Source organism: Actinia tenebrosa, unplaced genomic scaffold (genome assembly GCF_029948245.1).
Source record: "Actinia tenebrosa isolate PJP-AT-01 unplaced genomic scaffold, QUT_ActTen_1.0 PGA_scaffold9__36_contigs__length_13948895, whole genome shotgun sequence".
Taxonomy (NCBI): domain Eukaryota; kingdom Metazoa; phylum Cnidaria; class Anthozoa; order Actiniaria; family Actiniidae; genus Actinia; species Actinia tenebrosa.
In genome coordinates this window covers 6146041-6290219 of record NW_028292586.1, presented here as the reverse complement: position 1 = coordinate 6290219, position 144179 = coordinate 6146041, and the positions used below count along the sequence as shown (strand labels likewise).

Sequence of the window (144179 nt, the reverse complement as noted above, 5' to 3'; positions counted from 1 at the left end):
TCGCTTGGTCCGTGTATCAAAACTATTAATCCAAATAGCCTTCTAATACTTTCTGCCAAAAGTACAACTCTTATTTGCTCAATTAAAAGTAGTTTCATAAAAATCGAACAACTCAGAATTATTTTACACAATAAAAAGCAATGGGCACTGAGTTACAATGCTGGTCAGTGCATCTCGAAAACTGCGAGTTTCCCTATGTGAGCAGCAGTAAGGGGAACTCGCGGTCACCCCTCGGAATTACACGGATATTCCCCGTGCTCACGTAACAGCGTCCGAGTCGGGTATTACCCGCGCGCTGATTCCCTTACTGCTGCTGGGTACCGTAAATGGAGGTTAAGATATTTGTCTCATATACGATGCATGAATGTAAAAAGTTCACCAATCACTTCTGTATAATTTGCCTAAGATCCAAAGTTAACATACCCAAGCCCAAGGGTTTCTGGTGTTGTGGTAAGAAAATGCAAATAGAAGACGACACGTCAGCACAGTGTTACGAGTGTGGTAAGAATATTCGTAATGCCGTACCAAATGCTACCAGAGAGCAGTATTACGCCAATGGAGGTCGTAAGAAAACACCTTATAAGAGAATAAAATACTTTAGAGACTGGATGAGTCATATCCAAGGTTATCGACCGGTATATTTAGACAACAAAGTAAAGAAGAAAATCATAGACCATTTAGAAGAGCCAACCCCGCAAAGTCTACGGAAAACGCTGAAAAAATTAAAACTAGGGAAATATTACAAAGCTATTCCCTATCTTTTGTCTGAAATTACCGGTAAGTCTATTCCTGAGGTTTCTGATATGAGCAGAGCCGAGTGGATGTTTTGTCGGCTGGATAAGGATATTCCTTATTACCCTGACGTAATCTATGAAATATTTTACAAAATAGACCCCAACCACCCCCTGTTAGGATGGATTCCGAGAAAATAAAAATGCAAAACTGGCGTTTATTTTGCCAGAAACCCCACTGGGGAATGCATCGCGCAGAACACCAAGCTATCCCCAGTGGGGTTTTTTGCATTTTGGGCTTACGGGGCTTATTTCATCCCGCGCCAGAGGCCCTCTAGTACATACACATATATCTTTCTTACGACCCACCAGAGGGTGAACTCCGGACAGCGTCCCGAGACACCCCCTGACTTTTCCAATCGCGAAACCCCCCATCGCGGGGTTGAATCGCACTTTCCACCCCTCCCCCCACGGTTGCTGTGAGTGTGGGGAGGCTTTTTTTTCACTCACAGCAACCGGTCCAAATGCGTCTACAGCGAGGCTTGAACTCGGGACTTTAAGCCTCCCCAGCTCCAAAGTCCCACGATCACAAGCAAACGCCAGACACATCTGGACGCTTATGTATGTGAAAAATATTATATTTAATCTGCATAATTTCTAGACTGACGTTCGATATGTAAATAGAATCCCGTCACGCTCTTTTCGAAGCAGATGTTTACTGAGCAAGCTTTCTTTGAAGCTCTTCTTTCGCTTCTTGGTAGATCTTTTTGCGAGATTCCTCGGAAAGATCTTTTACGACTGTTTTTTTATTCCTTATGTCCGAGCAGCAGTAAGGGGGACTCGCGATCGATGCCGTATATTTGCGGGTTTAACCCGCGGAATTAAGCACGCGGGTACAGCAGATTTACGGGATTTCCCGCGGTGTGTCCTTACTGCTGCTAGTTGTCGAACCGCAAACGGAGGTTAAAAATATCTTATAAATATACGATGCACGAATGTAAGAAGTTCGTTAACGACTTTTGCATAATTTGTCTAAGACCTAAAGTTATCGTACACAAGCCAGAACCCTTTTGGTGTTGTGGTAAAAAAATGCAGATAGAAGATGACACGTCAGCACAGTGTTACGAGTGTGGTAAGAATATTCGTAATGCCGTACCAAATGCTACCAGAGAGCAGTATTACGCCAATGGAGGTCGTAAGAAAACGCCATATAAGAGATTAAAATACTTCAGGGACTGGATGAGTCATATCCAAGGTTTACATCCGATATATTTAAGCGACGAAGTAAGGCAGAAAATCATAGACCACTTAGAAGAGCCAACCCCACAAAGTCTACGAAAGACATTGAAAAAATTAAAGCTAGGGAAATATTACAAAGCTATTCCCTATCTTTTGTCTGAAATTACCGGTAGGCGTATTCCTCATATCCCAGATATGCAAAGGGCCGAGTGGTTATTCTGTCGGCTGGATAAGGATATTCCTTATTACCCTGACGTAATTTACGAAATATTTTACAAAATAGACCCCAACCACCCCCTATTAGAATGGATTCCGAGAAGATGAAATGTGCAGTCGAAATCCCCCTACGTTCTTTTCAAAGCAGATGTCTACTGAGCGAGTTTTCTTTGGAGCTCCTCTTTTGCCTCCTGGTAGATCTTTTTGCGAGATTCCTCGGAAAGATCTTTCACGATGGTTTTTTTATTACCCGACTTTAGCTCCCCGTATTTCTTTTCCTCCGCGAGGATCAAAGAGAACTCCGTGTCGTCTATTCGGCGGTCCTGCAGAGCCTGAGACACCAAGTCGTCAATGGTGTTAGCCTTTGCTCTTGCCAGGGCTATATGAGTGTCGTGCTTGGATATCTTACCGGACAATTGCTTTATAATGCCTGTCGTAACAGCGGAAACAATGCCGCAGACAGCTCCAACGCTTGCCAAAGGAACGACAACGACTATTCCAGGTCCAGTAAGCGAAGTAGCAACGCCAGTGCCTGTTAACGCCACGGACATGGAGCCGGAAGTTATCGCAATCTTATGTAGTATGCTTCGGGCTCTGGCGTACTTTTTCCTGACCTCTTCGTAGTGTTTCGCTTGCCCTTCCAAGTAAGCCAGTATTAAGTTCGCTTTATTCAGACGAACGTTCTCGGCGTTTAATTCGTTGGGAACATCTGGGTACAACTGAGGTGCTGAAGGTATAACATCCATTATATACTAATGTACGACGCTTTTGGGAATAACATAGAGGAGCAGCCACATCACGACAACCGGGATTACTGGAACTGGAGGGCCTTTAGGAAGATGTTTCCGCATGCAGACCCTAGTAAGTTTGAAAGAAGACCCGATGGGATTTACTATGAAGGCTCCAGGATGTACAGCAATGCGGACTTGGAGCCAAAGGCGACCGTTAAGCATAAAGAAAGGCAGCCTAATTTCCCGGAGAATTTATTACCGACAACAGAGGGTTACCCATTTTACGACAACAAAGGTGGAGCGGATGACTTTGCTAAGATGGTTACCTCCTTAGAAATCCCCGTGGGTTCTACGACTTTCGAAATAAAAGTCAGAGACATCTTTAGAGAAACTGCCATGAAACATACCTCAGGGAAAGAATCCAGAGAATGGTTATCAGGTCCCAACATGCGGTATTGGCCGCAGCAGTTAAACTTTGCCGTCTGGGCTGCTACTAAAGGATGCGGTATAGCCGCGGACATGTTCCATATTCCTTTCCTGCGATTTCATGTTGCTTTTACTATTCGTAGGATATTGTTTGAGTTAGGAGCACCGCTTCCTAGTGACACTATCTTTAAGCCGAAGGATAACAAATATGACAAAGTCGCATGGGAGCGATTAAGGAATGAGTTTAAGCTTACCAACCCTGATTTTCGCAACAAAGAGGGTGCCGCCCATGGTTTAGGAGAGACTTACACCTATGCTTCGTATGTTGGCGCCAGCATAGAAACTCCGGGTATGGGGTATCCTAGCAGATGGGAATTCTCCGACTTAGGGGGTAAAGCGTCAAAAGGTGACTTGATTTACTTCATAGAAAGCAAAGAAAAGTATCCTTGGGCGCCTTTCTTTGCCGCAAAGGGCATTGGACTGAAAAACCTAGCAAGGATTAATCGAAGCATTGAAGCCTTTGTTTACTGCATTCTAGGAGCACAGGTTAGCACTCGCAGCCCCATCGTAGATGCCAGTGGTGCGTCACAGGAAACGCAACAAGTATTCCTTGTCCTCTTCGAAAGCGCTGTTATCGAGAATGAGATTTCTAAGTCAGTTCAAAGATATCAACTTGCGGTGCAGCAATCAAAGGTTAGACTGGATTATGCCTTGAGTCCTGGTTGTTGGTTAATGCCAAGTAATTTGGTCATCAACGCCGATTCCGTCGTGGGTTACAACAACAAACTTCAACGAGCTACTAAGGATATGAAGTTTGGGGTGAATGACGTGAACTCTGACACTCTTAGGAACATTCCCCATTTCGTGGAGAAGCCAAAGAAGGAGCACGTAGAAAAACCATCAAAGAAGGCGCATGTAGAAAAGCCACCAAAGAAACCAGTAAAGAAGGTTACCGAGGAATATGACCATAACCTGCTAAATGCCGGCCTAGCAGCTGCAAGCATTGGTCTGAGGTATTATATATGGCGATGAACAACCCCTACGTAGCTGGAGTGGATTGTGTCTATACGACTTACACAGGCGAGAAAAAATACACCCAGGCGGCTTGGGTTGATGTCACGGGCATGTCCGTGAATTTGAACTACTCAGGGAAGAAATTAATCCTTTGTAGTATTTGCATTGGCACGAGCAGCCATGCCAACGTGGGCTTCAGGTTTCTAGATGACAACGGCATACTGCAACCCATACGCGTGAAGACGAACAACAGAGAGGCTACACATTTTTCAGTAGAGCCGCCAACGACGAGCGTCGAGAATCTTTCCGTTTGGACTTTTCACATGGTTGCCGATTGCCACGGGAAGGTAAAGCTGCAGATAAGAGTAGACGATACGGGAAAGGTTACGGTAAATAGCATAGAGGATCAAAGAGATTACGTTTATAATCACAAGAGCATTAGCACTCTTACGGTGGTTAGCCTTTAAATATATGAATAACCCACATGTAAAGGAAGATTGGTTCCTTCATTACTTGGAGGAGAAGGACTACGTAAATGATGAATGGTTTGACACCGAATTGTGGGTAAAGGTTGGAGGTCTGGGATTAATCATGTGTACTATTAGTATTTCAACGGGGTGGCATTGTAATGTTGGGTTTAGGATCGTTGATGAGAGTAACCGACCATTACTACCCTATAGAAAAAAAGATAACAATAGGGCTCCAGTTCATTTCTCATTCGAAGCCGAAAGAACAAGCGTAGAAGATTTAACGCCCGTAACTTTTCACATGATAGCTAATTGTCAATATGCGAAGTTACAGATTCGCCCCAGTGATGGGGTTACGTCGGGCGTCAATGCCGGTAAGCTGGGTCGCGTTCAAATAAATGCCGCCCCGTCGAAGAATCCCCCGACTGATGCTATTTGGAATCATAAGCCCATTAGCACTATGACAGCCATACCCTTGATACCAAATTATCAAGGCGGCGCGAATACTATCTTTACTTATCCCCAGTCGAGAACACCTCGGGCGGCTGACGACGATAAGCCCCCAGTAACGTACCCAGATAAGATTAACCCTGAATCTTCTTCAGGAGTACCACTCCAATAGCTACTACCAAGATCCAAATGTTATTCCCCACAAACTTTAGCAGTTCACCGCCGGCCCTAAGTGCCAAGGAAACAACCGAACCCAGCAGCCCAGGAAGGCCGGCTGCCATCTTTTTTCCCAAGTCCGTCAGCCCATTACCTAATTTCTTTACGCCCGCGCCCGTAGCCTTAAGCGTGGATAGGATAACTCCTACTACGCTCGAAATAGCGACCGCGAATGCCAGCGGAACGCCATACTTCAAAAGGGCTCTTTTTATTTTTTCCTTGGTGGTAAGCCCCAGCTCCTTTTCCTTACCTTCTATTTGCGTTTGTAATTCCGCCAGTCTTTCCTGAAGGGTTTCTACTTCCTTTTGGGCTGCCTCCCTTTCTTCTTCAGGGCGAGTTTGATCTTCGATTATTACTCGCTGTCGATCTATTTCGTACTCCAAGTCTTCGACGGCCTGTCGAAGTTGCCGTATTTGTTCCTCCGCCACTGCCTTGTCCACCATCAATTGCCTTTCTCTGTCAACAGACTCCATTAATTCTTGTCCTAAGCGCTGTAGTTCCGTGTCTTTTCCTGCCGCTTCATTCAAAGCAGCCCTTAGCTGATTCCTTGCGTCGCTTTTTTCGTCCAACGCCTTAGAAAGTCTATTCCTAAAGTCTACGATTTCGTCGGCATGGCTTTTAGTAGTTAGTTTATTTTGTTTAATGAATTCGTCTTCCAATTCTTCTATGCGCTCATGTAATGCTTGGTTTTCCTCTTGGACGGCTTCGAAGCGACTGACGATACCGCCTTCTTTCTTGGTTACGTAGTCGAGTTGTCGCGTAAGGTCATCGATGGTCACGTTATTTTCCTGTATTTCCTTCTTAAGTGCTTCCTTTTCAGCAGTCTCGTCGCTCCCCAATTGGCTAAGTCTTTCTTGACGCTCCTCTTGCAGTCTGATTGCGGATCTGAGGGCATCTTCGCTACCCGGCAGTGAAAGGCGACTAACAAAGGCCTCCCTGGCAACTTCTGTATCCCTTTGAGTCGAAGTGCTTAGCATCGTCAAGTTGGGCGCTCCCAGCGCATTTGTGACTCCTTTTGGAAGCTGGTTATTAAGCAGGCTGGAATTCTTCCTTTGATACAGGTTGTGCCATTTTTCCCTACCCGATTCTCTAACTTGAGCTTGCCCTTTGTCTCCTATTTGGAAGTCTAAGAGAGCCAGGTTTAGGCTTGGGAATCGCTCTCTTAGGTCCTCGATGAGGTCCGCCATTAAGTCCGACCGCACGCCAAGGGATTCCATTTGTAAGTATTCTGGAATGGGCGTGTGGGGGTTCTTAGACTTGAATTTATCTCTTAAGGAACGCATAGCATCGCGGGCCCTGCTGCCATACTTACTCCTTAATTTCTCAAAGAGACTTCGTCCGTCTACGTTGTCATTAGGAAGTAAAGACTCATATTGTTCATCGTTAATGTCGACTTGGCCTTCTTCGGTAAGGGGGTCAAAATCCGTTCCTTCTACTTCCATTATATATGATAAGCTCAAAGTTAAATCCCAACGTATTACCTAAGCAGGTTGGCGGGCTGAAAGCGGAACGCACCTTTCACCGGGTCACCTTTACCCCCAGTAGCGCAAAGCCAGGGGAAACGCTGTATGTGGGCGTGCCCCGCCTAACGGATAACCTAGTATTGGTTCCTGGCACCCTGGCGTTAAGGTTTGACCTAGCAATACAACCAAGCACCAAGGACAAGCGCTATACCGTCAATAATGTGGGTAGGAACCTCGTCTCTAAGATGAGAATCAAGTTCGCCGGGGAATCCCTCTTGGACTTAAATAGGTACGATCTGTACACCACGTATAAGGATCTGTGGCTAACAGCCTTTGACCGTGCACAAAAGATAGAGCAGGGAATTGGAAGCGCTATTCTTCGTAAGCTTCGCAGCGACACTAACCCCGCGCCTACGGACTCCAGTGGAGCAACCGCAGTAGCAGACGCAACAAGGGTAGTAACTGCGTACGGTACCAAATACGTTATCCCTTTGGACTTTGAAGTAATTACGAACCATGGCGTGTATTACCCCAGACAGTTATCCGAGTTACAGTTTGAAGTAACCTTGGCGGACACTACGAACGTCATTGGAGGCATGGACAGCGCAATTAGCGGGACTGTTGATCCTTATTCTATCACTAATCTAGAATTACAGTACGAAACCGTGTACAGCGAAGAGCTGGCCCGTAGCGCTGGCATGGAATACAGCTCCGGAAAGGCATTCTTGTACGACCACGTAGTGATGTATAAGACGTTCAGCTTCCTGGATAAGACGGATGAGGTTATCAACCAAAGCATTAACCTCCCCCGAAGAAGTCTCACGGGGTTGATGTTGGTGTTTGCTAAGCCCTACGAGGCCGGTAAGCGCGACTCCGAAGCCTTTCACAACCCCAACATTACCAACGTCGGCGTGAATATCAACGGCGTTCCAAACAAAGTATATTCGCAGGGGATAAAGCCCGCAGATATCTACCGGGAGGCAATGCGCAAGTTTGGCGACCAAATTAACCCTGAGGAATTCTTTAAGGATAAGTATGCGCTGTGGATTGATATGCGCACCATTAACGACGAAGACCTACATGGCCAGGGTTTACGTCTAGTAAATACGCAGGATGGCATAACATTGGAGATCAAACGCACCAAGAACTCCTCCGCGGGCGACGGCGATAAGATAAACTGCTACGTCTTCGTCGTCTCAGACGCGCAACTGAGCGTAGAAATGAACCAACTTAAAAGTGTTGCATATTAAGGTTAAATATTCCTTAGATATACAATGCTGCAAATATTTGAAAACAACGGTACGAAACTGCAATGCATAGTGCAAGGCGACAAACTGTACTTTAAAGCGAAGTCCGTGGCGTTGGCGTTGGGTTACGTAAATTCCAGAAAAGCGGCGTCTGATCACGTATCAGAGGAAAATAAGGTACTTCTCAGGTCTTTAAAGGGTGTAACTCAGCGTGACACCCTTAACGCACAGCCCAATGCCGTGTATTTGACGGAGGAAGGTCTTTACGAATTGATATTCGGATCTGAAAAGGCTGAGGCTAAAAAGTTCAGGAAATGGGTGTTAGGTGACGTCCTTCCCACGCTAAGGAAAACCGGTAAGTATGAGATAGAAAGGCGCTTTGACGGCCCCAACAAGTTGGTATTCAAAATAGAAAATGAGTTCGACTTACATAAGAAAGTCGTTGATTACATCCGCAAGTTTTACCCTAAGATACTTTTAGCACCCGGTCTAGGTGAACTGCAGGATTCGGACGGTAAACGCATAAAGTGCTGGTCACTTTATGCGTTTTTTATGCGCACTTTATGCGAAAGGATATCAACGCGGTCAACCCGACTTAATGATCTTGAATGCGCACACACATTACTGTGGATTCTGCATAGAGCTAAAGACCCCGAAAGGCAATGGCAGGTTATCTGAGGATCAGCAACTACTCTTACAGAGGTATGAAGAAAACGGCTATAAGGTGCTCGTAAGCAGCGACTACGATGTCATTTGCAGGGAGATCACTGCGTATGCTGAGCACCTACGAATTCCCTGCAGGTGGTGTTGTAAGGTCTTTAAAACCTCGGAGACTTTGGCAACACACTTAAAGATATTTCATAGAATATATGGACAAGGATAAATTTAACGAGTTAAAGTTCATACAAACGCACTGGCGCGATTTGGTGGTGGGGGAGATTTACGAGATAAAGAATTACGTGGTCTTTGAAGACTTGGACCGCCTGCGCTTGGTCTTAAAGAATAAAAAAAGAACATACACCCTTTGGGCGCCCGATAGGATAAGGTACGCCATCGAAGGGCAGGACGTTACCCATGTTATGAGTCATGGTAAAAAAGATGGCAGGTGGGTATTTGACGTAGTCAAGTATGAGCCTGAGAGTCCTCTGCATTCTTAATGTCTGCTAAAGTCCGCTGCTCCGCGGAGCACCAATGGGATCCTTCGGAGAATACCCTGTCGCAATGAAGGCAGGTGTATTTTTTACGCGGCGGCTTACGAGGGGTAATGCAGTCGGCAGGTAGTTCGCAAGTAATACAGTCCATATATTGAAAGGGTAATTAGAATGCCTCCCAGAAAGGCGGCTGCGTAGGCTAGCATATACCTTTAAAAGGGGTCCTTATTTTTATTTATTATTATTCATTATCCTTAATAATAATGAATAAAAATAAGGATGGGATTTGAGACTCTTTGCGCAAACCCTACCTTACTATTAAAGGCCCCAAGAAATGCTATTTCAAAGAGTGTCTCAGAATGTTGACAATAAGGTTAAATCTTTGTTAAGTATGCGTGGAAACTATTTCAAAGAGTGTCTCAGAATGTTGACAATAAGGTTAAATCTTTGTTAAGGATGTTAAATGGAGGCTAAGATATTGTTAAGTATATATGGACTGCTTGTTGTGTAAGAAGGTGTTCAGCACCAAACAAAGACTTCAATACCACGTTCGTCGCGGCGTTTGTACGAAGAAACCCCTTAGCCGCGCTTGTAAGGATTGCGGTAAGGAATTCAGCACCGTTCAAAAGATGCAACAACATCAGGATAAACGCATTTGTGGGCTTTGTAAGGACTGTAATAAGGAATTCCACAACCCCTTCGAAATGCAGCAGCATCTGAAAAGGGGCGTCTGTAATCGAACCAGACAGTGTAGTTTCTGTAATAAGATACTTAGTAGTCGTCAACGTTTACAGACGCACCGGAGAACGCATGATTATAGGTTTCTCTCCCGCGCTTACGACTTGGAAGGCGTGGATTGCTACCAATGTGCGGATTTGATGTGTCGCTGCCCGCATAAAGAGGATTACTTAAGGAATCGCATAGATTACCATAAGAAGATAGTCCGTACTTTCCCCTCTTTTGAACGCGCCGAAGGCGTTCCGTGGACTAAAAGGGAGTATTGGAGGCAGGAGTGCGATCGTTGTGGTTGTGTCAGAGAAGAGGAACATATCTTCAACTGTCTTAACAAAGATTTAACCTAAACGTCAACATTCTGAGACACTCTTTGAAATAGTTTCCGGGGTGTCTTAACAAAGATTTAACCTTATTGTCAACATTCTGAGACACTCTTTGAAATAGCTTATGGGCGACTTAACAAAGATTTAACCTTATTGTCAACATTCTAAGACACTTTTTAAATAGCTTATGGGCGACTTAACAAAGATTTAACCTAAACGTCGACATTCTAAGACACTTTTTAAATAGCTTATGGGCGACTTAACAAAGATTTAACCTAAACGTCGACATTCTACAGCGGATATCGCATAAAGTCCTTAACGCTTTCTTTAGCCCACGTCGCCTTTAGCGGCAGACACGACAATATCAGCGTTTGGTTGCTTTCCCAGCAGCTTACCAGCGTCTCTAAGCCTTTTAGGGAAAACATAGGTTCACTTGTCGTATTTTATACTCCGAGCCGGAGTGACCTGGAAACCATCTTAAGCGACTACGGCGGTGAGATAAGCAAGGAACAGTTACACGAATACATGCGGCATTTAAAAACGCACCAACATTCCAAGATGATCTTCTCTTTGAGGTTTCCCTACACGGTTGGAATCTATGATTCCTAGTGTATATGGACATTGAGCAGCTCTTAGATGAAGTCCCCACGCAGTTAGATGAAAGCAACCTCAAGGAACAACTTAACATCCTTGTGTCATCTGGGAAGTGCAAAGAAATGATAGGCAAGGAACTTACCCATGAGCAGGTTAATAAGTTATCAGAAGAGGAGGTTAAAAAGTTCCATAAGAGGTACGAGGCTGCCCTTGCAAGTAAGACCACGGATGCCGTAGCAGACTCCGCTATTCGACTTGCGACTAAATTGCTTGGACTTGCGCTGCCCATAGACGACGTGGAGCAACTGCGGAAGGACATAAGCGAGGACTATGTCATCGCCCAAGAACTTAAGATAACCTGTGGGTGGTTGTCTTTGAAGTGCGGTAAGTTAATGGCAGTCGCCTCTGCGGCTTTGCACGTAGCTCAGCACGTTGACTTGAAGGAACTTGCGGGCACCTTTGGGGCCTCTTGGAAGGACTTCAAAAAGGACAGAGAAGTCGAAAAGGTCTTCCAGGCAGCACTTGCTGAGGTACCTGATCAAGTCGCCTCAAGTACTTAGTCAAGTCGTCCTTAAGTACTTGGTCAGGTCGCGCCCAGGTTATTTCCAAGTCGTCCTTAAGTACTTGGTCAGGTCGCGCCCAGGTTATTTCCAAGTCGTCCTTAAGTACTTGGTCAAGTACTTATCAAGTCCTTCAAGTCCTTAGATATAAATGAGTGAACCAGAGTCGAAGGTAGAGCAGCCCCAAGAGGAGCAAAAGATTACCAAGACTAAATCTCCAGGCAGAGTCGCTGCCGGAAAGAAGCTCGCGGAGATGAACAGGAAGAACAAAGCCAAAAAAGAAGAAAAGGTGGAGGAAAAAGAAGAGGAATCCTTTTGGAATCCCGGCTACGTCATTGGCGCGTTAGGAGTCGCTATAGCAGCAGGCAGCCTTTACTTACAATGGCGCGCAACGAAAAAGGTAGAACCGCCAACATATCACGCACCTGTGGAGGTTAGAAAAAGTAAGATCCCTGAAATGGAGTAGATTTATCACCCGTGGCGACCTAGATTTTCCTTCTCGCTTTGTAATATAATGTCGACCGCGTTGTTGAAAACTGTTGAAGAAGCAGCTATCATTACTTCCATCGTTGCGGGTATTGGTTGGGTGGGTAAGAAAGTGCTCAAAGAAGACTTTACTGAAGACCCAAGCAAGAGCTTCGCTAATTTTGCTAAGATGACCGCTGCCGTGGGCGGGGCTATCATGCTAAAGGATTACCTACGGAAGGAAAAGTACCTACCTAACATATAATGGTTAGCTTAGTCGCAGGTGGAGTTATTGCAGCTTTAGCATTTACAGGGGCTAATTATGGTGGTAGATATCTGGATAAATTAGTTAGCGGTGATAGAAACGCAGAATCTAACGCCGAAAGGAAGAGGCACGACTTAGCGCTGGAGAAATATCAGCGAGACGTGGCAGCTTGGAATGAAAAAAGACAAGCTTACAGGGATTGGTTGGATAAGAACTACCAAGACAAAATGCAGGCGGATAAGAACTTCGAAAACACAGACTACGCCTTTAAGCTCTATGCGCAGGCGCACCCCGACTTTAGAATGAGAAAGCCTCAGTTTAAGGATTACTATCAGCCTTCTAAGAAACAAAAAGACAATGAGTTGGTCTTTGTTGGAATCGCAGGGCTGGCGGGAGGCGTGGCTTTGGCGTATCTGCTCTGAGCTGCGCTCAGATCACTAGAGGGGAACTGTGTTTCCTGAAATATATGATCGTCTTTTTGGAAAGCGACAAGAATAACTTTACCACTTACTTGAATCCTCCCATCCGCGCGGAAAGGGTTCGGCTGGTTAGTTGCTCTTTGTACAATTCTTGGTATAATTTGATTGGCGGCTTTGTCGTTGTGAATTCCCAAAAGCCAAAAATACCAGATTCCCATTACACCCCTATAACACTGGCTAAGGAGCTAGCAAAGCATGGATATACTCTTACCACAGGATTACCCCATGAAATGAAGTTCAAGAAAAATAATGGGAGTGCCATTATAAAGGACAGTTCATTGGTAGAACTCCTGGGCCTTACTAGTACCACGATTAATGGTCAACTTGACGTGAAATGGAAAGTTCCCGCTAACTACGAAGTTTACTGCAGCCTAGTAAGCTCGTACTTTAATGAAGGACCCAGTAATCTAATGTCCAAGTTTCCACCTAAGGGTAATCCATTTGACCTGGTAGAATACACTCCCATTTCTTTAAGCTATGACTTGTCTAATTTGGTAGAAAGCATAAACATCACCATTAAAGTGGACGGAAAGACGGTGGATTTTAACGGACGCAAGATCAATCTCGTCCTGGAATTCATATAATGGGCCGCGTAGAGGACAAACTCAAGAGGATTTACTATGGGCCTGAAGGCTATTGGAAAGGAGCGTCGGCCATCAAGAAACTCGCGACCGCGGCCAGGGTATCAGAAGAAACGGCTAAGAATTGGTTAAAAAAGCAAACCCTCTGGCAGGTTTATCTTCCCGTGCCCAAGTACATTCCCAGGCCCAGCTTCACCGTAAATGCCCCTAATGAAGTTCATCAGGCGGATTTGCTTTTCTTACCGCACGACAAGGTGAGAAGAAAGACCTATAGGTACGCTTTGACCGTAGTCGATATCGCAAGCAGATATAAGGACGCCGAACCCATAACCAGCAAGGATTCTGGGGAAGTCGCAGAAGCCCTAGGTAGGATTTATAAGCGCGTCTTGAAATGGCCTAAGCTGCTGCAAGTGGATGCGGGGACAGAGTTCATGGGCGTGGTTACTAAGACCCTGAAAGACCACAGCACCAAGATTAGGAGAGCCGAAGCTGAGTACCACAGGGGTCAGAGCATTGTCGAAAGATTCAATAAGACCCTGGCCGAGCGTCTCTTTGGGTACCAGTATTGGAAAGAGCTGGAAGATCCCTCCAAACGCAACAGGGAATGGACTCAGAGGCTCCCCCAGGTCGTCGCGGCTTTGAACAACGAGGCGGCCAGGGCTACGGGAATGAAACCCAGGGATGCCATAAAAAAGAAACACGTGGAACACAAGTCCTACGTCAGAAGTTCGAGGGCGGTCGGACTGAAGGAAAAAAAGCTACCCCGCGACATAGTGGTCAGATACCTCTATCAGCCGGGGGAACTCGAAGGTGGCAGTAAGAGAGCCACGGATCCTAACTGGTCTTTGGAAACGTATGAGATTTCAAAGTCCGTCACCAAGGAAGGGCAACCCGTGTTGTATTACCTAGATGGCCCAAGTCGCGGATTTGTCAAGGAAGAGCTGCTCATAGTTCCCAAAGACTCAGAGTAATGCTAGCTGCCCTTCAAAGTAGCGCAGCACCGCGCGCCCGATTACACTCTAGGCATGTTAGCCTTACGTTGCCTCTACAATGCCCGCGTTTATTATTTATGCAATCCACGGAGAACTGCTGATCGTCATTTGGGTCAAACCTCCATAGTAGTGGTATGTTACACTTGGCACACCTTGCCCCTTTCTTATAGACGTCGTCCACGCATAGGTCGAACTTTATCCCCGCATAGCGGGGATCTTTGCTCTTTTCTTCGTCGTGCCGCTTGTAGCGAAGGAGTTTCTTAGCAATGTTCTCTTTGTCTACGTCCTCTGGCGTCTTATCGTAACGCATTTGTGGACCCCAGGCTCTCTTTAACTGTTTGGCATACTCCACACGGCTTACGGCGGTGTAAATAAGGTTACTCCAACACAGCCGCTGGTCTATGATCCATAAGGTTTCTTTTATGGTAAGCCCTTGCGCGCTGTGGACTGTCATGCAATAGCCCAAGCGCCAATCGGGGTGTGAGGTAATTCTTTCCACCTTTTCTATGGGCACCCAGGCTTTATCGTGAGTTACGGCATTCTGCAGTTGGATGTCGGTGCCTGGCACCCATACGTCTCTTTTTTGCATGCGGGTGTCGTGGGGTTTGTAGCAAACAGGTACGGGATGCGTAGGGAAGCGCTCTCGGTGTATATTTAGCAAATCCTTCTGTATGCGTGATTGTGCTGCGCGTTTGCTGCTTAGCACCAAATCCTTTGGATGCCATGCGTAAAGGAAGTCCTCGTATCTCTTCGCTCGTACACGTTTGCGAAGTATCTTGTTTTGTTCCGCGTCACTGAGGCCCCGAAGTTCCGCCTTTAGGTTTCTTACTTGATCCTTACTGCGGTAGTCGGTGTTAATTTCTTCTGCATAGTCGACCATTTCTTTCAACCATTCGTGGGGCATCTCTCCGCAAATAGGCGGTGGCTGGCAGGGGTCGCCGGCGAATATCACTTGACATTTCCCGCGTAGGAACTCTACGAACTCCTGCAGGATTTCTAATGGCACGGTGCATATCTCATCCCATAGTATTACCGGCGGTATGTCGTGGATTGCTTCCGGCACCCACTTTTGACCATTCCAGCGGAAGAAGCTGTGGTACGTCTGCGCATCGTAACCCATCTCCGTTAATTCTCGCTCCAGACGATGCGTTGGTGTTAACACCTTTATCTTTGGAAATAGTTTCAAGACACGCGTAGTTTTACCACTGCCACCGGTTCCGTAGAGGTAAGAGAAGCGTTTGTAAGATATTGGATTGGCAACCGACGGTAAAGGCTCCACAGTGGGCGTTATTGAACCATGTGTGTGTTCCCCGTGGTATTCTACGCGTTCTCTCCAGGCCTTTATTTCTTCGTCTTTGACGCGCCATTGACCGCTCTCTGCAAGTTCGTCCTCTGTATAGAATTCCTGCATCTTTTCTAACACTTCTGGCTTTACATACAAAGAATCCGTGGCTACGCGTGGGATATCCTCTTTGTCAAACCGCAACAGCATTGACAATAGATTAATGTGCGCATATGCTAACATGCTGGCCCGAAGATGGTAATATTGCGGGCGATGATCTTGGTAATAACACAGCGCATTCCATTGCCGTTCCCCTTGGCCTTCTATGAAATAATTCCACTTCTCTACGGACACCATGGTTCCTTGCTCATGCGCGCGTTTTATTAAGAAGCTCAACTCACCGTCGTCTGTTATCAAACGCCGTTGCATGTGTTTTTCTCCTTCCTTAGCGCCCTGTGTGAACTTTCCTATGACAACCCGTGCTGTGGGGTTGTGCTCTGGGAGCCATTGTGTGAAGGCGCTATGGCAAAGTATGGCTTCATGCGCTGTGTATGTGAGGAGTTTACGCTCTTCGAGAAACTTCAGCAGGGGCACAGGGATCCATTCTTTCTCCTGTAGATGTTTCCCGTACCACGCGTAAATTATTGGATGTAAGTCTTCTGCTAACTCCCATGTGGTTAGTCTGACGAATCCTGTTGCTGGTGCGTCGTATTTACAGTCTAACGCGACACGAAAGAATTGTGAGTCGGGATGCCCGTATCTATCGTAATACTCCTTACAATCCCCAAGGCCTTTAAAACTGGCAGGGTAGCAATGTTTCATATCCAGGGATACGTATTGATCTTCGTCGTACTCCATGTTCCACAGACCTCCATGGCCGTGTTCTACACAGGCTTTGGCTATGTCTCCGAATTCTTTTGGGGTGGGTTTCCAGCCGTTTCTTTTCTTTGCGGCCAGGAAGTCCAAACTGCGGGAGCTAAGGACCTCATCTGAAAAGTCCTCACCAAGGGTTTCGCAGGCGCTTTGGATGCGCTGGTGTTCGCTCTCGGGCCGGTAAAGAGTGCCGTCTTGCGTCATGAATTGATTTCCTTCCGAATCCATTAGCCATATGGAATTCTCGTGGATCAAATCTATGAGTGGTGACCCCTTGTAGACCTTTGTCTCCTTCTTTCTTGGAAACCTAAGTTCTCTCCATGCGTGCGCGTTGTGTTGATAGATAACAATAGGCGCTCCCCGGCCTCCATACTTTTTCGTCCCTTCGTAAATGAAACCGTCGGTGATGTCCTTCACGTGTATGCGGCGTTCTAAGGCAGTTTCTAACTTTTTGATGTTTTCGATGGAGCCTCCAGTTTTACGTGTAGAATGCTCCCATTCCCTGATGGCTTCTCTTCTTTTTGGCGTAAGCTTACCACCCCGAGAGGAATCCTCGAAAAACTCCCTAACCAGCTTCCCAACGCAGTTACCAGGATGTCGCATTGGTTTAAGCTTCTTAACGTCCGGCTTCTTAATTTCGTATGCACCGTAAATGACCACGGTAACCGGGTAAGCGACCTCGTAGAAGAGCATGTCTATTCCCTCAAGTGCTCCCGGTCGTGTGTGCTTATTCAAAACGAACAGGTTCTGCTTACCAGACGCTCTGATAGGATTACGACCCTTTTCTATTATCCACTCACCGTCTAAGTACTTTACGAATGTCAACTCCAAACGGTAGTCACCGGCCGGCATTCTGTTGATTATCTTTTCAGCCATTTTGTGATTCATAGTTTTGTCTGTCTTTCCCTCCATAAATGTAGCGAAGACAAAGTCAGCGTCTGAGTTATCCATCACCTGATTTCCGAGCCTGCGCACAGTTTTGTTTTGAATGTCGTTGATGGTGGCCATGTATATCTAAGGAATATTTTAACCTCCGTTTGCGGTTCGACAACTAGCAGCAGTAAGGACACACCGCGGGAAATCCCGTAAATCTGCTGTACCCGCGTGCTTAATTCCGCGGGTTAAACCCGCAAATATACGGCATCGATCGCGAGTCCCCCTTACTGCTGCTGTCCGTCTTTAGTTTCTCGTATTTGTCTTCTTCGGCTAAGATAAGCGAGAATTCTACGTCGTCTATCTTTCTGTCACGCAAAGCCTTTGAGACAAGGTCGGTAATAGTATTTACTTTAGCCCTAGACAGAGCTATTGTCGTGTCATGCTTGGATATTTTCGTGGATAGCTTTTTCATAATACCCGTAGCAACAGCAGAAATAATACCACAGGTTGCCCCAACGCCGGCCAAAGGAACTCCAACAATTATTCCCTGCCCAGTAAGCGAAGTAGCAACGCCGGAGCCCGTTAACACAACAGATATGGATCCTGAAGTTATCGCAATCTTATGTAGCGTACTCCGGGCTCTGACGTATTTCTTCCTAACTTTTTCGTAGTGTTTTGTCTGCCCTTCCAAGTAAGCCAGGATTAAGTTCGCTTTATTGAGCCTGAAGTTTTCGGCGTTTAGTTCGTTAGGTGTAGTATAGGGAACATCTGGGTACAACTTAGGTGCTGAAGGTATAACATCCATTATATATACTAATGTACGACGCTTTTGGGAATGATATTGAGGAGCAGCCACATCACGATAATCGAGATTACTGGAATTGGAGAGCATTTAGGAAGATGTTTCCGCATGCAGACCCTAGTAAGTTCGAAAGAAGGCCCGATGGTATTTACTATAACGGCTCCAGAATGTACAGTAATGAGGATTTGAAACCTACGCTGGTTAATCAGATAGACGATCAACTGAAGAATTCTAGTTATATCGAACATAAGCCCGTGCAAGGTTGGTCAAAGGAATTATTGCTTGGTACCGGTACTTATCCGATACCCGTGGTTTCATTTGATGAACACCCAAGTTTGGATTTGACATTGAACATGCGGATCTCTAACAACCATTCCTTTCCGTTAAAGGTGCGAGATATCTTCAAAAACGTGCCCATTAATCATACCACCGCAAAAGAAGCCCACGAATGGTTAAGCGCTCCTAACATGCGTTATTGGCCGCAGCAGCTGAACTTTGCGGTTTGGTGTGCCACTAGCGGCTGTGGGGTAAGCGCAAACTTGATGAAGAATTCGATATTTATGTTTCACTTTCACTTCACGGTTAGAAGAATACTGCATGAGATGGGTGTTATTGCGCTGCCGGGAGATGCCACGTTTTATCCAAGAGATAACAAATACAGCGTGCCGGCTTATGATAGACTTTGTAAGGAGTTTGGCGTTGTAGGGAAGGATTTCCGATGCACTACGGGCGCTAACAATGGTTTGGGACATATTTGGGCTTGTTGGGGGATTGGTGGGCACGAGCTAAGCAACAGGGAAGTTCATGCGCTGCAGTTGCGATGGGACACGGGATATCACAAAGAAACTCACGACAGTAGCACCTTCTTTGAACCAAATGCCAAAACCACTAAGGAAGTCAGAGACGGACCTCTGTTCAAAGACGAGGGTGGTAAGTATGGTGGAGCTAATCCACTGATTATCAAAATTACCAACGACGAGCAAACAAAGCAATATCTTAATTTCATACCCCCAGAAGGTAAAGGACTAACCAAAGCCGGCCTTGCCCGTTTGAACCGCAGCATAGAAGCTTACGTGTATTCCATCCTTGGAGCTCAGGTAAACACCCGATCGAGTATAGTGGGGAATACCGGCGCCGCAGAAGAGACGCGAGCCGAAGCCTTGATCTTATTCGAAAGTTCGATTTTGGAGGGTGATATTAGCAAGGGCGTACAGCGTTACCAACTAGCTATACAAAATTCTAAGGCAAGGTTGGACTATGCAGTAGCCCCGGGTTGTTGGTTAATGCCCAGTAATTTATCTATAAATACTGGTTCCGTAGTAGGATACAACAACAAACTTCAACGAGCTACTAAGGATATGAAGTTTGGGGCGAATGACGTGAACTCTGACACTCTTAGGAACATCCCCCATTTCGTGGAGAAGCCAAAGAAGGAGCACGTATAGAATCCCGCAGGGAAACCAAAAAACGTAATCAAGAAGAAGGTCCTGCCTACGATACCTGAGGAATATGACCATAACTTACTAAAGGCCGGCTAGCCGCCGCAGGCGTTGGTCTGAGCTATTATATATGGCGATGAACAACCCCTACGTAGCTGGAGTAGATTGTGTTTATGCGACTTACACAGGCGAGAAAAAATACAACCAGGCATCTTGGGTTGATGTCACGGGCATGTCCGTGAATTTGAACTACTCAGGAAAGAAGTTAATCCTTTGTAGTATTTGCATTGGCACGAGTAGTCACGCCAACGTGGGCTTTAGGTTTCTAGATGACAACGGCATACTACAGCCTATGCGCGCGAAGACAAACAACAGGGAGCCCGTACATTTCTCTGTAGAGCCCCCCGCCAACAGTGATGAAAATTTATCAGTTTGGACTTTTCACATGTTTGCCGATTGCCATGGAAAGGTGAAGCTACAGATAAGAGTAGACGATACGGGAAAGGTTACGGTAAATAGCATAGAAAATCAAAGAGATACGGCTTATAATCACGCAACCATCAGCACTCTTACGGTGGTTAGTCTCTAGAAGGTAACTTTGTTGCCTGCCCTCCTAACAAAGGGGGCTTGTCCCCTGTAATATATGAATCCGCATTTAAATGAAACGCGCTACGTTCACTATTTAGACGTGAAGGAGTACAAAGGGCATAAGTGGTTTGATACAGGAATATGGGTTGAAGTTGGAGGCCCTGCGTTAGTCATTTGCACCATTAGCATTAACACGGGAACGAGCGCGAACGTGGGGTTTAGGCTCGTCGATGAGAATGACGAGCCTTTGCCTCCCTATCGAACTTCCTCGAACAGCAGAAGAGCGGCCCACTTTTCGATGGAGCCAAACAAGATTAGCGTTGAAGATCTGACGCCGGTCACGTTTCATATGGTAATTAACTGTAAGTATGCTAAGTTACAAATATTTCCCGATGATGGTACCAGCGATGGGTTGACGCCGAGCAACGTAAGGATAAATAGCATTGGCATGGGTAGCAATATTACCGACGCGGTTTGGAGCCATAAGCCCATTTCTACTATAAGCGTGTTGCCGCTAGTTCCGCATTATCAAGGCGGTGCGAATACTATCTTTACTTATCCCCAGTCGAGAACACCTCGGGCGCCCGACGACGATAAGCCTGACATAATATACAAGGATAAAATCAACCCCGCATCTTCTTCAGGAGTACCACTCCAATAGCGACAACCAAGATCCAAATGTTATTCCCCACGAACTTCAACAGTTCGCCGCCGGCTCTAAGTGCCAAGGAAACAACCGAACCCAGCAGCCCAGGAAGACCGGCTGCCATCTTTTTTCCCAAGTCCGTTAGTCCCTTACCTAACTTGCTTACGCCCGCGCCCGTAGCCTTAAGCGCATTAAGGATAACTCCTACTACGCTTGAAATAGCGACCGCAAATGCCAGTGGAACGCCATACTTCAAAAGGGCTCTTTTTACCTTTTCCTTGGTGGTAAGCCCCAGCTCCTTTTCCAGGTTTTCCTTTTGCGCCCGTAATTCCGCAAGGCGCACCTCTAGATCTTCTGTTTCCCTTTGGGCAGCCTCCCTTTCCTCTTCGGTACGAGTTTGGTCCGCAACTACTTCTCGCTGCCGCTCTATTTGCCCCTCCAGGTCTTCGATGGCCTGATCTCTTTGCCGGATTTGTTCCTCCTTAGTATTGATTTCAGCCATTAACCGCCGCCTTTCCACTAAAGAGCCAGCTATGGTAGTTTGTAGGTCCTTAGCGTCGTCTCTTGTTAAGTCCAACTCCTGCAGGGCAAGGTTAAGAGCCCTTTGGGTTTGGTTTCTTTCGCGACGAATTTTGGTTCTTTGTTCTACCAGCTCCCTTATTTCTTGATCTTTGAATTTGACCTCCCTCCTATGTGCGTCGGCGAGTCGTTGGTTTTGCTTCATGTATTCCTCCTCCCTTTCTTCCAACGTTTCTCGTAGCGCGTCCGTTGAGGTGCCAGAGCTTTGAGCTTCTTCTAAGTCCCTTTGTGCTTTATCTCTTTCGCGCAGGGTTTTATCCAACTGGTTTCTCATTTCTTTCATTCTTTCATCTTGATGGGCGGACTTCTTCTCAGCATCAGCGAGTAGTTGACCTTGCTTTGCGTACTCTGCGTCTCTTTTTTCTAACTCCCTTTGCAGCTCCTCGGCACGCTTTTCAATTTCAACCCTTTCGGTTAGGGCTCTCAACCTTTCCAGCATGCTTCTAGTAGCCTGCTGAAAGCCTTTTAATCTTAAGACGTCGCCCCTAACGTCACCATTCTCATCAAAGAGGGGTTGCGGTTTCGTCCAGCGGTCTTTGTCGGGAAATCTCAGGTCTTGGACGCTTATTAGGACTTTGTTTCCGCGTTCTGTGAGCCTTACCTCGTCAGCATCAAGGTGGGTGTAGCGCAGCTCTAGCTCCTGCTTTGCCCACTCTACGGTTTCCCGCGCGGCTGCTTCCGGCTCGTCTATGTTTTGAAGCTCTAAGTATTCGGGGATGGGTTTGCTGGGGTTTTTCGACTGCCACATGCGCCTTAGAGCGTTCTTAGCACTTTCCCATCTACCACCATACTTGTTTTCTAGGGCTGCGTCGTAAACTAGGCGGTCGGTATCCGCGCCTTTAGTCCATGCGTCGAATTCGTCGTCGTTAATGTCAACTTGACCTTCTTCGGTAAGGGGATCGAAATCCGTTCCTTCTACTTCCATTATATATGATAAGCTCAAAGTTAAATCCCAACGTATTACCTAAGCAGGTTGGCGGACTGAAAGCAGAACGCACCTTTCACCGGGTCACATTCACGCCCAGCAGCGCAAAACCAGGAGAAACCTTGTACGTGGGCGTACCCCGCCTAACGGATAACCTAGTCCTAGTACCCGGTACCTTGGCGCTGAGGTTCGACCTAGCGGTGCAGTCAAGCCCCACAGATGAAAGGATTATCGTTAACAACGTGGGTCGCAACATTGTTTCTAAGATGCGCGTAAAGTTCGCCGGGGAATCCTTGCTGGACTTAAATAGGTACGATCTGTATACCACGTACAAAGACTTATGGTTAACAGCATTTGACCGCGCGCAAAGGATAGAACAAGGAATTGGTAGTGTCATTCTACGTAAGGTCCGCACACCTACGAAAACGCAACCTACTGACGGCAGCGGAGAAACCGCAGTGGCAGACGCAAAGCGAATAAAGACAGCCTATGGTAGCAAGTATGTCATACCACTGGACTTTGAAGTAATCACGAATCACGGCGCGTATTACCCAAGACAGTTATCCGAGCTACAGTTTGAAGTAACTTTAGCAGATGCTAATAACATTATTGGTGGGCTAAGCACTGCACTTACCACAACAACCCCATACTCTATTACCAACTTAGAGCTACAGTACGAAACGGTATACAGCGAAGAGCTGGCCCGTAGCGCCGGTATGGAATATAGTGCCGGAAAGGCATTCCTTTACGACCACGTAGTGATGTATAAGACATTTAGCTTCTTGGATAAGACGGATGAGGTTATCAACCAAAGTATTAACCTCCCCCGAAGAAGTCTCACGGGGCTGATGTTGGTGTTTGCCAAACCCTACGAAGCCGGTAAGCGCGACTCCGAGGCCTTTCACAACCCCAACATTACTAACGTAGGAGTAAGCGTTAACGGCGTTCCAAACAAGGTCTACTCGCAGGGAATAAAGCCTGCAGACGTGTACAGAGAAGTAAAGCGTAAGTTTGGCGACCAAATTAGCCCCGAGGAATTCTTTAAGGATAAGTATGCGTTATGGATTGACATGCGCACCATTAACGACGAAGACCTACATGGTCAGGGTTTACGTCTAGTAAATACGCAGGATGGCATAACATTGGAGATCAAGCGCACCAAAAACGCCAGTGCCGGCGACGGCGACAAGATAAACTGCTACGTCTTCGTCGTCTCAGACGCGCAACTGAGCGTGGAAATGAATCAGCTAAAGAGCGTTGCCTATTGATCCACTCGCTCATGCTTTTGATAAAAAAATATCGTTGGTATATAATGCTTCGCGTATTCGAAAACAACGAAACCAAACTGCAATGCATAGTGCAAGGCGACAAGCCTTACTTTAAAGCAAAGGAGGTGGCGTCCGCGTTAGGATACGAAAACACCAAAAAAGCTATTAGTGACTACGTCTCTGAAAAACATAAGAAAAGGCTGAGTGAGTTAAGGGTAACGAATCGCATCCCTTCTACTATTCACCCACATTCCGTGTTCATATCCGAACCTGGGTTTTATCAATTAATATGTAGTTCAAAGATGCCAAAGGCAGAAGCATTTCAGGATTGGGTATTCGAAGAGGTCCTACCCGCGCTGCGTAAGGACGGTCGATACGCAATAGAAAAGCGGTTTGACGGTCCAAACAAGTTGGTATTCAAAATAGAAAATGAGTTTGACCTGCATAAAAAGGTAGTGGACTACATCCGCAGGTTTTACCCCCAAATGCTTGTGACCCCTGGTCTAGGCGAACTGCAGGATTCGGACGGCAAACGTATAAAGTGTTGGCAGAAAGGATATCAACGCGGTCAGCCCGACCTGCTCATCTTGAATGCGCACACCCATTACCGTGGATTCTGCATCGAGCTGAAGACTCCAAAAGGCAACGGGGTATTATCCGAGGATCAGCGACTACTCTTACAGAGGTATGAAGAAAACGGTTATAAGGTAATGATTAGCAGCGACTACGACGTCATTTGCAGGGAGATCACGGAGTATGCAGAGCGCCTACGAATTCCTTGCAGGTGGTGCTGTAAGGCCTTCAAGACCTCGGAGACCTTGGCAACGCACTTAAAGATATTCCATAGGTATAATGAGCCTGCGGCAAATACATTGGCGAGATCTAATAGAAGGTATTGCGTATGAAATAAAAAATTATGTCGTCTTCGAGGATATCAACCGCTTGCGGCTGGTCCTCAAAGACAGTGACGGCATAGAGTATTCCCTGTGGGCGCCTGATAGGTTCAGGTACGTCATACAGGGCGAGGAATTCACCCATCTGCGCTCGCATGGGAAGAAGAATGGGAGGTGGGAGTTCGACATTGAAAGGAGGGTCACTCCATCTCCTCTTTGTAGTTAAGCGCGTCTGCTAAAGTCCGCTGCGCTTTAGGATCCGCGGAGCACCAATGCCCCACAAAGGATTCTTCGGGGAATACCTTGCCACAATGAAGGCAGGTGTATTTTTTCTCCTCACGAATTGCGGGGGTTTCAGGGATTATGCAGTCGCTTGGTAGTTCGCATGTAATACAGTCCATATATTGAAAGGGCGATTAGGAATCCTCCAAAGAATGCGGCTGCGTAGGCTAGCATATACCTTTAAAAGGGGTCCTTATTTTTATTGTTGTTTTGTTAAATGTTGATCCCTAACAAACAACAAGAAAAATAAGATGAGGATTTGAGACTCTTTGCGCAAACCCTGCTTTACTATTAAAGGCCCCAAGAAATGCTATTGCGTATCATATATTTCAAAGAGTGTCTCAGAATGTTGACATTAAGGTTAAGTCTTTGTTAAGACACCCCGGAAACTATTTCAAAAGTCTCAGAATGTTGACAATAAGGTTGAATCTTTGTTAAGACACCCCGGAAACTATTTCAAAGAGTGTCTCAGAATGTTGACGTTTAGGTTAAATCTTTGTTAAGACAGTTGAAGATATGTTCCTCTTCTCTGACACAACCACAACGATCGCACTCCTGCCTCCAATACTCCCTTTTAGTCCACGGAACGCCTTCGGCGCGTTCAAAAGAGGGGAAAGTACGGACTATCTTCTTATGGTAATCTATGCGATTCCTTAAGTAATCCTCTTTATGCGGGCAGCGACACATCAAATCCGCACATTGGTAGCAATCCACGCCTTCCAAGTCGTAAGCGCGGGAGAGAAACCTATAATCATGCGTTCTCCGGTGCGTCTGTAAACGTTGACGACTACTAAGTATCTTATTACAGAAACTACACTGTCTGGTTCGATTACAGACGCCCCTTTTCAGATGCTGCTGCATTTCGAAGGGGTTGTGGAATTCCTTATTACAGTCCTTACAAAGCCCACAAATGCGTTTATCCTGATGTTGTTGCATCTTTTGAACGGTGCTGAATTCCTTACCACAATCCTTACAAGCGCGGCTAAGGGGTTTCTTTGTACAAACGCCGCGACGAACGTGGTATTGAAGTCTTTGTTTGGTGCTGAACACCTTCTTACACAACAAGCAGTCCATACATGCTTAACAATATCTTAGCCTCCATTAACATCCTTAACGAAGATTTAACCTTATTGTCAACATTCTGAGACACTCTTTAAAATAGTTTCCAGGCATCCTTAACAAAGATTTAACCTTATTGTCAACATTCTGAGACACTCTTTGAAATAGTTTCCAGGCATCCTTAACAAAGATTTAACCTTATTGTCAACATTCTACAGGGGATATCGCATGAAGTCCTTAACGGACTCCTTAGCCCACGTTGCCATCGTTATCAGCGCGCCAAACCGTTCTGCACGCTTCAGGCCGCACATTTCATCGTACAACTCCTGCACGCGCTCTTTTAACCGGTCTATCTCCTCCCTTTGCATTTCTATGGTGTCTCTTTTATCTTTTGCGTCGGCGACAATTCTTTGCACTGCTTCCACTGGCTCCATCTATATATGAACCCAGATCACATGCCTTGTAACGCTCTGATAGTAGGACCCACCGGCTGCGGAAAGACCCAATTTGTCGTGGAGCAGCTGTTAGGACCCTTTAGATACCGTTTCGACTACATCCTGCTGCTTTGCCCCACCTACGTGAATAACCGCACCTGGACGGGCATAGGAGTGAAAGACGACGACTTCTTCGTAGATATCTTAGACCCTAACGAGTTATCCAGTTATTAAGTTCTGGCACAAGCAATTCCCTAAAGATACGCAGACGCTCCTCATATTGGATGACATTGCCTGTGGGGACGACATAAAAAGACGCACTTCCGAGCTCGTTAAACTCGCCTTCAGCGGTAGGCATGACAATATCAGCGTTTGGTTGCTTTCCCAGCAGCTTACCAGTGTCTCTAAACCCTTCAGGGAAAACATAGGCTCTCTCGTAGTATTTCATACGCCGAGCAAGTCTGACCTGGAAACCATTTTGAGCGACTACGGCGGTGAGATATCCAAGGAACAGTTACACGAATACATGCGGCACCTAAAAACGCACCAACATTCCAAGATGATCTTCTCTTTGAGGTTTCCGTATTCCATTAACATATATGGACATTGAGCAGCTCTTAGATGAAGTCCCCACACAGTTAGATGAAAGTAACCTCAAGGAACAACTTAACATCCTTGTGTCTTCTGGGAAGTGTAAAGAAATGATAGGCAAGGAACTTACCCATGAGCAGGTTAATAAGTTGTCAGAAGAGGAGGTTAAGAAGTTCCATAAGAGGTATGAGGCTGCCCTTGCAAGTAAGACCACGGACGCCGTAGCAGACTCCGCTATCCGACTTGCGACTAAATTGCTTGGACTTGCGCTGCCCATAGACGACGTGGAGCAACTGCGGAAAGACATTAGCGAGGACTATGTCATCGCCCAAGAACTTAAGATAACCTGTGGGTGGTTGTCCTTGAAGTGCGGTAAGTTAATGGCAGTCGCCTCTGCGGCACTTCACGTAGCTCAGCATGTCGACCTGAAGGAGGTACTGGTGTCTTGGAAGGACTTCAAGAAGGACAGAGAAGTCGAAAAGGTCTTCCAGGCGGCACTTGCTGAGGTACCTGATCACTTAGTCAAGTCGTCCTCAGGAATTACCCAGGTCGCCTCAAGTACTTAGTCAAGTCGTCCTTAAGTACTTAGTCAAGTCCTATTAAGTTACTTATCAAGTCCTTCAAGTCCTTAGATATAAATGAGTGAACCAGAGTCGAAGGTGGAGAAGCAGCCCCAAGAGGAGCAAAAGATTACCAAGTCTAAATCTCCGGGCAGAGTTGCAGCGGGAAAGAAGCTAGCGGAGATGAATAAAAAGAACAAAGCAAAGAAAGAGGAAAAGGTGGAAGAGAAAGAAGAGGAATCCTTTATTAATCCTGGGTACGTCATTGGCGCGTTAGGAGTCATCATAGCAGCAGGTAGCCTTTACTTACAATGGAAGGCAGCAAAGCCAAAGGTAGAATTAGAACCCGTGCATGTGACGCAGGAGCCCCCTAAGAGAAGCAAAATACCCGTGATGGAGTAATAACCTTCTCGCTTTGTAATATAATGTCAACCGCGTTATTGAAAACTGTTGAAGAAGCAGCTATCATTACTTCCATCGTTGCGGGTATTGGTTGGGTAGGTAAGAAAGTGCTCAAAGAAGACTGTACTGAAGACCCAAGCAAGAGCTTCGCTAATTTTGCTAAGATGACCGCTGCCGTAGGCGGGGCTATCATGGTAAAGGATTACCTACGGAAGGAAAAGTACCTCCCTACGGTGTAATATATATGGCTAGCGTGGTCGCAGGTGGAGTTATTGCAGCTTTAGCATTCACTGGAGCTAATTATGGTGGTCAGTATTTGGATAGATTAGTCAGAGGCGACAAAAGCGGAGATTTAGCCGCTGAGAGGAAGAGACACGACTTAGCGCTGGAGAAATATCAGCGAGACGTGGCAGCTTGGAATGAAAAAAGACAAGCTTACAGGGATTGGTTGGATAAGAACTACCAAGACAAGATGCAGGCGGATAAGAACTTTGAAAATACAGACTACGCCTTTAAGCTTTATGCGCAGGCGCACCCCGCGGCATTAACGGGGTTGAGAAAGCCTCAGTTCAAGAATTACTACCAGCCTTCTAAGAAACAAAAAGACAATGAATTGGTCTTTGTAGGAGTCGCAGGACTGGCAGGGGGCGTAGCTTTGGCGTATCTGCTCTAACGAAGGAAACTGTGTTTCCTGAAATATATGATTGTCTTTTTGGAAAGCGACAAGAATGACTTTACCACTTATCTGAATCCCCCCATTAAAGCCCATAAAGTTCGGTTGGTTAGTTGCTCTTTGTACAATTCTTGGTATAATTTAGTCGATGCCTTGGTCACTGAGCATAAAGGCGGCGGCAATTATCAAGGCGTAATGCTGCCCGATGGACATTACACGCCAATCACCCTTGCTAAGGAGCTCGCCAAGCGCGGTTATACTCTCACCACGGGATTACCGCACGAAATGACCCTCAAACATAATATGCCAAACTATTCAGTAACTTGTGGAAAGTCTGACCCATTGGGATCTTTATTATGTGCCTCGGGCAAAACAATTACCGACACAGCCATACCCGTGAAATGGAAAGTCGCATCCTCTTACGAAGTCTATTGTGACTTGGTCAATAGTTACAACAATGGAGAAAAGTCTTCTCTTATGTCCAAGTTTCTGCCCAAAGGTAATCCATTTGACCTGGTAGAATACACTCCCATTTCTTTGAGCTATGACTTGTCTAATTTGGTAGAAAGCATAAACATCACCATTAAAGTGGACGGAAAGACGGTGGATTTCAACGGACGCAAGATCAATCTTGTTTTGGAATTCATATAATGGGCCGCGTAGAGGACAAACTCAAAAGGATTTACTACGGGCCTGAAGGCTATTGGAAAGGAGCGTCGGCCATCAAGAAACTCGCGACCGCGGCCAGGGTATCAGAAGAAACGGCTAAGAATTGGTTAAAAAAGCAAACCCTCTGGCAGGTTTATCTTCCCGTGCCCAAGTACATTCCCAGGCCCAGCTTCACCGTAAATGCCCCTAATGAAGTTCATCAGGCGGATTTGCTTTTCTTACCGCACGACAAGGTGAGAAGAAAGACCTATAGGTACGCTTTGACCGTAGTCGATATCGCAAGCAGATACAAGGACGCCGAACCCATAACCAGCAAGGATTCTGGGGAAGTCGCAGAAGCCCTAGGTAGGATTTATAAGCGCGTCTTGAAATGGCCCAAGCTGCTGCAAGTGGATGCGGGGACGGAGTTCATGGGCGTGGTTACTAAGACCCTGAAAGACCACAGCACCAAGATTAGGAGAGCCGAAGCTGAGTACCACAGGGGTCAGAGCATTGTCGAAAGATTCAATAAGACCCTGGCCGAGCGTCTCTTTGGGTACCAGTATTGGAAAGAGCTGGAAGATCCCTCCAAACGCAACAGGGAATGGACTCAGAGGCTCCCCCAGGTCGTCGCGGCTTTGAACAACGAGGCGGCCAGGGCTACGGGAATGAAACCCAGGGATGCCATAAAAAAGAAACACGTGGAGCACAAGTCCTACGTCAGAAGTTCGAGGGCGGTCGGACTGAAGGAAAAAAAGCTACCCCGCGACATAGTGGTCAGATACCTCTATCAGCCGGGGGAACTGGAAGGTGGCAGTAAGAGAGCCACGGATCCTAACTGGTCCCTGGAAACGTATGAGATTTCGAAGTCCGTCACCAAGGAAGGGCAACCCGTGTTGTATTACCTAGATGGCCCAAGTCGTGGATTTGTCAAGGAAGAACTGCTCATAGTTCCCAAAGACTCAAAGTAATGCTGCTCCACGCGCCCGATTGCACTCTAGGCATGTCAGTCTTACGTTGCCTCTGCAATGCCCGCGTTTGTTGTTGATACGATCCACGGAGAACTGCTGATCGTCATTTGGGTCAAACCTCCATAGTAGAGGTATGTTACATTTGGCACACCTTGCCCCTTTCTTATAGACGTCGTCCACGCATAGGTCGAATTTGACCCCCGCATAGCGGGGACCCGTACTCTTTTCTTCGTCGTGTCTTTTGTAGCGAAGGAGTTTCTTGGCAATGTTCTCTTTGGCTACGTCTTCTGGGGTCTTATCGTAGCGCAGTTGCGGCCCCCAGGCTCTTTTTAACTGTTTGGCATATTGTACGCGGCTTACGGCGGTGTAGATGAGGTTGCTCCAACACAGCCGCTGGTCTATGATCCACAGCGTTTCTTTTATGGTAAGCCCCTGCGCACTATGGACTGTCATGCAATAGCCCAAGCGCCAGTCTGGATGGGAGGTTATTTTTTCCACCTTTGCTATGGGCACCCAGGCTTTATCGTGCGTTACTGCGTTCTGCAGTTGGATGTCGGTACCAGGTACCCAGACGTCTCTTTTTTGCATGCGGGTGTCGTGGGGTTTATAACAAACAGGTACGGGATGCGTAGGGAAGCGCTCTCGGTGTATATTTAGCAAATCCTTTTGTATGCGAGACTGTGCTGCGCGTTTGCTGCTCAGCACCAGATCCTTTGGATGCCATGTGTAAAGGAAATCCTCGTATTTCTTCGCTCGTACGCGTTTGCGCAGTGTCTTGCATTGCTCGGCATCATTAAGGCCCCTTAATTCCGCTTTCAGGTTTATTACTTGATCCTTGCTGCGGTAGTCGGTGTTAATTTCCTCCGCATGGTCTACGAAATCTTTTAGCCATTCGTGGGGCATCTCTCCGGCTATTGGAGGAGGCTGGCAGGGATCTCCGGCAAATACGACTTGGCACTTTCCACGGAGGAAGTATACAAACTCCTGCAGGATTTCTAAGGGCACGGTGCAAATCTCATCCCAAAGTATTACTGGTGGTATGTCGTGGATGGCTTCAGGTACCCACTTTTGGCCATTCCAACGGAAGAAGCTGTGGTACGTTTGAGCGTCGTGGCCCATTTCGCAGAGTTCTCTTTCCAAACGGTGCGTTGGCGTTAGCACCTTTATCTTAGGAAAGAGTTCTAACACACGCGTCGTCTTACCGCTGCCTCCCGTACCGTAAAGGTAAGAGAAGCGTTGGTAAGAGATTGGGTCCGCAACTGAAGGTAGAGGCTCTTTGGTAGGCGTTACGGAACCACGGGTGTGCAAGGCACCGGAGGTGCCCCCGTGATATTCTACGCGGCCTCTCCAAGCTTTGATCTCTTCATCTTTGACGCGCCATTGGCCACTTTCTGCAAGTTCATCGGCAGTGTAGAATTCCTTCATCTTTTCCAATACGCGCGGCTTAACGTACAAAGAATCCGTAGCTACGCGCGGAACATCTTCTTTATCAAACCGCAGGAGCATCGCTAATAGGTTAATGTGCGCATATGCGAGCATGCTGGCACGCAGATGGTAATACTGCGGTCGATGGTCCTGGTAGTAACACAAAGCATTCCACTTACGTTCTCTCTGCTCGGCTTCTATGAAATAATCCCATTTCTCCACGGAAACCATCGTTCCTTGATCGTGGGCACGCTTTATAAGAAAGCTTAGTTCGCCTTCGTCTGTTATTAGGCGCCTTTGCATGTGCTTCTCGCCTTCTTTGGCGCCCTGGGTAAATTTGCCTATGACAATCCTCGCGGTGGGGTTGTGTTCTGGCAACCACTTCGTGAAGGCGCTATGGCAGAGTATGGCTTCATGCGCTGTGTATTTCAGGAGTTTACGCTCTTCAAGGAACTTTAACAATGGCACTGGTATCCATTCTTTCTCTTGTAGATGCTTCCCGTACCATGCGTAAATTATGGGATGTAAGTCTTTAGCCAACTTCCAAGACGTTAATCTGACGAACCCCGTAGCTGGCGCGTCGTAGCTGCCATCTAAAGACACACGAAAGAATTGCGAGTCTGGATGCCCGTATCTATCATAATATTCCTTACAATCGCCAAGACCTTTAAATGACGCAGGATAGCAATGCTTCATGTCTAAGGAGACGTATTCGTCTTCGTCGTACTCCATATTCCAAAGACCTCCATGACCGTGTTCTACGCACGCTTTGGAGATATCTTTGAACTCTTTTGGGGTAGGTTTCCATCCATTCCTCTTTTTGGCCGCTAAGAAGTCTAAGCTGCGGGAGCTAAGGACTTCATCTGAGAAGTCTTCCCCAAGGGTTTCGCAGGCGCTCTGGATGCGCATATGTTCGATTTCGGGGCGGTAAAGAGTACCATCTTGCGTCATAAACTGGCTTCCTTCGGGATCCATCAGCCAAACGGAGTTCTCATGAATCAACTCCGCCAATGGAGAATTCTCGTAGACCTTGGTTTCTTTCTTTTTTGGGAACCGAAGTTTTCGCCAAGCGTGTCCGTTATGCTGGTAGATGACTATAGGAGCACCTCTGCCGCCGTATTTATGCGTCCCAGGATAAATGTACCCGTCTGTGATATCTTTCACGTGTATGCGCCTTTCTAACGCAGTTTCTAACTTCTTGATGTTGTCAATAGTTGCTCCAGCCCTACGAGTAGCATCTTCCCATCTCTGGATGGCTTCTCTTCTTTTTAGGGTAAGTTTACCGCCCCGATAGAAATCTTCGAAGAACTCTCTTACTAACTTCCCTACGCAGTTGCCGGGATGTCGCATTGGTTTAAGCTTCTTAACGTCTGGTTTCTTAATCTCGTACGCGCCGTAAATTACTACAGTAACCGGGTATGCGACCTCGTAGAACAGTATGTCTATTCCTTCAAGTGCTCCGGGCCTGGTGTCTTTATTCAGCACAAACAGGTTTTGCTTACCTGACGCCCGTATTGGATTGCGCCCCTTTTCTATCATCCACTCACCGTCTAAATACTTTATAAATGTTAACTCCAAACGGTATTCACCTTCAGGCATCAAATTGATTATCCTTTCTGCTCTTTCATATGTCATTGTTTCGTCCGTATCGCCCTTCATAAACGTTGTAAAGGCAAAGTCAGCATCCAAGCGATCCAACACCTGAGTTCTCAGTTTGCGCACAGTTTTATTTCTAATGCTCGTGATGGCGTCCATCTATATGTAAAGGATATCTTAACCTCCATTTACGGTACCCAGCAGCAGTAAGGGAATCAGCGCGCGGGTAATACCCGACTCGGACGCTGTTACGTGAGCACGGGGAATATCCGTGTAATTCCGAGGGGTGACCGCGAGTCCCCCTTACTGCTGCTTATGTGCCATCCTTCCAAATCTTATGAAATTATAGTCAACAACTATTGGGAAACTACTCTTTTGAAAAATGTATTTTTTATTTTGGGGAAATAATTGTGCGCTTTTTGCGAGAGCTTTTATTTTGACTCATTAAATATGCAGAAATCATGGTTTGGCGATTGCGTGACTAAAGACTTCTCGAAATAAATTCCCTTGAAACATCATTGTTTTTCAAATCTAGTCTATACAAATAAAAGAAAACATTAACATACTAACCTTCAACACGAAAAGGTCTTTTCCGTTGCTCCATTCATCGGAGTTATCAAGAAATTAGAATTGGCAACCGTGGCGTTGGCTTGTTTTATGCAACCGATTTCCGAAAATACCATCTATCAGTACCAGTCGACATGCACAGTTCGTGTTTCTTTACAAACAACTAGTCAGATTTCAATAAGAAATATACAGAATAGTATACTAAATTCGATTCCTACAGAGTCCAGTAGGTTATTCTAGCTTCACTGGCAAGTTGTTTAGTTGTTACAGTTGGCGCGAGAAAAGAGCGTACCGTAGTTTCTTCCGGTTCTGTCCATACCCTAGTGGTCTTGGAATTTTATGTATTATCCTTGGCAAGAAAAAGAGTCGAGATATACATTATTATGCCATTTTAACATTAAAAGCCCTTTGTGAGCAATTTTAAAAGTGGTTCTCTCAATAGATTATGGTGGAGTCGGCTAGGGGCACCTGTGCGAACTACTATGCCATACTGCTCCGTTTTGATATATTTCATTAAATAATTTTGTTTCCTGTGATTAGTTCCTGCACTAGATTTCTCTTTAAGAAGCCAGCTTGTTGCAAGAGAAATTCCTGTTTTCTTTCTTTCTCCTTCGTTAAAGAACAGTGGTCGGTGCACTATGGTCCCACAACACGATCTGCACGCTGGAATGCTGTCTCGGTATAAGTTTATGACAGTTACTCGCAAACAATTGCCGATCGATCTGTTAAATATTACAGACCAATTTATCAACGCGCTACTGACTAGTAGTTCTTGGAAGAAATAGCCAAAGGTGGATCCCTGGCCTTATACTGTTCTGTATATTTCTTATTGAAATCTGACAAGTTACTGATAGATGGTATTTTCGGAAATCGGTTGCATAAAACAAGCCAACGCCACGGTTGCCAATTCTAATTTCTTGATAACTCCGATGAATGGAGCAACGGAAAAGACCTTTTCGTGTTGAAGGTTAGTATGTTAATGTTTTCTTTTATTTGTATAGACTAGATTTGAAAAACAATGATGTTTCAAGGGAATTTATTTCGAGAAGTCTTTAGTCACGCAATCGCCAAACAATGATTTCTGCATATTTAATGAGTCAAAATAAAAGCTCTCGCAAAAAGCGCACAATTATTTCCCCAAAATAAAAAATACATTTTTCAAAAGAGTAGTTTCCCAATAGTTGTTGACTATAATTTCATAAGATTTGGAAGGATGGCACATAGGGAAACTCGCAGTTTTCGAGATGCACTGACCAGCATTGTAACTCAGTGCCCATTGCTTTTTATTGTGTAAAATAATTCTGAGTTGTTCGATTTTTATGAAACTACTTTTAATTGAGCAAATAAGAGTTGTACTTTTGGCAGAAAGTATTAGAAGGCTATTTGGATTAATAGTTTTGATACGCGGACCAAGCGAAAGTAAGCAATTTTCAGCCATCTTTTGGCAGCGAAAATCGTCCCTGGAGCTCAAACCGATTTTTCCCTATTTCTCGAAAACAAAAAAGTATTTTTCAAAACTAACCACACAGCGTTTCTTCCTTCATCATGCACTACTAAAATCCAAAAGTAGAGCGAATTCGAAAATTTGAGCCTTTCCACATATTTCTGATTTTGTTTGATTTTTACAGACAGTCGCTCGTAAATCATTTCCAGTGGAGTTGACAGACAAGACTTTAAAATCTTTAACAAATACACAGGAAAACTATAGGGTTCTGCAGCTTTTGAAGATTTTAGATTAGAGATTTCAATTTCGATTTCAGAAGCAGTCACAGGAGACAAATAAAAGCTATGTGGCAAAGGATTACCTAAATACTCTTCAGGTGTAAAGTTGGTTAGAGGAATTTTATTTGCTAATGTTCTCCCAATATTAGAAAAAATGCATTAAATGATAAAGCAATGGTCTTAGGGTCAGTAATAGCTTGATCATTAAGAATAAACTTTGAAGGCAGTGGGTTAGAGCCCTTTGCTTTTAAGGAGATGATTTCTTTAATACCAGACCAAGTTTTCTTGATATTTTTTGAATTTCTAGAAAAATAATCATTATAGTAATTTCTTTTACTAGTCCTTATGAGTTGAGTTATCTTATTACGATAAAATTTATACTTAGAATGGTAATATGCACTGCCTAAGTTAAGATGCTTTTGTAAAAGTTTATTCCTAATTCTCATTGAAGTTGAAATTCTAGGGGTAATCCAAGGTTTGGAAGAGATCTTAATTTCACGTCTAGTGACTTTGCGAAAAGGGACATGTTTATCAATAATCTCAGAGGAAGTGTGAAAAAAGGATTGAAACAAGGTATTAATATGGGCATTAGCATTTCCTCCTTGGGGAAAGTAAAGCTTTTCATGCCAGTCAATATTGCTCATATCATTGAGAAGGGCTTCTATGTTCAGTTTAAAATAGTATCTTTTATATATATTTGTTGGCTTTTTACAGGTAGTAGAAAGCCTACACACGATTAAGAAGTTAGGGAGATGATCTGTAATGTCACATAGGATGTACCACTTATGACTTGATTTTCAAGAAAAAAAAGATGTTATCAATAAGGGTTGCCGAGTGATTTGTAATTCTAGTCGGTTTAAGAATTTGAGGGTGAAAAGAAAATGAGCCAAGTGTATTAACAAAATTATCAGTATCAGGATGCGTTTGAAAATTTAGCAAATTAATATTGAAATCCCCCATGAGAATAAAATTTTTGTTTTCCTTATCAATGTTATTTATTTTTTCCATATAAAGATGCTATTGTCATTATCCCAAGCATTTGCACCTTCGAGGTCTTTGGAGCTTTTGCCTTTCAATTGATTTCTAGCTTTGTACAGCTTTTCCTTGATCTCTCTTCGGACGAATTTCGCAATGATAATTGGTGGTTCAGGTTTACCATGGTTGGTATCAGAAGGTTGTCTTTTACTAACAGGTAGCCTATGGCTAACAGATATATCCTTTCTCTCGATGTCAATGTCCAGAAGATCAGCTATTTCTAACACGATGTCGTCAGTATCTTCTGAGTCTCTTAGAGGAATCCCTTTAAACTCTAAGCAATCTCGTCTTGAGTACTGCTCGATTTCATCGATTTGGAGCGATTGTTGATTGACTGTATCATTTACAGCTATGATCTGACTATTGAGAGCGTTGTTTTTAATTTTAAGTGCCGAGTTTTGTTCTTCCAAAGCTTTCACTTTGGAGGCCATTGCTTCATATTGAGAGTTAATAAACTGCATTGACAAACGAACAGGCCCCAATTCTTTTTCGAGCAGGTAATGAAAATCTTCTTGTGTGAAGCTCATGGTATAAACAGACATCAAACGAAAAATAATAGGCACAAATAGAGAAAAAATACCAAAAATTCTTGAATTTAGCGCGGAGCGTTTCCACACACGTCCATCTCGGCCGATGACCGCTGACCACTCAACAAATTCATAACTTTATAAAAATGAAGAAACAAAAAATGAATTTGATATGTTATTCCAAAATCAATTCGAAATACGTCTTAGATTATCTGGAGACTACAAAGACGATTTGACATGCTTCAGACGAAGGTTAATGTACTAGAACCCAGTCCCGCGCGGACAGGATTTGTGTTTTTTGACCAAAAACTGGGATTTAGTCGCTCATAGCTCGTCTATTAGTACGGCGACCCCCAAATTTTTTTCTTTTCATTCGAAGCTAGATATCATTTTCTTTGGATTTAGTGCGGAAAAAAAAGTTCATTGAAAGAATTGTCATAAATTTTCAACATTTTTACAACTACACACGCATATAACTGCACCGAATTACAAGCAATTTCGCTTCTAGAATTAACTTTTCACACTACTTGCAAAAGATTGGATGGATTTTTTTATCTAGATATGTTTCCTAGACTCAACACCTATAGTTTAAAACAGTTTTCTGTTTTTTCTTTGTTAAATCGATTCGAGTAATTCGAATTTATTAGAAGAGGCAGATTTTCGGCGAAAACGCGCAGAAAACTGAAAAATCCCTCCTTTTTGAAGCCTTATATCTCGATAACCAATAGGGTGACCCCCTTCTCTTTTTTTTCGTTATTTTAATACCCTAAAAATGAACTTCAAATGACAGAATTAAAAAAAAAAATTCGTAGAAGAATTTTGGAGATCCGGTACTACCTTAAAAGATAACTTTTTTTGTCTTACTTATTTTCTATTGTATCAGAGACATAATGTATTGCACAAACGTTTTGGTTAAGCAAACATATTTAAGCATAGAATGGAACAGATTATGCATCGTGAATATAAATCAAAGATTATACTTATTCATTTATCTCACGATTGTGGCAGTTGGGAGAACCGCGACGTTTCGACCGCACTGCTAGTGTTCATCAACAGGGCGCTAATTTGACTGCGTATGTCCACGTTTATGTAAAGATTGAGCAATATGGCTGCTCTGTTGAGTCTATTATAAACAAACGTTTTTCGTTGCACTACTATCCTTCTAGGTAAAATATTTTTCTGCAGGATATATGTTAAGGACTACTTTTACAGTAAAACCCCTCTATACCGGACAGTGCTTGGACCGATAAAAATTTCCGGTTTTGCGGGGGTTCCGGTATACTGAGGTTTTTGGAAATTACTTTTGTTTTTGATTTGAATAGATGCGATAATGCACCCGACATAGTCATATACTATATACTTGGTTGGATCAGAATTTCTGCATATCGCTGCATATATATATAAAATTGCAGAATTTTATTTGGTTGGGAGAACGACAAGGATTATGGGTAGATTTTACATGTTTCAACCGCTTGATAACTGTTGATGGACTTGCACATCTTTTACCGGTTACAGTCTCACCTCTTCTGAGCATCATCGAGCTGCAATTTGTATCAAAAGCTTTACTTGCTTGATATGAAAAGTTTCCCACGATCCTATTGATCTCAGCTTTCTATGTTTTTGGTGACTAATTTTATTGAAATAAGTATATATTATAGTCTTCTTACAATGAAGAAAGAACTTGTCGATTCTGCGCACTATGTTAATGATTTGCAGGTTGAAAATCAGACGAATCTTAACAAAACCGTCTCACCTCCACCTTTGAATCTAACAACAACTAAGGTGAGATTACTTTTTCTAGCTTAGTAGTCATTTATCAATAAATACGAAGAATGAATATGCGCCGATTCTGAGAAAACACTTGGTTAATGTTTTGCAGGTTGAAAATCAGACGAATCTCCACACAACCGTCTCAACTCCACCTTTGAATCTAACAACCACTAAGGTGAGATTACTTTTTCTATCTTAGCAGTCTTTTTTCAGCGATCATGAAGAATAAATATGCGCCGATTCTATGAAAACGCTTTGTTAATGATTTGCAGGTTGAAAATCAGACGAATCTCCACACAACCGTCTCAACTCCACCTTTGAATCTAACAACCACTAAGGTGAGATTACTTTTTCTATCTTAGCAGTCTTTTTTCAGCGATCATGAAGAATAAATATGCGCCGATTCTATGAAAACGCTTTGTTAATGATTTGCAGGTTGAAAATCAGACGAATCTCCACACTACCGTCTCAACTCCACCTTTGAATCTAACAACCACTAAGGTGAGATTACTTTTTCTAACTTAGCAGTCTTTTTCCCTTCAGCGATCATGAAGAATAAATATGCGCCGATTCTATGAAAACGCTTTGTTAATGATTTGCAGGTTGAAAATCAGACGAATCTCCACACAACCGTCTCAACTCCACCTTTGAATCTAACAACCACTAAGGTGAGATTACTTTTTCTATCTTAGCAGTCTTTTTTCAGCGATCATGAAGAATAAATATGCGCCGATTCTATGAAAACACTTTGTTAATGTTTTGCAGGTTGAAAATCAGACGAATCTCCACACAACCGTTTCACCTCCACCTATGAATCTAAGAATATCTGAGGTGAGATTAATTTCTTTAACCATGAACTTGCCCGTTCTGAGAAAACACTTCGTTAATGATTTGCATATTCAAAATAATACAAGTCTGCAAACAAATATCACATCTCTTAGCAATCAAATAGGTGAATCTTGAAGAAACATTTTGGTATCCAGACTTCCAAACTAATATCCTTCAGTCTCTGGTCGTTTGAAATAGTAACAATCGATAAACTTTGATCGAGGTTAGCTTTTTCAAACTTTATAGTAATAGCGCGTTATTTTTAGTCCACAAAACCCTCCATTAGTTCAATGGTGATTTAACGCACTCTTTTTTCAGGAATCAAATCCCTGGATACGAATACATTTAGGAAGAAGAGTCTACATTTATACTGTGACATTTAATTGTAGCTGTCAGGCCAAGAAGGACAGCCAACGTTACATAAAACCGATTGTAATCGTGTACGACTCGAATTCTGGGCGCAGCATCGAGTGTACTGTTACCATGGATACAATAAACGAGCAAATAGCGACGTGTGGCGTTGAATTCAAAACGAATACTATTAAAATTTGTTCATCAGATAAGAGTGTAATTTTGGAGTTGTGCAGTGAACCAGATGTATCGGCTTTCGGTAAGACGTCTCTAAATTCCCACTTGACCCGTCCACCCGTCCACCCGTCCACCCGTCCACCCGTCCACCCGTCCACCCGTCCACCCGTCCACCCGTCCACCCGTCCACCCGTCCACCCGTCCACCCGTCCACCCGTCCACCCGTCCACCCGTCCACCCGTCCACCCGTCCACCCGTCCACCCGTCCACCCGTCCACCCGTCCACCCGTCCACCCGTCCACCCGTCCACCCGTCCACCCGTCCACCCGTCCACCCGTCCACCCGTCCACCCGTCCACCCGTCCACCCGTCCACCCGTCCGCCGATCCATTTACTGTGAATCCTTTTTTGTCTCTGGCAGATAACTTCACTAATATTCGAGGAGTTTCGTATGAATTATGGAACAAGTACATCACGTCTAAAACATACGCATTCTTGATTAATAATGAGGCATTTTGGGGTACCCCCAACATATCCAGTGTTTCGCCAACCTTTGCTATTCCTGGATTTTCGGGTGTCTTAAACTACAGTCTACGAGGAAAAGGTTATATTATGGTAAGGATTCTTTTAAAAAAACGGATTAATTTAGCGTTGAATAATTACAAACGCTTTCCTTGAAGTTTGGTTGATTCATCAGGCTTCATTGCTTAGAACATCTGCAAGAATCTTTTGGCCATTGAACAAAACTATCTTAATTTTTCAGGTCAATACCACAGGACTTTACTTCATCTCAGTTTCATGTGGCGATGAATGTGAAATATGGCTAAGAAAAGCCGAAGAACCAGGACTGGAAGATGAGAGATACTATGAGGAGTTGTTGATTAAAATCGAATCACCTACGTATCCCACCAGATACAAATTGTAAGGAAACGTTGAGCATTCTTTTTCCCGTTTATTTATTTGTTTGGTTTTATTTTTTAGTTACTTTTCCAGGAGCAAAAGCCAATACATATATCGTAACTTCAGCAAATGTCATTTATATCACATGGAAGTTTACATGCGACAAAGGGTGAACCAGGATTATCTCACTGTGGTTGCAAGGTTACCTGGCCAAAACAATGTCCAGCTTTTCCCTCAGGAGTACCTGTACTGGATGAGACCAGGCAAGTGTTGGTTTTTTATGACGCTCTTTCAGGTGCCCGTTACCTGAACCGTACAAGTGTCTAGTACGCCTATCTCGATTTATCATTCTCTAGTACTGGTTATTTTTAGATTCGTATGGATGCCAAATGATAAAGAGCGTTCCTCATGAATTCCTCATATTTATGTCATCAAAATGGCGGCTATAGCTTCTTTATTTCTCAAGGATTGAAAAGCCTTTCTAAATATCTATAGGAAGATACGTGAGCTGTACGCTCCGTGTTATTGGCTCCTGGCAAAGCATAACATTTGCAAGGTTTTTCCATTTTGATCTAATAATTAACTAATTATTAATTATCAAGCTAATTACCATTTCAATTGAACAACAGGTTCTAGAGTTCTGGAGTTTCACTTAACCAACAACATCAGTAGAAAGATTGCTCTAGGTTCAGAAATCACCTTAGAAGGTAATTAAATTCGTCAATAATTAGCCCTTTCCGATGTTGACGGGGAAAAGACTGGGTCAAGATGTCATTGCAGTGCATCGTGGGGCTGTTTTAGGGGAAATATTAAAACGTCCCTAAAACAGCCCCAAAATACACTGCAATGCCAACCTTAAGTATTATATCCTTGTTTTAGCGTAATGCTTGAGAAGCCAGTAGATGTGAATGCTGCTTGCGACATTGGAAAAAATTGCCCACCCATTTGGAATATTTGCTCTTTTCGGTCTTTTACCTCTCTTTCCAAAGCAAAAGGTTGCTCTTAAAGTTATATAGCACAAGTAAACTGCGTGACAAAACATCCTAAACATCAGAAAAAATCTGTTAACATTTGGTCAGCTACGATTTCAAGCTCACGCCCCCTCATGTGAGCCCATACAAACTCATGTCTCAAAAACACGGTTTTTGGATCTTTTCTCAAAATAAAGACTATCTAGGCAAAAAACAGTGTTTTTTTTCAATAGAATTCAATCTAAACCATATAATACAGTCCGTGAATAGTTGAATTAACTGAATCCACTTCTGTTTTTTGCCTAGATAGTCGTAGAAAAGATCCAAAAACCGTATTTTTGAGACATAATTTGTATGGGCTCACATGAGGGGGAGTGAGTTTGAAATCGTAGCTGACCAAATGTTAACAGATTTTTTCTGATGCAGAGATTAATGATGGTAATTGAACTGAGTGGAGTGCAATTTGGTCTGAAATCAAACGTGCGTTACAAAATCGCACGACCGCGTAGCGGGAGTGGGATTTGTAATTGCAAGTTTGATTTCAGACCAAAATTGCACGACACGAAGTTCAATTACCACTTAATCATATCCTTTTTGTAATCATACACGAGGAAAAGGCACAATAAAGAGTGCAGAATAATCAATTTAATGATGTAGTAGAAGAACTATATGCGAACAAAAAAAAAAGGCTAAAAATGTTTTTTTTGTTTTTTGTTTTTGTTGATTTTTTAGTTTTATTTAGTTTTATTTTATTGTTTAAAAGAAATATTTTTTAGGGTGCAATTAAGAGCTCCTAAGGATGCAATTTGGGAATTAATCGCACTCCTTTGAACCAATCAGATTGCAGTATTTGGTAGTGATTACAAAAAGGATATGATTAATTATGTAATTAATCATAAAATTGAGATATTAAAATGATTTATAACAATAAAATAAATAATAAATATCATAAAAATAATATATTAATGAAAATATCTTGAATAAAGTTTAACTTACTAATAGATTATTATATCATCACTCATTTTGTCAAGAGGATCCTATACAGTGATCTGCGGTCATTACGAACTATTTATCATTACTCCACTCCACAGCTGTCTACAAATTCTGCTGCAAAGGTATTCTCTGTCCTTCCTGCCCCCTGGTATTAAAGCTAGAAGCGTTTAAGCAGACCATAATGGTCAACAGGAGCCTAGAAATGACCTGTGAAGAACACAAAATGAGACACAAAATCGAGGCGGTCGTTCAACCAGGCAACTACAGTATTTATGTAAGAATGTGTTTTGTTGAATTATTTAAACGTCTACAGCTAATTAAGAGTAAGCTTTTACTAAAATACAATTCCATAATATTAATATTTTACATATCAATAAGATCATCTATGATTTTCTGGCTGGTGACACTCATTACTGGAAAAGAAAGAGAACTATCGCAGAGTCCATACAAGTTTCTGGTAAGAAATTTAAACAAAATTAGCCTGATTAAAACTGAATCTTTAAATGATCATTTAATTGATTAATATATAGTTATTTATTGACTCTGCTGTAGATTCTACAAGACTTCAGTGCTCTTTTCGCGATGGAAGATGTCCCGGATGGATCGTTACGTCACAAGACATTTCATGCCAGTGGAGTTTAGAAAAGCCAGGAAAAACTGAAGACAAAATTATCTATCTAGGTAAGATTATTTATCTATTTATTTATTTATTACTATTATTTTGTTTAAAAAGAACCACTAATGAATATAATTTAGTGCTATAAGGTAATTGCCAGAATCCTCGATATAATTATAATAATAACTTTAATTCTTAACATAGCGTGTTCCACAAAATCTCAACACGCTTTACAAAGCATAAAAGAAAATACATATTAACAATAGTGAAACAGATTTTTAAAAATGAAAACTTATAGATATATTTAATTGTAAAATGTATATTTTTAAAGTTTAACATCATAAAAATAAGTAAATAATAGTTCGCTGTTTTTAAAATTTAACGTCATGTTCAAACAAAAATGTTTTTAAAAGCTTTTTAAAAGAGTCTAATGATTTCGTGTACTGAATGTTCTCAGGAAGTGCGTTCCATTGTCTCGGTGCGTAAATAGAAAAAGCTTTATTGCCATAATATTTTGTTCTTGCACGTGGAACATGAAGTGTCAACTTGGATGCATGGATCTTAACTTACGAGTTGGTTTATGGATCGTTAAGAGCTCACTTAAATCAACTGGGAGCAAGACCGTTTAGACACTTAAAAATGTTAATTAAACAGAATCTTAAATATAATACGTTTCCTTATGGGAAGCCAATGTAGTTCTTTCAGTACTGGAGATACGTGCTCATGTTTCTTTGTTTTGGTGACGAGTCGAGAAGCAGCATTTTGAATCATCTGCAGTTTAGATATTTCAGTGTCAGACAAACCGTAAAGCAGACTGTTGCATTGGTCTATCTTCGATGTAACAAAAGCGTATACAAGTCGTTCGGCACTACGGTGGTCAAGATATCTTCGAATTTGACCAATGCGTTTGAGTGAAAATGATGCTGACTTGCATAGATTGTTAATATGATGTGTCATTTGTAAATGTTGATCAAGAGTGGCCCCAAGATTACATACTGAACAAAGGTTGATGATTTATAAACTTGGACGAGAAGTGAATGACCTCAGTCTTTGCTGTGTTACATACAAGTTTGTTCACTTTCATCCAATGAAGAATAGAGCCAATGCATTGTGAAGGTCAGTGAGTCCTGTTTGATGTTCAGCTGAATTATCTATGGTCAGATAAAATTGAGTGTCGTCGGCGTAGACTGCGCAACTAAGACCATGCTTGTCAGCGATGTTCTTTATAGGTGATGCATACAGCGAGAACAGAGTTGGTCCTATTACGGATCCCTGTGGTACTCCTCTGAGTAGCGAAGAGGAGGACGATATCTGATTGTCAATCTTTACAGCTAGTTTTCGTTCGCAAAGATAGGATCTTACCCAGTCAAGAACTCTGTTCTCCATACCATAATATACTTGAAGTCGTCTAAGCAGAATGGCGTGGTCTACCATGTCAAAAAAGGCAGCTAGGTCCAACAGGACTAGTATAATTTCCTTGTGGCTATCAAGTGCAACACTGATGTCATTGTGGACACTGAAGAAGAGCTGTCTCTTTGCTGTGGTGTAATCTATAGGCACGGAAAAAAAAACACACAACAACGACCACCACAACAATTACAACAACAAGCAAACATAGTAAACTTAGATCAATTATACAAAGATCAAACATTCACATATTCAATTACTGAACCGAACAACGAAAAAAAGGGGGAAATGTGACTTTAGCGGGAAAACGCGTTTATTATGCTTGAATATCTTCTTGATTGTTTTAGGTGATTTTATAGCTCTAACTACTCCAGGAATATCGTCTCTGGAATCCCCTTCTATGCCTTGGACCTCTAATTATAAACATATAAGGATGTGTGCTGAGTTCTCATATCTTCTTCCTTCCAACACGTCATCCCGTCTCGAGGTTTATAGAAAAACTAGTTCGAGTGAGGATCTCTTGTGGTTGATTAAAGGCCATCACGGGATAAAGTGGCAACGAGCTAACATACCTTTCAAGTCAAAAGAAAACTTCCAAGTACGTTATAATAATCTTTCACGTAGCTAAGAGATTAATGGTGGAATATTTTGCTTGTGGCTTTCAAATAGTCATATTTTGAGTGGGTGTTCTGTCTAACAAAAATCAAGAATTGAACGACAGCTGTAAAAAATTGAATGAAATTCTAATTCCTCCCTAATAAAGCCCCTTCAAAATTATCATTCAACAGCTCAACAACATTTTTCAGTGCCATTCAGGTCATCGGTCGACAGAGCAAAAAAACATGCTTTTTTCATTCACTTGTATTAGACAACGAAGTATATTTACCCGAAATTAGTATAGGAAATCGCACGATCTCGAGTACAATTTGAGAAGATCGTGCGATTTTTTGTAGTAGTTCACTCAACAAAATTTAAGTAAAAAATGCGAAGCGACGCCGTTCATCTTTGTCTATTTGGCGGCCGATTTTCAGTCCATCGCGCAACTGAAATGCATAAAAAAGATTAGTTCTTACGGCTTTGAAATTTTATTTATATGTTTTTTAAGTACAAAATGATAGAAAATAATTGTTTTGACATTGTTTTGGCCGTGTTGCCATAGCGACTTAATTCGGTACTCCTACAGAGTACAATTAACGTTATAATTGTACTCCTCTCGACCAATCAGAGTCGAGTAATTTTGTTGAGTGTACTATAAGTACACTCATGCTTGACAAATTGCTTTACAAAATACCAATACTCAGTCAGTACGTTGTTAAAATTTAACGCTGGTATCTTGGTTTAAACAAAAGTAAACTCACAAAAACGTGCTTAAGGGGACGCATTATAAGCATACGATTTTCTCTAGTGCCGTTCCTCAAGGAACCTCCAGGCAACCAAAGATCCTTAGCGATATGTTTATTTTTTCATAGATCATTTTGAAAGGAGTGTCTAAGACAAACGGTTCTATTTCTTTGGCGATAAGAGGCTTTCAAGTAACCAGCAGATCCTGTAGGCATCGCCCAGAGTTTGCAGAACCAGGTATGAGTCAAAAAAATAAAAAAAACCCGTGAAACTTTATCGATAATCTAAAACTACCTCAAAGCTAATCAAAGTCAGGGCACGGCTAGCTCACAGATCGAATGGACCCGTTTCGAATTCCAAATTACCGCTGTGTTCCTTGACTACAGACTCATTTGCATACGGTTAGCCTCGAGTTTGTGCAGAATATTCACGTGTTCCGTTCAAGGTCCGTCAAGTTTCAAAGTGTTTGTATTGTCGAAGTTGTGCAAATGAGTCTGTAATCAAGGAACACAGCGGTAAATTGGAATTCGAAACTGGTCTATTGCAGTTTAGCTTGTTAGGGTTTTGCTGAAGAAGAAGCTGAGAAAACCCCTAAACCAAGGGAGAGACCTAACAAACTCTTCTCACATGTAATGTCAAGTCCCAGATGTGTGAGGCGAATCAGTGCATTCCTACATTCTCAGTCGTCCAAATAAAATGTTACGTTAAATTACACTTTCATTGAGCTTACAAAATTACCAGCTAAAAGATCCTTTATCATATTCTAAAGGATTTGTATGTGAAGTAACTGACTTCCAATGTGCTAATGGCCAGTGCATTAATAAACATCGAAGATGTGATGGTATCCATGGTGACTGTCCGGATGGTTCTGACGAGAAAGGTTGTGTTTGTCAAATTGGTTACTTTACCTGTGCCAATCAAAAGTGTATCCATCACAATAAACTGTGTGATGAAAAGAGACACTGTTCAGGAGGCGAGGATGAGCTTCATTGTGGTGAGTCACTTTCTCGGAGTTGGTTATGAACTTTATGAAATAGAAATTACAATAATTACAACTTGTAGTACCAAATTAAAACTAGGTTTTTAAGCAGCTTTATGAAAATCCTATGATAACAAGCAGCAAAATATGAATGAATGGGACATGAATTTTGCCTCCTCATTAAAGATCTAGAACTATAGTTATTTGTTAGCTTTCCATTTTTTTACCCGTTTTTCGTCTCTTTCAAACGTAGATAAAAAGTGCCCAGGACACCAGTGTCTGGATGGGACATGCAGTTCGTGTGGCCAGCAGTCGCACTGTGAAGAAAAGAGACATCTATCGTGTGGTATGCTAAATCATGTTTATAAGCGGTGATATTTATCTATTATTGATAATATTTTAGAGTTGTAACTGTTCGAAATCGATCACAAAACGTTTGCTTACTTACGTACAGATGCCTTTGTAACTAAGCAAATGGCCAACTCCCAAAGATGTCAAGTTCAAAGAGGTAACATATTGATAATGATCACAACTATCATCCCTATCACCACCAACTTCATCGTTTACCTTTACCATTACCATTACCATTAACACAACCAACACCAGCACCTCAACATAAATTATACCACATATTTGCGGAGCATTCTATTCGAAGCCCCTTTTCAACATCTTTTGCAGTACGTAGCTAAGATTCTTTTATTATGATTGGCAGGAATTTGTGGTTTCCACAACGAGCTCTGCGGCTTTCAAAACGATACCAAGGGCATTCTTTCATGGGATTCCTTTAAACCATTGGATTATGATACTGAGTTGAGGAAACAAAACCTCTCTCGTAAGTATGACCACAAGTCATTGACTGACAAAGGAATCAACTAAATTTTTCTCAAACGGACAGTCTATAAATTTACTATACACTTATTTCAATAAAGTTAGTCGCCTGAAAAGCTACAAAGCTGAGACCGGCAAGGATTATGTGTCGATAAATTTTACATGTTTCAAACGCTTGATAACTGTTGATGGATTGCGATCTTCTACCAGTTACAAGTCAACCTCCTCTGAGCACCCTCAACTGCTGCAGTTTGTGTCAAAAGCTTCACTTGTTGGATATAAAACATTTCCCCATAATTCTCAGCGATCACAGCTGTCTAGGTTTTTGGTGACTGACTTTACTGAAATAAGTATATTTATTATTTTTTAAATATTTGAGATATAACGCGTGCCATGATTGGCTTGCTACCGTGTTTATATCAGAGGACAGAGACACGCTCGCGCGAAGTCATTCAAAAATATTTTATAAAAGCGATATAAAACGTCCGCTTGTGTCTATATACTCTGACATAAACACTCTGGGAGCTGTAGGGCACTCGAGAAGTCAAAGGAACACTCGGCTACGCCTCGTGTTTCTCTACGACTTCTTACTTGCTCTACAGCTCCCATCGTGTTTATATCACAGTATTTAGCATATACCAACTTGTGTACTTCCTAAGAACGCGCGCGCTCATTGGTTAATTGGAGGTGAGTATTGTTCGATATTCGCCTCTGAATCTCGGAATATTGGGTCGGCAACAAAATAGCATCTGCCGACAATCGTTTTTCTACAATTTCCGATGAGGAAATTGAAAAAATAAAAGTAAATGCCATTCCTATCAATGCTAAAAAGGCAACGAAGTATGGCCTAAAAGTTTTGCTTAAAGTATCGGATATTATTTAAGTATATTTATTGATATATTAGATCGATACTTTTAGATACACAATCTTAAAACCTATGGTCTGAAAACCTTTTCTTTTGCTGCCCCTCATCTTTGGAATTCATTAACTCCAGAAATAAGACAGTGTGATTCTCTTTCTTCTTTTAAAACCCATATAAAAACAATGCTCTTTAAGGATGTCGTTTTATAAAAATGAGTATTGGCAGGGATTGTTGTTGTTTGCATCTTATCAAATATGTTTTTAATATTAAATTCTTAATTTCCTTGATGACTGTTTTTGATCTGTGTATATAAAGTTTATAATGAAATTTTATATGCAATATGTAGTATGAAATGTAATATTTTGAAATGAAATGTAATGTAATGTAATGTAATGAATGAAATGTGTATTATTGTAGTTTTAGATAACTTTAATGATCAATTTACAGGACTACTCCAACCAAAGCCACCTCGACAAATATTCCACAAATTAACCAATCAGAAGTAGGAATCTGAGCAATAGAATTGCTACAAATCGGACAAATATCCATGGGTTTACACGGCTTAGAAGAATGCCGGCACCTTTGTTGTCGAATATAAACGTGCTGTCGCATAGCAACATGGTGATAAGATCTAACAGTGTCAGTCTGATAATATCTTTGTCTGGAAAACAAACTGTAATCATAAAGACTGTGTTTTATACTGTCTCTAATTTGCTTTCCTGTCGTATTTAAAGTCGTACATAACTATTTTTCTATATCTTTGGTGACACAAATCACTAAATTTGCGAAGAAAATATATTACAAGCTCTTCTTCATCATTTAGTTTTACCAACCGGAACAACGGAAGAATATTTAAATTCAAAATTTGCCGCTAATCTATTGTCTAAATACTCAAACACTATTGGATAATTTGTGGAAAATTTGTCGAGGTGGCTTTGGTTGGAGTAGTCGCATTGTAAACTAATACGTTTGATAAATTTGATTTAAGCTTCAAATATAAACCTACTTTTATGTTTTATCCATATTTCTTTTCTTATGATCAATATATTGTAAAGCGTTGTTGAAGCCATGCGATATTGACGCTATATAAAATACTCTTTATTATTATTATTTTTATTAAATATTTATATAAATGTATACTACAACCTTTCTCAAATCGAGTGTGTGTATATATATATATATACACAGTCAATTGTAGAAAGGTTGTAGTATACATTTGTGCATATATACAAACATCTAATGAGATGCAAAAACGGAAAAACTGCATAAAATATGATTGTGTACATATAGAAAGTTAAATTGCCACTTGAACGACAATCGCTCCGAAATTAAAACTCTTTCATTCGAGCTGGAACTTTGCTGAAATAATCTTGAATACATTAAGAACCACTCACTGAAATGTCTTTCTGACATTCGAAAGGGAAGGGCCAAAATTTTACGATTTATTTTCTTCCGCCATTAATTTTTTGACTCACGGCCTACGAGTTATTATGTACAGCGGTTTTACGCTGTGATGTCATTTACTCAACACCTTCATGTTAGCGTCGTTTTGACTATACATTTCTTGTTAAGTTACCGGAAGTTTATTGGATGTTTTAAACGCGTTATCGTGAAAAGAATAATCTAAACACTCTTTTTAACTCGTGGATACGCGAAGCGTAGAAACGAGTTTTTGTGAGGGGTCTGAATATGCAAATGTGTCACTCACTCACTCACTCACTCACTCACTAAGATGTTAGCAGATCGATAATTAAACGTTTGTCGATCGTCTTACGTCATCTGATTACGAACGTTGCACGACACTAACAAGAACAAAGCTCTTTATACCATATAGATTACTTTGTTACTTATATGGGGGAACGAAATGCTGATGTTCCATGTGGGATATATTTCTAGCACTTGTAAACGCCGTGGGGGGCCCACTGTGCATGCGCACAGTCGGACATACTTTTATCTTCGAATTATTCATATTAAAAGAATCAAGCGGAAACATGCAAGTTGAAGTAAAATTATATTGAAGCCTGAAATAAAATTTCAATGAGTTAAACCTTTTTTTTCTGATGTATTAAAGTAAACAAAAACGCTTATGTAACGTTAATATTTCGATTTTTCAGAAGCCTCGTAGATCGAGCCGGATATCGAAAAAAGGTTAATAAGAGATTCTGATTTCAAGCGCTGGAGGACTTTATTCTCCATAGAGACAGCTCAAAGTCACGGCGGTATTCAGCAAAACAAATCTCATATTGTCTTGCATATTCAGTTTTGAGCTCGTAGGTTAAATTATTCCTGGAATAAAACACACAGCCCGCCTTTGAAATTGAAAACAGAGAAAGCGTTTTCAAATAGATCTTCTTACAATTATTCTCTGTACTTGACTCAGTTGACTCTATTCTTCGTTTGCAATAGACGTCATAGCCGCCATGTTGGAAGAATTTGACAAAAGAGTTTTCAATGAATTCTTTTGTTATATCTTCCAACATGACGGACATCCAGGCTTTTGTAATTGTGCTCTCTTCGGATTAATTGCAAACCAAGAATCGAAGTCGTTAGTCGAAGTCGTCTTTCGTATTAATTGAAGTTCAGACAATTAATTCATCACAGAATTCGCTTCCAAACTCAACAAAATAGCGAAGAATTAGGTGTTAAAAGGAACATAAAAATGACGATTACTCATCTTACTAGATAAATTGAGTATTTAAAATATTACATCGAGCGCAGTATTTGGAATCCTTTGAGAATGTCAACAAGCATAAGGAGGGCACAGGAAGACCAATCTTCGAAAATTGCAACAAGTATCCACGAGTTCGCAAAAGGGCGTTTGATTTTAAACCTTTGATACCTTTTCAAATATGATGGAAAGTCCTTTGGATGCTCGCTTTGTCAATCCTGAAGAGTTAGAACCAGAAGTTATCGTGTATAAAAGAGAAAATGGAAGCCGAACTAGAGGAAGAAGCAATGCTTGGGAAGAGGTTTTCATAAGAATTCCTTACTTTCATTTCATTATTTGTATTTGCTATATTCTGTCCATGATATAAAGATCTTAAATTTGAAGTTCTAATGTAATCTAACAGCTATTGATGTTATGAAAAAAACCGATTGGCTTTTGAATTCTGCGCTGTGATATAAAGATTTGTGACAATTACTAAGATCTATATGTGCTGAAAAATTTAGAATGCGAGCTCGTAATTCTCCTAGCTGATTTACTACAGAACGGTTATTATTTGCTTTAAAATGTTTATCATGCATTGAATAGGTACAAACATACGATTATCTAATATCATCTTTGTAAAAGAACATTTCAAAGGTTTCTTATTTATTACGCGCGCGGCAGCGGCGTCTGTCACTCAGCTCGTTCATTGTGTGGGATGTCTTGCGGACCCAAATTGTGTGGTTGCTCTTTGCCCTTGTATGTGAATATAACCTTGAAAAGTTGTTATCCTTAAAATGATTCGAATAGATTCCGAATCTCCCTGTCACTCCCTGTCGGCGCGATGGAGACGCTAGAATCTCGTCCATGCGTCCAACTTTGTTGTGATTCTTGGCGTGCCGAGATGTATTGAAATTTTCGAATTATGATCGTCAGTATTATTGAAACTGAAAAATTTCAGCGCCTAGACATTTGTTTGGTCATATAGTAGTTAAGGAATCGAATGAAACGTTATATATTTTCTGAATAAAACAAATAAACAGAGTTTTACGAACATGGTGAGGGCGCTAATTAGGTTAATTACCTAATTAGCGCCCTGGACATGGCACATACATTTAGCCACCAATGTTTTGGTTTGGGTTGAGTAAATGACGTCATACGTTACTCGTGCCATTGCTCTTGAGCCGAATTCTGTGAGTCAAAGAAATAATGGCGAACGAAAATAAATCATAAAGTTTTGGTCCTTTCCTTTCGAATGTCAGAAAGATATTTCAGTGAGTGGTTGTTAATGTATTGAAGATTATTTCAGCACAGTTCCAGCTTGAATGAAAGAGTTTTAATTTTGGAGCGATTTTCGTCCTAGTGGTTCTTTGACAAAAACACTTTTACAGTCCTTTGACTAAACGTTGTCGTTTGATCGGTTTCATCCCTACGCGCCTAGACCGGAAAGGATCATGGGGATAATTAATTCACAGTTACTAGCTATCGCATATGTTATCTAACACGTCTTGAGCTCGCTTTTTTCGATCCCATTTAATTTACTAAAACCATGCCTCGAACATACGGCAAAGATTTAAACTGGCGAGCAGTTTGGATGACGCAAGATCTGGGTAATTTACCCGTTATCCTTCTCGGTCCAGGCGCTGTAGGGATGATCCGATCAACGACAACGTTTAGTCAAAGGACTGTATACCTTACTTTGATGCAAGACACAACAAATACATAAGTTTTTTAAGTATCGGATATCAATTAAGTATATTTATTTATATATTTTCACTTTATTGGCCTAAAAATTCTCCTAATAATATCTCATTGCGCATAACATCTCAAGACACGTCAAATTCATAAGGTTTTTTTAGTGTTGATATTAAGGTATTAGGATACGTTTACGACCACTATGCGCGCAAGCGTGAATAACGTGCTAGCTTTATAGTATAGCACAAACAAAGTATACATTTTATGAAAGCTGAGTAAACATAGCTTATGAAGAAATCTTCAAAATACGATTTTTTAAATTTTTGTTCACATTATTGTCCTCGAAGCGAAATTTGACCATGCCTCAGTGAAAACGTTAACCGACACGTACATTTTAAGCTATGTTTGTGAAAAATGTCTTACTGCGATTCCCAATCACACGCGACCAACTAGACCTTCATCACAAACGAAAAAATGAATTTGGGTGGACGTCAATCAAAAGGGTTTTCTATCGTTACTATTGGTTTCTACACCAGGACTGATGTGAATACTCACGTGAACACGTGCAAATGTGCAAAAATCGTTGTCCTTATCTCATGCTTCTTGTCGCTGTGAATTTCTCACTCTGGATATATTTTCTCAAAAATGTCACAGGATTCCGGCTCCGAATCTTAACGCTTGATTGCAAAGCTATCGCTATGGCTATGATTTGAGTTTCTTCAAGATAGGATAAGTCAATACTGATAGTTTGCAGTTAAACGTTTGAAATTTGGAGTCGGAATCCTTAGACATGTTTAAGAAACCCTTTTGATTGACGTCCACCAAAACTCAATTTTTCGTTTGTGATTTTGGTCTCACTTGGTCGCGTGTGACTGGGAATCTCAGTAACATACTCAGGAAATAATAAGATCAAAAAGGGTGTCCCAGATTTTTGATATCTTTTTTATATCTCTCGCTATTTTACATCAAAGTTCGGCTATTGCTTTTGGAGTGATGTTTAGAGTAAAAAGCGTCATAACTTAAACTTAGAAAGAAATTAAATTTCAAAAATTGGAGACAACCCTTTTTGGATCATGAGTTACTTTTTAAAGTCTCCAAATTTTAGAAAAATTGAATGAAATCCAAGGGACTTTTAGCTTTTTGAAGTTGAGGTTTTAGCGGGGGCAAAAAAATTTGAGAAAAATTCATTTCTTTGTTTGGAGCCGGAAGCTGAAGGGAGCCACGATGGTGTTGGTCAAAACACCTTAAGAGCGACTGTCTGTAAGGGTCGAGAACCCGATTTCAGCGACCACTTGGTCAAATTCTTCATACTTTGCCTGAAGATACCCTTGGATGGACCATTTACAAAAATCATATTAAAAGGTTCCAGCGGATTTTTATTTTTGAGAAAATCCCAAAAGAGTGAAATGGTCGCCAAGCGCCGGTTTTCGGCTTCGATAATCGTCCCAAGGATACCCCAAGAACAAATGGTCGCTGTGGCTACAAAATTCGCCCAATCGAGCTGAAACTTTTCACAAACCTAGGGTAACATTTCAGCTTTTAAACTAGCTATAAAACTTTGCTGTATCTGGAAGGAATTATTTATTATATGTCGAAATACTAACGGTACTGAAAAATTACCGAAAGAAAGGAGCTATGTTTATCAAGCAAAAGCATCTACTGGTACCTACTTTTCTTGGGAATAAAATTGATTTCCTTAAAGATAAGCTATTAAAGTTAAACTGTACCAAATTTGAAGCTCAAAATCGAAGTATTTCTCAAGTTATTGCTTTTCAAAAACATTGTTTATTTCTTACTGGTTTAAGGGTCAAATGTCAACAAACTACAACTTCAAAGATTCCAGTTAATGCCGGAGTCGAATTGAATGCTTTATTACATGCATGGAAATTGCACTATCAAAAGACCGAGTTTTCATAGCTATCCATTTTACATTCTGTTACTTTTTGAATGCTAGCGCTGTTTTTAGATATTTCTTTCAGTTTAGGTAGTTTTTTGCCGAAAGTTCCCGTCGCTGGCACTGAGTAAAATTAAACAAACACGTAAACATTTACCTGAATTAATTGTCCTTCTGGCGTTACAAGATATCCACCTTCCATTGCATTACTTCTTGCCACTTCTGCCATTCTGAATCTTCAACATTACTATTGTTCTCAGTACCTTTTATTGATCTACTTTGAATATCTTGGAAAGAGCAAAACAATGGCCTTCTTAAAAGTCACAAACAGATGATGCCTATCTACAGTTTGTCGAGCCATCTAACGTAATTTTAAAATAAGTACACATATGAAGCCCTCGTAAATAATACAAGGTATCTTTCAAAGGACACCATTAGTGAATGCTTAGTGAAAGCTATAGATTCGCAGTCCCAGAATTCGTTACGTAACGAATGTAGACATTTACGGCCTTATTAATGTGTAACACAATACCTGAATCGTGCTTGTGTGACAAAACAAACTAGGTATCAAATATATGTTTTCCAGTATTTCGTAACCTTTACTAGTAGTATTGTGGGCTGAATTTCGCAATCACATAGCATGAGTTTGTCTTAGACCAGATAATGGATTTTTGCGAGTATCGCACTCTTTTGGAGAAACTTTTTCCGAGGAATGATATTACTGTTTGCGGCCAGAGTACAGAATATCCTGGTCATCTGGATTTCATTCCGCTTGGGTCCTGTACAAGAGACGTACAGGGTCATCTGCGATCACTGCAACTTGCTGCTGACGAGGGGGTCGAGAGTGAGTTAAAACTTTTGCTAACTCGAGCAGGTAAGTAATTATTCCGAAAAGCTCATATTCTTAGGAAATATAATTTACGCTGCATATATCAAATGAATTTTTCAGGTGTTTTCTGTGTGGACGAGCAGCACAAAATACTAAGTATATGCCCGCGTCATAGAGCTGACTTTGGAATCCGGTGGCGGTCGAGAAGAACGAACTGCGCAGCCCCACAAAGTATTGCTACACACACAGCTAATGCGAAGGGGAGTCACCGCATCAACAGCAAGCAGTCTTGGTTGATCTTGAAGACCACAGGCATACTTATTTCCGTCGGATTACGTAAGTACTAATCCGCTTTAGTCATGAGGTTAGGGTTAGGGTTAGTTCCATGATGTGTGATGTAAATACTGTCAGGAAGGTTGGAGGGAGATATTTAGAACTATGCATGTTTCAATGCTCTTCTACTACAACTATGACTAGCTACACTGGTGCTCATTTTGTTCTAAATCTTTTGGACAGCAATATGCACCAAATGTCGAGAACATGTCAACAACAGAATAGTTGATGAAGACAAGACTTCTGCGGCGTCAATTGAGGTACGGAATTGTAATAAAATTCGTCAAATCTGTGTACCATACTAATGTGATTCCACAGGTCGCAGTTTCCGCTATTTGTGGAGGATTTTTGTCTACAAAAATTTTGACTGGGGGTGAAACGGGAAACCAAATAACTCCAATTAGTATATAAATTGATATTTTCCTAACGACTTCTTCTATAGCAGAGTGCAGAAGCAGTGCATTCCAGTGAGGACAGCGACAGCTCTAACAGCTTAAGCAAGACGTTTTCCAAGCTAAAAATATCAAGTCAGCAACATGATGATACTTTCCTCAGCCCTGAGAGTGGGAGTACTACCTCGAGTGATGATGCTGGTGCTCTTTCTCTAGATGAACCACGTGATAAACTGAATCGGTTTCTGGTTTCTCGGGGAGTTGCGCCCATCACACAACCATGGCTGGAGTTGGAGACTGTAAGTGCCACCACCAAGTGGCGTTATACTGCACGCGCGGTGGAGGTTGTCGCTGCGGTCCTTACAACCATCAGTCCAAATAATGCAGGAGCTCTGTGACAGGAAATTGAATCTTCGACAGCAATATATAAAGCCCTTGGAATAGAAGAAATTTCTAATTCCTCGAGAGAATATCTCCAGGCCCTTGCAGAGGCATATAACAACGCAGAAAGTTGGGAGAGCAGAAGGCAGGTTCTTTCAATCATGACGGGAATTGCTAACTACAAGACAATAACATACTTCATTCCAACACTCTCCAGATACCGCTATACAATTGCTAACCTGCACCACTTGCAGTTCGGACGTGGAGCCCCAATCCAACATCACCCCACAATCCGAATGCGCGTAAACCGAGGACAACTCGATCACTTTTTATCATTTATCACAAGCCCTCACCTTATACAAGACTTACCATTTGGACAGAAACTGCTAACACTATCAACTGGTAGAAAGATCGAAGTGCCAAACGTTATACGAACTGTGGTACCCCAGCGAATAGTAAAGCAATACAAGGCGTACTGCGACGAAACAAGCTTCGAGCCATTCAGCGACCGCACCATGCTAAGAATCTTATCAGAATGTAAAGCATCTGTTCGTAAGTCCCTCCAGGGCCTGGATTACTTTGCCGCAGATGGTGCTCGAGCTTTTGATGATCTTATACAACTAGTACGCCAAGTAAGCGAGCACAGCCAGTTAGGCAAAGATTGGGAACGCCAGCATATCGACGCGCTGAAAACTGCTAAACTGTATCTAAAGAGCGATTTCAAGGTAGTAAAAACTTAACCACGTGTTCCTGTTATTTCAACCTTAAACTTCTTTAGAAGGATAACTGGTCTATTTTAGATGCATCCAAATTCTAAAATCTGTTGTCCAATATATTAATCATTATTATAAATTCCTTTATTAGGTCCACCTTAGTAATGCAGCAGAAGTTGCAGACCACTGTGTCGTGTACGCTCTGAGTGACAACAAAGAGTCCACACTGTGCGAGAAATGTGATCACAATCATGAGGAGATTTGTCACCAGTGTGAGAGTCTGAAGAACGTCTTGGAAGTTATTTCGAACGCGATATCTGAGGCATCTTACCCTAACGAAGACGAAAAGGATGAAGCAATCTACCTTGCTAATACCGCCATGCTTGCCATACAGTCTTGGAAATGTCACCTTCTACGCTCACTACGTCAAGACCAGGCTCGCCTAGATACCATCGACACTCTAGACAGAAACGCAGTTTTCATAGTCAATGACTGGGCTATGAAATTCCTGCCACAGCGATACCGGGAATCTCAGGCAGACTGGTTTGGCAAGCGTGGCATCTCCTGGCACATCTCCGTTGTTTATAGACGCGTGGAGGGGGTGCTTCAGTGGCAAACTTTTGTCCACGTCGTTCAGTCATGCAGCCAGGGGAGCTCACCGGTAATAGCGATCATCCAGCATGTCCTGTCTACACTCAAGAAGGAATATCCTGAAATCAATGATGCTTATTTACGTCAGGACAATGCTGCTTGCTATCACAGCGCTCCCACTATATTGTCATGCCACAAGATAACAGCTAGCACTGGGGTAACCATCAAACGAGTGGATTTTAGTGACCCACAGGGTGGCAAAGGAGCTGCTGACCGGTTAGCTGCAACGTGTAAAGGTCACATCCGAGCCTTCATAAATGAGGGAAATGATGTCCTCAACTCGAACGACCTGAAGGATGCACTGCTCTCCCATGGTGGGATAAACGGAGTGCGGGTGGTGGCTCTAGAAGCAATTCCCGAGTTCCCAGAAGTTGAGCAGAGCATTCCTGGAGTGACCAAATTCAATAACTTTGAATTTAGCAAAGACTACATCAGGTGTTGGCGTGCGTACAAGATAGGTGTCGGGAAGAAAATCAAGGTGGAGTCATCAAGCGGTAAGTAAAGCAATGCATCGAAGGTAGAGGGGGCTCTTTAATTATCAGTTTTGGAAGGACGCTTTTTTAAACGATTAGATTAAAAATAAATTAAAAGACAGAATAGAATGAAGCATCTGATTCCCCGGGTAGCGCTTTTACACTAAATAATGTGTTTGTATTTTTACAATGAAGGATCTCATATAGCCTGGTTGGATTCGCCGTTTTCCCCAGGAGATTTCCGAGCACTTGGTGGTAAAACAAAGGCACCGCCAGAGACAAGCGTCTTGCAGGAAAGTGAAGAGGTGAACACACAAGGTGTGAGTCCTAATTCTGGAGTGTTCTGCTGTCCGCAAGAAGGGTGCATTCGAGTGTTTCAGAGGGTGTCTGCTCTCGAAAAGCATCTCTCTCTCGAGAAGTGTGTACGACATGTAGAGAAACACACACTTCTCGATCTCGCCAAGATAGGATACAGTTCCAATCTCGACGAAGGCGTGGGAGTGGTGCCTACTATAACCATCCCAAAACAACAAGGTGCATCGTCGAATGATATCCATAAGGGCTGGGCTCTAAGATCTACTAAAAAATCATATCGTTTCAACGACAAACAAATATCATATATGAAAGCAAAGTTTCGCATCGGTCAAACAACAGGTCGAAAGCTGAACGCCGACTTAGTTGCGCGAGAGATGCGACGAGCTCGTGACGCAGACGGGAATCGTATGTTCAAGCTGTCAGAATTTTTGACGTTGCATCAAATTGCATCATATTTTTCTCGCCTGAGTGCTGCGTCTCGACAACAATATCCCGATGAGGCTGACCTTCAAGCAGTCCAGGAGGAGATAAACTTTAGTAGTGTAAGGAAACATATTGAAGAAATTGACCAGCCACAACATCCACTTGTCTACGACCAGTACGACTTGTGCACGATGGATACGGAAGACAAGTTAAAAGACCTCAAGGTGCCTATGCTCCAACACATCTGCGAGCAGCTTGATCTTGACGTACCTCAGCGTCCTGTGCGTCGCAAAGCGCCCTACCTTACACTTTTGAAGGACTTCGTTAGCAAGTGCCCTTGTAAAAAGGACACGAACTGCTAGAGGATTTATTGTTCTTAAGTTTAGTTCTTAACAAGAACTATTCTCGTGATAATCAATGCTACTACAAACGTGTACCGATATGATAGGTAGCTGATGTGGGGGGGGGGGGGGGGGGGGGGGCAGTGTCTGTAGCCTCAACTTTGCACCCCTACTGAAGAATAATTCTTTTTATTGGTCTTTAGATTCATTGGGTTCTGTTTAAAAAAAATCAAATATTAGTAGCTGCGGAAACGATGCATAAAAGGCGTAGATCTTCAACAATATTATATGATACCGGCAGTGGACGAACGGAATCTTAATTGTTCTATCTATGTCTTGCATTAATTCAACAGTCTCGTCATGCTAAAATAAAAATTAGTACAAGGCGTTCCTAGAGCGAGTACAGTTTTAAGATTTGCGTGACGAGTCTAAATTTTGTCACTTGCTCCAATTACTTGTGTTTATCATACATGACTCATTATACTGTAAACATCAAGAACAAAGTAAGACAATGATACAAATTCTTATTGAGATTAAAAATGATAATTTTATATAGTTTGTAAACGTATAGTTAGGAACATTTGTCATAGTAGACATCAAGGCTCGCAGCTAGCAGTTGTCATTGATGATCTAATCAATTCTGACAGGTCAAGGTTTATTTCGATTTCCTTGGCTAACGTGCTGATTTCAGAAATAAAATCTCTACTACCAATAAAATTTACTAGAAAAATTATAAAGAACAATAATTATTTTGAAGATTCAGAATGGCAGAAGTGGCAAGAAGTAATGCAATGGAAGGTGGATATCTTGTAACGCCAGAAGGACAATTAATTCAGGTAAATGTTTACGTGTTTGTTTAATTTTACTCAGTGCCAGCGACGGGAACTTTCGGCAAAAAACTACCTAAACTGAAAGAAATATCTAAAAACAGCGCTAGCATTCAAAAAGTAACAGAATGTAAAATGGATAGCTATGAAAACTCGGTCTTTTGATAGTGCAATTTCCATGCATGTAATAAAGCATTCAATTCGACTCCGGCATTAACTGGAATCTTTGAAGTTGTAGTTTGTTGACATTTGACCCTTAAACCAGTAAGAAATAAACAATGTTTTTGAAAAGCAATAACTTGAGAAATACTTCGATTTTGAGCTTCAAATTTGGTACAGTTTAACTTTAATAGCTTATCTTTAAAGAAATCAATTTTATTCCCAAGAAAAGTAGGTACCAGTAGATGCTTTTGCTCGATAAACATAGCTCCTTTCTTTCGGTAATTTTTCAGTACCGTTAGTATTTCGACATATAATAAATAATTCCTTCCAGATACAGCAAAGTTTTATAGCTAGTTTAAAAGCTGAAATGTTACCCTAGGTTTGTGAAAAGTTTCAGCTCGATTGGGCGAATTTTGTAGCCACAGCGACCATTTGTTCTTGGGGTATCCTTGGGACGATTATCGAAGCCGAAAACCGGCGCTTGGCGACCATTTCACTCTTTTGGGATTTTCTCAAAAATAAAAATCCGCTGGAATCTTTTAATATGATTTTTGTAAATGGTCCATCCAAGGGTATCTTCAGGCAAAGTATGAAGAATTTGACCAAGTGGTCGCTGAAATCAGGTTCTCGACCCTTACAGACAGTCGCTCTTAAGTCTTCCATTTTGTCATCACTTGTCAAATAATCTGTTGTTCTGGACGGTCGCAATGTAGGATCTTTTTACGAGGACAAAGGAGCATTTGGACTCAACGTTATTGCAAGCGACGGGACATTTCCGGTCTTGATAAAGTCACGTTTTCGATTTGTCTCAAAATTTTGGCTTTTCCAATCAAAAATTGCAAGAAGTTTCAATAATATGAAAAACAAAAGTTTAAAGTTACGAAATTTCAAAAAAAAATTTTTTCGAGCAAATCGTCATTTTTCGTAAGGTATCCTAATACCTTAATTTAGTATATTAATTTTTATGTTTTCACTTTTTTGGCCTAAAAATTCTTTAACATATATTTAATAACATCTCATTGCGCTCAAATCCTATTTTTGATATTCTTTACGGTTAAAACATCTCGAAAAAAATGAAGGAATGGGTAAAGAGTTTTTCTCTTTTTTTTTCTTCATGTTTTTGTATTTAATTAGGTATCAGTATATATGTAGGAATATATACTACAACCTTCCTACAATATCATATATACACTCGATTGCAGGAAGATTGTAGTATATATTTCTACATATATGCTATATATATATACCCTCTTGTTTGTAGGGAATCCTTCCTCCAAAGGTGAAACCTTTTATTTCAAACATTTTTATTTTATATTTTAGCGTACATTCTTAATTGGTACAAAACCCTCTTCTCAGAGAATCTCATATTATTTGCTCCTCTAACGAGTCCGCTCATTAATCCAAAAGCGGAAGGATGGCGATGCTTCCGATTTTACATCCAAGGCCTCAGCAAGGCGAATCTTGCAATAAAATTTACAGTTGTATTCCAAACAGAAAATAAAACTATAGAGGAATGGAGCTACAGTACTCCAACTAACGATTGGGTATTTATTCAACTGCCAATTCCAGAAAAGGATGAGAGTTTACAGGTAAGATTTGGCGATGGTAGTTCTCGAAAGGAAATGTACTAGAATAAATCTAGATGGACTGGAAAAAAAACTAAGAGTGCTGCAAGTTGATCAGTGACAAGTAGCCATTTTCTTTTTGCAGATAAAGGTAAAAGAACAAAAATCTCTATATAACTTTAACCGAAGGCTACATATTTCTCAGATTAGTTATTTGAAGGAACAATGCCTGAAGATTCCAGGTACGAATCAGTCATCCTGTGGTCTTAAGTAATAGAGTCCCCTAAAGAGCATTCTGTAATTAAAGTCTTTATTGTTTAGTACATCAAGAATGTCAAGGATACCAAATTCTCAATTATTCAGATCGTAGACAAGACGTCATTGCAGAGGAGGAGATATTCCAAGGTTGTGACGACCATCTTTCCACCACCGAATGGTACCGAGTGGTCGGTTATGCTGGAAATCAGTTGGCAAGATCGTGTATAAAAAGAAAATGGTCCTGCTCTGCTGAATATATGGGGTGGATCAATGGCCAACTTCCTTCAGTAGAGGAAGGGGTAGTTGAACGTCAACTCTGTTTTGCGACAGGAGACACGTGCTGTACTAAGGAAACTGTCGTAAGGATAAGAAACTGCAAGGAATATTTCGTCTATCAGTTTCCGAGAAAGGTTCCATCTTGTCCATCAAAGTACTGTACTTTATATAGACAAAGTGAGTTAAGAATCACGATAATTATGTTTTAAAAATGATCCGTGAAAAAAACGAGTTAGAGGTAGATTAGCCAGAAGTAGAAATCCCCATATTTATCACTCCTTAGTAGATGAGCCATTGTTGTTTTTTTGTTTGTTTTGTTTTGTTTTGTTTTGCTTTGTTTTGCTTTGCTTTGCTTTGCTTTGCTTTGCTTTGCTTTGCTTTGCTTTGCTTTGCTTTGCTTTGCTTTGCTTTGCTTTGCTTTGCTTTGCTTTGCTTTGCTTTGCTTTGCTTTGCTTTGCTTTGCTTTGCTTTGCTTTGCTTTGCTTTGCTTTGCTTTGCTTTGCTTTGCTTTGCTTTGCTTTGCTTTGCTTTGCTTTGCTTTGCTTTGCTTTGCTTTGCTTTGCTTTGCTTTGCTTTGCTTTGCTTTGCTTTGCTTTGCTTTGCTTTGCTTTGCTTTGCTTTGCTTTGCTTTGCTTTGCTTTGCTTTGCTTTGCTTTGCTTTGCTTTGCTTGCTTTGCTTTGCTTTGCTTTGCTTTGCTTTGCTTTGCTTTGGCTTTGCTTTGCTTTGCTTTGCTTTGCTTTGCTTTGCTTGCTTTGCTTTGCTTTGCTTTGCTTTGCTTTGCTTTGCTTTGCTTTGCTTTGCTTTGCTTTGCTTTGCTTTGCTTTGCTTTGCTTTGCTTTGCTTTGCTTTGCTTTGCTTTGCTTTGCTTTGCTTTGCTTTGCTTTGCTTTGCTTTGCTTTGCTTTGCTTTGCTTTGCTTTGCATTGCTTTGCTTTGCTTTTTTTTGCTTTGTTTTGTTTTGTTTTGCTTTTGTTTTGTTTTTGTTTTGTTTTGTTTTGTTTTGTTTTGCTTTGTTTTGTTTTGTTTTGTTTTGTTTTGTTTTGTTTTGTTTTGTTTTGTTTTGTTTTGTTTTGTTTGTTTGTTTGTTTGTTTGTTGTCGTTGTTGTTGTTGTTTTTGGCTAACTTGTACATATAGATTACTTCATAGAAAGTGCGGCGTACGGGATTATATTCACGAGTTGTTTGTTGTTTGCTCGAAGACTCGTTCGTTCGTGTTTTACACAAACAACTCGTCGGTTCGTATTCATCCCCATCTTTCTTCCTTACTTCAACGAGAAAAGCAGAAAGCAGCTCGTCTAAATCTCTTGGCTGGATTTCTTCCAGGTTTTGCTGCACATTTTTTGTCTCGAGATATTAGGTCAATAAAGCAAGGTCTTTTTGTTTTCTTGGTTTTGAATAAACTAATCTACCGGCACATGTAGTGGCACAAAACGACTCGCCATTTTGTTCACATCAACAAAACTACAGAAAACGCAAATTTGCTTTGGCGGGAAGCCATTCAAATGTCACAATTGCTCGTTTTATGATTGGTTGGTTTGGTCAATTTTATGTTTTGATTGGTTATATTTTTTACACTGTGAAAAGCTGTATGCGACGCTGATTGGTCGCATTGCATTTTTCACCAGTGAAATATAAAGCATAGAGATTTTTATAATAGAGATTTATTGTATGGAATTCTAGTTATATATAAAATAAAAACATTTTTTTGTTTGTACAGAATGTGAAGATAATGCCATTGGTGTATCAAACAACAGTATTATACCAGATACCAGTTTGACAGCAACTTCATATCATGATAACAGATATCAACCCCACCATGCGAGAATTGATTACAGTGGATATGGATGGGCACCAAAGACTACTAGTAACTCGAGTGACTATCTACAGATAGACTTAGGTGCAGTGTTTACCATATGTGCTGTAGCTACACAAGGTTGCGGACACCAAAATGAAGAGTGGACAACCGAATACAAGATAGCAACATCTATTGACAATAAAAACTGGACTCTTTATCAAAGTGGTGGTAAAGTGAAGGTAATAAAGCATGACCGTATCATATCGCTCTGTAATATCAATCCAAAGACAAATGCATACGTTTCCTTTAGGAAAAATATGCCTGAAGCCGAACTGATTGCTTGCACTGGGGGTGTTGACTGCGCTAGTCTCCCTCGCATCCGTTTTTAGTGTGGGTCGTCAAGCAACGCTCCCTCTCCACAAACGGCTGCTTGCATTCGAACTACATTCCTTTCTCATTGTTTGGATCGTGCCAATGAGGTCGAGCGTATTGTTTCCTATTGAACCAATCACAGTGTCCAAAAGTATAAACATGATGAGTTTCAATTGAGCTGCCGAAGAACATCTTCGAAAGCGATCGGTGCGGAACATTCGCCGTTTTTAACTTCACACCGTTCTTCCAAGTGAGCTTATGTTCACAGCACTAACTCTTAAACTACGTAACAGTTTGAGAGTTGGTCATCCATTAGACTTATTAGCGACCTTTAGATACGACGACGAGTACGAGTAACGCTAAATCTTATTCGATTTTCGAATTTTTACAATCTAAAGTTTCAATCTATGTATACGATCAAGACTACAAAGAGATGTTTAAAAGTTAAAAACTCGTACTCGGACTCGTTCTCGTATTCATCGTCAGATCTAGAGGTCTCAATTAAAGGAGACACAACAACCAACGATGTGACCAGACTCTTGTGTATATTTGTAGCCAAATACGAGAGGCAGTGCTTAGTAAATTAGAGATTTGCCAAACCCTGTTGGAAGATTGACAAAAAGAAATACTTTCTCTTCAACTATAGTTTTGATAGCCGACTTCTGATGCGCATTTAGATCAGGAATACCGAACTTTGAAGAAACGAGGCCAAATACTTCTTCTATCGATGCCATCTGAACGAGTTGAGAATGCGAGATAAAAGATGCACGGTGATTGGTCAGATCAAAAGTCCGCGAACGGTTCTCTAAATATAACCCGTCTTGTGATTGGTCAAACAATGAGAAAGGAATGTAGTTCGAATGCAAGCAGCCGTTTGTGGGGAAGGAGCGTTGCGTGACGACCGACACTAAAAACGGATGCGAGGGACACTATGACTGCGCCGGGTCTACAGTGATTCATTGATCAACAATCCTCAATGTAGAAAGCCAAAGTTACCTTTACAAATTTTACCCCTCAGCCAGGTCGACACGAACCACAGAGCTGTGGTGTGATGGGTGGTGTACGCTGCTAATGCGTCGTTTCAATCGCTATTAGTCCAACGGGTCTTCGGTCGCTGGTTCGACTCCAGCGGGACGCCAAATACGAATCGAGTTTGTTTGAATGTGTATGTTGTTCTCCTCCTTGCCGTGGGGATTTTTTCCGGGTTCTCTGGGTTTCCTCCTTCCGTAAAAATCAACATGTGAGTTGAGAGTCATGTGTATATAATATTCAAATGTAGTTAGGAGTGTGTATAGAGAATACGCAGTTTAAAAAGCTTATATAGCTTTGAAGACAACCGCATATAAATAAAAACATATTTATTTACAACATAACTGAGATATAAAGCGCGCTCTGATTGTCTCTGCATCTATGAAGAAATGAAAATGTATGAAACTCGTATGAAGCACGCTGGTGACGTCAAATTGGTGAAAATTTGGTGAAGATTGCAAGCACTCAAATTAAATAAAACTAAAAGGACTACTAACTGGTCTACCTTTCTGTATTTTTTAATGAAAAATATATTCATTGATTTCCTTTCTATAAAAAGTTCATAGCGTTTTGTTTGAGCTCAAGTTTGGCTCACTAAAAAACTCGCCCTTCCACCGGCTAGCTCACTGCAGCGAAATCGAGAAGTCTTGCAGTTGAGAAGTCAATTAGTTCAGTTTTTATTACTCAATCCGCCGTACAGGTCACCACAGTAGTCCAGCAAAACACCACGATGATTACTGGAATCCATGTAAAGCCAATGATGTATTCTTTCTACTCAGTTTTCGAAAAATAACTGGTTTAAAATGTTCAGATAATTTGTGATGCAGCCAAGCTCCGACAAATATCACTAATTTGACTTCTTCTCGGTCAATGAAAAACTTTCTTGTGAATAAAAACGAACAAGACTTCATTTATAAACTGCTTCCTTTGCATGATTTTTCCGCAAAAACTGAGTTTTGAAAATTAAGTTTACGATACAAATTGAGGTTTTTTCCCCCTCCGAACACGAGACTTGACTGATTTCAAATTTAGCTCGAAAAGTAGCGTGCTCGCATCTTAGGAGAATCTGTGCTTTGATCAGATCGAAATAAACAGTTTTTATCGTGTAAAGTTGTTCTTTATGTGATAAGAGCAATGGTCAATGCACTAGCAGTGCGTAAATCTATTTATGGTGCACTTGGATAGTTGGGATAGCACGATGGTAGCTAGAGTTGCACTCGGCTCCGCTACGCTTACGCTACTATCGTGCGCTATATTGACCATTAATTTCTTAATTATTATTTTATTTTGGAGTGAAAGCAGGAAGCACTTACTACTGCGCTACCTGAGCCCTCATGGAAACATTTAGCATAACGAATTTTTTTCATTTTGAAAGACAGATTATTTGTATGACTTTGCAGATATTTCCCGGTAACAAAGACACAAAAAGTATCGTCAAGAATACATTAGACGATACTCGAAGTCTTGCCAGGCTCATAAGATTCATACCAACGAAATACCACAATTTCAAAGTACTACGTGTAGAAGTGTATAGATATATCAAAGGTAAGAGTTGATTCTTTTCTATGTAGTTAATGGCGATACGAAAAGGACAAACAAGGGAAATTCAAAAAGAAAAGAAAGGGAAAGAACTGAAGGGGCTGAAACGGGAAGTTTCTCAGGAAACTGAGATATATGATCTATGTTTGGACTGGTACTATATCTTAATAGCGGAGCTCCCGCGCGAGCGGAGCACCATATTTAAGAAAAAATAGTATACCATCGAGTTGATTTTTATGGCTTGGCTGACGTCACTTCCGTCCGTCCGTACATACATACATACCTACGTACGTCCTTGTACACAACATAGGAATCCCGCTTGATGTCAAAGCAAAACTACTCGCAAATGAGGCTCTAAAATGCACAGAAAAAATCGCTTTAGGACAAATTATAGACCAACTGAACAACAAATAAAAAAACTTCCATGTAGTCAAAGATGGAACAAGAAGTGTTTTTTAAGAATTCAGATGTGTGTTTTTTAGCAAACATCGTATATTATTATTTTTTATGACAAAGACTTTCTCCAAGAGAATATGAACTAAGAGAAGGAATCCTACCTATATAGCCCACCATCATGTGCACAGTTTGATGCTATTTTTAGCTTGGAGATATTTTGCGCGATGAACCTGATTGGTTGATTTCTTGAGGGTAGGCGGCTTCCAGTGTTGTAGTAAACAAAGCCTGTGTTTTTGTCGTGGACGGAGCGAAATATTGCGCTTTTCGTGTACTTAAACGATGCATCAAAGGGACTATCGCGCGGGCATGGTACCGAGTTAAAAATAGCATCAATGATTCTAAAAATAGCCCCAAAGTGTGCACATGATGGGGCACGGGGATTCCTTCTCTTAGTTCATTTTCTCTTGTTTACTCTCAAAGCTTTTAATATTTCTAAAGATAAGCTAAATTCATTTCAATGCTGGAAGAAATATAACACGGAGAGCATATTACAACAAATATTCGTCCCTTATTTAACGCTTTGTAAATCTTTAACAATTCGGCTGTTTTTGAGCTTCTCGAAAAGTAGTTAAGGCTTTTATGTAAGGAACAAAAATGTTTTAATTAAGAATTAGGATAAGAAAATTATTTTTTAACTGATACCAGTTTGGTTTTGACGTTCAGGGGCTTCATTTTACTAGTTTAGTTTGTTAATGATCTCCAGCTTTTTTTTTGCATTTTCTTTTCTTTATTTCATTGCGGTAAAAATACGTTTCTTTTGCGAAAACATAAAACTCTTCATATGCTTAACCAAACCGGCATCGTTATGTGAAAAAAGCAAAAGTAAGCTTATATTTTGCTCACCTTTTTTTAGCCAGTTTTCAAGTCTGTCTTATAGTGGCCGTGTTAATTTGGCCATTAAAAACTGAGTTCGGAAATCTCCAAAATTTCGATTTCAATAAAAGACATCCAAGGTAAATTTCACTAAACCTGATATTGTATTGGATTATCTGTAGTTATCTTTCGTCTTTTGAGTATTATAGTACACTCAATAAAATTACTCGACTCTGATTGGTCGAGAGGAGTACAATTATAGCGTTAATTGTACTCCGTAGGAGTACCAAATTAAGTCGCTATGGCAACACGGCCAAAACAATGTCAAAACAATTATTTTCTATCATTTTGTGGTTAAAAAACATATAAATAAAGTTTTAGAGCCGTAAGAACTAATCTTTTTTATGCATTTCAGTTGCGCGATGGACTGAAAATCGGCCGCCAAACAGACAAAGATGAACGGCGTCGCTTTCATTTTTTCCTGAAATTTTGTTGAGTGAAGTATCAACAAAAAATCGCACGATCTTCTCGTACAATTTGGAATTAATTGATTAATCTCAATATATCATATGAATCTATTCTCACATCTTTTTCTTATTTACATCAAGTTGATTATAAGTTCACTAATTTTTCAGTCATTATCATTATTATCACACTATCATCTATTCTCTTTCGCCATACTACACATTATGCCCTTATTATGCGTACTTTCTTGCGCATGCGCAAAGCCCACATTCCAAAGAAAACCATTGTTATGCAAATAGCAAACAGGTATATAATGTGAACGCCGGACAGACCAGGCCTCTCCTTTCTTTGTGCCAGCGCACAAGGTAAGCTCACGTTCCTTGCTTGTTTTACTTGATACAATTTTGTAAACGAGTTGACTATTAACGGGACTTTGTTCCTATGCCTTTATATTTCTCAGCAAATTTGCCTGAAGAAAAATGCCGAAGACTACCGAAGAGTCTCTCCATGCAGATAATACTGACGATTTGTCGCTTCTACAAGATGACGGTCCATCTTTGTCGACCGAGCTGTTCACTGAAGAGTCGCTGTCCTTCCTACAACAGAGATTAGGAATAGACTCCATTGTGTCGGCGATAGATGATTTGTCTAACCTCGTAAAGAGATCTCAAAACGTTAAGGTTGATGAACCATCGCCTAAACGTGCTCGACTGAGCTATGATCCGAGTGCCTCACTCGGCGATTTGGCAAGCGATATATTATCTGACGACGCCGAATTTGAACTCCCGCCCTCCATCTTCGATGATCAAGAGAATAAAGGTCCCAAAGTCAAAGAAGCTTTGGCGAAACGAGTAAACGAATCGTTTACTACTAAACCTATTGAAGACAAGATGAAGCCTCTGCTTCAGAAATATCACACGCCTGAGAATTGCGAACTTTTGTGCGTGCCACGGGTGAATTCACCTTTGTGGAACGAGCTTCCATACAAAGCAAAATCTGTGGACCTTGGCGTCCAAGAATTACAAAAGATGATTGTTAAAACTGGTCAAGTTTTAGTGTCTTTGGCTGAATCAGCTATAAAGGCCAAGAAGGAGAAAGAACTCCTTGAACCACAAGAGCTCCTTGGAGCCCTTTCTGATGCTCTTGCATTCATTGGGAATGCTGGTTTTCAGACATCACTCAAGCGGCGAGATTTGCTCAAGGCTTCTCTCAGCAAAGACTACCAGTCTTTATGTTCCGCTTCTACTCCAGTTACAACTCATCTCTTCGGAGATGACTTGTCTAAGAAAGTAGACGATATTGCTAAGGCGAACAGAATTGCCGTCAAGATCACCAAGAATCCTGATACTCGAGCAAGTGGTGGAAACAGAAACCGCAATCGTCAAGGACAAGGCTCTAAGGATTTTTTGTCCTCAAAGCCGGGCCCAGCCCGGCGCAACAACAATTACAACAGATTCAATCAGAACCGCTCGACGCCTCGTTACGAGAAAAAAACAGTCGACAGAGTCAGACACTGCTGCTTAGAAACACAAGTAAATGATGTAAGTGTTTCTCCTTTTGCTGGTAATCTAGCTCATAAAGTCCATGAATGGTCTAAGATCACCACAGACCCTTGGATTCTACAATCTATTCAAGGTTATCGTCTTGAATTCGAGACAAAACCACGGCAATTTCGTCGTCCGGTCTCTCGACCTCTTTCTGACTCAGATCACGCTTTAATTGCCTCTGAGGTCGAAAAATTGCTCTCTAAACGAGCGATCGTTAAAACGAACCATCTTTCAGATGAGTTTATCTCGAATTTATTCTTGGTTCCCAAAAAGACAGGTGATCTTAGACCAGTCATCAATCTTAAACCACTCAATGAGTTTGTTCGTACTATCCATTTTAAGATGGAAAGTATAGATTATGCCAAGCATTTGTTGCAACCAGGCGAATTTATGGCAACAATTGACTTAAAAGATGCTTATTTTAGTATTCCTATTCATCCTAATGACCGGAAATATTTACGGTTTACTTGGGAAAATTCGCTTTACGAGTTTTCATGTCTCCCGTTTGGGTATAAACTAGCCCCTCGTACATTTACGAAAATTCTCAAACCCGTCTATGCAGCTTTGAGATTCCGAGGCATTAGGGTTGTATTCTATATTGACGACACTTTGGTGATCGGCAAAACAGTAGAACAATGCTCTATTCATTCGCAAGAAGTGTGTGAATTTTTGACACGCTTGGGATACACCATAAACATTGCTAAATCCCAGCTCAACCCTTCGAAAACAATAACATTTCTTGGGTTTGTTATCGATTCAAAATCCATGACTATATCGCTTCCTGAGAGTAAGATTGAAAAGATTGTCTCTCATTGTAAACGGCTTTTATTGAACTCCGCTCCTACTGTTCGCGAGGTCGCCCAAGTTTCGGGTCTCTTAGTTTCTGCTTTCCGAGCTGTAAAGTATATGAAACTGTTCTATCGCTCGACCGAAATGTGCAAATCTGAGCTTATTTCTCGTGGCGTTTCTTTTGAAGACCCATGTCCACTGAGTGTCCAAGCACGCGACGATCTACAGTGGGTAATCCATAACATTGCTGATCATAACGGTTTAGCCTTGATTGCATCCGCACCCGATATCACTATAGCATGTGACGCTAGTGGTGTGGGTTGGGGAGCGTGTTGTAATACACTTAACACAGGTGGTTTGTGGTCTCTAACGAAACCACTCATCACATTAATTATCTCGAAACCTTAGCGGCGTTTTTCGCTCTGAAATGTTTGACTAAAGAATTGTGCAATGCTCATGTCCAGTTACAAATCGATAATACGACGGCCGTTTATTATATTAACAACATGGGTGGAATTCACTCTCCCGCTATTAACCAGCTATCAAGAACTATCTGGGAATGGTGTATAGCTAGAAACCTAATGCTCAGTGCCGTCCATGTTTCGGGTATTCATAACGAAACTGCGGACTTTAACTCTCGCCACTTTAATGACAGAACGGAATGGAGCCTCCATCCCACTGTGTTTAAGTGGTTGTCGCAGGCAACGTTCGATCCTGATATAGATCTTTTTGCCTCGCGCCTGAACGCCAAAGTGCGTCGTTTTGTGTCGTGGTCACCAGATCCGTCGGCTTTTGCATGTGACGCATTTTCTCTAGTTTGGAAAGATTTTAATGCGTACGCCTTTCCTCCTTTTAGCCTTTTTGCAAGAGTTCTAATCCAACTGAAGAGAGACAAGGTCCAACGTGTGTTACTCGTAACCCCAGTGTGGCCTTCCCAGGCAAAGCTTACAGTACTGTGAATACCTATAGGTCAGTGGTGTCCACAGTCCTAGAAGTAGTTTGTGGTCGCAAGCTCGGCTCCCACCTCCTAGTGACACGCTTTATGAAAGGTGTGTTTATGGCCAAACCTCCTCAGCCCAAGTACAGGGATACATGGGATGTCGGTGTGGTGACTGAGTATCTCGAACGTCTAGCTCCCTATTCTGGTCTGAAGCTGAAAGAGTTGACCCTGAAGGTGGCCACCTTAATTGCTCTAGTTACTGCCCAAAGGTGCCAGTCACTTCATAAGCTCAGCCTCGATAACATGTCGGTCTATGAAGACAAGATCGTATTTCTAATAAAGGACCGTATTAAGACATCTCGACCAGGAAAGACTTTTCCAAAGGTCGAGATTCCACGCTTTGCTGAAAACATTAATTTGTGCCCACGTGCACACCTCTTGCATTATATTGCTCAAACTGAATCCCTAAGAACTTTGGATGAGGGTTCAGTGAATCAGTTATTTATTTCATTTTGTAAGCCCCATAGGGCAGTTCGCTCGTGCACCATAGCTCGTTGGCTTAAGACTGTGCTTCAGCAAGCCTCTGTAGACACATCAATCTATAAGGCTCATAGTTTTCGTTCCGCAGCTAGCTCTGCAGCCCTACTTAAAGGAGCCTCCATTTCAGACATTTTGAAGCTAGCTGACTGGTCGGCTGCCAGCACGTTTAATAGGTTTTACAATAAACCTGTCGTTACTACAAGCAAATCTGTAGGTGCTATTGTCTTGTCATAATAATAAAGACTATGACCAGTACATTTTGATTGCATCTTCTTACTAATGTCATTTGGCATCATGTGTTTAAACACGCATAATAAGGGCATAATGTGTAGTATGGCGAAAGAGAATTGAAAATTAGACAAGAGGTAGACTTACCTTGAAGGATAATTGTAATTCTATGAGCCATATGGAACATTATGACCTTATTTTCCCACCCGGGTCGGAGCATGATATATGACTTCCCAACCCCTACTAGTGTTATGATACCAAATGTTCTTGTTTGTTTTAATCTGCACATAAGAAAAGGAGAGGCCTGGTCTGTCCGGCGTTCACATTATATACCTGTTTGCTATTTGCATAACAATGGTTTTCTTTGGAATGTGGGCTTTGCGCATGCGCGAGAAAGTACGCATAATAAGGTCATAATGTTCCATATGGCTCATAGAATTACAATTATCCTTCAAGGTAAGTCTACCTCTTGTCTAATTTTCAATTATATCCGTCATCATAACATACGCCATTTGTAATATTATTCCACTTATTATGTGATCATATTGTGGCCGCGCGTACTTTATTTGGAGTCATGCTCTTTTGTACGGACCATACCACTAATTTTTTATGTGGTTAAAGCCTGATAAATTAATAAATTAATTAATTAATCCAACTTGTACTCGAGGTCGTGCGATTTCGTCCTATACAAATGACATCAGAAAAAATCTGTTAACATTTGGTCAGCTACGATTTCAAGCTCACGCCCCCTCATGTAAGCTCATACAAATTATGTCTCAAAAACACGGTTTTTGGATCTTTTCTCTAAATAATGACTATCTAGGCAAAAAACAGAAGTGGATTCAGTTAATTCAACTATTCACAGACTGTATTATATGGTTTAGATTGAATGCTATTGAAAAAAAAACACCGTACTTTTTGAGTTGAATGTACGCTATTGGATGTTTTTTACCAGAATACATGACATAACCGGGGTCAAGCTAGAAAATCGTCTCTCCTTGAAATAAAAAGAGAATCTGTCAAAAAAACAGAATTGGATTTGAAAACCCCGGGCTTTCGTGAACATTTTGGATTATAATTCATAGGAATTTGTTAAAATTTAGAACCGTATTTTTGCTGATTTTATAAGCTCATACTATCTGTTGGCCTATACATTCGCCTCTTATGGTTTCTTGGTTTCGTAGCCTCGAAAACGCGCTAACTACGGTAGTTAGCGAAAGGACAGAAGATTTACGGGTCATTTCGGATGTGGTGCATTTCGATTCGATTTCACAGCATGGCTTTTATTATGGAAGATATTATCTTCATCTTGAAGAAAAAAATAATTTAAGATTTTTTTCCCGATTTTATGTTTTCCTTTTCAGATTTACTCAAATTGTGCTCCCTGTAGATTGTGTATCGGGAGCTCTGCTTTGAGGCAGTGCCTAAATATATATATATTAGTAATTTATTTATTGAGCGTTATTTATGGCAGTTCATAGTATTGTTCTACAATTGCTCTGTATTTTGACCACTGACTTTAACAACACATTTGTTTTTCAGAAAGCATTATTAAAAACGAATGGAAAGGCTGGGTGAAAAGACGTGATGAGAAAGTGCAGTGGAACGTACTTGATGAAAGTTCTTATGAAAAGGTTGCAAATGCCATAAAATCAAAAGGTAATTCATGCAAGGTAACTGGATCCTCTTATATACCCAAAACCATGAAGAGGTTTATATTTTCTAGGGCAGAACTTGTGGACTCCGCCTAGAAGTATCTTCAACACACACACAAAGGGATTGCATGTAATATATATCCCATAGCATTCAATGGTGTCTTTATTCAGGTGGCAGCTTAACCCAGGATTATGAGTCAGACATTGGTTTCTCGCTTGGCCATAAAAACTACTCTGTCAATATCAAGATGAGCCACATGCTGCACCAATTAACCTTGTGTCTTTGGATGTCAATCAAAATCATGATCTCATCACCAATCAAACTTAATGTCGATTATATGAAAGTCGAAAAAACGAAGGATGTTGGCATTAATATTGCGTTTGTTAAGATTGATGCTGTTACGAGGTAAACAACATTCACATAAACAATTATTTTACGAAGTGACAGATAAGTGCTATAAATATCTTATGCATAAGACCTAATAGCTGTTTTTTCTTTTTTTTTTTTTTTTTTTTTTTTTTTTGTTTTGTTTTGTTTTGTTTTATGTTTATGTTTTTTGTTTGTTTTTTGCTTTTTGTTTTTGTTTGTTTGTTTTTTGGTTTTTGTTTGTTTTTATTTTGTTGGTGTTGTTTTCTCTCTCTCTTTTTTTTTTGTGTGTGTGTGAGTGTGTGTGTGTGTGTGTTTCTTTGTTTCTTTTTGTTTTTTGAAGAACCCTTTCATTTTTATTTCTTTTCCTTCCATATTGTTTCAGAAATGGAAACAATAAATGGAGACACGTTTGTGTCACATGGATGTTCATTTTTGGGGTGTGGCAGACGTACATCGACGGTGCTGCAATGCATCATGGAATGGGAGTGTTGGACAAAGAAGAACTGTATAGTAAGTTAAGCCTAAAGCGTTTCTGTAATGATGTTTTAAATAGCTATTAATCTTCTTGAATATATGGCAAAAAATAAAAACAACAACAAAATCAAGCAAACAAAGGAAAACCCAAGGGAACTCAAATACTTTTTCTATGTTTCTAACTTCTCTGTAGGTGGTAACAAAATATCGGTCACTTTTGATTCCCAAGATCAGAAAACCGAGGTTAAATACAGTAGACTAAACATATGGAGTAAAGTGTTGTCTGAGCAATATATACTCTATATGTCGTACGAATGTGGAACAGAGACTGGAGACCTATTACGATGGAACGACTTCTTGAATAATATTCCTCTTAATAAATCTAGTGATATTCAGATTTACAAATCAACTTGTGGAGGAAAGGAAGGTATTTATTGATTATTTATACATCATAATTCGAAACTATATTTGATATAAACCATGATATAAATCCGCACGTGATAATAATTTCAGGATCTGTTCAGAGCGTAATTAGTCCATTGCTTCCTGAGACACCAAGCTTGGCAACGATAGAGAGCCCGCGATACGAGAGGTCATCTAGTTCCTCTCTCAGATGCTTAAAGTTTAAGTATAAGATCTGGGGATCTGGAGCGAGATCGTTGAAGATATATCAAGAACTGGATGACAATGAACACACTAAGAGACCCATATGGATGGTCAAAGACAGTGAAGACAGTAGATGGAGGGATGGACAAGTACCAATAGTAGCAGTATCGGCATATAAGGTTAGATAATTATTCCCATGAATGATTTGTAGGACTGATGACAAAGAATTCGTGGTTTTGTTTCTTAAGAAAATTACTAATATAAAATATGCAACTAAAATAGTATCTTTATAATATTGTTTTGCAGCTTGTTATCGAGGGAGAAATGACAAATAGATCAGGATTACTGTCTATAGGAGCTTTGCACACTCCTGAGAAAACGGGTAAATGCTTCATGAATCCAATATCAGCGAGAGAAGGTAGGTTAACTATGAAATAGCGTTTCGGAAATTCAATGATTTAACTATACTACTTCACTTCGAAGGCAAGAACTGCACAATAGCGTTTAAGAAATTCAGCGCTTCAAAGTTATGACTAGATTGAAGAATTTGCTTATAACATAATAAACGCTAAAACAAATAATAATTAATAATTATTATTATAATAATTATAATTGTAATTTAATCACTTATTATGCGCCATTCCATACAATGATCATACGCGCATTACAATAATAATATAATATAATATATAACTATATAACTATTAACAAATAAAATAAATATATACATATTGATAAATACTGAAAAACTATCAAAATGCTGATTTAAAAAGGTGAGTTTTAAGATGGCGCTTAAAAAAAATAACATCTTTAATGGCGCGAAGGTCTGCGGGAAGTGCATTCCAGAGAACGGGTGCCGCCACAGCAATGTTTTCCTGGTCTTGCGATTAAATGGGGCAAGTAATAAACCTTTACTAGATCTTAAGTTATAACTCCCCTTACAAACCAACAATGTTAACATTCTTTCACTGAATTATTTTGCATTTTGGCAGTCACTATTACTAAAATTTATAGCGTTTAATGTTTTTTTTTTGTTAACACAGCTTGTAACGAGATTCTGACCGACAAAACAGGCTACATTAAGTTACCATCTTATCCTGATTTCTATCTAATGAATGAGAATTGTTCCTGGATAATCAAAGCCAGAAAAGGTCACGTGATTCGTTTGGAATTTAAAATATTTGAATTGGAGTTGAGCCCGCTGTGTTCAGCTGACTACTTAGAAGTGTATGATGGAGACGAAGCCCTGTCGAGTTCTCGTATTGGTCGCTACTGTGGAACGAGGTATCGCATTTGTACTTACATGATGTTGTTACACTTTGCATCTTACATAATAATAATAATAATAATAATAATAATATAATAATAATAACTTTAATTCTTATAAAGCACATTACACCTGTCTCAATGGTCGTAACAAATACTTAGAAAAAATTTGAAAATAAAAGAATGATTAATTAGTAAATTAATCAAAAATGTTGATAAAATCATATGAATAATAACTAAAAAGAATGCAGAAATATATACATATATATATATATATATATATATATATATATATATATATCATGTTTAAATATCATATCAGTGATATCAGTGATATCAACAACGTATTTCGTTGCAAAAAAGAAAAGTCTTAAAGGAGAACTTTACTTTTTTACGACCTAACCTTATATTAATGGCCACAGTTCACTTATTTGCAAAGTTTCTTTGGCATATCTTGTAACACAGCCGAGGAATAATTCTTGAAAGTAGCGTTAAATCGCTGACATGGTCGCCGCCATCTTGGAAGCTCTTCTGAACACACAAGCAGTCAGCGGCTATCTCTCGTGACGTCATTGCGCGGCCGGTGTTATAAACACTACATTAGCTCGTGTTTCTTGTAAGTAATTTAGCTTCTTCGTACAGGGTTTTCTGGATAGGATTTGAAATTGTAAACATGAGTTCCTCATCCAGTAGTACTTCTAATATCAGTGATATGTCAAGTGAAGATTTGGACGAGTTTTTGGCCGAAGAATTGGAGGAGTCGTTTGATTTTCAGGGATATCAATTCCAGCCAATTCGTCGTCATTCATTAAGTGAGGAAGAAGATTCGGATAGCAACTCTTCCAGTTCTTCAATTGAGGCTGTGAATCTCCGACTACAGAATTTAGATTGGTATCTATAGAGTGACTTTATTTATATATTATTATTTCAGGTCATTCAATTAAAGGTATAATTGTAGACTTTCGCCTTGTGATTATTCTTTAGGTGTACGTGCGAGCATTGCCAATTAATGGATCGAGATGTTGAGTGTATTTGTTGTCATGAAGTACCTCAAACAATAAGCAAAAACCAGCAAGTTTTCGAAGAGGAAAATCTTAGCGAGCCAATTTCTTGTATTACCAATAATCCTGGTTTCAAGGCAGTCTGTTTAAATCGATGGGTACTGCGGGAAGCTGCATGGTTTCAGTATTGACAGTATTATGGCAATAAGGCTTACCAAGGTCCTGAACATAAGAGAAATCGACACATTGCATATAGGCAGTTGGTTCGATGGTGCTGGGGCGTTTTAGGTTAAGAAATCAGGGTGGTTTTACCTTCATGTGCAGTGATGTGTATTCGTGCCCATTTCCCACCACCTGGCCTTGAGGAAGATTTTGAGTACACTGGTTTTCTTTATGCTGATACTAATATATTCTGGAGCTAGACCATGAAGAGCTTTGTAGACAATTAGAAGTATCTTGTAGATAATTCTCTTCTTGATGGGGAGCCAGTGGAGTTTTCTTAGAACTGGTGTAATATGCTCACATCTTTTGGTTCGAAATACTATTCTCGCTACAGAGTTTTGAACTCTTTGAATCTTGGATAACTCTTTATCAGAAAGCCCGTAGAGCATGCTGTTACACTGGTCCAGTTTTGACGTTATTAAAGCGTGGACAAGTTTCTCAGTGCTCGGATCATCGAGATACCGTCTGACTTGACCTACACGCCTAAGCGAGAAAGATGCCGATTTACAGAGTTGGTTTACATGCAAGTTCATTGTAAGATGACTGTCCAGAGTAACACCAAGGTTACGCACTGAAGACGTAGGTGCTTCCTCAGATTCACCAATGTTTATGTGTGGTAGAAGATCATGTTTCTGGAATCATGATGAAAACTGGAAAACATCGGTCTTGGATTCATTACATACTAAGTTGTTAGCTGCCATCCAGTGGAAGATAGATGCGATGCATTGCTGTAGGTGAGCAATATCATTATCTAGGTGTTGAGACTTCTCTAGTGTTACATACAGTTGTGTATCGTCGGCATAGATAGCACAGTTGAGACCGTGACTTTCGATGATATCTTTAATAGGTGCGACATAGAGTGAGAAAAGGGGTGGACCGAGGACCGAGCCTTGTGGTATACCTCGAGATAAAGATCGTTGTACTGATGTCGTTTGTCCAATCTTCACTGATAGTTTTCGTCCACTTATATAAAAATTGATCCACTCTAAAGCCAAACCATGGATACCATACCGAACCTGGAGTCGCTTCAAGAGAATTTGGTGATCAATCATGTCGAATGCGGAACTTAATTCCAGCAAGACCAGAATGACGTCATGATTATAGTCAAGCGCTATGCTAATATCGTTATGTACACGTAACAGTGCTGTTTCAGTGCTGTGATTTGGTCTATAAGCAGACTGCATTCAAGCATAGAGTCCGTTTTCTTGCAAGTACTGATTTAGTTGTTTAGATACAATGCGTTCTGTTGTCTTCTGTTGTCGACAAGAAAGATAAGTTGGTAATAGGACGATAATTCTTGAGGTTTTCAGGATCAGAATTTTTCTTTTTGATGATGGGAGTAACCAATCCGTGCTTAAAATGCAAAGGAAATAGACCAGTCATAAGTGATGAGTTAACGATCGAGGTGATAGAATCAACTAAGACATCAATGCATTTCTTTAGAAGGACTGTAGGTATTGGTCCAGCGAGCAGGATTTAGTGCCTACAGTCCTTCTAAATAAATGATGTAGACCTTTTAAGATCTGACGGATTTAACCTCCCCCTCAAACAATTAGAATTTTGGACCAAAAAATCTTCTCGAAGAAAAAGTAAGAAAAATCTTAAAACTGCTTTTCGTTTTGGAGCCGATTGTTGTTCCATATGATCGACGTCACACTCAAAAGCTCGAAATATGAGCGAGTTTGAGGGAATGTGCGATACATTGACAATATATATATATAATACAGTTATACAAATATCTAATTTATTCAGTATATTGAATGATATGCAAAACGGAAAAATTGCTTTATTAATTGTTTGTTTCATTCAATGACTGTCAAAATATTTTTTCTTTCTTAGATCACACAGATTATAAATCAGTCGGTTTTAAGCGTTGAAAATGGTTATTTTGTATTATGCATCTCATTAGATATACTGAATAAATTAGATATTTGTATAGATGTATAAATGTATACTACAACGTTTCTGCAATCGAGTGTATATATATATATATATATATATATATATATATATACAGCCATTTGCAGAAATTATGGCCGTTTCAAATATAAATACAAGTATATCAAAAATATATCAGAAAGGGCGGGATATCTTTCTTGATATTTTTTTCAGAAAGCCCTAATGATAGACAACTCGAAAAAAATAAAATGGAGGATATCCCATAACTTTTGATATGCTTTTGATATACTTGTATATATATTGGAAGCGGCCATAACTTTCGCAAATGGCTGTATATATATATATATATATATATATATTTTTATTTATTTATATTGTATCCATATCCAATCATCCATTGGTCTTTATGACTTTATGATCAAGAGCTAAAACTGTCACGAAATAATGATTGTTATGCATGATTATTGTGTTCTACTTACTTGCAGATATCCACAAATGATCCTATCACAATCAAACACGATCAGAATAGTTTTTCTTTCAAACGAAAAGTTTTTTGCACCAGGATTCAAGATTTACTATCAGATCATAGAAGGTAGAAGGAGATACGTAGAGATCAAGAGAGAGGATGTTGAAAGAAATAACTTTACACTAGGACAAATATTTTAATATCGTTTTTTCTTTCTCCAGGTGCAAAAGATGACAGCTGTATTCAAGGTATGCTGCAGCACGTTGACTTTGGCGTTGTGGTTATAGGTCATATTTTCTTGTTTGTAAAAGGATGGGATAGAAGAATGAAGTTTTGACCCATATCATCGCACAGAATTGATTGACACATCCGGGAAATTAGAGAATATATTACTAGACTCCAGTTTCCCAATATCAATTTTCCTCTCAAGGCCGTTTATATTTATAAGGCAAAGTCACAATTTGAAAGTTTAAGCGCTTCGTGAAGAAAATCGAAAGGTAATGCAAGAAAAGTGACATGGGAATATTAAAGAATGACAACCACACAATATAAGCTTGCCATTTATTTTGGTGATGTATATGTATGGAAATTTATCATTCCTGCACTTTGTTCGGGTCCTGCTTTTCGTCGTGAAAAAAAATCATTCAAAGTAACAACTGAAATTGGTTGCCCAACCATTGCTTAATTGCTTCCAAAATCCAGCTTTCTTTGAAGCTGAAAGCAAGTAGCGATTTTTCAGGAGTTTTAACTTTGACCCAACGAAGCAAAACAGTCCAAAATGACGAAATTCCAATACTTTTTTTGATATAAGAAATTATCCTTCTACCGCCATTTGTTTAGCCATAGAAACCATGCCTCTATATTGCTCAATATCCATAATTTCGTCTCTATATATCGCTTTAAAACGGACAAATTTGCTCACGAACTCGGCATATATTTTGGTACTGTTCGAGAAGCTGTCCGAGTGGAGACTGGTACCTAATTTGGAGAAAATGCCCGCGAATTTTGCTTTAAAAAATATTTTTAGTCGTTTTTTCCAACTTTTTTCAAATCCTCTTAATAGTATGAAGATAGTATAATGATTCTTTAAAAAATGCCTACCCATTCTTCACATAATCTCTCTCATTTGGATAATGACCAGAGTTGATGGGCAATTCTGTGCGATGTTTCCCCCCTCAGACTGCCCCTCTTCATGTAACTGCCGGAGACTAGCAGATGGCGGAATCATCATGGCTTCACATCAACTACAGTCTATTCCCAAGCGTCTGCCCAAGAAAACAAATGCTATGTAAGTATCAAGTCTTTACATAGACCTCTTGTACTCTCATGTCAAAAGAATTTTAAAAAATCAAATGAGGAAACCTTTGAAATGTCAAGAAAATTGTAAAAAATAGATCGAGGTGCAGTGAAGGGTGTCTACCTAGGAAAGTCGCACCGAATTCGTTTCATTATCGTACATGGATCATTTTTAACTCTTGTTATTGTACCTATCCCATACAAAAGCGCATACATCATTGTTCTTCACGATTATGAGTATTGCTTTCTTTTCTTCATTTATAGATTATTTCGAGGTAATAAGATTTACCAAGTGGAAAGCAATGCTTTCGTAAAACAAAGTTATCTCTCTTTGATGTAAGTATATGATTACACAAGGGCTAATGGGTGGATTAGGTGGTTGGGAACAATCACCAACTTTGGTCATTTCCAAATGAAAATAAAGAATGCTATAAAATCTAGAGAGGAACTGGTATATGCAGTAATTTCGTCTTGTGGACACCCCGATATTACGGGCACCTCGCTATTACGGGAGGTGGAAAAAATTCCTGGCGAAACGTAATGACAAAGAAAAGACCCTAATTAACTTCCTTGCTTTTACGGACAGCCATTGACGGTCCCGAGGGTGTCCGCTTTAAATACCTGATTCTTGGTTAACAGCCAACCGCTTTGAAATCATCCTAGATCCGCCACTCTGTGCACTATTTATTCATCTCTGTTCACCTAATCATTCATATCTGTTTTAATTTTTTTCTGTTTCAGCGACTTGAGCTATAATCGAATATTTTCGATTGAAGAAATGTCTTTTGTAAACCTACCATCGTTAAAGACCTTGTAAGTCAATACTAAATGTCTATTATTTTCTAAAGTGTAAAGAACTAATGAACTCTAATTTCCACCTGTGGAGCTTGCCGGTTGAGGTAAGGGAGATAAGAAAAGAACTGAGCCGCCTTGTGTCCCTTAGTCTAGACACCTTTGTTGCCAGTCCCTTCTTGGTTTACCTCCGTTACCGTTTTTATCTAAGTCAGATCATTTATTTCAAAACGTCTTGATTTTTGGTATGGTAATAATTTTCTTTTAAAATAATCCTCTCTCTGAGCTCCTATTTTACTTGTAGACGACTTAATAGAAATTTCATCAAAGAAGTGCAGAAAAACATGTTCAGTGATGTAGGGGGACTTGAAGTAATGTAAGTATGAAAAAAAGTATTAAAAGAATGTATAATGGCACAAAAAGAACACTCCTGACGGTGATGCTTTGTTAACAACATTTCAGAGATTTTGGACAAAATTTGATTTCAAGCATTGAAATGGATACCTTTTCTGGCTTTCCAGCTCTCCGTGCTTTGTAAGTATTCAGCTAGTTCACAAGTTTTGACTGTAAACGGCAGAATCGCAACTGCTTATCAATAGTTAAAGCAGTGGGCATCATGTACAATGTTAATTATGTCGCTTGATATGTTTAAGGAGCCTTCGCAGTAACGAAATAAAGGGACTGAATAAACTCACCTTCCAAAACAACACAAACTTAAGATATCTGTAAGTATAAGTGATTAAGTGATTACGACCTCTTGGGTCTCGAGTGATCGAAGACGTGAGAGAGAGAGAGAGACGGAGGGATGGAGGGATGGAGGGATGGAGGGATGGAGGAACGGAGGGATGGAGGGACGGAGGGATGGAGAGATGGAGGGAAGGTAGAGTGAAATTGCAGAAGGAAGTTACTGCATGCTTTCTAATTCATTACTTTCATCAGCTACCTTCAAGATAACGTCATCAAGAAGATCCCTTATGGTCTTTTCCATCAGCAAAAATATCTTAATGTTTTGTAAGTAACGACTCTTCTTTTATCATGTGATTAGTTGCTGAACTAAAGAATTATAATCGAGTGGCTGATCCAGCAATCTTACAAGTGGGGTGACTATTACTAAGGTTTTACCAGGAATGAAAGGAAAAAGGGAGGTCACCTATCGAGGATAATACTGAGAAATGGGAGCAATAGGGAAAGTGGTGGCTACCCAACCCCTTCACCACCCCTGAATCCGCTTTTGTAATCTTGAAAAAGTCAACCTTCTTCGTTACTTTAAGTTGATTCTTCCTTAATTTATACCTTAGGTTTCTTCATGAAAACAAAATTGAACATATCGACAAGTCATCTTTTGAAGGCCTTGGGAAACTACGAAAACTGTAAGTCATTTTCAAGGAAAAATATATAGCTAGAATGTCTCTAGAATGCGCGTAATGCTTACTCCCCACTAATGACCTGACATCCCACGAAAATCCATGATGACGTAAGATTTTTTTTTAGAAGAACGCATAAATGAATACTCTTTTAAGATAATTTCTTCACATTATTTATCTCTAGGACATTAAGGAACAATTCAGTCAATGAACAAACCGTGTCAAAAGATGTCTTCGATGATCTGCGCAATCTAGAATACCTGTGAGTTGTATTTTCCAGTGCTTTATTTATTTTATCTATTTATTTATTTATTATTATTTTTTTTTTTTTGACTAAATCATGCTGCAAGTTTTAATATTTAATAGATGAATTAGGTCGGTAATTTTCTGTTCTGTTTTTTTTTTTTTTTTTTTTTTCCCCAGGTCAACAGATAGTTTCATCATATGTTGCTATGCAACCCATTCCATCCCAAACATTCAATGCGAATCCCCTGGCAACGAGTTCTCCAGTTGTAATGACATGCTCAAAAGCATTTACGTACAAATCTGCATGTGGATCGAAGGTGTTTTCGCTGCCTTAGGGAATCTGGCTGTCATAATATGGTGGACATTGCTTTTCAAAAAACAAAGAAAATCACGAAGAAAGATAAACAGAGTCCAATCTTTGTTGTTTTGCCATCTCGCGTTTTCTGATCTTCTCATGGGAGTATATCTTCTGCTCATTGGAACTTACAATGAAATATGGAAGGGAGAATACTTTCTGCACGACGTGGAGTGGAGAGCCGGTGTCAAGTGTAAAATAGCAGGCGCCATTGCTACTTTGTCCAGCGAAGTCTCAGTCATGCTTCTGGCTGCCATAACAGCAGATAGGATGAACACAATTCTCTTTAACTTCTCAGCCAGACGCATCAGTTTTAAACTGGCTCATGTTCTCTGTCTGTTTATCTGGGTCATTGGATTCATCATGTCTTTCACTCCCCTTCTTGTTCCAAGCTACTTCAACGACAAGATATCGGGCTTCAGTTTTTACGGCCGTTCCACTGTCTGTCTGCCGCTACAGTTGTCCACCGATCGTCCTGCTGGTTGGGAGTACTCAGTTGCTGTTTTCATTGACTTCAATGGCGCAGTTTTTTTCTTCATTCTTGTTGGATAAATCGCGATATTCGTCAAAGTTCGCAATTCTGGTCGAAAAGTGCGTAAATCATCAAATAACGCGGAATCCTCATTGGGGAAGCGGGTTTTCTTTGTGATTCTGACCGATTTCTGCTGTTGGATGCCAATCATGGTTCTTGGCGTGCTCTCTTTGATGGGTAAATTCAATGACCCTTCTGTGTATATCTGGGTGGGAGTATTCGTACTTCCCGTCAACTCAGCCATCAATCCAGTACTGTACACCTTCTCTTCCTCGCAAACGATCAACAACATTAGGTCACTCAGACGAAAGTGGTTGAAAGATAAAGGTATTAAATCTACAGCTAAATGGTCGGGAGGTAATGGGGGTAATGTGTGTATAATACAATATATATATATTCTCCCGGAGATGGTTAGTTAGTAAGACTCTGTACTAATATATTTGATACTGAAAACCAAGCGCTCTCTCTGCCGCCATAATCGAAAACGTTAAGCACAGACCGAGCAAGTAAAGGTGACCAAACATCGCGTGCGTACATCAAATGTAACGGAACACGAATGCACGAGCGCATTGTTTAAAATAAGATGTAGCTATATTATTTTTGTTTCGCGTTATCTACGGCGAATTTGGTGTTGCTTGTTATGCATTCCGTACAAGAGTTTGATAGTCCAGTAATCCTGTGGTTTAGGTTGGAACAAATTGCAACAGAATTTTTTTCAATGCTGTTTGACCCGTTAGGGTAAGTTAATCAACATACTAAAAGTCCCAAAAAATCCCTTCGGTGGAACATCCCTAAAAACGGCTTTTAATATTGTCAAGAATTACACAGGAAGCCCAATACTGGGAAAATATCAATTTCCCAAACAAATATATGTAAACTTGCTTATTTCCCTGATTTTACATTGTGCTGAGGCACTTATATCAAAATTAAGTATAATCTTGTCAATATTCAAACAAAAAAGATAATAACTGGACAGATTTTTTAATAAATGCAAATGTAAATACCACAGGAAGCCCGTACTTTGCAAATTTATTATTTTGTTACAAAACATAGAAATTTAACAATATATCATTTGAAAAACCCCTATCATTATCAAAACATCTTTGCAAACAGTACTGAATGCATTCACCACCTATAAATCCAACTGCTGTAACCCTGACAGGTACCGCATGCAGGACTAGAACAATCCAAGTTATACTTTTTACAAGTGCATCGATTATGGTTGCAGTTTGACTTGCAATTGCATCTGATTATCTCAAGAAGTGCCTTATGAGCTGCTGTACAATCTGTTTTGATAGGAAGCAGTTTGCCATCCACAATCTGCCATCTCCAATATGAAGGTGTTAATGTTTTGTTCATTTTCCATTGTTGGACTTGGTAGAACACTCTCGTGCTGTGGTATGCAGCTGCTCCAGATGTTGGTGGTAAGTTTTCTGGCTGAACAAATGAAGATCCAGTAGAAACCTTTTGACAAAGAAATGTATATCGAAGCTCATCAAACTTTTTATCGTTTCTCTTGTTGTACATAGATAAAATCGCTTTTTCTCCACTGAGCAATCAGATCAGTCTTTGTGGTTGCCTGACACCCGAAAACGTTTGCTTGCTGACGGAAACTCATCTATTTTACACTTCTTTAATGCCAGCCCTTTGCCAATTCCGCGAAGTCGATCGAGAAGTGGTATCGCACCCAAGTATTGCGCGTAAAAAGAGTATGTTGTCACACACGTTGGGCCTCGAAATCAACTTTGTTTTCTTGATGTCCCATATTCTTCTTTTCGTAGATCTTAGTTTTGGCTCTGGCTTGAAAAAAAATGTATGTGCGCTTGTACTGTTTACATGGTACAACAAAAGAATCAGCAAGTCTTTGTCGTCTCCGACTAGAATAGTTGGAAACAATTGACTCATATCAATGGCAGTGAGCACAATATGAAGATCAGCGTCACCAGGATCATGAACTGTGGTATATGCAGCTGATTAAAGTGTTGCCCTTAGCAGGTTGATAAACCATTGTTTGTTGGAGGCATTTGACAAATAATGCTCCTTTTTGCCTTTCATCTCTATGTCTGGTTGAAAACTCACTGTCTCCTCATATTGTTCTGTACGTCTCATGTGGGTACAGTCCTTTATACTAGGGCCGTCTTCATAATCGTCGAAAACAGTCGTGACATTGCCGGGATACCTGAAACTTATATACTGGATGATGTATAAGTTACATAATTCATTGTACGTCAGACCACGAGGCCATGAAACTCAGTGAAGTAGGGCACCGCTATCCAGCACAAAGGCATATTCTTGCTTTGGAAGCTCAGACGGTAAATTATCTTTCACTTCCTCCCAGATGGCCTCGGCTAAGGCAGGTTTGTTTGCCTGTCGTGGTAGGAGAGAAGCATCAAAAAGTGCTGGAGGGTAACTACACATTTCAAACTGGAACAGTTCTTTTGGATTCTCATACCTTCCGCCAGTGGAAACGAGAACGAACCCTGTGGAACAGGAGCTTCTTGGCGACAAACGTTACAGCTTGTTCTTTCTTTTTGAAAGTGTGTTTATAATGTACAAGCTTAACCTTCATTGAAATAAGTATACTTTCTCCTACTTGTTTGGCTTTATCTGCGTTAACCGTTTCTTTTGCAACTACGCCTGTCGAAATACTTCGTAGCGAAGGATCTGCACTGAACGGATTTCTTGAGTGAAGATAGGCAACTAATTCCATTGTATCTTTAAAGTCGCGCTGTTGTCTAGCTATTGATGTGTCTATATGTTGCTCACTAGTGTAATAGTCGACACCTGTTAGACTCTGCATAGCGTTGTTGACTGCTGCACACATAGGCATGGACATCACCCATATCAATCGCTGCACCTTTGTCATTCCACGCCCCCTGGTAAGACCGCCACTTGTTTTTATACTTAATAATTTAATAGTTTTAATAATTTGATTCTTATATAGCACATGAATCATAGGGAGATGCTCTCATGCGCTTTACATTGACTCGTGAATGACAGATTGCTTTTTTGTGCAATTTACAAACATGAGAGATGGTTAGTATAAAGTGGAGGCACTGAGGGTGGTCACTACCAGGGTTTCTTTTTACGTCCTCAGTGGTTCTTTTATGTCCCCCATTTACTGTAGGTTAGGAAGGGTTGGGAGACAGGGCCTACAGTTTTAAGTCCTTGTCTGAGAAGACTTGAAGGTCTAAAGATATAATTACAAAGGCAGCACCTTCTCCTTAGTTATTTTAAGACCCTGAGTGATGGTCCGGCCGAGGCTTGAACCACCACCTCCCCTACAACAGACCGACACTCTTACCAACTGAGTTAACCGGGCTACTTCTCATAAGTACTTGCTTAGGTGCTTGCTTGGTAAGGTCAGTGGACAGTCCCGCCCAATATGGATCACTTCTGCACACGACATGTAGACCCTCCTGGAAACTCTTATACACTTCAAGGTTCTTATCTTCAAGGTCAGCCATCATTTTCAAGTAGATGAAAGCAGACTTGGCATACATATAGTGTCCCGAGGCAGCAAAATAGGGCAGCATTTCAGCAGCATTGCCTGTTCTTTCAGCCTTTTGGAATTTTCTGAGAATATCGATCACATCCATATTTGGCATCCATAGCATGGCAAGTGCTAGCCTTTCATTGAATTTCTAAAGCATCACTTACCTTTTCCAAAGAGAGGTCTGGAAAGGCAAATTCAGGTGTTTCTTTTCAAATTTCTTAAATCCTGGCTTCTCAGTAAACGACAAAAAGTACTTATAAGAGATAGATAAGTATAGAAGAGAGTCATTACTATCAAATTACTTAGTTTTAGGTCCCATTTAATTCTTTTATAATAAATTTACAAAGTATGGGCTTCCTGTGGTATTCACATTTGCATTTATTGAAAAATATATCTAGCTATTATCTTTTAAATTAAAATATTGACAAGATTATACTTAATTTTGATATGAATGCCTCAGCACAATGTAAAATCAGGGAAATAAGCAAGTTTACATATATTTGTTTGGAAAATTGATATTTTCTCCGTATTGGGCTTCCTGTGTAATTCTTGACAATATTAAAAGCCGTTTTTAGGGATGTTCCACCGAAGGGATTTTTTGGGACTTTTAGTATGTTGATTAACTTACCCTAACAGGTCAAACAGCATTGAAAAAAATTCTGTTGCAATTTGTTCCAACCCCACCCCCCAAAATTTCATAGGATGACTGGACTATGACCCGAGATTTATAAATCATCAGCTTTTGCCTTTTCTTTTGAAGGGAGTATTCGCTTGGAAGGAAAATATTTATTCAGGAGAAGAAAGTCCGAACCAAGCAGTTCAGCAGTAACGACTGCATTAACTCTTCTAAGAACGAACGACGAAGCTGCTGGAGTGAGTACAAAAACGTTTTTTTAAATCATATATGGCGTATCAAAAATGGTTTTGTTTTATTGATGTTGCTAAACACCGAATCGAAATATGGAAACCAATTTCAATAACTATTGTTTTGCGCGGACAAGTCTCGTGTTCACGTGGAAACACAACAGCGCTTTCACATGTATGAGAGGCCGCTAGTCAGTGCAAACAATAGTTATTCAAATTGGCTGCCATATTTCGTTTCTGTTTTTGTCGTTGTACTTGTTGGTTTTTCTGTGTTATAGTCAGTCCCCTGAGTCCAGAGTCCACCCAAAATCATTCCATGTTCCAAAAAAAGCAGTCTTTAATAAATGCTTATTTTCTTTAAAAAATCATCTCTTTCTTCAGCTACAAAGTGAAGCCAAGATATATGAACCAGACAAAGCCCCGTCATCTGATGAACAACAAATGCTAGTAATAGCAGAGCGTCAGTTATTGGTGAAGGTTGACGACGACGAAAAGAAGAGTATCATGAGGCTGTTGCTCATGACGAGGTCACAGCCATAAATGGTTAAACCATTTATTACCTAAACTTGTAGATTGACGTAAGAAGTGGGTACAATAGCTCTGTACCCACTCTGGTGCCCACTGTTCCCTCTGTTCCTATGAGGCTGTTCGGTGCTCATGACGAAGTCACATCCATCATAGATGGTTAATGCATTACTTCTTGTACTTACCTAAAAACTGTACTTTGCCAGAGTATCATGAGGCTGTTGCTCATGACAAGGTCACAGCCATAGATTAAGACATTACTTGTCAGCTTGCCTAACAATTGTAGTTTAATAAGAAGTTGATAAACGTGCTCTGTACGTTGCCAGAGTATCATGAGGCTGTTGCTCATGACAACGTCACAGCCATAGATTAAGATATTACTTGTCAGCTTGCCTAACAATTGTAGTTTAATAAGAAGTTGATAAACGTGCTCTGTACGTTGTCAGAGTATCACGAGTTTGTTGCTCATGACAACGTCACAGCCATAGATTAAGATATTACTTGTCAGCTTGCCTAACAATTGTAGTTTAATAAGAAGTTGATAAACGTGCTCTGTATGTTGCCAGAGTATCATGAGGCTGTTGCTCATGACAAGGTCACTGCCATAGATTAAGACATTACTTGTCAGCTTGCCCTAACAAATGTAGTTTAATAAGAAGTGAGTAAAAATGCTTTGTATGTTGACAGAGTATCATAAAGCTGTTGCTCATGACAAGGTCACAGTCATGGATTAAGCCATTACTTGTCAGCTTGCCTAACGATTGTAGTTAAATAAGAAGTTGGTAAACGTGCTCTGTAGTTGCCAGAGCATCATAAGGCTGTTGCTCATGACGAGGTAGCAGCCATAGATTAAGCCATTACTTGTAAATATTCAGTTTTCCGGGACAGGATGAAAAAATTGGCTGCGCAGGAAACGATATTCACTATGTGTGATCCTAGGAAAACCGATTGCTAAACAGCAAAAAAAAAAAAAATTTAAAAATTGCAAAACAAGTTAAATAGTAAATACTTAGTGGCACTGACTTGGACGAAAATCGCTCCAAAATTAAAACACTTTCATTCGAGCCGGAACTTTGCTGTTATAATCTTTGATTTATTAATATTCACTCGCTGAAATATCTTTCTGATATTCGATATTCCCTTTTTCCTCGTCCCCAATCCCCTAGAGCCGCCACGCAGGCTAATGTACACAACGCACAGCCAGCCACCCAGGTGCTAGTTTTGTCCTAGAAACATTCATTGTCAAAGTGTACCATCGGGACGTTTTCCATTTTACGCTTTCCTGGCTAATTATCTATGAAATTCGAATCGCCAATCAGAGGCGAACCCAATTTTTCTTAAAACGGTAAAAGATACAATTGTTTGCTCAGAAAAAAACACGAGTTCTTGAAGATTACTTCTTGATCCATCTTTAGCTAAATAAGAATGTTTATTATATGGCAAGGTAATTTCACGCGCTATGTTTGGTCAATTTGCAGTCCATAACTTACGGTACGGACCGAAAAACGAAATGGTTCACTGAATGTACGTACTTATGATCTTTGAAAACATTCAAATCTTCATCAAAAAAATATATTTCTTGATGAAAATTGTCAGAAAACCTCCAATAAAGAATTAAAGATAATTGAAAGTCACTGGCATTTTTAATTTTTAGTTTTACATTAAAATGTAAAACTTATCAAACAAGCGACAACTCTTTCATACAAGCGACAATTCTTTCATACAAGCGACAACTTTTTCGATCAAGGCTCTACACGGCACAGCTAGTTGAGCGATTTTGTACGAATAGAAAAAACTACGAACTAAAGGGTGGTGAATAGCGGCTAATTCAGTAAATGAATTGAAGATAGGTTTATAAGTGGAATTAACGTAAATGTGTTATTACACAGGGGCGGCGGAAGCTGAAAATATTGGGGGGGGGGGGGGGGAGTGGGGGGACTGCAAAAAATTACAACAATAACTTAATAACAATAATAAAAATCAAATCTATGCATTTATATTTCATGTGAACCAATATACACTGCATGACTTGTGGCACGTACAGGAAGCCCTTCCAATGCAGTTCTCATTTGACATGTTTTTTGTTGCTTCGCCTCTTTTTAATCTCAATGCCTTGCCATATAATAAATATCTTATGAACCTCGTTTGCATGGTCCGTACCGTAAGTTATGGATTCTCATTTTTTTCTAATGCAGTGGGAAAAACTCGGTCCATAACTTACGATACGGACCTCGCACTCGGTTAATAAGAGCTATTTCTTTCTGTTATTCTTGGCCTAAATTTTTCCTTAAGCTATTTTTTTGGTATAAAAACCCTGTTCGAGCCCTAGAGTCTCCTTCTACCCTGGTCAACAAATCAGCGATCATCATGGAGAGAAAGTGGGTTGAAGATTCTGAGGAAGATTTATCCGATTCGGAGACCTTTAGTGAGGAGAGGCCTTTGGATAATGAAATTGATCAGATGGTACAACAGCTTCCTAAAAACCTACCGAAGGAGAAGGGCTCTAAATTTACTTCACGGCATGGCCGCTTCTAAGGACATTTTGTACTGGAATTCACATGGAGAAATGACTTTTCATCAACGAAGAATCCCAGTCACCAGCATGAAGGAACTAATTGAATATGCTTTATTACCTTACAACCCAGATGTCAGAACACCTAGAGGTTTAAAAGGGTTTACCAATGTGTTAGTAGAACTGGGGATCAGCAAACTGGGAACATTAAATATTTTAAATCATCGTGACTGCAATATACAAAATAAAGAAACTTGAGTGAAAAACATTTGTGGTCTATATTTACATAAAAATCCTTGATAGTGGTTAGTCACCGAGTCCCGCCTGTCACGCGGGAGTGGAGCAGTGAAAAGCATTGAAAAGCATCCCTGTGGTTTTAGGAAAATGTGCTTCAAAGTCTTCTATATTATTCTAAGAGAAAAGAAATATTTATAATAAGAAATATTGACATCACAATTAATCGAGATTTACATATGCCATAGTCTGAATGAGTGAAATCGAGTTTGAGTGCATAAGTTATCAAGATGCTCATAAATATAAAGATGTTTGTAAACAAGGGGGGGGGGGGGGGGACTCGGTAGCTTATGAAAGGGGGCGAGGGTCCTCGTCGTCCCTTTTAAGGTTTGAAACATCAGGGTTTTGGTCCCGCTTAGGGTGATAACGACGGAATGCCCACCAACTGAATTTTGTGGTCCCTTTTAGGGTACAAGATCTAAAAAAAGGCAAGCGATTTGTACATGACGACGTCGTCATAAATTCGTTAGAGCAGACGGCGTTTGATGCAAATAAAATCGAGACAGCAAACACCAAATGCGTTATCGATTGGTCCCTCTTAAGGGTTAAATTTCATCACTGCCACGCCCATCATCCCAAAATACAGGTCCCTTTTAGGGGTCATTTTCGAAATTTTCGACGAGGACCCCCGCCTCCTTTTATAAGGGAGTCCCCCCCCCCCCCCGGGGTTGTAAAGCCTCCACGACGTTCAGAACGATTGAGAGCTGCCGCAAAGTCAATACCCAAGTGGGAAAAATTCTAAGCTAGCTGTAACTGAAGAAACAGATAAGAACAGAAGAAAAAACATATGGCTTGTGTTTACTATATTCCACAGACTTTGTTTGTACAGTATATGACGAGCAATAAAGCATGCTTGAAGACTAATCTCTCAACAATAAGTCTCTTTGTCTTCGATTAAAGTAAATGATGTACTTAATTACAAGTCAGTTACTATGACAACAAAATAGAAAATCGTAAATGTTGTAAGTTGTAAGTTTCAAGCGACGGGTGTTTCTATTGAACAAATATACTTCTATTTTGTTGTCGCACCAAGAGCCTCAAGTGACAAGCCAAGGCTCCAGAGAACGTCGGTACTTTTAATTATAATTTAATTATACTTGGTACATGCATGTGGCTATAGCTCTCCACTAATTATCATCTCAAGCAGCCTTGCTTGGAGCAATTCGTAAAGTCAATAAATGAAAATGCACCATGAATAAAGTAATTACAGCTAAAAGTACTGGCGTTCTCTGCGGTCTTGGCTTGTTGCTTGAAGCTTTTGGTGCGACAACGATTTCTGAAATAGGTGTATAATAACAATCGAAACATCATACTTGGTTAAATAATGAAAAGAGCTGTAACTAAACTTATTTTGTATTCACATGCATTAAGCGTTTTATGAATAAATATTTTTTTTTTTAAATTTGAAAAACGTGTTCGTCGTTGTTCCACGTCCTTATGGCGTAATGGTTATCGCGTCTGACTTCAGATCAGAAGATTATGGGTTCGATTCCCATTAAGGTCATATCTTTTCACCCACCCCGATTAAGACTCCAACGCCTCACTACACGTCATCCCGATTGCACTGACGTGGTGCAATCCAGCAAACTAAAAAAAATAGATATAGGTGACCACCCCTCCCCATACAGCACCTCACTTATGAAACCGGTGTTTCATATCTACTATAAAGTTCTATCCAAGTTTAGATAACGACTTAGTGCCTCTTCAAGGTTAATCTCACATACGATCATCGAAGACTCACACATATCTCATCGACTAGTGCCCCTGTCTTGAGTTTGGCATGCTGTATTATCAACTCATGGGAGCCTAGCAGCAGTAAGGGGGACTCGCGGTCACCATTCGGAATTGCCCGGGAATTACCCGTGTTTATGCACTAGCGTCCCCCGCGGGAATTACCCGTGTCCCGTTATATGTTGCGCGCTGAGCCCCTTACTGCTGCTGTGTTGGGGATTAAAGATAGCCGAAACGATGGGCAAGGTCGCAAACGGAGGATAAAATATTCCTTAGATATAGATGGACACCATCAAAAGCATTAGTAACAAGACTGTGCGCCGACTGCGAACTCAGGTGCTGGACCGCTTAGAGGCCGACTTTGCCTTCACGACATTTATGGAGGGAGATACAGACGAGACGATGGACGAGGAAAGAGCAGAAAGGATAATTGGCTTGATGCCCGAAGGTAATTACCGCCTGGAGTTGACGTTTATAAAGTATTTAGACGGCGAGTGGATAATAGAAAAGGGCAGGAATCCAATACGGGCGTCTGGCAGGAAGGACCTGTTCGTTTTAAACAAGGACACGCGTCCTGGGGCGCTGGTGGGCATCGACATGTTGTTCTACGAAGTTGCTTACCCGGTCACCGTGGTTATTTACGGTGCGTATGAAATTAAGAACCCGGACGTTAAGAAGCTCAAACCAATGCGGCATCCGGGTAACTGCGTGGGTAAGTTAGTTAGAGAGTTCTTCGAGGATTCCTCTAGGGGAGGTAAGCTTACGTTGAAGAGAAGAGAAGCCATCAGGAAATGGGAGCATGCTACTCGTAGGGCAGGAGCCACCATTGAAAACATCAAGAAGTTAGAGGTTGCTTTAGAAAGGCGCATACACGTGAAAGACATCACCGACGGCTTCATCTACTCCGGGACGCACAAGTATGGGGGCCGGGGTGCGCCTATCGTAATTTACCAGCATAACGCACATGCGTGGAGGGAGTTAAGGTTCCCCAAAAAGAAAGAAACATGCGTTTACAAGGAGTCACCGCTTGCAGAACTAATCCACGAGAATTCCATTTGGTTAATGGACGCGGAGGGAAGTCAATTTATGACCCAAGACGGCACCTTGTATCGTCCTGAAGTGGAACAGCTGCGCATTCAAAGCGCCTGTGAGACTTTAGGAGAAGACTTCTCCGACGAAGTGCTTAGCAGTCGCAGTTTGGACTTCTTAGCCGCAAAGAAAAGGAACGGGTGGAAATCCACACCGGAGGAGTTCAAAGATATAGCTAAAGCTTGTGTAGAACACGGTCACGGTGGTCTGTGGAACATGGAGTACGATGAAGACGAATACGTGTCGCTGGATATGAAACATTGTTACCCCGCAAGCTTCAAAGGCCTAGGAGATTGTAAGGAATATTACGACCGTTACGGACATCCAGATTCACAGTTCTTTCGTGTTGCGTTGGATGGTCACTACGACGCCCCAGCAACGTGGTTTGTACGGTTGACCACCTGGAAATTAGCAGCGGGTCTGCACCCCATAATCTATGCGTGGTACGGAAAGCACCTGCAGGAGAAAGAATGGATACCCATACCCCTATTGAAGTTCTTTGAAGAGCGCAAACTTTTAAAATACACAGCGCATGAAGCCATACTTTGACACAGCGCCTTCACGCAATGGTTACCGGAGCACAACCCCACGGCGCGGGTGGTCATAGGAAAGTTCACACAGGGCGCAAAAGAAGGTGAAAAACATATGCAGCGGCGCCTAATAACGGACGAAGGTGAGCTAAGCTTCCTCATCAAGCGCGCGCATGACAAAGGAACGATGGTATCTGTGGAGAAATGGGATTACCTCGTAGACGATAAACTACATGAATGGAATGCGCTGTATTATTACCAGGACCATCGACCGCAGTATTACCATCTGCGTGCCAGCATGTTAGCCTACGCGCACATTAACCTTCTTGCAATGCTCCTGCGGTTTGACAAAGAAGACGTGCCGCGCGTAGCCACGGATTCCTTGTACGTGAAACCGCACGTGTTGGAAAAGATGAAGGAATTCTACACTGCCGATGAACTCGCAGAAAGTGGACAATGGCGCGTTAAAGATGAGGAGATAAGAGCCTGGCGAGCACGCGTGGAGTATCACGGCGAGCATACTAAAGGCGTCGTAACACCCACTGAGGAGCCTTTGCCTTCCGTTGCCGACCCCATTTCCTACCAACGCTTCTCTTACCTCTATGGTACGGCAGGCAGCGGTAAGACGACGCGTGTGTTAGAACTCTTTCCTAAGATAAAGGTGCTAACGCCGACGCATCGGCTGGAACGAGAACTCTGCGAAATGGGCCACGACGCGCAGACCTACCACAGCTTCTTCCGTTGGAATGGACAAAAATGGGTGCCGGAAGCAATCCACGACATACCACCGGTGATACTTTGGGATGAGATTTGCACCGTTCCTTTAGAAATCCTCAAAGAATTCGTAAAATTCCTCCGTGGAATGTGTCAAGTAATATTCGCCGGAGATCCCTGCCAGCCTCCTCCAATAGCCGGAGAAATGCCCCACGAATGGCTAAAAGATTTCGTAGACCATGCGGAGGAAATTAACGCCGACTACCGCAGCAAGGATCAAATAAGAAACCTGAAAGCGGAATTAAGGGGCCTTAGTGACGCCGACCAATGCAAAACACTACGCAAACGCGTACGAGCGAAGTCCTACGAGGACTTCCTATACGCCTGGCATCCAAAGGATCTGGTGCTGAGCAGCAAACGCGCAGCACAGTCTCGCATACAAAAGGATTTGCTAAATATACACCGAGAGCGCTTCCCTACGCATCCCGTACCTGTTTGCTACAAACCCCACGACACCCGCATGCAAAAAAGAGACGTCTGGGTATCTGGTACCGACATCCAACTGCAAAATGCAGTAACGCACGATAAAGCCTGGGTACCCATAGAAAAGGTGGAAAAAATAACCTCCCATCCAGATTGGCGCTTGGGCTATTGCATGACAGTCCACAGCGCGCAAGGGCTTACCATAAAAGAAACCTTATGGATCGTAGACCAGCGGCTATGTTGGAGTAACCTTATCTACACCGCCGTAAGTCGCGTAGAATATGCCAAACAACTAAAAAGAGCCTGGGGGCCGCAACTGCGTTACGATAAGACGCCAGAAGAAGTAGCTAAGGAGAACATTGCTAAGAAACTCCTTCGCTACAAGCGGCACGACGAAGAAAAAAATATGACGTTCGACCTATGCGTGGACGACGTCTATGAGAAAGGGGCAAGGTGTGCCAAATGTAACATACCTCTACTATGGAGGTTTGACCCAAATGACGATCAGCAGTTCTCCGTGGATCGTATGAATAACAAACGCGGGCATTGCAGAGGCAACGTAAGACTGACATGCCTAGAGTGCAATCGGGCGCGTGGAGCAGCACTACTCTGAGTCTTTGGGGACTATGAGCAACTCTTCCTTGACAAATCCACGACTTGGGCCATCTAGGTAATACAACACGGGCTGCCCTTCCTTGGTGACGGACTTCGAAATCTCATACGTTTCCAAAGACCAGTTAGGATCCGTGGCTCTCTTCCTGCCACCTTCGAGTTCTCCCGGCTGATAGAGGTATCTGACCACTATGTTGCGGGGGAGCTTTTTTTCCTTCAGTCCGACCGCCCTCGAACTTCTGACGTAGGACTTGTGTTCCACGTGTTTCTTTTTTATGGCATCCTTGGGTTTCATTCCCGTAGCCCTGGCCGCCTCGTTGTTCAAAGCCGCGACGACCTGGGGGAGCCTCTGAGTCCATTCCCTGTTGCGTTTGGAGGGATCTTCCAGCTCTTTCCAATACTGGTACCCAAAGAGGCGCTCGGCTAAGGTCTTATTGAATCTTTCGACGATGCTCTGACCCCTGTGGTACTCAGCTTCGGCTCTCCTAATCTTAGTGCTGTGGTCTTTCAGGGTCTTAGTAACCACGCCCATGAACTCTGTCCCCGCATCCACCTGCAGCAGCTTAGGCCATTTCAAGACGCGCTTATAAATCCTACCTAGGGCTTCTGCGACTTCCCCAGAATCCTTGCTGGTTATGGGTTCGGCGTCCTTGTATCTGCTTGCGATATCGACTACGGTCAAAGCGTATCTATAGGTCTTTCTTCTCACCTTGTCGTGCGGCAAGAAAAGCAAATCCGCCTGATGAACTTCATTGGGGGTATTTACGGTGAAGCTGGGCCTGGGAATGTACTTGGGCACGGGAAGATAAACCTGCCAGAGGGTTTGTTTTCTTAGCCAGTTCTTAGCCGTTTCTTCTGATACCCTGGCCGCGGTCGCGAGTTTCTTGATAGCTGACGCTCCTCTCCAATAGCCTTCGGGCCCGTAATAAATCCTTTTAAGTTTGTCCTCTACGCGGCCCATTATATGAATTCCAGGACGAGATTGATCTTGCGTCCGTTGAAATCCACCGTCTTTCCGTCCACTTTAATGGTGATGTTTATGCTTTCTACCAAATTAGACAAATCATAGCTTAAAGAAATGGGGGTGTATTCTACCAGATCGAATGGATTACCCTTAGGTAGAAACTTGGACATAAGAGAAGACCTTTCTCCATTGCTGTAACTATTGACCAAGTCGCAATAGACTTCGTAAGAGGATGCGACTTTCCATTTCACAGGTATGGCTGTGTCGGTAATTGTCTTGCCCGAGGCACATAATAAAGATCCCAATGGGTCAGACTTTCCAAAAGTTGCTGAATAATTTGACATATTATGTTTGAGGGTCATTTCGTGCGGCAGCCCTGTGGTAAGAGTATAACCGTGTTTTGCTAATTCCTTGGCCAGCGTGATTGGTGTGTAATGTCCATCGGGCAGCAATACGGCTTGATAGTTAGATCCTCCTGTATGCTCAGTGACTATGCCCCTAATCAGGTTATACCAAGAATTGTACAAAGAGCAACTTATGAGCCGAACTTTATGGGCTTTAATGGGAGGATTCAAGTAAGTGGTAAAGTCATTCTTGTCGCTTTCCAAAAAGACGATCATATATTTCAGGAAACACAGTTCCCCTTCGTTAGAGCAGATACGCCAAAGCTACGCCTCCTGCCAGCCCTGCGACTCCTACGAAGACCAACTCGCTATCTTTTTGTTTCTTAGAAGGCTGGTAGTAATTCTTAAACTGAGGCTTTCTGAACCTCGTCGATGCCGCGGGATGCGCTTGCGCATAGAGTTTAAAGGCGTAGTCTGTGTTTTCGAAGTTCTTATCCGCCTGCATCTTGTCTTGGTAGTTCTTATCCAACCAATCCCTGTAAGCTTGTTTTTTCTCATTCCAAGCCGCCACGTCCCTTTGATATTTCTCCAGCGCCAAATCGTGTCTCTTCCTCTCAGCGGCCAAATCTCCGCTGCGATCACCTCTAACTAATCTATCCAAATACTGACCACCATAATTAGCTCCAGTGAATGCTAAAGCTGCAATAACTCCACCTGCGACCACGCCAGCCATTATATACCAGCAAACACAGTTTGCTTCTAGATTATGTCGTTGGCAGGTACTTTTCCTTCTGTAGGTAATTTCTTAGCATGATAGCCCCGCATACGGCAGCGGTCATCTTAGCAAAGTTACTCAGGTTCTTACTTGGGTCCTCAGTAAGGTCCTCCTTTAGGACTTTCTTACCTACCCAGCCAATACCGGCGATGATGGAGGTTGTGATAGCAGCTTCTTGGACGGCGTCAATCAATTTGGTTGACATTATATTACATAGTGAAAAGAAATTCTAATCCATTTCTGGAATCCTACATCTTTTTACCGGGGGCTCCTCCCTGCGTATGACAGGAGGCGCCTTAAATTCCACCTTTTGCGATGCCCGCCATTGAAAGTAAAGGCTGCCTGCTGCTATAGCGACTCCCAACGCGCCAATGATGTACCCAGGATTAATAAAGGATTCCTCTTCTCTTTCCTCCACCTTTTCCTCCTTTTTTGCTTTGTTCTTCCTGTTCATCTCCGCGAGCTTCTTTCCGGCAGCGACTCTGCCTGGAGATTTAGCCTTGGTAATCTTCTGCTCCTCTTGGGGCTGCTTCTCCACCTTTGATTCAGCTTCACTCATTTATATCTAAGGACTTGAAGGACTTGATAAGTAACTTAATAGGACCTGAGCAAGTACTTAAGGACGACTTGACTAAGTACTTGAGGCGACCTGGGTAATTCCTGAGGATGACTTAACTAGGTACTTGATCAGGTACCTCAGCAAGTGCCGCCTGGAAGACCTTTTCGACTTCTCTGTCCTTCTTGAAGTCCTTCCAAGAGGCACCAAAGGTGCCCGCAAGTTCCTTCAAGTCGACATGCTGAGCTACGTGCAAGGCCGCAGAGGCGACTGCCATTAACTTACCGCACTTCAAAGACAACCACCCGCAGGTTATCTTAAGTTCTTGGGCGATGACATAGTCCTCGCTTATGTCCTTCCGCAGTTGCTCCACGTCGTCTATGGGCAGCGCAAGTCCAAGCAATTTAGTCGCAAGTCGGATAGCGAAGTCTGCTACGGCGTCCGTGGTCTTACTTGCAAGGGCAGCCTCGTATCTCTTATGGAACTTCTTGACTTCCTCTTCTGACAACTTATTAACCTGCTCATGGGTAAGTTCCTTGCCTATCATTTCTTTGCACTTCCCAGATGACACAAGGATGTTAAGTTGTTCCTTGAGGTTACTTTCATCTAGCTGTGTGAGGACTTCATCTAAGAGCTGCTCAATATCCATATACATTAGGAGTTAAAGATCGCAGATCTTTATGGAATACGGAAACCTCAAAGAGAAGACCATCTTGGAATGTTGGTGCGTCTTTAAATGCCGCATGTATTCATGCAACTGTTCCTTGCTTATTCTCGCCGCCGTAGTCAGAAAGGATGGTTTCCAGGTCTGACTTACTGGGCGTGTAGAAGACGACAAGTGAACCTATGTTTTCCCTAAAGGGCTTGGAGACACTGGTAAGCTGCTGCGAGAGCAACCAAACGCTGATGTTGTCGTGTCGGCCGCTAAAGGCGAGCTTCACCAACTCGCTGGTGCGTCTTTTTACGTCGTCCCCACAGGCAATGTCATCCAATATGAGGAGTGTCTGTGTATCTTTAGGGAATTGTTTGTGCCAAAACTTAAGATGTCCAGATAACTCGTTAGGGTCTAAGATATCCACAAAGAAGTCGTCATCTTTCACTCCTATGCCCGTCCAGGTGCGGTTATTCACGTAGGTGGGGCATAATAGCACTATGTAGTCGAATCGGTATCTAAAGGGTCCTAATAACTGCTCTACCACGAACTGGGTCTTTCCGCAACCGGTGGGTCCTACTATCAGAGCGTTACAGGGCATGTGATTTGGGTTCATTTATATCCCTTCTCGCGAAGGGAACTTGTTCCCTGATATATACAATGGACCCAGTGGAAGCAGTGCAAAGAATTGCCGGCGACGCAAAAGATAAAAGAGACACCATAGAAATGCAAAGGGAGGAGATAGACCGGTTAAAAGAGCGCGTGCAGGAGTTGTACGACGAAATGTGCGGCCTGAAGCGCGCGGAGAGGTTTGGCGCGCTGATAACTATGGCGGGCTGGGCGAAAGAGTCCGTTAAGGACTTCATGCGGTATCCCTTATGAGGCTTAAATAACACATAGATATAATGGAGTGCGAGCAATGTAAAAGGGGTTTTAGCAGCCGGCAGCGGTTGCAATATCACGTCGAAAGAAGGGTATGCGATAAAAAGAGGGTTAACGTTACGATTTGCGAGGACTGTGATAGGCGGTTTAGCAGCGCGCAGGCTTTGGAGTACCATCGTAATAAAAGGGTTTGTTTAAAGAACGTATGCGTGCGCTGCGACGAGAACGTTACCGACGCATGGCACCGACATAGATGCCTCGGGTACGACTTGGTTGGCGTAGCATGTTTAAAACACGGCGACGTTGCCGCCCGATGTTGTCCGGTCAACACCACAAAGGAGTTAACGCGCCGCAAGAAGGAAATAGACGAAACGTTCGCGGAGTTTGACCGCGTCGAAGGCGTAAGGTGGGAGAACAGGGAACATTGGGAGGCGCTTTGTGAGCGCTGCGGCTGTCAAAGAAGTGACCAACATATTTGGCAGTGTTTGTATGAGGGCCAAGGCGGCTTTAAAGAGTACTTAGATCGATTTGATGCTTGGCATGCCAGTAATGAGGCGGCAAGGAAAGCTCGAAAGCAGTAAGGGGGCCTTTAATAGTAAAGTAGGGTTTGTGCAAAGAGTTTCAAATCCTGATCTTATTTTTCTTGTTGTTTGTTAGGGATCAACAATACCTCAACAAAACAACAAGAATAATAAGGACCCCTTTTAAAGGGCCTTGCAGTATATGCTAGCCTACGCAGCCGCATTCTTAGGAGGATTCCTAATCGCCCTTTCAATATATGGACTGTATTACGTGCGAACCACCTGCCGACTGCATTACCCCTTGTAAGCCGCCGACACCCAAACCGCGTAAAAAACACACCTGCCTTCATTGTGGCAGTGCATTTCTCGAAGAATCCTTTGTGGGCCACCGGTGCTCCGCGGATCCTAAAGCGCAGCGGACTTTAGCAGACGTCCTTACGAGTGCAGAGGACTCTCGGGCTCATACTTGACCACGTCGAATACCCATTTACCGTCCTTTTTACCATGACTCATAACGTGGGTAACGTCCTGCCCTTCGATGGCGTACCTTATCCTATCGGGCGCCCAAAGGGTGTATGTTCTTTTTTTATCCTTTAAGACCAAGCGCAGGCGGTCCAAGTCTTCAAAGACCACATAATTCTTTATCTCGTAAATCTCCCCCACCACCAAATCCCTCCAGTGCGTTTGTATGAACTTTAACTCGTTAAATTTATCCTTGTCCATTATACCTATGGAATATTCTCAAATGCGTTGCCAGAGTCTGCGCGCTCTTAAAGCGCTTGCAGCACCACCTACAAGGTAGGCGAATTCCTTGTGCATACTCCGTGATCTCCCTGCAAATGACATCGTAGTCGTTGCCAATTATTACCTTATAGCCGTTTTCTTTGTACCTCTGTAAGAGTAGTCGCTGATCCTCGGATAATACCCCGTTGCCTTTAGAGGCCTTCAGCTCTATACAGAATCCATGGTATTGCATGTGTGCATTCAAGATGAGCAGGTCGGGTTGACCGCGTTGGTAGCCCTTCTGCCAGCACTTTATACGTTTGCCGTCCGAGTCCTGCAGTTCGCCTAGACCAGGGGTCACGAGCATTTGGGGGTAAAACCTGCGGATGTAGTCCACTACCTTTTTATGCAGGTCAAACTCATTTTCTATTTTGAATACCAACTTGTTTGGACCGTCAAACCGCTTTTCTATTGCATATTTACCCATCTTCCTTAGTGCGGGTAGGACCTCTTCGAATACCCAATCCTGGAACTTTACGGCCTTTGGCATCTTCGAACTACATATCAGCTGATACAACCCAGGTTCGGAAATGAACACGGAATGTGGATGCATAGTAGAAGGGGCACGATTCGTTACCCTTAACTCACTCAGCCTTTTCTGGTACTTCTCAGACACGTGGTCACTAATAGCCTTTTTGGTGTTCTCGTAATCTAACGCAGCAGCCACCTCCTTCGCTTTGAAGTACAAAGTTTCGCCTTGCACTATGCATTGCAGTTTGGTGTCGTTGTTTTCAAATACGCGAAGCATCGTATACGCAAGGGATATTTTATTCTTTCAGCAAGCGAATTAATACGCAACGCTCTTTAGCTGATTCATTTCCACGCTTAGTTGCGCGTCCGAAACTACGAAGATGTACGCGTTTATCTTTGCTGTGTCGCTCGCATGTTTGGTGCGCGTAATTTCTAAAGTAATGCCGTCCTGCGTATTTACCAACCGCAAGCCCTGGCCATGTAGGTCTTCATCGTTTGTCGTGCGCATGTCGATCCACAACGCGTACTTGTCCGCGAAGAACTCCTTTGGAGCAACTTGGTCACCAAACTTGCGCGCGGCTTCCCGGTATATATTCGCGGGCTTTATCCCCTGTGAGTAAACCTTGTTAGGCACTCCGTTAATGCTAACGTTTACTTTGGTAATGTTAGGATTAAAGAATGCCTCAGAGTCGCGCAATCCTGCGGTGTATGTCTTTGCGAACAGCAACATTAACCCTGTTAGGCTGCGTCGGGGTATGTTGATACTTTGGTTGATAACCTCTTCGACGTTGTTCGTAAAGCTGAACGTCTTGTACATTGTTACGTGATCGTAAAGGAATGCCTTTCCGGCGCTATATTCCATGCCGGCGCTACGGGCCAGCTCTTCACTGTACACGGTTTCATACTGCAGCTCTAAGTTTTTAACGAAATAAGGGTCCACGGCTGCTGAACTTAGATCTTTTCCCTGCAGGATGTTCGTAGTATCTGCTAGGGTTACTTCGAATTGCAGTTCGGATAACTGTCTGGGGTAGTATGCACCATGGTTCGTAATCACTTCAAAGTCCAAAGGGATAACGTATTTAGTACCATAGGCGGTCTTTACCTTTGTTGCTTCTGCTACTGCGGTTGCTCCGCTGGAGTCCGTAGGCGCCGGGCTGGTGCCGCTGCGAAGCTTACGCAAGATAACGCTTCCAATTCCCTGCTCCACCCGCTGCGCGCGGTCAAAGGCTGTCAACCACAAGTTCTTATACGTGGTGTACAGGTCGTACCTTTTCAAATCCAAAAGGGTTTCCTCGGCGAACTTGATTCTCATTTCAGAAACGAGGTTCCTACCCACGTTATCGACAACGTAGCGCGCGTCTGCGGTATCTGGCTGCACCACTAGGTCAAACCTTAGCGCCAAGGTGCCAGGAACTAATACTAGGTTATCTGTTAGGCGGGGCACGCCTACGCGCAGCGTCTCTCCGGGCTTTGCGCTGCTGGGCGTGAATGTGACCCGATGAAAGGTGCGTTCTGCTTTTAGCCCACCTACTTGCTTAGGCAATACGTTTGGGTTTAACTTTGAGCTTATCATATATAATGGAAGTAGAAGGAACGGATCCAGATTTTGATCCCCTTACCGAAGAAGGTCAAGTTGACATTAACGACGATGAATTCGACGCATGGACTAAAGGCGCGGAAACCGACCCCCTAGTTTACGACGCAGCCTTAGAAAATAAGTATGGTAGCAGATGGGAACGCGCCAAAGCCACCTTAAGAGACATGTGGTCATCTAAAAAGCCTAACGAACCCATCCCCGAGTACTTGGAGCTTCAAAACGTGGAGCAGCCGGAGGCAACCGCGCGGGAGACCGTAGAGTGGGCAAAGCAGGAGCTGGAGCAGCGTTATCCCCACCTCGATGCCGACGGCGTAAAACTCACAGAACACGGAAATAAAGTCCTCATATAAGCGTTAGAGACCTAAGGTATCCCGACAAAGACCGCTGGACGAAACCACAGCTCCTTTTCGACGAAAATGGCTCAGTCAAGGTTAACGTGGCAAGATTAAGGGGCTTCCAAGTGGCTACCCGGAGTGCGTTAGAAAGGCTGGAAACCCTAAATGAAAGGGTCAGACTAGAAAAACGCGCCGAGGGGCTGCAAAAGGCGCTGGAAGAAAAAGAGGCGGCGTACGAAAAGCAAAGTCGACTACTTGCTAATGCTGAGAAAAAGTTTAGTCAACGAGACGTAAGAATGGAAGAAATGACGAAACACTTAGATCAGGCTTTACGTGATCGGAATAAAGCAGAAAGAGCCTTGGAGGGGGCTAAGAAATCACATGCTCCAACGGGGGTGTTAGAAAAAGCGCTAAAGGAAGAGGAGTTAAGCTATAAAAAACAATTGTTGCGGCTGGGTCAAAGTAAAGACGAAAGCATACTGCAAATTAAACGAGAAGCTGAAAAGGCTTTAGATGAAAGGGATACAGCTCGACAGGCTTTTCGTCTTGCCCTGCAGGACCTAAACATGAGTCAGGAGGAAGTTAGGAAATTACAAACTACCATAGAGGGGTCTTTAGTAGAGCGGCGGCAGTTGATTGCCGAAATCAACATTAAAGAAGAGCAAATCCAACAAAGGACTCAGGCCATCGAAGACCTGGAAAAAAACATATCCGAAAAGCAGGAAGTAATCAAGGACTAAACTCGTTCCGAAGAGGAAAGGGAGGCAGCTCAAAAGGAAGTGGAGGCCCTCGAGGTACGCCTTGCGGAATTACAGGCGGAAAAGGAAAAACTGGAAAAGGAGCTGGGGCTTACCACCAAGGAAAAGGTAAAAAGAGCCCTTTTGAAGTATGGCGTTCCACTGGCATTTGCGGTCGCTATTTCAAGCGTAGTAGGAGTCATCCTTAACGCGCTTAAGGCTACGGGCGCAGGCGTAAAGAAATTGGGGGCTGGCTTAACCGAATTAGGGAAAAAAATGGCAGCCGGTCTTCCTGGGCTGCTGGGTTCGGTTGTTTCCTTGGCACTTAGGGCCGGCGGAGAACTGTTGAAGTTCGTGGGGAATAACATTTGGATCCTCGTAGTAGCTATCGGCGTGGTACTCCTGAAGAAGATGCGGGGTTAGCCTTATCTGGGTACGTTACTGGTGGCTTATCGTAGTCGGGCATCCGAGGCGTCCTCGACTTGGGATAAGTAAATATAGTATTCGCGCCGCCCTGGTAATTTGGTATCAGGAGTATTGCGGTCATGGTGCTAATGGGCTTATGGTTCCAGATAACATCCCTTGGAACACCGTATGAAGTATAAACGGCATTTATTGTGAAAAGGCCAGGATACTTTTGGGGATTCGTGGGGTGAGCATCGCTGGGATAAACTTGGAGCTTTGCATATTGACAATTGGCTATCATGTGAAAAGTCACCGGCGTTTGGTTTTCCCCACTCAGAGGTGAGGGCTCAAACGTGAAATGAACTGGGGGCCTATTATTATTTTTTTCCCCGTAAGGCAATAATGGGTGGTCATTTTCGTCAACAATCCTAAACCCGGCATTGCAGTTATTCCGCGCGTTAATGCTAATGGTGCACACGATCAATCCCAAGCCCCCGACCTCCACCCACAACCCAGTATCGTGCCAACCACCATCCTTTTCATGCCTCTTCTCCTCCAAGTAATGAAAGAACCAATCTTCCTTCGCGTGTGGGTTATTCATATATTTCAGGCCTAAAGGCTCACCGCCGTAAGAGTGCTAATACTCTTGTGGTTATAGGCCGTATCTCTTTGATTTTCTATGCTATTTACCGTAACCTTTCCGGTATCGTCTACGCGTATTTGCAGCTTTACCTTCCCGTGGCAATCGGCGACCATGTGGAAAGTCCAAACCGATAGATTTTCGGCGCTGGCTGGGTTGGGCTCTACGGAAAAATGTACAGGCTCCCTGTTGTTCGTCTTCGCGCGCATAGGCTGCAGTATGCCATTGTCATCCAGGAACCTGAAGCCCACGTTGGCGTGGCTGCTCGTGCCAATGCAAATGCTGCATATTATCAGCTTCTTTCCTGAGTAGTTCAAATTCACGGACATGCCCGTGACATCAACCCAAGATGCCTGGGTGTATTTTTTCTCGCCTGTGTAAGTCGTATAAACACAATCTACTCCAGCTACGTAGGGGTTATTCATCGCCATATATAATAACTCAGACCAATGCTTGCGACTGCTAGGCCGGCTTTTAGTAGGTTATGGTCATATTCCTCCTCCTTTTTAGGCGCTCGGTATGGTTCTTTTTTAGGCGCTCGGTATGCTTCTTTTTTAGGTGGTTGGTGCACTTTTTTAGGCTGTTCAACTAAGTGCCTCCTGATGGTGTCAGAGTTCACGTCGTTTACCCCAAACTTCATATCCTTAGTAGCTCGTTGAAGTTTGTTGTTGTATCCTACTACAGAGCCAGTATTTATAGATAAATTACTAGGCATTAACCAACAACCCGGGGCTACTGCATAGTCCAACCTCGCCTTAGAATTTTGTATAGCTAGTTGGTAACGCTGTACGCCCTTGCTAATGTCGCCCTCCAAGATTGAACTTTCGAATAGAATCATAGCTTCGGCTCGCGTCTCTTCTGCGGCGCCGGTATTTCCAATTATGCTAGATCGGGTATTTACTTGGGCTCCCAAAATGGAATACACGTAAGCTTCTATGCTGCGATTCAAACGGGCAAGGCCGGCTCTAGTTAGTCCTTTACCTTCTGGGGGTATAAAGTTAAAGTATTGCTTCGTTTGCTCGTCGTTGGTAATTTTGATAATCAGTGGATTGGCCCCGGCATACTTACCGCCCTCGTCTTTGAACAAAGGCCCATCCCTGACTTCCTTAGTAGTTTTGGTATTTGGTTCGAAGAAGGTGCTGCTGTCGTAGGTTTCTTTGTGATACCCAGTGTCCCACTGCAACCGCAGCGTATGCACTTCCTTATCGCTTAGCTCGTGCCCACAAATCCCCCAATAAGCCCAAACGTGTCCCAGCCCATTGTTAGCGCCCACGGTGCACCTGAAATCCTTCCCTACGACACCAAACTCCTTACAAAGTCTGTCGTAGGCTAGAACGTCGTATTTGTTATCTCTTGGATAGAACGCAGCATCTCCTGGCAGCGCAATAACACCCATCTCATGCAGTATTCTTCTAACCGTGAAGTGAAAATGAAACATAAATATCGACTCCTTCATCAGTTTGGCGCTTACCCCACAACAGCTGGTGGCGCACCAAACCGCAAAGTTTAGTTGCTGCGGCCAATAACGCATGTTAGGACCGCTTAACCATTCATGAGATTCCTTAGCGGTGGTATGAATAATGGGCACGTTTTTGAAGATATCTCGCACCTTTAACGGAAAGGAATGGTTGTTAGAGATCCGCATGTTCAACGTTAGGTTCAAACTTGGATGTTCATCAAATGAAACCGCGGGTATTGGATAAGTACTGCTGCCCAGCAATAATTCCTTTGACCAACCTTGCGTTACCGTGGGATGCTGCACAGGTACCGTAGGCGTGGAATGCTGCAGCTGATTGTCTATTTGCCCCACCAGCGTTGGCTCCAAGTCCGCATTGCTGTACATTCTGGAGCCGTTATAGTAAATCCCATCGGGTCTTCTTTCGAACTTACTGGGGTCTGCATGCGGAAACATCTTCCTAAAGGCCCTCCAGTTCCAGTAATCCCGGTTGTCATGATGTGGCTGCTCCTCAATATCATTCCCAAAAGCGTCGTACATTAGTATATATAATGGATGTTATACCATCAGCACCTCCACTTTATCCTGATTTACCTAGGGAGGGACCTAACGAACTAAACGCGGAAAACTTTAGGCTCAACAAAGCAAATTTAATCCTGGCTTACTTGGAAGGGCAGACAAAACACTACGAAAAAGTCCAAAAAAAGTACGTCAGAGCCCGGAGTACGCTACATAAGATTTCGACAACTTCAGGATCCATATCCGTTGTGTTGACGGGCTCCGGCGTTGCTACTTCGCTTACTGGACCGGGAATAATTGTTGGAGTTCCTTTGGCCGGCGTTGGGGCAGCCTGTGGTATCATTTCGGCTGTTGCTACGGGCATTATGAAACAGTTGTCAAGCAAAATATCCAAGCATGACACGACAATAGCTCTGTCAAGGGCTAAAGTAAATACGATTACCGATCTTGTCTCAAAGGCTTTGCGTGACAGAAAGATAGACGACGTAGAATTCTCGCTTATTCTGGCCGAAGAAGACACACTGAGACCATCGTAAAGAATTTGTGTTTCGAGTCATGGAGAAATGGACCGTGCCTCAACTCAAGGAAGAACTCAAATTCTATGGTCTCAGTGTGAAAGGGAAAAAAGGCCAGTTGTTGAGCCGTTTGAGAGAGTTTTTTCGTTCACAAGCATCGTCTTATGAACCGCCTAAGCATAAAGTTAAAGCCCGAGTACGCAGTGATACCGTTGCTGACGACATTGATGCAGCCAGCCTGAGTAGTAAAGCAAGTAAATTCAGCAAAGCCAGTAAAAATATGTCATTGGTAAGTTCTGTATCCTCGGCCAGAGTGAAGGAAGCCGCTAGATTAGCAGAGCTACAAGCAGAAGCTGCCGCTTTAGAAAAGAAGCAAATCCTAAATCAAAAAAGATTTGAGTTGGAGCAAGAGGAAGTCCGAATTAACTTGGAGACAGAAATTGAGAAAGTCAAAGCAAAAGATAAAGTACTTGCCGATATTGAAAGCAATAGAAATGCAGATGATGGATCACGTAAATTACCATCCCTCGATGGAAGCATAAAAGACGAGTCAGCCTTAAAACCACCGCCCTTCTTTAAAAGATGCAACGACTGGTTACGACCCCAGAATACTGATGGAGAGATGGAAGATTCATTCAAGCCACAACTCTATCACGATAGTTCGCGTCCGACCTATGACGACAGCAAAGAAACTATGAGAGATTTCATTAGTCTCCAGATGCAGCAGAATGAAATGATGAAGCTATTCCACACGCAACAACAGCGTAGTACTTTACCTAACCTTCAAGTTCCTATGTTTGGTGGTGATCCACTAGAGTATCAGACATTTATACATGCCTTTGAAAGTCTTATTGAAGCTAAAACTACTAACGGCACCGAAAGACTCCACTACTTGGAACAGCATACCACTGGTGAAGTGAGAGAACTGGTTCGCTCATGCCACTTCATGGCTCCCCATTCTGGATATTTACACGCAAAACAGCTTCTGCAGAAGAGGTATGGAGATCACTATAGAATCGCATCCGCCTACGTAGAAACGGCTTTAAATTGGCCAGAAATCAAAAACAACGATGCCGTCGCTCTTCATAGATACTCCATCTTCTTAAATAGCTGCGTCAATGCCATGCAAGGGAACAAGTATTTGGATAAGTTTGACCACCCAGACAACATAAAGCGATTAGTCTTAAAGTTGCCATACAATATGAGAGACCGTTGGCGTCGTAAGGTAGACGATATTATGGAAGTTCATCAACAATCTGTCAGATTCTGCAACTTAGTAGACTACGTTAATCAAGAAGCAAGAATTGCCACTAATCCTATTTTTGGAAAGATCGTTTTACTAGAGACCCCCAGAGACAAGTCCCGGAGTACCAGTACCGTCAAGCCTAGTGTCAGACATAATCCTCTTACCGCCAGAACATCGAGTCTCGCCGTACTAGCCAAAGTTAACAGTACACAGAAAACCCACAAGGACAGCCACGATACAGATTCGCCTCAGAAGTGCTGCGTGTATTGTAACGCCTCGAACCACGAATTGGAGAACTGTAATGCTCTTAGAAGAAAGCCGTATAAAGAACGAATAGAATTTCTCATGAAGAAACGATTGTGTTTTGGTTGCCTTGCTGATGATTACACTGTCAAAGAATGCACCAAGAAACAAGTTTGTAGGTTTCCTGACTGCACTAAAAGTCATCCAGCTGTTCTGCATACCAATTCGATCAGAAGCAATCCTCCAGGTGATATTGGTGATCCTAACAAGAACGATCATGAACAATCATCAACCCGTGAAGTTAATGGTACCAAGAAGAATCTACAAAAGGTTCCCATGATCAACGCTATTCCCGTGACGAATACATGTATTAAGATTGCTGAAAACACATGCTCAACAGGGGCCGGTCAATCTAGTACAGGTATGGCTGTATTACCAGTTAAAATCAGACCAGAAGGTACAAGTCAGTTCATCATAACATATGCCCTCTTAGACAGTGGTAGTACCTCGACATTCTGTACCGAGTCTTTGATGAAGAAGTTGAACGTTAATGGTAAAAAGACCAAGATTTCACTGACTACGTTAGGAAAGAAAGACGATCTGACAGATACTTTCCTAATCAGAGGTCTAGAGATTGCAGATATGGATGAGAATCACTTGATTAAATTGCCATCGTTGTTCACCCAGCAAGAGATCCCAGTGGACAAAGCGGATATCGCTACCCAAGAGGATGTAGATAGATGGCCACATTTAAGTAACTATGTACAGATCATGTCTCCTGATTCTAGAATCGAGGTTGGTCTTCTTGTCGCTAGTGATGTCCCGGAGGCCTTAGACCCACAAGAAGTAATCCACAGCCAGTACGGTGGTCCATATGCAACTAGAACAAAACTAGGATGGACAATCAATGGACCATTGAAGCGATGTCAAGAATCTCCTCGTATTTCTAATTTTCTGGTCAAGGCAGACGTACAGTTGAATCAGATCATGATAGACTTCTTTAACCAAGAATTCAACGATTCTATCAGTAATCACAGAACTGAGATGTCTCCGATGGAGCGCCGTTTCTTAACAAGCGTCGAGTCGTCGGTGGAATTAAAGAACGGTCACTACCACATCAATCTGCCTTTCAAGAATCCAGAACTCCACTTGCCCAACAATAAGCCTCAAGCCATTTCACGTGCCAAATGGTTAAAGAAAAAGTTCACCAAAGATCTCAAGCTGCATCAAGATTACAAGAACTTCATGTCTGATTTGCTCTCTAAAGACTTTGCTCGTAAAATCCCACTTCACATGTTGAATCAAAGTCAAGGAAAAATTTGGTACTTACCTCACCATGACGTATATCACCCACACAAGCCGGAAAAGGTACGCGTTGTCTTCAACTGTTCTGCAAAGTTCCAAGATATGTCACTCAACGACCACTTATTGCAAGGACCCGATCTTACGAACACACTTCCGGGCGTTCTTTTTAGATTCCGCCAAGAAAATATCGCGCTAATGGCAGACGTGGAAGCAATGTTACACCAGGTTAGAGTACCGGAACAAGATCGTAATCTTCTACGCTTCCTGTGGTGGCCACAAGGTAACATTGATCAAGAATTGGAAGAGTATCAAATGAATGTACACTTATTTGGTGCAGTATCGTCACCAAGTGTCGCCAACTTCGCCTTACGTAAAACTGCCCTAGACAACAAGCAAGATTACAGTCCCAGCGCAGTCAGCACAGTTCTTAACAACTTTTACGTGGATGATTGTCTCAAGTCTTTGCCAACCATTCAAGATGCAATTACACACTCCAAAGAATTAAGTGAGCTCTTGTCGAAAGGAGGTTTTCGCCTAACAAAGTGGGTTAGCAACAGTCGTGACGTTATCAGTACTATACCAGAATCTGAAAGAAACAAAAACATCAAAGAACTGGACTTAGCTAAAGACAATCTGCCCATCGAAAGAGCGCTAGGTGTGAACTGGAATATCGAACAAGACAAATTTGGCTTCAAGATCAATCTCAAGGAACGCACTCCGTCAAGAAGAGGTATACTATCCATGGTTAGCGCATTGTACGATCCATTAGGATTTGTCTCACCATTCACATTACAAGCAAAGTCCCTTTTACAAGATTTGTGCCGACTCAAGCTAGATTGGGACCAAGAGATACCAATAGAACACCATCAACAGTGGCAAAAGTGGTTAAATGACCTACCAAAGCTTGCACAATTCACAGTCGAAAGATGCTACAAGCCAACGAACTTTGGTCAAGTGACATCTACACAACTTCACCATTTCTCTGATGCGTCTCAAACTGGTTATGGCTCAGTCTCATACCTGCGTATTGTGAGTTGCAGTGGAAAAATTCATTGCTCCTTTATTATGGCTAAGTCTCGAGTAGTCCCACTCAAGCAGATAACTATACCACGCCTCGAGTTAGCAGCAGCGACCGTGTCTGTTCGTCTTGACAAGATGATCAAAGAAGAATTAGAGTATGAAATAGATGAATCTATATTTTGGACAGACAGTACTTCAGTGATAAGATACGTGGAAAACGAGACAGCAAGATTCCATACATTCGTAGCCAATAGAGTTGCTCAGATTAGAGAAGTATCAGATCCTTCACAATGGAAGTACGTAGACTCATCATCCAATCCCGCCGATCATGCGTCAAGAGGTCTGTCAGCAGATGAACTACTCAAGAGCAAACAGTGGGCAAATGGTCCAAACTTTCTTTGGAAAGACAACAATGCTTGGCCTCAAAGACCGAAAGGTATGATAAGTTCGCTGGAAGATGATGTAGAAGTTAAAAGAGAAGCGAAAATATGCACGACATCTACCAGGCCTAACGCCGCAAATGAGATATTCCAGAAATTCTCATCCTGGTATCATCTGAAGAAGATTATTGCATGGATACTAAGATATTTCCAGAATATCAAGAAAGCTCTTCAAGCAGAACACAAAGAGATTGCATGCACAAGAGAAACCTCTCTCAAGTCAAATACACCAATCTCCTTGAAGGAAATGCAAGATGCAGAAAAAGAGATTTTACGACACGTTCAGTGGCAAATTTTTCATCAAGAGATGCGCGCCCTCGAAGAAAATCTTGATGGTCTTCCAAGAAAATCCGTCGTAAGAAAATCAAGTCCCTTGTCCAAGCTGGATCCAGTGGTAAAAGACAACTTGATCTGTGTTGGAGGACGTCTTCGCAATGCGCCAATAAGTGAAAGAGCCAAACATCCAATAATACTTCCCAAGAATCATCATGTGACGAACTTGATTATCAACGATTATCATCACATCTCTGGTCATTCTGGTACACAACACGTGCTAGCACTCCTGCGCGAACGTTATTGGATCATAAATGCTAATGCAGCTATCAAGAAAGCCCTTGGAAACTGTTTCGACTGTCGACGTAGGCAATCTCCTCCACTACAGCAGAAGATGGGAGATCTGCCAGATGCAAGGTTAACACCAGACAAGCCACCATTTACTGCCGTTGGAGTTGACTATTTTGGCCCATTCTACGTGCGCCGCGGTCGAAGTCTTGTTAAGCGTTATGGCGTCTTATTCACGTGTATGACGACGAGAGCCGTTCATCTAGAAATCGCTAGCAGTTTAGATACCAACTCATTTCTGTTAGCACTAAGGCGATTTATTGCCAGACGAGGCCAAGTTGAAGAGATGTTCTCCGATAATGGTACAAATTTTACAAGTGGCGATAAAGAGTTGAGAGAATGCATTAAGCACTGGAATCAAGAACAAATCCATGAAAGTCTACTGCAAAAGAACATTCAATGGCATTACAGTCCGCCCTTTGGCTCTCATCATGGAGGCGTATGGGAACGCCAAATCAGAACGATTCGCAAGATCTTATGTGCTCTTCTCAAGGAACAAACACTCGATGATGAAAACCTGTTAACGCTCATGTGCGAAGTAGAGGCAATTATTAACAGTCGTCCAATCACAACGGTGTCTGACGACAAAAACGATTTGGAACCTCTGACACCTAATCATTTACTACTGTTAAAATCAGAACCATTGTTGCCGCTAGGATTGTTTTCTAAAGAAGATACCTATACACGACGAAGATGGAAACAAGTTCAATACCTAACGGACATCTTCTGGAGAAGATGGACTCGTGAGTATCTACCCACGCTTCAAGTCCGACACAAGTGGTGTAAGGTCAGCAGAAATCTAAAGATGAATGACATCGTACTAATTATGGACCAAAATGTTCACCGCAACAAATGGATCTTAGGAAGAGTTATTCAGATATTTGAAGATGTCAAAGGATTTGTTCGCAGAGTAAAGTTAAAAACCAAATCGACGATCCTGGAAAGTCCCATCACAAAGTTATGCTTGCTCGTAGGAGCAGATGAAAAAGAAACCGGATGAAAGACAAGGAAGAAGACAGACAAGCTTGAAGACAAGCTCGAAGACAAGCTTGAAGACAAGCTTGAAGACAAGCTTGAAGACAAGCTTGAAGACAAGCATGCAGGAAGACAAGCAGGAAGAAAAGCTGGAAGAAAAGCTGGAAGAAAACATTAAGAACTTTATTAATGTAAGTTATTATTTAATTCATTATTTAATTCAATTTATTATTTAATTCATTATAGTTATTTTGCTATATCTTAGGACATTAATATTAGGACATTAGTTGATTTTGCTTTGACATTCAGATCCAATTAGTTTTTTAAGTTGGATAAGTGTTCGTTATCATCACACTTAGGGGCCGGTGTGTTAGATCTGAAAAGCCTTTAATGAGTTTTTAGTGTAGTTCTCTTGTTCTCTTTGTCTTAGGTTAGTTGGTGCTCGCAGTTTCGTCCCTTCGTACACAAATTCTTTACGATGTTGGCACTGCTTGTCCCATACTCTTGATTTTATTTCTTACACATACGTACGTTTTACGTATGTGTAAGAAATAAAATCAAGAGTATGGGACAAGCAGTGCCAACAACGAGAAATTAAAGTCGGACATAAGGAATAAAAAAACAGTCGTAAAAGATCTTTCCGAGGAATCTCGCAAAAAGATCTACCAGGGGGCAAAAGAAGAGCTTCAAAGAAAGCTTGCTCAGTAAATATCGTGACAGGATTCTATTTACATATCGAACGCCGGCTGTCTGGTTCATATGCAAATTAAATATAATAATTTTCACATACATAAGCGTCCAGATGTGTCTGGCGTTCGCTTGTGATCGTGGACTTTGGAGCTGGGGAGGCCTAAAGTCCCGAGTTCAAGCCTCGCTGTAGACGCATTTGGACCGGTTGCTGTGAGTGAAAAAAAAGCCTCCCCCACTCACAGCAACCGTGGGGGGAGGGGTGGAAAAGATAGAAAGTGCGATTCAACCCCGCGATGGGGGGTTTCGCGATTGGAAAAGTCAGGGGGTGTCTCGGGACGCTGTCCGGAGTTCACCCTCTGGTGGGTCGTAAGAAAGATATATGTGTATGTACTAGAGGGCCTCTGGCGCGGGATGAAATAAGCCCCGTAAGCCCAAAATGCAAAAAAACCCACTGGGGATAGCTTGGTGTTCTGCGCGATGCATTCCCCAGTGGGGTTTCTGGCAAAATAAACGCCAGTTTTGCATTTTTATTTTCTCGGAATCCATCTTAACAGGGGGTGGTTGGGGTCTATTTTGTAAAATATTTCGTAAATTACGTCAGGGTAATAAGGAATATCCTTATCCAGCCGACAAAACATCCACTCGGCTTTTGTCATATCAGAAACCTCGGGAATAGACTTACCGGTAATTTCAGACAAAAGATAGGGAATAGCTTTGTAATATTTCCCTAGCTTTAATTTTTTCAATGTCTTCCGTAGACTTTGCGGGGTTGGCTCTTCTAAATGGTCTATGATTTTCTTCTTTACTTCGTCGCTTAAATATACCGGATGTAAACCTTGGATATGACTCATCCAGTCTCGGAAGTATTTTATTCTCTTGTATGGGGTCTTCTTACGACCTCCATTGGCGTAATACTGCTCTCTGGTAGCATTTGGTACGGCATTGCGAATATTTTTACCACACTCGTAACACTGTGCTGACGTGTCATCTTCTATTTGCATTTTCTTACCACAACACCAGAAACCCCGAGGCTTGGGTATGTTAACTTTGGATCTTAGGCAAATTATACAGAAGTCATTGGCGAACTTTTTACATTCATGCATATATAAGACAAATATTCCTAACATTCGCGCAACATATAACGGGACACGGGTAATTCCCGCGGGGGACGCTAGTGCATAAACACGGGTAATTCCCGGGCAATTCCGAATGGTGACCGCGAGTCCCCCTAACTGCTGCTGAGCCTTTTTTTGGTCTCACTGCGCCGAATCTTATGATTATACGAACTAAGGGAAATTAATTTTTTTTAAGGAATTAATCTTTCAGTCAAATTATAAGGCTAACGAAATGTAATTCAGTTTTTTAGGGATATAAATGGAAATTAAAATATGATTGGGTATCAAGATCACTCAGTGATCTTCCTCTGGGCTCTGATCGGATATCTCATTAGTTTTCTTTACATGAAGAATAACGAATTGTTCATGAGTTTTTGAAAATGGACTTTCTTTTCATTTATCGTTTAGAAGCAGGTGTAGCTCAGTTGGTTAGTACGCGGCCTTCAGAGACACCAGGTGATTTCGCTTCTCTCAGCCCGATCGATTTAACCAATTAAAGCAGATAGTCGTTATTGTTGGAAAATATTTCGTTTGACAAGAGATAATAGAAAATACGTGTAAATTTTCGCTGTCACAATAATGCATTGCGCGCCTCGATTTAAAATCATCTTGTAGAGGTCCACGGTTCGATTCTCAGAATCTCCATTTCTGATTCGACTTCTCTATGTTCTGTGCATCTTAAGCTTCAACTACCCTTAATAATATTAAGATGGTTTGAGGGGCTAAAGGGCGCTTTATCCTCTGGAGAATTGGGCAAGTTCCATTTCCCGCGTTATCGAAGTAAAATAACAGCTTTATTTTTTATTATGTTCCAAATGTTGAAACCATAGACCATAGACCATATGAAAGCCCAGCTGCCCTTATATACAATGTCTATTTCTATTAGTTGTCATTCTGGTCACTTTATTTTTCTAGAGAAAAAGAAAACTGAGTTGAAATCCGTTCAGTACAGTTGATTGAGATCTTTAGAAGGAAAGTGATACGTCTTCAAGAGGTACATCGTCTTTGTAGGAGGTATGTAATTTAACTCATTATTCATGAAAAGTAAAAGTTCTGTTACATTTTGGTAATGGTTTGTTTCACTCCGCTTTCAATCTCCCGACACAGAGACTTGTAATAATCTTCCTCTGTAATAAAGATTGTACTTCAATTTTATTCACAAAATTATCTCAGTTCTATCTGTTTGTTATCGCAAGGTAAAAAATATTCGGTAAGGGACTAGCCTTTGATAACTTGGGGTGGAGGGCTGCTGTTTTTGTCTAGGAAGCACCGTAAATATTTTTCAACACTTTCCCAAAACGGGGACAATGTATGAATTTAGACAATGCCTAAAAGCAGAGCTCCTAAAAGGCACAAGAACCCCGATTTAAATAAACTGAAAGAAAGAAAACTTGAATTGTTTTTGAACTATGACAATCTCGATAAACTGAAAATCTACTTAATAACGTGTAGGAAGATGCTATTTTCAGGGATATTCAGAAGAAGGAGATCATCGTTGATAAATTACTGTTAATTGGCGATAATAAAATGTCCATTTTACGATAACTTACAAAGTTCTCGCGCGCTGATTGGTTATTTTTTATCATCCATAAGAGGACAGACAGATAAAGCTGACGTCAACGAGCACGCGCTCTTTCCGTTGGTTGTTTTGATCGCTAAAAATGAGAAGTTTTTATTGTTTTTGTTATTGTAAAAAACAAATAGACATCAGTTTTTTATGTGTCTGTCCTCTTATTGACGATAAATTTCGTCATCACATTGTCAAAGTAGTATGCGGATCCACTCGGCTACGCCTCGTGAATCCACACTACTTTGACAATGTGATGACGCAATTTATCGTCAATAAGAGGACAGACACATAAAAAACCGATGTCTATTTGTTAAGTTTTGTTTCATGCCGAGAGAAGCGACTTACAAATTCTAACGAATATGAAGTGCAAAAATAGTACTTCCATTCCAGCACAATGACAATAACAATAACTAATGTTTTATTCGCACCACATTTACAAATGAAGATATCATTTAGAACTTCCTTAAATATAAGGTGTAAGCTTGATGTAATAACCACTAGACTATACAGGACAGCACTACAAGTGACAGAAAAATTGAAGACTGATCAAAATACCTCGTGCAGGCAAAAAAAGAAAAGAAAAGAAAAGAAAACTATTCAGACTCAAGAATAACCATAAACAGCGACACGGCGCAGGACTAGATAAGGATTATTTAACAAATACCACTAAAAGTAAACTATCAAAAGGGAATAATAACTTATTTGTATGAGTGATATGGCATATTTTACCTCTAAAGCGAAGTTTTCAAATATTATTTACGGCTTTGAATGCTTTACCTTGTTGTTGTGATTATATGAAGCATACGTTTGAATTTTAAAATCAAGATGATCAGAATTGTATAAGATACTCAAAAGCACAATTTTGGTAACCTAGAAGGTCACGTCAAATCAAGGACGTAAAACAAGACGAGGTGAAACACATGGCGAATCTTAGTTGATATGTTAATGGCCGGCCGTATCACCCTCAAACATGTGGGGACTCAAGGAGACGTAAGGGATATAGCATATAGTATGAGGACTATACTTATCGTAGGTGTGTTCGTTCTTTTTAAAATTTTCTTCGTCTAATTTCGATATATTTCCACTGTTAATTCAAAGCCTAGAAACGCCTTGCTCGTCGAATCAATTGTTATCTTTTTCTATCTATTCATGGATATGCATATTTGGATTTTTCCTATGGTAAGAATTACGAAAATCCCGAACTTGGTCCTAAAGAAATGTCCAGACTTTCTATTTTCATCAGAATGGATGCAGGAAATCTTTCAGTAATAAGCGAACGGCTGTTGTTTTCGTTCGGCGAAAAAATCGAGGAAAATCGTCGTCGAGAGAAAATCTTTCACAAAAAAAAAAGCTAAAGCTAAGACAGATGTATATATAATGAGTACGGCGAGAAAAGCATGCGAGTGAAACATCCTCCTTTATTCCAATCTAAATTTTGGAGATTTCCGAATTTTCTTTGGACAAATTAACACAAGATGGTTAAGGAAACTGAGGTGAGCAAAATATAAGCTTACTTTTATTTCTTTTACACAGATGTTTGGTTACCCATATCAAGAGTTTTATGTTTTTATATGAACCGTAATTTTACCGTAAAGAAATAAAATTAAAATAAACTGCTTACCAGAAAGAAAATTAGCTGGAGATTATTACTGCCAAACTGGTCTAATTTGCGAGACCCCCTAAACACTTAACAAAACTAAATGTGTCAGTGAAAAAAAAAATCCTAATTCATTCATTGAAATATTTTTATTTCTCTTATAATTAGCCTTAACTACTCTTCGAGAAGCTTAAAAAACTAAGCTTACTAGATTTTGAGTTTCGATTTTACCAGTTTTCATCTGTTTTCATTAGTGAAAAAACAATATGGAAATGACGAACGACAAAAGCATTCGAAAAATAAAGTTTGCATATTTAAGACTGAGACAGATGAGAGACAAAATAGATAAAAAATTTCTAGGTCAGGTGGCTTTTATAAATTCCTTTTTATATTCATTCAACAACGAAATAAATGATGATCTATGGAAGTATTACAGTTTCTGGGAATGAGTCTATGATTTGTCGATCGGAGGCAAACGAAAATGTTTTTTCTAGAAGGTAAAAATATACGATTGTTTGCTAAAAAATACCAAAATTCATTAAGATTGAATTTTCTTGAACCATCTTTGACATCATAAAAATGTTTTTTTGTGTTGTTCTTGGCCTAAAATTTGTCCCAAAGCGATGTTTTATTTGCATTCGCAAATAATGCTTTGAAATAAAGCGTCCAGACGTGACGTCATAAACCCATTAAAAATCAACTCGATGGGTTAGCAATTTTTCTTTAGCTCCGCGAGTGGAGCTCCGCTATAATAAAAAGTTCTTTGGCCACTAGCCGTCTTGAAACAGGAATGTTTAAGAGGGAGTCTCTGCAAGAGCGTACCACTGGGTGTCGGCTCCATAATAGATTTCTTTTCTTTTCTACTTTCAAAACAAACATCTATCCTTACTACACAAGTGGAGTTAGAATCGTCTTAAATTCTTTTTTTTTTTTTTTTTTCTTAGCTGCAAAACGAATTTTTTGTCCATCCACCCCAAAATCACTGTCAAAAGACGCCGATTTTCAAAGTCTCCAATGCCTATTTTCAAGTCCGTTTTGGGGGTTTTTCTGCATAAAAGCTTGATTCTTTTCATGGGAATCCGCGGTGAAAGTCAGCGATTTGGTATATTTTAGGATGTTAAAATTGAAATTTAAAATTTTGGCATTTCTGTTAACGGAGGACGGGTATTCATCGTGTTACGCGCTTCGAGTTACGCGCTTTTCAAGTGACGCTCCCGACCACATCACCCAAATTTGATTGCAAAAAGGCTACCAAACGGCTACCGGGGATCCGGATAGCTAATGGAGCCATATTTGATTCTTTCTAAGGAGATTTCAAGGAAAATGTTCTCACAAGAAGTGAAGCACCAGAGAATTTAACGACTTTAGTGGATGAAATAGGCGAAATCAAAATTACTGAAATGGCTCCAGTCAAAAACATCTTGAACAGTTTTTACCATGCGATCAATTGCGATCAATCAGGCTTTGATCATGACCATTCAAACATAACCTTTCGGTCCTTCGCAAACCTACAGTTTTGTATTAGTGGTGTGATAACAAGACGTTTTATAAGCAATTCAAATTTATTACGCGTTTAATGTCACAAGGCTCACAAGGCTCACCCAATGTAACAAGTTTCCGGTTACCATATAGCATTTATTCTTAATGACTATTCGTAAGTCACGTGATATTTGACGTCACGTTATGACACGTGGTCTGATGATTGACAACACAAGTCTCACCAATGCTACCAAGTTTCGTTAATACAGCATGCTTCGTCCAGCAGATGTAGGTGGCACGTGCTATATAACCGGCTTACTTGAATAGCTTTGCTAAAACTGTACCATTTTTCTGACTTCTATCGATGTCAAATTCGTGGGGCGTCATAATGTCCTCTGCATTTATGACTTCATTACAATTGAATAATTAAGAAGTGACAGTTTCTAGAATTTTTTATTCTATTACTTGATGCATAAATTCCTTTGAAATTGTTTCCCATTTCTGTTAATTACAAAAAACATTCACAGACAGATCTTAGATCTGTCTTAGAACTGTCTATGGTAGAATTCATCAATTGTTCCCATTAATCGAGAAATACATATGATATTCAATACATATCATCGCCAGAAATTTCGGACATCACCCGCGCGGAACGCCTGGCACATCTCAATATTTATGTGTTACCGACCGTAAGATTTTACAAAAGAATGTATGTTTATCGAAATGTTTTTGTTAATTTTATTGATGAAAGGGACATTTTCAAAGATGTATAGGCGGGAATCGATGAAGTGAAGCTTCAGCAACTTGAGAATGTTGATCATTTTGATCATTGGTAAAATTTCATGTATACTTTTTTGAAAACAATATCGTGCTTTGAGTCGCTCTGAATTACAAGAGACTGTGGGCGGCCATTCATCACAGCCGCTAAGTGTAGTCATAAATTATAGTTTTGAGCAGAAACAAAGCAAAAAGTTACAAATGTATACCCTGGAACTCTTTCCTGAAATGATCATAACACTCACTATTCCTTCCTATTCCGTGTTGAAAGTACTTTGATGTATACTTTTTGCTTTTGAAAAACGCCAATAAATCCATCCACTGAAATCCTTCATAACTACAGGCTAAATCTTCTGAATTCGGCTGAGTTCAAAAGACTGTAACTTTTGAAAGAATGCTTCAAATCGCTCGAAAAACCCATCGTTTGAAAGCTTGTTCCTCCAATATTACATTCAGCTAAATATTTCAGCGGTAAATGTCTTAAAACAGTAATTTGTTCCATAGTAAAAAGGGCCCTAGAAGACCCCTTCCCTGTGAGACCACGACTCACTGTTCAGCGGTTTCAGATTTCGCGCGAGTTTCAAAAAATTCAGTGCAAAAATCATCAAACTAGAGATAAAATCCTTTAGATTTTCCTATACGACTACACTTGCCGGTTCCAGACACCATTTTGTGGGCAAATCGTATGTTTTAGGGCAAATCTGCTGCCTAAGATTGCAGGCTCAATAGAAACCGCTGCTCAATAGAAACCGATTGCAGGCTCAAATGTCCGAAATTTCTGGCAATGTTCAATTACCACTTAATAACATCCATTTTAAAAACTTATCCAATAATTATCATTTGTTCGTCATTTAACTCATACGGTGCTGTTTGTGCCCGCTAGACGTACCAGAATGCATCTTTTCAACTCCGGGAAAGAATCTACAACGAGTTTACCAATCTATCTAAGCATCGGTGAATTTTTAATTTCTTATCACTTGCAAGATAAAACATTACAAAACCAAAAAAACAGACAATGTTTTACCTTGTCATGACTGAATGTCAGTAAAAATCAAAAATTTAAAAAATTCGCGGACACGGCCAAAAAATCGATTCGGCTTACATTTTGCCTATTGATAGCACTGGATGAGTAGGTAAAGGAAATGGGAGGGATTTGATCAAATATCTATTATTTTGAAAAATTACGAGCAAAAACGATTTTAGCCTGACTTTCGCTCAATCCGACCCACGCGACCTCGGTATTTAGGCGTTATATAAGTGTTCTGTACAAACGCTAGAACAAAAGCAAATTTATTTATTGATCGTATCTATGTTAATTGGACCTAGTCGCTGACGAGGCTGAGGTTGAGCCGCGGGATCTGTTAATAGTCCAGTCATCCTATGAAATTTTGGGGGGTGGGGTTGGAACAAATTGCAACAGAATTTTTTTCAATGCTGTTTGACCTGTTAGGGTAAGTTAATCAACATACTAAAAGTCCCAAAAAATCCCTTCGGTGGAACATCCCTAAAAACGGCTTTTAATATTGTCAAGAATTACACAGGAAGCCCAATACGGAGAAAATATCAATTTTCCAAACAAATATATGTAAACTTGCTTATTTCCCTGATTTTACATTGTGCTGAGGCATTCATATCAAAATTAAGTATAATCTTGTCAATATTTTAATTTAAAAGATAATAGCTAGATATATTTTTCAATAAATGCAAATGTGAATACCACAGGAAGCCCATACTTTGTAAATTTATTATAAAAGAATTAAATGGGACCTAAAACTAAGTAATTTGATAGTAATGACTCTCTTCTATACTTATCTATCTCTTATAAGTACTTTTTGTCGTTTACTGAGAAGCCAGGATTTAAGAAATTTGAAAAGAAACACCTGAATTTGCCTTTCCAGACCTCTCTTTGGAAAAGGTAAGTGATGCTTTAGAAATTCAATGAAAGGCTAGCACTTGCCATGCTATGGATGCCAAATATGGATGTGATCGATATTCTCAGAAAATTCCAAAAGGCTGAAAGAACAGGCAATGCTGCTGAAATGCTGCCCTATTTTGCTGCCTCGGGACACTATATGTATGCCAAGTCTGCTTTCATCTACTTGAAAATGATGGCTGACCTTGAAGATAAGAACCTTGAAGTGTATAAGAGTTTCCAGGAGGGTCTACATGTCGTGTGCAGAAGTGATCCATATTGGGCGGGACTGTCCACTGACCTTACCAAGCAAGCACCTAAGCAAGTACTTATGAGAAGTAGCCCGGTTAACTCAGTTGGTAAGAGTGTCGGTCTGTTGTAGGGGAGGTGGTGGTTCAAGCCTCGGCCGGACCATCACTCAGGGTCTTAAAATAACTGAGGAGAAGGTGCTGCCTTTGTAATTATATCTTTAGACCTTCAAGTCTTCTCAGACAAGGACTTAAAACTGTAGGCCCTGTCTCCCAACCCTTCCTAACCTACAGTAAATGGGGGACATAAAAGAACCACTGAGGACGTAAAAAGAAACCCTGGTAGTGACCACCCTCAGTGCCTCCACTTTATACTAACCATCTCTCATGTTTGTAAATTGCACAAAAAAGCAATCTGTCATTCCCGAGTCAATGTAAAGCGCATGAGAGCATCTCCCTATGATTCATGTGCTATATAAGAATCAAATTATTAAAACTATTAAATTATTAAGTATAAAAACAAGTGGCGGTCTTACCAGGGGGCGTGGAATGACAAAGGTGCAGCGATTGATATGGGTGATGTCCATGCCTATGTGTGCAGCAGTCAACAACGCTATGCAGAGTCTAACAGGTGTCGACTATTACACTAGTGAGCAACATATAGACACATCAATAGCTAGACAACAGCGCGACTTTAAAGATACAATGGAATTAGTTGCCTATCTTCACTCAAGAAATCCGTTCAGTGCAGATCCTTCGCTACGAAGTATTTCGACAGGCGTAGTTGCAAAAGAAACGGTTAACGCAGATAAAGCCAAACAAGTAGGAGAAAGTATACTTATTTCAATGAAGGTTAAGCTTGTACATTATAAACACACTTTCAAAAAGAAAGAACAAGCTGTAACGTTTGTCGCCAAGAAGCTCCTGTTCCACAGGGTTCGTTCTCGTTTCCACTGGCGGAAGGTATGAGAATCCAAAAGAACTGTTCCAGTTTGAAATGTGTAGTTACCCTCCAGCACTTTTTGATGCTTCTCTCCTACCACGACAGGCAAACAAACCTGCCTTAGCCGAGGCCATCTGGGAGGAAGTGAAAGATAATTTACCGTCTGAGCTTCCAAAGCAAGAATATGCCTTTGTGCTGGATAGCGGTGCCCTACTTCACTGAGTTTCATGGCCTCGTGGTCTGACGTACAATGAATTATGTAACTTATACATCATCCAGTATATAAGTTTCAGGTATCCCGGCAATGTCACGACTGTTTTCGACGATTATGAAGACGGCCCTAGTATAAAGGACTGTACCCACATGAGACGTACAGAACAATATGAGGAGACAGTGAGTTTTCAACCAGACATAGAGATGAAAGGCAAAAAGGAGCATTATTTGTCAAATGCCTCCAACAAACAATGGTTTATCAACCTGCTAAGGGCAACACTTTAATCAGCTGCATATACCACAGTTCATGATCCTGGTGACGCTGATCTTCATATTGTGCTCACTGCCATTGATATGAGTCAATTGTTTCCAACTATTCTAGTCGGAGACGACAAAGACTTGCTGATTCTTTTGTTGTACCATGTAAACAGTACAAGCGCACATACATTTTTTTCAAGCCAGAGCCAAAACTAAGATCTACGAAAAGAAGAATATGGGACATCAAGAAAACAAAGTTGATTTCGAGGCCCAACGTGTGTGACAACATACTCTTTTTACGCGCAATACTTGGGTGCGATACCACTTCTCGATCGACTTCGCGGAATTGGCAAAGGGCTGGCATTAAAGAAGTGTAAAATAGATGAGTTTCCGTCAGCAAGCAAACGTTTTCGGGTGTCAGGCAACCACAAAGACTGATCTGATTGCTCAGTGGAGAAAAAGCGATTTTATCTATGTACAACAAGAGAAACGATAAAAAGTTTGATGAGCTTCGATATACATTTCTTTGTCAAAAGGTTTCTACTGGATCTTCATTTGTTCAGCCAGAAAACTTACCACCAACATCTGGAGCAGCTGCATACCACAGCACGAGAGTGTTCTACCAAGTCCAACAATGGAAAATGAACAAAACATTAACACCTTCATATTGGAGATGGCAGATTGTGGATGGCAAACTGCTTCCTATCAAAACAGATTGTACAGCAGCTCATAAGGCACTTCTTGAGATAATCAGATGCAATTGCAAGTCAAACTGCAACCATAATCGATGCACTTGTAAAAAGTATAACTTGGATTGTTCTAGTCCTGCATGCGGTACCTGTCAGGGTTACAGCAGTTGGATTTATAGGTGGTGAATGCATTCAGTACTGTTTGCAAAGATGTTTTGATAATGATAGGGGTTTTTCAAATGATATATTGTTAAATTTCTATGTTTTGTAACAAAATAATAAATTTGCAAAGTACGGGCTTCCTGTGGTATTTACATTTGCATTTATTAAAAAATCTGTCCAGTTATTATCTTTTTTGTTTGAATATTGACAAGATTATACTTAATTTTGATATAAGTGCCTCAGCACAATGTAAAATCAGGGAAATAAGCAAGTTTACATATATTTGTTTGGGAAATTGATATTTTCCCAGTATTGGGCTTCCTGTGTAATTCTTGACAATATTAAAAGCCGTTTTTAGGGATGTTCCACCGAAGGGATTTTTTGGGACTTTTAGTATGTTGATTAACTTACCCTAACGGGTCAAACAGCATTGAAAAAAATTCTGTTGCAATTTGTTCCAACCTAAACCACAGGATTACTGGACTATAAATGGTCTATTGTTGTGACGTGGGAGTTTTTCCTTTACACTGGGATGGGGTGGACTAGCTCGTCCCACGTCGACACATGTAGCCTTTCACTGATTTTCTTTTCAGGTCTTTTATTCGCTTCGGTTGTCCTCTTTTTACACGGTTGTTAATATATATTGTGCTGTTATTTCTACTTCGCTCTATTCGTCTCGTAACTACTTCTACTCTTCTTCTTCTCGTCTGTCTTCTACTTCACATTATATCTCTTAGTGTGTGCTACAAGCACTTAAGTATTATTTGTGGTCTATTGAAATTGACGTCAAACCGATAATGACCTGACGCTAACTGTGATTGGTCAATGCGACTCGGAGGAGTTAATGAGCTAGTTTCCAATTCCCGAGGAGGAATTTGAACTAACCCAAATTTCTATGATTTACTCAACTCTAAACCGCATAGATCATACAGGAGTCGCTATACACTTAACTTAACTAATTAGTATTTCATTAGTGCCATGCGGTCCACATATGCTTAACTAATTACCACTTGAAAGTGATTTAAGTTTGAAACAAAAATGAAGGAGATTATTGAGACGAAAGTAGGACGTCAACAAATTGTTGATACACCCTATTATGCAGTATTATCAGAGAACAAAAGCTTTAGAGATGTCAAAAGTGAATAGAATATTTGCTCAGATGGCCAACAACTGCACGTGCTGAGCTGTCGACCTTAATCTCAAGCAAACCATTAGGACTGACATTTTGGTTCCGAGAACACGTTTCTTGCTTACCGATCAAATGATCTGTTCTCCTTTGTGACATGTGGAACCAAAATGTCGAGCCTATTCATGTAATCCTAGAAACAACATTCAGAGCAAATAGACCTACTTTTCTTAATTGATTAATCGATTCCTACTTACATTTCGTGCTTGATAATCTGTTTTTTACGATGATCTACAATAATCAAACTTGGCCAACAATGCCTATGACATTGTTCATGATAGGGGTATCTCCTAATATGTTTGTACATGTCATGATCATAACAATATCACTTAATAAATTTGTGATTGTTGAGACTTTAAAAGTTTTAAATTATTTGATGGTAATTTTATTTATTTAGTTAGTTTTCAATAGGCGTTTTGCAACAACAGGTCACGTGACCCTACCTTCCGAAAAAAGAGACGTTGACTCAAAACAAACATCAGCAATGGACAAAACACCTCAATACTAGCAAGTAGCAAAGTTTCATCTTATAACATGTAACATAGGAGAAATGGCAATATAGTCGTTTTAATAAAATCGAGGTGCTCTTTTCATTTCTGATGTTGATTTTAACTTTTGATTTTAGAATTTTTTAAAGTAGCTTAAAGAATTTCCTTTCCAGGATATCTGGTGAAAATATTGAGAGTTTTGATGAAATACCACATACATTATTCTTTGCTCGAATGATAGGTGGTTTATAGGTGAATTTATCACCCTATGCATGTCGTCATTTTAAAAGGCCTCCGTTCTTTTCAAAAATAATTCATATCCGTTGAAATTACTAAATCTTGATTGTACTATAGGTCCAATTAACATAGATACGATCAATAAATAAATTTGCTTTTGTTCTAGCGTTTGTACAGAACACTTATATAACGCCTAAATACCGAGGTCGCGTGGGTCGGATTGAGCGAAAGTCAGGCTAAAATCGTTTTTGCTCGTAATTTTTCAAAATAATAGATATTTGATCAAATCCCTCCCATTTCCTTTACCTACTCATCCAGTGCTATCAATAGGCAAAATGTAAGCCGAATCGATTTTTTGGCCGTGTCCGCGAATTTTCAAATTTTGTTTGATTTTTATTGACATTCACTCTTAATCTTTTTAGTAGCTGCTAAGAAGTGTGGCGTAAACAATGTTATTTTCAGAAAGATAAATAATTTTAGTTGGAATGTATGAATATTTCTAGTCCGGTTCGCTATTAATTTTATTTGGTATTCAGGGTGGTTTCCAAATAAGGAGAAGAACGCCATTCAACTGAGTACATGAAACAAACGCGGTCGCCCCACCCTCCAAGTGATCAATTGCACAGCCTACTCTGTTCGTGATATCCATTTTTTGACACAGTTGCGAATAAAGTTGTTTAATGGTTCTCTCCTGCGGCTTTGAGGGTTTTTCTCCAGGTTTTCCCCCTTTAGTTTTGCATAATTCACTTGTATATTCTGAATCGATCTGGCATCAGTTAAAAGTTTTTGGCTCGGGAGACCGAGCATTTACTCCCTGTTCTATAATAACAGAGTTAATATAGGGGACTGGAGTTCCTTTCTATTAACTCTGTCTGTAACGAGAAATAAACACGAGAAATAGTCTTCGTCGATCATAATGACAAAAGACAGCAGTCCTCTTTCCATTCCGTCCTTTCCCCCCTACTCCCCCTCCCCCGTCCCTACAGCCTTACAGCCAATTAAGAACATGGCAAACCCATGCATGAACACAAAACATTATTCTTACTTTCCTAAGTATTTTTGCCAATTTGATATTATGCATTGATACCCTAGTAACAGATTGATAAATGGTTCAAAGTACCACTATGACACTTTGATGTGTGAACATGATGTCAATAATAGACGCCCGTAGAGTTTATTCACTAGTCTTTTCACGCATGCTGGCTGCGTACTAATGAGTTGTAACATCATGTTATTCCGATAGATGTTGACAAGTACATTTTATAAACACAGTTCTTCCAGCTGAAGTTGTTTGGTAGTCGAGCGGTGTGCAGAAAGAGGAACGACCTGCCAGCTCAAAACGAAGATTTTGTGTAGCATCTTAATTCGTATAAGGTTCGTAGTTTAGTTTGTATCTTGCTTAGAGCAAGAGATTGTCATATATCTCAGTTACTCGTAGTCAATTTATGCCTGTGTTAGTCTTTGTTAGGCTCGTCCCTTGATTCGAGGATCTTCTTGGTTTCTCTAATCCCAACCTCCCTCTCCCACGTGGCTCCCTCCATAAACTGAACTGACTAAGCTCACCCTGGTTTGATTTAGGATCCATTCTGTGAGTTACCCATGCCCTCTGACTTGGAATAGCCCAGAGGTTGTTTCAGGGTTCGATCTTCGAGTTACCCGCGCCCTGACTTTAAAGAGTTGTTGCAGTTTTTAAATGCACATAACATAATAAAAGTCCATGCAAAGTTTCAGGAGAAAGTTATTGGCAAAATTTCTTTCAAGGGAATTACCTTAAGAAAAAATGGTAAACCATCGAGTGGATTTTTCATGGCTTGGCTGACGTCACTTCCGTCCGTCCGTCCGTCCGTGTACACACTCGACGAAATAATGGATTTGGTCATCATATGTCCGCTTGGCAAATGTTGGGCAAATATGGTGCTCTATATTTGCCCATACATTTGCCTATGCAGGCAAAGGTCGGGGTAAATTTCTAATAAATTTGCCATTGCTTTGCCATATATCTGAACACATGGGTAAATATGTTATATATTTGCCCTTAGTTTAGACGCATTTACCCAGTGGGGATATATGATAACCGTTTTTGCCCTATATTTGCCATATTGTCAAATGAAGGGCACATATGAAATCAACTTTGCACTAGGCTTTGCCCCATATTTACCTGGGGAGCAAATACAATACCCCAAACTGAGTATATCCGATGTGAGGTTTCCGTTTCAATTTATTGCAATCAAAACTTTTCAAAACAAATCAATAATTTTTCAACTGAATTATGATGGATGTTGGCTTGTTTTTACGATTTACGAGGGGGGAGTGCATGCAGGTCCATCTCAGTCATATGTGTCAATTTTTTCTCCTAACGCATGACATCAATGTTGCGACCACATTAATTCAATCATTGTTTTGCTTTGATGTCATGAAAGTGAGGTTATATGCGTTGATACACACAGGAAAAAACGCGGACGATGTATTTTTAATATGCGTAAGTCGTACATGCGTTTTTTCCAGTGACAATAAGAAAACTCATTAACCCATTAACCTCAGCTGCATTTCAAACCGCTAACATCTGTAATATTATTTGAAGCATCAATTTTGTTTAGTCTAAACATATGAATTCATCTTTTTTATTGGCAATATATGCAATTTCATTCATAATTATTTTAATTCATCTAATTTTAAACTCATCAAAGAATTCATTCAATTTTCATTTTGACTATCTAGTTACTGATGCACAGTTCAAACAGTTTATTTTTGATAGCTTTGAATATTTTTCCTGGATGATACTTTACTGTCATCTCCATCATCCGTACAATTTACGTTGTAAAGGACAAACAATTAATACTCTTTCTTTGTCAATAACATCGTAAGCAGCAACAAACTGGCTGTGTATCCTTTGTATGGGAATGAATGTAGAGGGCCCTTCCATTTCAAACAAGTTTCTGCACCAAATTTCATGTGGTCTGCCAATCCTGTGTCTTTCTGGATGTCGCTGATACCATCGAACCTTTGCCATACACAATGATTCCTGCTTGCCATCAATTATAATGGTTTGTTTAAGAAAGAAATCGACAACACCGGGGCGCAAGTCAAATGAATCGGTCTCAATACTGCCACTATATTGGCCACACCAACAACTTGCAAGAATGAAGGAAGAACGTTCCAGTCTAGAGTCAGAGGACCCTAGCTTTGTCCCCGAATATCCAATGGTACTAATTCTCTCAAACGTATCGGTAACACATTCAATGACCGAGTGTTGAGGTAAAATTGTTTCATAAGCTTTAAAGAGATATTCTGTATAGTCATCATCAAGAACATCAATGGATCGAGGTGAAAAACATGAGTATGCATTCATATTGCTCCACTCTAAGCAACGTAGTACTTGACCAACTGAAAGATTAAGTGTTGATGGTATTGATGGGATGCTTTCGCCAAGTGTTCCTACTTGTTGTGCCTCCTGAAGAAGTTGAAATACTGGTTGGAAAGTTTCTCGAAATCTCTCTGGTAAAGGGATATCTCTTAGTTCATGCTTTTGGAGAAATTTTCTCATGATTTGTATTTCAACAGATCTATTGTTAGTTCGAAACGCTCCTAAAATCCCATTGAAACGTTCGAAGCTGAAAAGCCAAAATGAATATACAGGCCCGTAATCTAAAATACATTGTTTGAGGTGCAGGTGTAGATGCATGTTTGGCGTAACACGTTCCTTTCCATATCTTTTTTCAAACGATTTACAAAATTCCACTAGGTAATCATGTCCTTCTTGTAGCTCTTCAGTTGTAATAAGTGGAGAGCAAAGGTGAAAGCAGGACAATACGAATAACCTCCACAGCTCCAAATCATCTGTTGGAACGATATTCCAAATGCAGAATACAGAATACAAGAGAGTCCATGTTTTCCACTGATCAGCAGTAAATCCTCCAAACGATGTTGATATCTTTTTCGGGAGACGCCCAATAAATGATGGTGCTTTGACGTCATCTACCTTTTCCTGGATTTTATTCAAATTTTCTTTAGAAATAATTGGCGTTTCAGCATTTAGCCATACATTTTTCATTAAATGTTTTGCTGTCCCTAAAAACAAATTGTGCATAGGATCAACAACATGGTAACGAGTACAATCGAAGTAAGGCAACTGTAAGAGTTCAGAATATCTTGTTCCAGTGGAAGTTTCAATTTGGTTTCGTTCATCAGCGGTTGTTGCATTGAGTATTTTCTGAGCCTCTCTTCGGTGCTCTTCATTTGTCCTTGGTGTATCGTCATCTTCGAAACCTGAAAAATTCATGCTACTAAAATCTCCGGGAAAAAATCTTGTGCACTTTGAGCACCCTCGGTGAGCAGTACATCCTAAGAAACCGCAAACTTTTCTTAGTGCAGGAATGTCACAAGCAATACAAAGGAGGGCAGCTCGAAAACATCTTGCTGTTCTACTCCCATGAGGCCGAACTTGGATGCCTTCGTGCCACAATAAGTTCAATTCGGCTACAAGTGGTTGTAAGTACGTATTGATATTCAATTTGGGCTCGTGTGGACCAGGTATTACCCCAACTATTATTACGTTTTCCTCTTTGTACCTTTCTTTTCTCGGAAGATTTAGGAGGACCATATATATGACTCCAACGCTATAGACACTGTGCTTAAAAGGCTGAAACCAGTCAACATTCAGCATAAAAGCATAGTTATTAGGCTGGGCAAGGAAAGGAGTGCCGTTAAAATATTGCCAATCTTTCTACACTTGGCCATCGTAAATATCAACTAAAATATCGTCCGGTACATTCCGATTTCTCCAAATCTCACATTTTTGTACAAAGTCTGGTCGCTTAATAAAGAGAGTTAGAGTGTCTCTGATGCTTTTATAACAATAAACTTTATGTGGGTACAATTTCGTCTGTCTATTTTTCAAACGAATTTCCTTAAGCAATTCCGCTCCACAAGGTGTGCGGCGAAACAATTGACGGTGATTCGGAAAAGCAATGTGAGAACATGGTTTAGCAATGACACGCCCGAATCTTGTTGTTATGCAGTCTTGAAAACGGTATAGGGTGTCGCATTTCGGACAAACAACATACTTTGAATGCTTATCTTTAAAAGAAAGATAATTTTTCAAGAGTTTGAAGGAGCTCGGGAAAACCAATACTGCGGTTGGGAAAATGATTGGCGAAAGCTCACACAAAACCTGAAAAGTCGCTTTAAAAAAGGCGAGGAGAATATCAATGCCTCGGTCTGGTACAGAAAAGTATGCAGACCAAAAGCACACAAACAAGGCAATCCAGTTAATAAGGGTCACTCGGGAACTTGCTTCGACGGCAACGCTTATTTCTGCACTAGATTGTTCAAAATCTCTTTCTACGTCTTCGATATCAATATCCCAAATTTCAACCAATCTCCTTTCATTTCCTCTTATCTCTTCATGGTCAGATTCACTGTCCAACTTGTCATCCCAAAACACTTGATCTTCTTCCTCAAAGTTATTTATTCCGTCTCCTTTAAACATAAGCAAATACGATGTATTTTATTCATTCGGCATTGTATAACTGCAACATAGCATAAGATAAAGTCTGAAATCATTATAATACTAGAAAAAAAAATGTCAGTAAAAAAACCCTCATGGGCTAAGGGACCGGTCATTATTTAAGTTGGGGGGGGGGGGGGGGGGGGGGGGGGGGGGGGGGCTGAAATTTTTGCTAGTGAAAAATGGGGGGTCTTGAAATTTAAAAATGACTTTTAGGGAAAATTTTTAAATTTTTTACTACAATCCATGGGGGGTTTTCGATAAACTTGGATGCCTTCAAAGGGGGGGCCTTGAAATTTTTTTGCGTCACTGCCAATTTCTCCTCCACCCCCCCCCCCCCCCGCCCTCCAACTTAAATAATGACCGGTCCCTAAATGTATAATTTTGACCCAAATTTTGCTCTGAAAATAAATGATTTCCATTGAAAATAAAATATAAATTTCTAAGCCAGCAAAACAACAATTTATAATTCATGAAAGAAAAATGATAAATCGAAAATAAAAAACCCAAGAGACATATTAAATAAATTACTTATAAATTGTATTTCTCTAACTTGACAAACATGTTTTGCCGGATACCATGCTATCTCAGGATGACCACAGTCATGAATTGATTTGGAGACGAAAATGTACAGCAATATCCATTTGAACATAGTAAATTCTTTTTGGCGTTTTAAATGAGTTATCTCTAGCTATGATTTTATAAACTCTTTGAATGAACCTTTCTGAATGAACACTGAGGTTTTAATGGCAACCATAAGCCGATTACTTAATAATGCACCCTTCTTAAAAGTAACGGTGAAAACGAGGCTAAGATAGAAATAGAAAAGAATCATTTGTACCTCTAACTTAATCTCGCTTCAATAACACTAATGCTTGGTAGTAAATCCAATAGGGGAGCTAGATCATGTGCAAATCAGCCGCTTGTTAAAGATTCAGTCTTTTATCTATGCAGTTTGACTTTTTGAACATTTAAAGATTATATAATCTAATCATCAAATAAACGTATAACATCAATACCTTTTTGTGAAGTAGCTGGTAAGAATTCGTCACTTGATGGTTGGTTTGTATTTGGCACATCAAAGGAGTCTTGATCAGTTTGGTCCAAAACGTTTATCTCGCTGTAGTCATTAGAAGAAGTGTCGTTCTGGCCGTCAATCTCGTGAGTGAAAATACTATCATTTGAGTCTTCGTCGTCATTCCGCTGTAATTGCCATTGATTTGTTAAAGGATCATAAAATTCTTCTTTGTGACGGCAAAATACTTTGTAATGTAGATCTTCGTTACAATGAAAGCAATGATAACGCTTTGACATCGCAGAAGACATTTTGTTTTCCAGAACTATATAATTAAAAAGACGGTGTGTATCATTGGGATAATTACTCAAAATCCAAGCATTTTGAATGGCTAACAGCCATATTCCAGCGTAATAAAGTTCCACGTCCATCAACCACATGCCATTGGACAAAAGCACGCCGGATCTTTATTACCGCGCCCTTTTCCTTAGAGCTGTCACTGTTGGCGGCAGATAATGGTACGATGGTTTTAGAGCTAGAAGCTAATCAAGTTTATTGCAATGATATTTCGTGAATCTAGGCTTTAGAAAAAATTTCATAACTTTATAAAATGGAGCAAACAGCTTTAAGATAATAGATATATTACTTAACATGAATCCTGGATACAACTTCAGCATTTTTATAAGACAGTTATTCCTTTTTTTATTATTAGACTTCATTATATGAACGTATATGTCATCACAAGTCACGTGATACGCCGTGATAGATAGGGGGTAGATTTGTTCAGTGGATGTACTTATTCGTTCATTCGCCTTTTGGTCACAAACAGGTAACAAACTCTGTTGGTCATCTAGTTTCCCGCACATTCTATATCTTTGCTTATAAATTGCGTTCATTCGTCGCGATCAAAAAATGGGAAGAACATCTACACCTTTACCAGGACGCCCAATGCCAATCCATTCTGTTACTGCAACTACCAGTACAAGCAGTACGAGTAGACATACTGAAAATGGCGCCAATTCTCAAAGGCTTAATATACTTATTCCCTCTGTCCCTGGTGGTAACGAGGATGTGCTAAGAGAACACAGAAATCGCCTATTGCAAGCAACAAGCGAGAATGAGAACGTTGACCCCGACAGCGAAAAAGAAGAAATTTCTTCAAATTTCGAAACGATTGTAAAACAGTTTAAAGAACTGCAAGCACAAAACCGCCAAATACTAGCGGCCTTAAAAGAAAGCCAGCAGAACAAGGACAACAGCAAGACCAAGATTACTGTCTCAAAGGCTGTTGCAGTAAGTAAAGTGGCAATATTTAAAAAAGCAAGCTATTTTTATTGATAATTTTACTGGGAATTCTTGGCGCGAAGAGTAGTTGGTATAATTATGCAGCGGTATAATTTATGCAATGCTAAAATTGGCGGGAAACCCGCCATGGCAGTGGTTAATGCTACCAAACTTTACTATTGATTTCCAATAACAAGACACTGAATGATAATGATAATTTCCTTTTTTGTAAAGGAATTGATTTGATTTCGATTTTTTCCCCAATATTATACAATCACAGCCATAAAAATAATGAAAACATTATTACTATGTCTAAGAATAACTTAAGGTACATCTTATGATTTTAATGAATTATATTATGTTATTACAGTCTGAAGTACGCTTGGTAGCAAAGAAATTACGGGACAGGGAAGAAAACCCTCTTATATGGGATTTTACTAAAGCGTAAGTATGAAAATTTAATAAAACTGATCTTGTCTGAATCATCCATAGTTTCTCCACTTACCACTCAAATATGGCATTTCCTAATTAGTTTCAGAGATGACGTCAACGAACAGATTAATAACGCAATAAGGGATAGAGTTCTGAATGTTCATAAGGATGTCTCTGCCGTCGAGTTAGAAGGTATTTATGTATTTTATATTACGAAGTGCGAAAGGCCTTATGCACCTATCAAAGTTAACCCGGGGGAGGGGTGAGGACAAAGGGTGGTGGTGGTCGGGGGGGGGGGGGGGGGGGGGGAAGGAGGTAACGAAATCCTTTTAGAAATATTCAAATGCCGAAGGGAGGGGAAGCAGTTTGAAATAAAATAACATGGGGAAAAAAAAAAAACGAAACAAAACAAAACAAAGCAAAAACAAATGGATGCTAAAGGAATAATTGTCGGCCAAATGCCAAAATTTCTAACAAATTTTGTCTCAAGTTTTAATATATGGGTACTTGATATAATTTCAGCTGCCCTTAAAAGCCACTTTCTGACGAGAAGAAAGAGAAACAAAAGAGAGCGTTCAGGGGCCCTTGGAAGGCATCAAAAGATGCAGCGGAAAACACAAAGAAAACAAAATGTGAGTAAACTGAATTTGCAACGATTATGACTTTGTTTAATAAGAAACTTTGACTGACGGTGTTTTTTTTTTTCTTTTTTCTTTTAGCTCCTAAAATCCAGATCCAAGGCAGCGGACTTGTCAACCTCGTTATCACCAGGGGACAAAGAGAAAGTCAAGGCAATTATGAAACTGGAGTATATGTCATCAGAGGAGTCGATGTCAGAGGCGGATGACCAGGCTGATGACGATACAGCGGACAGTGGCTCTGATAACGAAGGGGGCCCTACTAAGCAGAGTAAAGTTTTAATAAAACACCCTCTGCTATGGAGAAGCCCCCTAGCTAACCAGTTCATGGAAAGCATGGACCGAAAGGCAAAAAGGAGGCTGTCAGAGCGCAGTCTCACCATGCTTTTGAAGCTTTGGTCAGTGCTTGAGGCAACAGTTCTAGGGTTCTTATTTCAAGTCCCCGGCTTGGCGGTATCACAACATAGAGCGAAAGGAGTAAAAGGTCTGCACTCTCCCTGGCTCTGGTGTCTGCTGTCCGAGCCATGTCCACCCTCTCCTTCTGCAGAGCAACCGTAGCCACAATCTCGCTCCAGTCCAGCCACCTGTTGAGGGATTCGAGATCTTCTTTGGAAGAAGGGGTTTCTTTGTGGCCAACCCTCTGCAGGTTGGCCACCTGTCCACGAAGCTGTTTGACGACAGGAACATCAGTGAAATCTGGTGACTGCTCTGGGTGCATGAATTTAGCTGGATACAAAATGGCAGCTGCGTGGTTAGCCAAGGTGTTCGAAGATAATCGCCTGATTTGCTGAAACGAGTCAATTCAGTAACCGTAAATTAGTTTCTTTCAAGCTGTAATGCGGGCGAAGTTTCGAAATATCATTGTTGTTGAATGACTTTAGAAAATGGATACAGGTAATAAATTGATCATCGCAAGAATATATGTCAATAAATAAGATGAAGAAGGAAAAATAGCAGGGTCAAAATAGTTTGTAATTCATGTTTTAGATGAGAGCATGATGAATTGTTGCACAATACATAAATGAATGTTGTTGGAGCTGTTGGAAATGAAAACTAGGAAAGCTGTCCTTAATTTCTTACCTTCAAATAGGTCAAATATTGCTCAATGACCTTGAGTCTCAAGAAAAGGTCAGGCGTCAGTTCCAGCCCCAGGTGGTTGAAGGCAAAGCCAAGAAAGCCTACACTTTCATGACGGTGGGCAGCGCCACGAAGGTGAGAGCGTATTTGCCGCGCCTGGTGTTGGACGTGGTAGTCGAGGTTGCTGTTAGTTCGCCGTAGTCATGGTGGCTGGAAAAAGGACTGTTGTGCTGGTTGGAGTGTGGCGTGACGATGGTGCTGGTTGTAGGAGCAGAGAGGTTAAGCGGAGTGGATGTTAGCCCAAGGAAATCGTGACCGTCATCACTGGCACTGTCGTCGGTGGTGCAGGAAGAGTAGTCTCCAAGTAGGTTTAGAGCCATAGTACTGAGGGAGGGCGAACAAGCTCGTGGAAGGAGATCGATGTGACCTGTGGCTGAAAGAGAGAAGAAACTGATTTAGTGGTTGTGCAAAGGTATTTTGTAGAAGGGGACTGCGAAATGATTTACGTCAATGTGACGTGGGTTTTTGCTGGTGGAATGTTCGTAGAAGCGTACGTTTGGCAACTCCAGATCGTAGATTGTGTAGTATGTACAAAAAGTACTAAAAAGCTGATGAGTGCGAGTGGTTGGAAAGGGCGTGGAAAGAAGCATGAGTTGGATGGTTAGCTGTTGGGTGTAGTTTGGGGGGAGTGTGCGGCGGGGTGAGGTAGAGTTGAGGGAAGAGAGCGGCCGAGGTTGGCGGTAGTTTGGCGTTGGAACGTGCGGCCATGTTGAGAGTGGGTTTGTTTACGTGTGGTTGGGTCATGCGCAGTGAGGTTTGTTGGAGTTTGGGTGGGATTTGGAGAGGGTAGGGAGGTGATTTGGAGCTTGCAAGAGTGTGGGTGGAAGAGTGTTGGTGTGTAAGATTGCGAAAAAGCATGTTTTGAAATGGTAGTGTAAGAGGGGAAGAAGTTGCGTTTTGGGTTGTGACTTGGTCTTGCTGTGGTTTTTTGGCACGTGGGGGGTGTGGGCTGGGTGTTGTGGTGGGCGAAGGTTGTCGAAGGAATGATAATAGAATAACATGTGGAAGGACTAACGAAAACCCCCCCAAAAACCAACCAACCAACCAACCCACCCACCCACCAACCTAACAAACAACAACCAGAACGAGGACAAAAAAGGAACCAAAACCAAAAACAAACAAACCAACGAAAACCAAAACAAACAAAAAGCAATAATGAATGAAGCAAAATAAATAGGAATAAATGTCTTGGTAGCAAGCTGAAGATTGCCAAGAATACGATAAGAGCAGCTGTTGTAGGGATTGCTTTATAGTTCCCTATGTAACACACATCAACTAGTGAATTCTTGTCTAGAAGTGCTTGCGTAGAGATTGAATTTTTGTTTTCGTTTTGTTTTCAGGCCTGTGTCATGCATGCAATAAGAAATGGGTTGAAGTGGCTGTTATCTAAGCATGCAGGTGGTTTTGAGCCCACTCAATGTGGTAATTAACTGCAACCATCCTGATTGTAGTATTGGTAAGCATTTTTTTAAACATTCTCTGTCGTCTGTTTGACTTGGATTCCACCTGCGTGACTTGGTTTCAACCTAAGAACCCTGTAGGTTGTTTTGAGCCCAATCAATCTGTTAATCAATGCAGCCCTATTGATGTTGGTCATTTCCTCAACCCAATAATTAATATGACAGCAAATTCAACGACTCTTGGGTCTGTAAGGGTGTTCTGGGTGAACGAACAAGGCTGTAGTACTCTTGTGCTGAGTCCACAGGACATTCTAGCTGAAATATCTTCGATTTCAGACCGTATTACGACATGATGACAACGGTAATAGTAAATAATCGCAATGTAAACATATATGAGTCAGATTGCAAGTGGTTTTGACAAGAGAATCTATTGAAAAATTCAAACGACTTTACAATACACAAAAAAAAACGGGAACGAGACTACAGGATATCTCTAATGGAAAATAGAACAACTAAAAATACCTTTGTAGCTTATCTAAATTAATAGCCAAAAGGTTATTGCCAAAAGAGTGAATCAGTAAGATACACTGTTTTGCTAGATATCAATAGAAACGGAAATGACGTAAATTACGTCACAGGTCATTTGAATATTGCGTACTAATTAGCAGTGTTTAAAACATACTAGAATTGCGAAGTTTAATGTACAAGCTATGAACCGTTTAAAATGAACTAAACCGATGGGAAAACAATGGACAAGTTGTCTTAGAGGTTTACTATGGCTTTAGGTAAGTGTTTTAGCCCTTGTCTATGACATTTAACCTACGAATTACACGATAACTTGACCTTGAGTGTAGAGTTTACATAGCGAACAAAAGATGGATTGAAAAAAGGTCTTATACCCTGCGGTTAAGGCTAATAAATAAGCGTAGATGAAGGTTAAACAAACGTTCAAGGCGGTAGCAATCCTATAGTAAACGTTTTAAAGAGTTTGAAAAGCGAATATTACGCAGCTAGTACTTTACTGGAAAAACTCTAAATAACTTTAGATTATTTACTGCTGAGTTGTTTAAGTAATGTTTAAAAGTATTTTAACTGTGACTACATGACGAATTTCAATGACAAAACGCACTTAGCGCGATGACTAAATTACTATTGCATTGTACTGAAAGCGCTAATGCGACTAGTACGACTAAAATCACATAAGCGAATGCTTTAACAAATATATAGATAATCTACACTATAAAATATGACGACTAGTTGACGATATTAACGTAAATTTGTCCTAAATCTATCCTAGGTAAAAGTGTAAGAGACTCCAGTACCTTGCATCGAAGAGAGTTCTTTGTCTTGATATGTGAAAAAATCCGTAGACAGCGCAACGTCTTCAAGAACTTTAAACTACACTGCTTGAAACTTAGTTTGGGCCTACTTTTATGGGACACCCTGCATTCCTAAGACCTTACAACTCCTGCGCTGCGCGTTGTACGCCCTAGGCCTACCTCGTAGGCAGGATGTACTGAACGCGAATTTACGCAAACATGTGCCAAACCTTAACGCAACTCACTGTAGTGTAATTATGTACGGAAACCTCTCCTTGCTTTACGCGTTTTCCGCATAAACAGTTAACTAAGGAAATACATTCCTATGTGTACGCGAGGCGTTCCTAATTAAAATTCTAGATTTATAGCTAAATACTTATTAATTGTCCAAAAATAGTGTCTTTTGACTCTGTCCCATATGAAATGATATGATATGACATTGAGGGTTAGGGTTAGGGTACTAAGCTTATTGCATTTTTTGTTTTGTTTCATTTATACCATTTCATCTCATCTCATCTCATCTCTTCTCATCTCATCTCATCTCATCTCATCTCATCTCATCTCATCTCATCTCATCTCATCTCATCTCAATTCGAGCACTAGCCGAGTGCACAGGACTGGGGTCCCTGCAACGACAATTTTTGAACTGGGTGCAGAACTGTACATCATTTGGAAACCAGTCCTATAGTTTGGTATAAGTACTCTTGTGCTGAGTCAATAGGATAGTCTGGCTGAAATATCTTCGATTTCAGACCGTACTATGACATGAC

General features: G+C 41.1%; 7 protein-coding genes, 1 long non-coding RNA gene and 2 pseudogenes across 8 annotated transcripts; 9 read left to right on the top strand and 1 right to left on the bottom strand.

Annotated features, from left to right (window-relative positions):
* Positions 1–38676: 38676 nt before the first annotated feature.
* On the top strand, positions 38677–41477 carry LOC148904609 (uncharacterized). Its single transcript, XM_089025027.1, has 9 exons — positions 38677–38790; positions 38888–38953; positions 39051–39116; positions 39214–39279; positions 39381–39446; positions 39544–39609; positions 39925–40216; positions 40555–40748; positions 40897–41477. The coding sequence occupies exons 1-9, from the start codon at positions 38677–38679 to the stop codon at positions 41056–41058; spliced, it is 1092 nt and encodes a 363-aa protein (XP_088881153.1). The 3' UTR covers positions 41059–41477.
* On the top strand, positions 41179–86282 carry LOC116290494 (uncharacterized). Its single transcript, XM_089025026.1, has 35 exons — positions 41179–41296; positions 41663–41740; positions 43096–43271; positions 43376–43454; positions 43550–43678; positions 45368–45618; positions 46490–46598; positions 47131–47355; positions 47594–47686; positions 47795–47848; positions 48053–48172; positions 62427–62695; positions 62817–62913; positions 62993–63382; positions 64923–65239; positions 67802–67946; positions 75261–75377; positions 75545–75779; positions 76126–76253; positions 76411–76644; positions 76731–77002; positions 77130–77241; positions 77867–78107; positions 81697–81803; positions 81899–81925; positions 82857–82965; positions 83238–83309; positions 83715–83786; positions 84070–84141; positions 84228–84299; positions 84419–84490; positions 84705–84776; positions 85064–85135; positions 85314–85391; positions 85553–86282. The coding sequence occupies exons 1-35, from the start codon at positions 41179–41181 to the stop codon at positions 86280–86282; spliced, it is 5544 nt and encodes a 1847-aa protein (XP_088881152.1).
* LOC148904608 (uncharacterized) lies at positions 57210–60233 on the top strand. Its single transcript, XM_089024723.1, has 3 exons — positions 57210–57926; positions 58066–59059; positions 59234–60233. The coding sequence occupies exons 1-3, from the start codon at positions 57363–57365 to the stop codon at positions 60136–60138; spliced, it is 2463 nt and encodes an 820-aa protein (XP_088880849.1). The 5' UTR covers positions 57210–57362; the 3' UTR covers positions 60139–60233.
* On the top strand, positions 69895–72418 carry LOC148904607 (uncharacterized). The gene is made up of 2 exons (XM_089024927.1): positions 69895–70039; positions 70135–72418. The coding sequence occupies exon 2, from the start codon at positions 70154–70156 to the stop codon at positions 72416–72418; it is 2265 nt and encodes a 754-aa protein (XP_088881053.1). The 5' UTR covers positions 69895–70039; positions 70135–70153.
* Positions 86280–92509, top strand: LOC116287841 (uncharacterized). The gene is made up of 3 exons (XM_031694536.2): positions 86280–86589; positions 90519–90631; positions 91004–92509. The coding sequence occupies exons 1-3, from the start codon at positions 86403–86405 to the stop codon at positions 91160–91162; spliced, it is 459 nt and encodes a 152-aa protein (XP_031550396.2). The 5' UTR covers positions 86280–86402; the 3' UTR covers positions 91163–92509.
* LOC148904606 (uncharacterized) lies at positions 87388–89729 on the bottom strand (annotated as a pseudogene).
* A 22614-nt stretch (positions 92510–115123) lies between the features above and the next one.
* Positions 115124–117139, top strand: LOC148904605 (uncharacterized). Its single transcript, XM_089025025.1, has one exon. The coding sequence runs from the start codon at positions 115124–115126 to the stop codon at positions 117137–117139; it is 2016 nt and encodes a 671-aa protein (XP_088881151.1).
* A 2410-nt stretch (positions 117140–119549) lies between these two features.
* LOC148904603 (uncharacterized) lies at positions 119550–132047 on the top strand. Its single transcript, XR_016118804.1, has 3 exons — positions 119550–119699; positions 119835–119933; positions 131922–132047. It is a non-coding gene; the product is annotated as an uncharacterized LOC148904603 (long non-coding RNA).
* Positions 126451–128791, top strand: LOC148904604 (uncharacterized; annotated as a pseudogene).
* A 6010-nt stretch (positions 132048–138057) lies between the features above and the next one.
* LOC148904602 (uncharacterized) lies at positions 138058–140256 on the top strand. The gene is made up of 6 exons (XM_089025024.1): positions 138058–138492; positions 138854–138927; positions 139016–139107; positions 139438–139547; positions 139635–139706; positions 140101–140256. The coding sequence occupies exons 1-6, from the start codon at positions 138112–138114 to the stop codon at positions 140254–140256; spliced, it is 885 nt and encodes a 294-aa protein (XP_088881150.1). The 5' UTR covers positions 138058–138111.
* The last annotated feature ends 3923 nt before the right edge of the window (positions 140257–144179 follow it).

Excerpts from the sequence above, each read along its gene's own strand:
- LOC148904605 (XM_089025025.1), top strand. The coding sequence starts at position 115,124 with ATGGCTAAGTCTCGAGTAGTCCCACTCAAGCAGATAACTATACCACGC.
- LOC148904609 (XM_089025027.1), top strand. The coding sequence starts at position 38,677 with ATGAAGAAAGAACTTGTCGATTCTGCGCACTATGTTAATGATTTGCAG. Across the intron at positions 38,954-39,050 it reads TGAATCTAACAACCACTAAG|GTTGAAAATCAGACGAATCT; the intron begins GTGAGATTACTT and ends AATGATTTGCAG. Across the intron at positions 39,610-39,924 it reads TGAATCTAAGAATATCTGAG|GAATCAAATCCCTGGATACG; the intron begins GTGAGATTAATT and ends CTCTTTTTTCAG.
- LOC116287841 (XM_031694536.2), top strand. The coding sequence starts at position 86,403 with ATGCCAATCATGGTTCTTGGCGTGCTCTCTTTGATGGGTAAATTCAAT. Across the intron at positions 86,590-90,518 it reads AAAGTGGTTGAAAGATAAAG|GGAGTATTCGCTTGGAAGGA; the intron begins GTATTAAATCTA and ends TTTCTTTTGAAG. Across the intron at positions 90,632-91,003 it reads CGAACGACGAAGCTGCTGGA|CTACAAAGTGAAGCCAAGAT; the intron begins GTGAGTACAAAA and ends CTCTTTCTTCAG.
- LOC148904602 (XM_089025024.1), top strand. The coding sequence starts at position 138,112 with ATGGGAAGAACATCTACACCTTTACCAGGACGCCCAATGCCAATCCAT. Across the intron at positions 139,548-139,634 it reads AAACACAAAGAAAACAAAAT|CTCCTAAAATCCAGATCCAA; the intron begins GTGAGTAAACTG and ends TTTTTCTTTTAG. Across the intron at positions 139,707-140,100 it reads GGGACAAAGAGAAAGTCAAG|AGCAACCGTAGCCACAATCT; the intron begins GCAATTATGAAA and ends CTCCTTCTGCAG.
- LOC148904608 (XM_089024723.1), top strand. The coding sequence starts at position 57,363 with ATGACGGGAATTGCTAACTACAAGACAATAACATACTTCATTCCAACA. Across the intron at positions 57,927-58,065 it reads ATCTAAAGAGCGATTTCAAG|GTCCACCTTAGTAATGCAGC; the intron begins GTAGTAAAAACT and ends TTCCTTTATTAG. Across the intron at positions 59,060-59,233 it reads CAAGGTGGAGTCATCAAGCG|GATCTCATATAGCCTGGTTG; the intron begins GTAAGTAAAGCA and ends TTTACAATGAAG.
- LOC148904607 (XM_089024927.1), top strand. The coding sequence starts at position 70,154 with ATGCCGAAGACTACCGAAGAGTCTCTCCATGCAGATAATACTGACGAT.
- LOC116290494 (XM_089025026.1), top strand. The coding sequence starts at position 41,179 with ATGGAAGTTTACATGCGACAAAGGGTGAACCAGGATTATCTCACTGTG. Across the intron at positions 46,599-47,130 it reads CCCAGAGTTTGCAGAACCAG|GATTTGTATGTGAAGTAACT; the intron begins GTATGAGTCAAA and ends CATATTCTAAAG. Across the intron at positions 65,240-67,801 it reads AAAGTGGTGGTAAAGTGAAG|ATATTTCCCGGTAACAAAGA; the intron begins GTAATAAAGCAT and ends ATGACTTTGCAG.